Source organism: Amphibalanus amphitrite, unplaced genomic scaffold (assembly GCF_019059575.1).
Source record: "Amphibalanus amphitrite isolate SeventyFive unplaced genomic scaffold, NRLGWU_Aamphi_draft 000904F_arrow, whole genome shotgun sequence".
Taxonomy (NCBI): Eukaryota; Metazoa; Arthropoda; class Thecostraca; order Balanomorpha; family Balanidae; genus Amphibalanus; species Amphibalanus amphitrite.
In genome coordinates this window covers 68759-212937 of record NW_024882398.1, presented here as the reverse complement: position 1 = coordinate 212937, position 144179 = coordinate 68759, and the positions used below count along the sequence as shown (strand labels likewise).

The window sequence follows — 144179 nt, the reverse complement described above, 5'->3', positions numbered from 1 at the left end:
GCGGCACCGGGCCGTGGCTCGACCAGAGGAGGGTCGGACCGAGCCGACTGCCTGGGGCGCGGTTAGATCGGACGCCGTGCTGGGGAAGGGGACGGGAGTGAGGGGGAGGGGAGGAGGTGATCACGTGGTCCGTCCAAGCTCGCAGACGGCCTGTCCTGCGCTCAGCCATGTTCCGTGATCCAAAATGGCACGAGAGCTGTGGAATGCGTGGAGGAGACGCTTCGAAAGCGAACTTCAGCGGCACTAATTTGCCATATTCTGTGGAGATAAATGAATATTATCTTATTGCAGAAAAAAATTGTATGCCTAAGCTGTATAGTGTATAAGCTGTATCTCTTTATAAAGTTGTAAATAGGATTATTTTTAGGGACTTATGGTCTCGTATACACAGTGAATTGTGTTACATTAAGCCGTTTCGCTGTTATGGTTACTAACTGAAGAGTTATCCTTTTTTCTCACAGGGAATGACAATACAATAACAATACGAATAAAACCAGACGTTTCGCACAAAAAAGTGCCTCTGTCAGTGGCAAGAAATAGTAATTAGGCATACATGTTTTCTTTCGATAAAATCGATGAAGTAGTTATCTTTATTTTCTAAGATATATTTTCAGCAGTTTTTTAAGCACATCATGGAAGCTTATAAACATTTGTGTATTTTATCGGCAACCCGGCTGGCCAGACCGAGACGGTGCCGCATATAGTTCTCATCGATGTTAAACCTATACACTTATTTTTCTCCACTGACGAAGGCACGTTGTTGTCCGAAACGTTTGGTTTTATTCGCATTGTTTTTATATTGTCATTGTCCGTGAGAAAAACATACTCACATTGACTGGTCTCAGTTCATGTAGAAATTGTTGCATATTCATCAACACAGATAAAATGAATATTAGCCCTCACTACACATATAAGTAGAGGTAGACCGCGCCCCCTGTTTTTCACCAATAAATCGCGATTCGCGGCAAAGCGAAGGATTGCGACGATTCTTTGGTGCCCTGGAGTTAATCAAATTTACAACTTCCCGGAAAATTAAATAGCCCTGATCATTTTTGCATCTGGTCTGATAATTTTAAATCCCTGAACCAAATTACCTTTAACCTGTGATTATTTTTCCCAAGATCATGTCAGGCCAGAATAGCAATTGAAAGTCAGCGCACATCTTCTGTGTGTTTCCATAGTCGTTTCGTAATTAGCAACGTGACAACATGTGACATTTACTATCTAATGTTTGTCTCATTGATTGTTGTGGGTGCCAAGGTCACGTGAAACTCAGGGTTAAGGTCATTTACTTGAAATGATATCGGTTAACTTCCTTAAATTCACACCTTTTTACTGTGGTTTTTAGGAAGTGTTGGTTTGAAATTTAGCACTCATTTTAGCATTTGAAAACTGGCATACTTAGGTATCAGTTATAGTGCCTATGCAATATGTTGCAAGGCTGTAAGTGCTGGTTAACATTCTATGGATAGGTGGCAGAACGCCTAATGGGTGATCTGGCGTAAGCCGTCCTACCCCAAATGCTTTGATACATCATCTTTGATCAAAGCAAGTGCAAATTCGGAGTCAGAAGCAAGCCAAGTCCCAGCAAACTTCACTTGTAGAAATTCTAGCAGGACCCATTTTTACGTGCTTTTGGGTTATTAACCTGATCTAGGAGGTCAACCAGTGACCTAGGATCTCAGCATTGACCAGGATATAAAAATAATTGGCTTTCTCTCGTCAGCGATGACCAAGACCCTCAAATCATCGGATTTCTCTCGTCACGAGCAGCTCGATCTTTTTTTATTTTTCAGCGAAGCTCTGGCTATTTTTATCAAGGGCCGAATGACTGAGGGTTTCTACGCCCCTCCGCTACATGTAAGACGCTGGAAAGAAATGCCTAAGTGGGTGAGAGTTAAATATCGATTGTTTTTTTAAGTGCCGAAGCCCGAAGCACTTTAATTTACTTCGATAGCAGTTTTTAAGACCAACGAGCTCGAATACTATAACTTCTTGAACAATCTAAGCACCACATAAGATGAATCGTAAGAGAAGCGGCTCAAGATTAAGGAGCTATGAGACACTTAATAAAAACGGCATAGATTAGAAACTGCACCTAACTTGCACTGGTTTTTAAACCTTTTCGTTGCAGACTGGTAGATTAAATTTTAGGATTGATTTCAGCTGATGCTCAAATGGAGCTATTCATTCGTTCATTCATGCGACCATCCAATTCCATTCATAAAAGAAGCCAGTGACAAAATTGTTCATTTTAGATAAGTGTGAAATACAAACTCAATAAAAGTTAAATGATATGGCAAATTTGACAGCTTTTATAATGAACAGACAAAAACTTTAACAAATCAAAGTTGAGAGCCCCAAATAGGGGAGAGTGAGGGCATTTTTTAGGCCATCACAGTATTTGTCAACAATTGTTGTTTGGGGGGCTGGGGAGGGTGGTTACTGGCTCATAATCTGTCCCCCCCCCCCCCCCAAAAAAAAGAAAAGAAAAAGAAAACGAAACCGATCATCCGCGAAAGAACTATTGAGCTCGAACCAAGGTGACGAATCGATTTATAGGTATGCAGGATGGCTAACGATGCCACTTTTTGACTTCTTGTGTCAAATAAATTCCATCATCTGGATAGCACGTCATCATTCTATGACATTTTGTAACAAACGTATACTATTTGGCGCGACTAGCCTCATAAATGTTCTGAAACTAAAACCGTTTCTTCGCAATTAACTTGAACCACGTCATCCCAGCTTATGCACGACAAACATAAAATAATGCTTCAGGATCACTGGCCTGAATTCCAATGCTTAAAGTTCACTCAAAACCGGTGTGGCTGAGGCACTCTTCGCTACATCTCGTGACGGCCACCATTGTATTGCATTTTTCGGTAAGCTATAAGTTAATAAGGAAAGGATTGGTGAGTGGGTTGAAACAGCCCTCACCCTCCACCCCCCCCCCCCTCCTTCTTCAGGAAACATAAGTAAGCGAAAGATCTGGCGATGGTTTATCCGCCTCCTCTGCCGCCGCGCTGCGAGGCTTCGATTCGTTCGGTATGTGGATTCCTGAGCGGTCCTCCCCGGAGGCAAGGTGAAAGGTCATGGCCTGTATCATAAATTTATACGCTGCTGAATATGTTTTATAGTTCTTCCAAGGCCTTGGACACCGTTTTATTATATCGGATAAGCATTGCACTTACTTGTCAATCAATACATCTAAAGAAAACTTGATCATAATCTTAAACTGCGGCAATTGTAGTTCTGCTTACGGTTGCCTCTTTATGATACGGGCCATCACCACCTCCACTGCGCTGGAGCTCTGGCGTTCTACCCCTCCCCGCTACGGACCGGCCCTCGGGCTAGGTGTGTTAGTACTGAGCGCAAACCTGTAGTAGTCACGTGACTTTCATTCACGTAGCGGGAACAGAAGCTATAGGCGATACCAAGGACGGGCTCTGGGGAGGCAGCCGGCGCGGAAAAATAGCACGATTGTAGTTTTGGAAGAATATCTGTTGTGGTAAGAGGAATTATACAAAACATACGTCCTAGGAGCAAACATGTGTTATTCCTCCATACTTTGCACTACATTTCCTTTCTCCAATGGCCAGCACTTAGCAAATAATAGCGCAATTCTAAATTGGTAATATATGTGTACAGTAGCAACTGCGGGTCCCTGTACTGTTTCTAAAAAGGGTGGTAACTGGTAATGGTCTTGTTATGTTACAATTTTCTTATGAGAGAACGACTACAATTGTATTGGTCATGCATAGGCGGTGTCAGGGCACCCATGTTGGGAGGTAAAACATAACCCCCCCTTTTTGGACGCCTGGATCCGCCTATTATAGCAAAAACGTGTCAAAAGAGGATGCACAATAACTGTATATGTTATCACATGATACCTTTCATTCACTGTTCGTAAAACTGGTGCAGCATCGTGATCTTCGCCCAAATGACTCGCTTCACGAATAGGACCCCCCAATTCCCAGTGCTCTGGAGCCGCCCCTGGTAAAGTTATGAACTTGAAATTTTCAGGAAATGTGCCCAATTTAGTTTTAGGAATAGTCAGAAAATTTCAGCATCGTAGCTTCAGCGGTTTCGGAGATATTCCCGAAAAACCTGAGGGGTGGATAAAAACAACCCCCCTGCCACTAATAGGGTTAAGAAGTAGTTTTGGTTCACTCGTAACATGTGACCTGACCTGACCTGACCCGACCTGGCCTAAATGCACGAAAACATCATCTGTGATCAAAACTAACTTGAATTTCGTGATCAGCACCCCGCAAAACCCTATAACAGCTTCACTTTACGAAGCTCTAACAGGTCCCGATTTCCCGACTTTTGAGTTATATTGACCTGTCAACCAATGACCTAGGACCTTAACCCTCGCCGGCACAGGCCATTTTGCGTCCTTCGACGGCACAAGGGGGGTTGGTACGACCCCCCCTCGCGTTTGGCCCCTGATCGAGCTAGAGCTTCGCGGAAAAAAACGAGCGTGTTGCCCGTCACGAGAGGAAGCCGATGATACCCAATTTTAAGGTCCTAGGTCATCGGGTGACCTTCCAGGTCAGGTCAATGACCCAAAAACCGGGAAAATCGGGACCTGTTAGACAGTCGTAAAGTGTGGCTGCTATGTGGTTTTCCGGGGTGCTGATCACGAATATCGTATTAGTTTTGATCAGAGATGATGTCTTTAAGCATTTAGACCAGGTCGGGTCAGGTCAGGTCAGGTCAACCGGTAGGGGTTGTGACGGGTATTCGTAATACATGTCAACCGCCTCCGACAGCTTCGTAACATGTTACGAAGGCACCAAAACTACTTCATAAATGTTCAAATGGTTGCTAAATTCGAATTCAGCTCCAAAAACTAGCCTAGAAGCATGTCAAACTCGAAAAAGTGAGCCGAGGTCACCCGAGGTCACCAAAGGTCAATGACCTGACCTGACCTTCAGCTGACCTTGAAACCCACCCTCATGTATGGGAGCAGGGTCAAAAAATTTTCAGGGTAGGTGTAAAATTGATCGATGCGAGGGTACTGAAAGTTTCGTCGCGATCGGCCGCTTTTTACGCGAGTTATTCGCGAAAAACCTTAGGGGGGTTGCATCAACCCCCCCCCTGTGCCGGCGAGGGTTAAAATTGGGTATCATCGGCCTCCTCTCGTCACGGGCAACACGCTCTTTTTCCGCGAAGCTCTAGCTCGATTAGGGGCTGAACGGCAAAGGGGTCCAACGGACCCTCCTCCCCCTCTTTGCGATAGACGCTGGTAAAACACCAATATGGGCGAGGGTGAAAATACAGCTGCTGTCATAAAAATTCAGCTTGAATCAAAGGTCAGGCTTGCCAAATTTCAGTTCTCGCAGCTATCAACAAAAATAAACATGTGGAGGCGGCAACCGCCTCACCCCCCCCCCCTCTCCTCTCGGCCACTGCCAGCGAGGTTTTAATCGTATCATACACGTTACAAAGCATCATATCAAGAGGACACACCCCAGCAGTCATATGCACTGAACACAAACTTATTACCCACGCTAGTGTATCGGCACCATAGCACATGGTCGAGACTGTCGTCAGCCACGGACTCGCACTCGACCAACCCTCTGAGCCCGTTGACTGCGGGTGACGTTGCAATGTCAAGCCTGATCGGCGGCCGGCCGCTGTCGTGCGGTCGTTACACACGGAGGGGAGGGAGACACAAAGCTCTACGTTAAATCTGACCTCTGACCTTTCCCTGCGCCCTGGTCACTGACCCCGCTCCGTGTCGCTGGGCGGTGGCATGGCGGTGGAAACCGGTTCTAGCCTCTACACATGCCACCATTCTAACCCTCCCCTCCCCACGCTACTACGGGCGTGGAGTACGCTCGTGCGTAACTGGGCGGAGCAAGGGGTCACGCGATACAGGGGCGGAACTGGTTGCCCTCCCGCTCGCCGAGCGACCAACGACTAATACCCTGGAGAACCGTACAATGTAGATGGACGTAGCTGACATGTTATCGGCTGATTGAAAAATGGACAGGCAACAGAGCAACAGGCTGGATAAATTAACCCCGCCTCAAACACCAAGGAACAGGCAACAGGCTGGATAAGTCAGCCCTGCCCCAAAAACCAAGGTGTCCGGCCGGCAGGGCCCGGCTTGCCATCTGTCAGCCATTCCCTCGCGAGTCCGCGGACCGGCGCGGCCGCCCGAGGCGTTGTCCCATGACATCGCACGGGCAGTGACGCGATAATGACGGCCGACTTCGTAGTTTGTATCGAAGCGTTTAGGAGTCCGACGCTCAAGAATCTACCTACATGCCTACTCGGTATGGCGCCGGCAGTCTCCTCGTAGCTATGGTATAACTGCCTTTTTCGGAATTCAATGGTTAATTGGTTGCAAATTGCGCTGGAACTGTCATAAGCCTCATCCCTGAATGCGTGATTAACGTTAAACATTGAATATGGCTAGATAAGCACTACATCATTGACATTTTGATCATTGACGAAAGTTTTAAATAAACAGTCATTGTTTACGCACAGTACCGATGAATTTTGCACATCGACTAACCATTTTGTGAAATGTCGAAGCATTATGACAATCTGACAAAGTGTTTTGCCTATGACGAACATTGTGCTCAATGAAAAAGAGTTATGCAGAATGGTTAAATGGAGTCCAGCCTGTTTTGCCGACCGTCTAACAGTGATGCACATCGCCGATGGGTTATTCTGAATGACGCTTGTCCAAACTGATGCCGAAATGGTTATGACGATTGGCCATCGAACAACGCAAAAAGGTGTAAAAAAGTCCCCCGCTCCAGAGGCGGCCGGCCGGCCGAACCCCCGGATTCCAGCCCGACTCTATTGCGCAGGCCGCGGCAGCGACACGGGTCAGGTCGCGGCGCCCGGCGAGTGGGTCAGTTGGCGGCGGCGGGCCGTGGAGTGAGGACGCCGTGTGTGGGGCGCAGAGATGCCGCAGTGCAGAGGAGGGGGAAGATAGCGACTCTGCACTATGCCGGAAATGATGCCTTTGTGATCTAAACTAAACACCCGCAGACGCAGTGCATATCCTCCCTCGCCCCATTCCTATTTTATCATAATCCTTCAATAATCCGTAATGACCATTCAACGCAAGCAAACAAAACAACCCGTTTAGCGGCGACATCATCTCGGATAAAAAGCGACAGTGATGATTAAAATAGACTTAGCGCGAGGGCAAATCGAGGGGTATATACAGGGTGATCCAAAAAAATTGGAACCCCTAACTTAATATAATAAGTCCGAATTATAGACATTTATTCACTTTATTGACAAATTGCGAACACCACTAGAAAGAGCATTAAATCCTCCATAAAATCACGTCAAATTGGTGCATGTATGTTGTAAAGCATTGGCACACTATTAGCTTTTGGAATGAACGTCAGAAAACTGAGTGAAACGATAATTGCCAAATGTAAACAATGCGCTGAAATCCGTTAGCACTCTATCTGTTATCTTTTTGCGAATAACACCACATCCAAATTCAATTTTGATTTCATAAAAGTTTACACAGAAGCACACAGTAGAATAGATACACGCGTCCTAGCTTCCGCTGTTCATCACAGCATGTGCTCAACACGAGCTCCGGGGGCCGTCACGCAGGCCTGCAGTTGCTTGGGGACAGCTCCGACTGCGCGGGCCAGCAGTCTCTGGGACAACCAAGGCCGTATAAGAGGGGACAACTGGTCCCAGCAGGCCGTCAGCATTTCCTTTCCTTACAATAGCACGTAAATGAGCTATTTTTATTCATGAACCTCCAACAAGCGAAATGGTCAGAACAGCAGTCAATCACTGATTTGCGCATAATGTTCAAAATCGTTTCACTGAGTTTCGTGACACAAATTTTATAGGCATATGTCTAGAGCAATATTTATAATAAGTAATTACAATCAACTTGGTTTTTATAGAGAATTGCACGCTCTTTCTAATGATGTTTGCAATTTATCAAAAAAGTGAAAATTTTCTGACTTACAGACATTTTAAGTTAGGGGTTCCAATTTTTTTGGATCACCCTATGTATCACATACTGAGTATTTTATTCCCATCTAGCAAATCAAGATTGGAGAACTTGTCCAACAAGTCAGCGGCCGTTCTATACACAGATAAATGCTTTGTTTTCGGTCGCATCATTATCTGCAATAATTCGAAGCGAGGTTTAACCCTCGCCGGCCGAGAAGAGGGGGTGAATGCCGCCACCATGTTTTTTTTTTGCGGTAGCTCAAAGCACACTGATGATAGAAGGCTGACATTTCATATGCCTTACATTTGATTCAAGCCGGATCATTTGACATCAACCACGTTTCCAGGTCAGGTCACTTAACCATGGCGTCTTAAATAAATCTCTGCACGGTTGTCGGTTATAAAATGATGCAAATCCGCAATGCATGAATATAAGTGTCATATAAGCATAATGGGGAAATATGGAAACTGTTAATTTGGCGTCGGAAATGATCTAAAATTATGCCTCAAGCACTTCAAATCGTGACTTCATACATTCTTGGCAAGGTCTAATGCTTCACTTTTGCATTGTTCACCTTGCGTGACGTCATTTATGACGTCACTAGGACTAGGGTGATAGGAGTGCTTCGTCAATAACTCCCGATCAAAATGAGCTAGCCAGTCGGGACAGCCATCAATGGACTTTGCAAGACTTGCCGAATCAAATGTTATGCAACATGTCCTCCTTTCAACAGCTTCGTGACCTGTGTTGCCCTAACATGACATTGACCTCAGGTACCTAAACATCCTAAATTGCTTCACCTAAACAAAAAAGCATATAAATCGACGCGTCTGAGAACAGAAAACACGATTGTATCGAAATGACGATAATGCGACCATTTTTGCGAAGTTATTTACCAAAAACCGATCGAATGCCTTGGGACCCTTGACCTGCCCTAAGAGGTCACTGATATTTTAAAATCGGGTACCAGTCGCTGCGTCACGTAACGAAGCAAACGCTCGTTTTTTCCGCGAGGCTCTAGCAGCTAGCTCAATTATAGGAGCTAAACATGGGGTTGGGGGATCGCTCCCTTCTCACTCACTATTTGGCCGGGATAGTGTTTGCAATTATTGTTAAAATCTAGCATTTTAAGATTTCAAATGACTCATTTTTCCCGCCCAAGTCTTTCAATTCAAGGTCATAACACCATGTCACGTCAAGTGACCTTACCTTAAGGAAAGTTCCTGTGCTCATCATATCTAAATACACTGACTAACCGATCGCTTTAGAACTTTCAGCGATTTCAATGGGCAACACTATTTATATGCATTTGAAACGTTTACTTTGCAAGTTTGACATTGTTGACAGAAAGGCCGGGTCAATTTTGAGATCGCTCAAGTCAATGGGAGAAAATTGAACTGTGACATAAGTATGCTCTGGTGTAAATGATTGGGTTGTGCGAGCCAGCGACAGTGATCTGCGGAGGCGAGACTGTTCCCGTGGGACGATTGCCCTGTCGGGACAGTCCAGCCGTCTCCCAAACGGTCACCCGAAGAGGATTGTGTGTCCTGGAATGGATCCGACATCAACTACAGGTTGGCTGGTGGGGTGACCTCCAGTCCAGAGAGGGAAGCATGAAGACTAGGGGCGATGCGGATTGTTTTTTCCTGAGGATAGCGAGGACGGAAGGAATCTAGCACCCTTGACCCTTCCTCATACTGAATGTATCTCAAGCGTTTTTTTCTCGACATCGTCAATGTGTCATGAATAAAAATATGAAATCCGGGAGGATAAATTAAATATAGCAATTGTGGCCAACAAAACATTATCAGTTGCGTTCAACATACTCGTAAGCATGATCACACACCCAGCTTACATATGAGCCATGTAATAATTATTTTTGATAGACATGCTTAAGTTACGAAATCATCTGAAGTGTTTGTTAAGTTCCACGATACGGATCTAATATCCTGCTATGCATCATGACAATTTCTGGTCAGGTCATGTCTTTGAACATAGGCCAAATTTTTCAAACGACCTTTAAAGATCAACTTTTGATTCATTCGAAGCGTTTTGATAAGAGGAACACGAGGCTGGTAAAATTAATTTCCAGCAAGTTTTAACCCTATTAGTGGCAGGGGTAGGGGTTGTTTTCATCCACCCCTCAGGTTTTTCGGGAATATCTCTGAAACCGCTGAAGCTACGATGCTGAAATTTTCTGACTTTTCCTAAAACTAAATTGGGCACATTCCTTGAAAATTTCAAGTTCATAACTTTACCAGGGGCGGCTCCAGAGCACTGGGAATGGGGGGGGGGGGGGTCGTATTCGTGAAGTGAGTCATTTGGGCGAAGATCACGATGCTGATGTATTATAACTGTAGGTATGCACCAGTTTTAGGGTAACTGTGGGGAAAACGCACCCCTGGGTTAAACGCCTCCCCTAAAAAAATCGTATTTCTTATCGACGGATAGGTGTTTTATCCTGTCTTTCAGAACAGTCAGCTGCTTGTTTACGTAGGTCTCTATTTCCGGTTCTGCGTCTTGAGGAGCAGCGTGGGTAGGTGCTGATGTTGGTTTTGGATGTTGTTTTTGTTGTTTTTACAGAAGATTCCTAAGATTTTGATGCCCTCTTTATATCACAAAACTTGCTATTGTGCACGTCACTCAAAACTGCGTTTTATTGTCATTCTGTTGAATGTATTATGCTGCGGCGTTAGTGGCGCGTTTTTTGTCAATATTTTGTTGACCAGAAATGGAGTGGGTGGGGCAAGACGCCTACTCGATGCATGGGGCTAGACGCCCCCAGTTTTCTGAAAGGGGGGCGTTTTGCACGGTGGCGAGAGTGAAGGGTAGCGCCCTGTAGGTCTGGGCCGAAAAGGCCTCTCCCTGTCCTTTTTTGCTGATATATCCTAAACGACTGCAGATATCGTCACCAAACTTTCAGGACTCCTCCGGGCATCCATTTTACACATTGCAACAAAATTTTATTCCAAAGGCTATGATAGGTTGACCACAAATGACGTCAGAATGACGTCAAGTTCTGCCATGTTCATCATTTTCTGTTGATGGATGGGGTGGGGGCGCTTTGCACATGGGTGTGGGCGTATTACTCAGGGTATGGGACAAAACGCCCTTTTGTAAGGGTATGCGAAAACCTTTTTGGGGGGGTTAAATACCACACGCAGGTGTCTTTTCTTGGTCTCAAAGCGTAGTAAAAAGAATGAGCTACATGATGGTGCCCAAAGGTTTAAGTAATCTGTGTTGGGTTGAGTGTCAGAAGGTTTCGCGCTTAAGGGGGGCGTTTTTGACCTATTCACCCTACGAACAGTGAATGAAAGGTATCATGTGATAACATATACAAAGTTGTTGTGCATCCTCTTTTGACACGTTTTTGCTATAATAGGCGGATCCAGGCGTCCAAAAGGGGGGGGGGGGTTATGTTTTACCTCCCAACATAGGTGCCCTGACACCGCCTATGCATGACCAATACAATTGTAGTCGTTCTCTCATAAGAAAATTGTAACATAACAAGACCATTACCACCCTTTTTAGAAACAGTACCAACAAAAACCTTACTTACTATACTTTTTGTGTACCCCAATCTCAATGATCTGTATCCGCCTATAATTTTTGAAAATGCATATTTTTAGGATCCATGTGAATTCCTGGTTCATTCTTTATCGATCGGCAAAAGTTGCGTTAAGATTGGTTCAGAAACCTGCCCGTGATAAACAGTCTAAAATGTATCTGGAATTTGCCCGTTTTTACCCCCCTCTACCCCCTATTGACATTTTTTAATTTTAATTTTTTAGCAATGTAGATCACGTTGAGCGAAATCGAATGCGCCGCCGTTTTTGGTACACCTTATCATACATCAATTCTACACATGTTGTGAGGAAAATTTCAGACCAAGGTCATTCACGGTCAGGTCACCAGGTCACTTGAAGTGACCTCACCTCATAAAAAGTTTCAATGTCTGTCATAGCTACACCGAGTGACCGATCGCTTTGAAACTTTCAGCGATTGCTAAGAGCAATAGCATGTACAAAATGTGTATCTCAGAATTTTGATATCGATGACCTAAGGTCAGGTCAATTTTGCGACCTCCCCATTATAAGTCAATGGGAGAAAATTGAAATGCGCCTCTTTTGGACGAAAGACATTATAAACACTCCCAAACACCGAATAACAAGTGGTTTAGACACACTAAACATGAAAATGGTGTCCGTGACCCCTGTTTATGCCCTGAGGTCATCTTAGGTCACGAATGGTATCTAACAGTTTTTCGCAAATAACTTTTGATAGAGGCATGCTAGAGCGATGAAAACGCCTTAGATGTGTTCAGCTCGACGATACGGATCGACTGATATGCAACATGACCCTTTCCGGTCAGGTCATGACCTTGACCTGAGGTCAAATTTTCAAGTTGACCTTTCAAGGTCAAGTTATAGTTCATTCGATGCGTCTTGACGAGAGGAACACGATGCCGGTAAAAGTAAGCTCGTACAAGGCTTGAGTCAAAAGTTATTGTAGAAAAAACTGTTTCCGAAAAAATCGGCTATTTTTGCAGTTTTTGTCCCCTGCAGGCAAAACCGTTGACGTTAGGTCAAATCTGAGAGAATTACTCAGAAAGGGCGTTAATAGGGCTATCGAATGCGCTTTTCCCCGGCGCTGTAGCTCTATTGGTTCCCGAGTTATGCGTTGGCTTCTTGGAAATTTTCGACATTCGACCTGGAAATCGGCGAAATTTTGCCTTCAATGACCTCTGGTGACCTGACCTTTGACCTGACCAAAAAATTGACCGAAGTGATTTCGTCATTATTTTTGACGCTCTTTCGAACGCCGCCTTCCGCGTATCGCTACGTGGCCCAGGACCCGAGTTACAAGGGGGGGGGTGTTCAAACACCCCCCCAGCAGGGCGTGGAAATCCAGGACCCCCAGCCGGGCGCGGGTTAAGCTACATAAAAACTTTTAAGTGTTTGTGGAAAAGCAATTGGTTTTCTCATAATACCGATGGTGGCAGTTGCTGTTATTTACGTGCTAAGCCGTTCACCTTAACCCGCGCACCGACGGGGGTCTGCGCCAACTTCGCACCGACGGGGGGGGGGCGGATGACCGCCCCCCTGAGATCTCGAGAACGAAGCAAGATAGCGACAAGCGGTAAACGGCATCGGATACGCACGGTCAAGATCTACAATTTTTACTAAGATCATTTTCAGGTCAGGTCAAAGATGACGTCACAGGGGTCGAAAAAGTCAAAATGGCGGCGCTAGATATGGAGTTTTTCTCAAATAACTTTCGAATTAGTCAAGATAGGAACAAACTAAGGGCATCATCGTGATCCTCTCGTCAATCCGCATCGAATGATATATATGTTGACCTCGAAAGGTCAAGGGTGACCTCGAGGTCATCATGTATATCATTCGATGCGTCTTGACGAGCTGAACACAATGAGACCATCCACGCGTCTGTATCTTGTTCCTGTACGGAGTTATTGGCCAAAAACCTTTGGTGACCTTTGATGACGTCACATGACCTCACAGCTGCCCAACAGCAAAACAGACCTCAAGGTAGTGAAGTTTGATCGTATATGAAGTCATGTATGGTATATGGGGCCATTCCTACCCGTTTTAGTGGTAAAAACAGGGAGTTGATTTTTCCCCCATTGACTTATAATGGGGAGGTCGCGAAATTGACCTGACCTTAGGTCACCGATATCAAAATTCCGAGATATACAAATTGTAGCTACTAATGACCTTATAACATCTTGCGACTTTCAAAGGCCTCCGACATCTACTGTAGCTCTGGCACGGTGACAAAGTTGCAAAAAAGTGACTTGAGGTTGGGTCATTCAAAGTGACCTGGTGACCTGACCTTGAAAGGTAGGAGGTTCAAACTTGCACACCATGTGTAAAATTGATGAGGAAATAGTCGTACCAAATTTCTCCCGCTATTAGCGAAAAATCTCAGGGGGGCGGATATCCGCCCCCCCCCCCCCGTCGGTGCGCGGGTTAATTAAATCTGACAATATTATTCAGACATAGCGGTAAACGAGCTGATTGTTGTGTTAGGTTAGGCTCGGTCGATTTCAGAGTGGGAAGGATGACAGGAATTAGGGGGAGACAGGGGGCCCGGGCGGGAGTCCTGGACCTCATGCTCCGCTGGGCTGAGCCCATCACGTTGGTTGGATTGCCGCTGACACATGGATAGCCCTGGGCGGTGTTTCACCGCCCCGCGTTGCAGCACGCTGCGCTGCGCTGCTGCATTGTTGCGGCGGTTGATATGAATTCGGCTCCACGCTAGCGTTGCGAGCTTCCGAGTCTGTTGATGTTTCCATGGAAATTGGAAACCCAATGCACCGGTGCGCGCAACGCACCCTGTCCAAGCAAAATTTTACCACCAATGACCTCTGGTGCCACGGGCGTAGGAACGTCATGAAAAGTGGGCGGGCCACCCTGTCAAGGGGCCTCCTTTTCCAGGGGGCCTCCTATTTTCAGGGGCCTCCAACTTTTGCCTCGTCCTGCTGGCTGCTTTCAAGTATGACCTCCAAATCTAGCTTCTGAGATCGGGCAGATGTACCCAGGGGCGTAACCGCTTAAGCGAACAGTGCGGAAAGTCCGCACCATTTTTAAAACTTATTCCCCCCCGATTTTTTTTTAGAATCTATTTGCCGCAAACGGCGCATGACCCCTGAAAACCCTTACACAAATGTCTTCCTCGTTTCCCAGGTGCCCCCATTAGTTTCATAGGCGCCCTCTTTGGCATATAAGCTCCCTATGTATAGTCATCAGAGACATCCCTATATGTCCCACAGTCCGTTGTCGTTGTCCCCGTTGTCGCATACAATGTGTGCTTATCATAGGCGTCTCTCTTTTATGGACACTTGAAGGCGCCTCTCTTTGCCATGCCGGCGCCCCTGTTTCTTATGAATGCACCCCCATGGCATTGATCAGTTGCAGTCTTGCAGACCTCTATTGCATGTGGACGCCCATATATGTAGGCCTCAGAGCCGCCCCTGTTTCGCATATGCGCTTCATAGGCGCCCCTCTATTGCACGTAGGTGCCCTTCTGTCTCCGAACCGCTCCCCTTTGGCATGCAGACGCCCATCTTTCGTACGGAGGAGCCGCTGTGGTTCTTATTAGAGACGGCATGGTGCTCCCAGACGCAGATGGGGCTCTCGGAGTCGACAGTGTGGGACCTTCAGTCGCTGATGGGTGCCCACCAGATGTGGACCCTCGGAGACGCCGGTATGGGGCCCTCAGAGATGCCGGTATGTGGCCCTTAGAGACACCGGTGTGGAACCCTCAGATACTTCAGTGTAAAGCTCTTACAATTGCTGGTGTGGAGATATCAATGCGCTGGCTTAAATCCCTCAGAGGCCGGTAGGTACAGGTCTCGCGGGTTTTAGCGGTAGGTTTTGCACCTATAAAATTTAGTGTACTTCAGGCTATATCTTCGTCGTCTTAAGCTTTTAAGTGTTGAAGATGCGATCGACTTGTTGGGTAACAAGCCGGCCATGATCGTGTAAAATTGCTTCATCGTAGATCGATTAGTTTCTGAGATATAACCGGAAATGTAAAAGTGCAAAACCTACCGCTTAATCTCGCGAGACCTGTACATGGACATTAGGGCTCAGTGAGAGCTTGTGTGGTGCCTTCAGTGGCCTTGTGGAGCCGTTAGACATCAACATGGTGCTCTCAGGAGCCGGTGAGTCCTCAGAGTCACCGGTGTGGGGCCTTCAGAGCTCCGAGACGCCGGTATGGGGCCCTCAGAGATGCCGGTATGTGGCCCTTAGAGACACCGGTGTGGAACCCTCAGATACTTCAGTGTGAAGCCCTTACAATTGCTGGTGTGGAGATATGAATGCGCTTGCTTAAATCCCTCAGAGGCCGGTAGGTACAGGTCTCGCGGGTTTTAGCGGTAGGTTTTGCACCTATAAAATTTAGTGTTCTTCAGGCTATATCTTCGTCGTCTTAAGCTTTTAAGTGTTGAAGATGCGATCGACTTGTTGGGTAACAAGCCGGCCATGATCGTGTAAAATTGCTTCATCGTAGATCGATTAGTTTCTGAGATATAACCGGAAATGTAAAAGTGCAAAACCCCTGTGTGTACATGGACATTAGGGCTCAGTGAGAGCTTGTGTGGTGCCTTCAGTGGCCTTGTGGAGCCGTTAGACATCAACATGGTGCTCTCAGGAGCCGGTGAGTCCTCAGAGTCACCGGTGTGGGGCCTTCAGAGCTCCGTGACACTGGTGTGGGGCCCTCAGAGGAATCGGTGTGGGTCCTTCAGATGTACAGGTCTCGCGAGATTAAGCGGTAGGTTTTGCACTTTTACATTTCCGGTTATATCTCAGAAACTAATCGATCTACGATGAAGCCATTTTACACGGTCATGGCCGGCTTGTTACCCAACAAGTCGATCGCATCTTCAACACTTAAAAGCTTAAGACGACGAAGATATAGCCTGAAGTACACTAAATTTTCTAGGTGCAAAACCTACCGCTAAAACCCGCGAGACCTGTACCTGTAGAGCCTTGAGATGCACAGGTGTGGTGGCCCACAGAGGCGCCGGTGTGGGGCCCCGAGAGCCACCGATGTAGGGCCCTAGGAGACACTAGTATGACCCTCAAAGGCGCCGCTGTGTGGCGCTCATAAACACTGGTGGGGAGCCATCACAGGCGGGTGGAGCCGTTAGAGGCCGGAAAGGGCCCTTAGATGCCTACAAGGAGCCTTCAGAAGCCCTTATGCCACCCTTATGGGGATAAGCGTGTCTACTTAGGTCGCCCTTGAGGTGCTCTCATGAGCTCTGTGGGGCCCTTCCGGGCCGAAATATGGCCACGGTCAGTTGCCGCCGCATGGCTCTTCGGACTATCATTCTCAGGGGCCTCATCTGCCTAGTTTGAATAGAAGGGCCTCTCAGACCATCAGTCTCATGGGCCTCCTCTGGCTAGTATAAATAGAAGGACCTGTTAGACCATCAATCCTAGGGGCCTCCTCTGGTTAGCATAAATGGAAGAGCCTATCAGACCATTAATCTCTGGGGGCTCCTGTGGACAGTATAAATAAAAGGGCCTCTCAGACCATCAGTCTCGGGGGCCTCCCTAGAAAAGTGTAAATGTGGATAGAGGGCCCCCTTAGATTCATTAGGAGTGGACCTCTCTGACTACCAGTCTCAGGGGCCTCTCGTGGCCAGTATGAATATAAGAGCCTCTCAGACCATCGGTCTCAGGGGCCTCTTCTGACTAGTGTGGATAGAGGGCCCTCCCAAACCATCGGTTTCAGGGGCCTCCAGTGGCCAGTTATATGAACAGAAGGGCCTCACAGCCATCAGCCTCGGGGGCCTCTTCTGACTGGTGTGAATATGAGGGCCTCTCATACCATCAGTCTCAGGGGCCTCCTCTGCCTAGTGTGAATATAAGGGCTTCCCAGGCCCTCAATCTCAGGGGACTCTTCTGACTGGTGCCGGAACTTGAACTTGAACTTGACGGTTTTGAGGAATTGCCTTTGCAACGGCTCCTCCTTTTCTTTTTAAACTTTAACTTAAACTATCGCGCTATGAGTTGGTACGGGGTGCTTAACAAGTATTGAGCTCTTTTTGCCTTTTAGTTCTTAGGGTCCACATGCTGTACAAAATATGTTTCTTTTCTTCCATATTCCTTCTTTCCTTATCAAATAGAAATCTCATTATAACTTCTTCTTTGTCTTCCAAGTATGGCTGTTGTAATTCACGATGATTCACTCTAACTTCATTTAATATTGGACATTCTAGCAAGAAATGATTAATATCTTCATTTTCCGCTTCACACAAGGCACAGTTCGTTCTTTCTTTTGTAAACTTCTTCCTTGCGTTCAGAGGGAGAGTATCCGTCCTCGCTTGAAAGAGGATTCTTGATTGCGGGGTGTTGTCATAAATATCATCCTCTTTTATCTTCAGCTTCCATCTCTTGTATACCTTCAAACTTGTTTTAGTCTCTACTTCCTCTTTCCATCTTTTATCGTCCCAACTAATCATCTTCTTATTTAGTTCTTCTTTCTTCATGTTTCTAAGGTCGCCTTGGTTTAGATTTAGGGTTTCTAAGTGTGTGATAATCATCCTCGCCCATTTCGTACCCTTTTCTTCTAATTGAGTTTCTATCACTTCCTTCAATAGTTGGTTATTTCCTTGTAGAGTGCTTCTAACATACTGTAGATGTCCTTTGATTACTCTTGTTTTCATCGCCGAAGCTCCAATTTCACCTCGGAGGGCACAGTTCGCTGTGTATTTCGGTGCACCAAGTATCTGCCGATATACTCCGTTTTCTATAACTTCCAGCTTCTTGACCTCTTCTTCTGTTACGTGGAATATATTGACACCATATAATATGGATGGCAGAGCAAGGCTCTTCCAGAAGGTTTTCCCTATCAGCAGTTTGTTGCAACTTCTTGCGACCACCCCATACGTCATATTTGCCATTCTTTGAGCTTTTTGTATCATCTGCCTTTTCTGCTCTTTGAACATATTCCTCTGATTTCCGATCTTCACACCAAGATACTTCAACTTGTCTGCCGTGGGTATTCCTTCTACTTCCTCCGGCTGTTCTTTACAGTTAAATATCAATACAGCACTTTTGTCTTTGTTTATATCTAGACCACACTTCTTACTCACTTCATTTAAAACTTTTATCAGTAGCTGTGTTTCTTGCAGTGAAGCTGCCAGTATCAATCCATCATCCGCAAAGAACAGTATTGGAATGTAAAACTTCTCGTTTCTGAAACCAAGAGTTGTCTTTTGTATTTCTCTGGTGATTATATATGTGACAATCTTGAATAAGGCTGTGGAGCCGGTACACCCTTGTCGGATTCCGCTTGTCACGTCCAACTTTTCTGTTGTGTCATCATTCAAGCTGATAAGTGTTGAGTCGCCTTGGTAAATATCTGCTACGGCATCGATAACTTTAGGATGAATCTTATATGTCATCAAAGCACTTATCATCTCACTTCTTTTCACTGAATCGAATGCTTTTCTGTAATCGATAGATGTAACATAGAGTGGGGTCTTTCTTTTGTAGCTTTCTTCTACACAATAGTTCAGTATGAAGAGGTTGTCTTCAATCTTTCAATCTTACAGCATCATTTTCTCTCAAGTGTTCTTCAATTTCATTCTTCATCAGGGTCATGAACATTTTGTACGCTACATTTGTAAGTGCTATGGGCCTTAAATCCTTCGCTGTTGGGCGTGGCACCTTCTTTATCATTCTTGTCTTTGATGTCTTCCAATCACTCATTTTCCTGTTTTCTCCCACTTCTCTCTTCAGACAGCTTGTTAGTATCTTCACTCCATTCCTTGTTTTAAGGAGTGCTTTGTACATCTCTGTTTTCAGTCCATCTGGGCCTGCTGATGTCTTGCCTTTCATGTTTTGCACACATCTCTGAACTTTTTCTTCACTTATGATTGGTTCAGTCATTGGCTCCAGGCCTCTGGTAGCAGTTTGGGCCATCTCTTCATGATCTTGTAGTGGTCTTCTGACATTGCTAGATTGCTCCTCATTCTCTAATGCTCTGATATATTCATTTTTGCTTTCTTCATTCCATATCTGACTTATATCATTTGCATGCTTTTGGTATACAGTCTTCCAATATCTTATAAGTTCTTCCTTTTCTGCTTCTTTCCCCAGCTTTTGTCCATCTGAGGTGAACAGGTTTGTTTCCTCATTCTTTTTTAAATCCCTTCTCCTTAGGCTATCAATGTTCTTCCATAGAGCTTTGCTTTTGTTTGTGCTGCATTTTATTTCATTGGTTATCTTCTTCTCATGTATACCCATCTGCTCCTTGATCAGGGATTGTACATGTCTTTTCTGTTTCAGATACACTATTTCCAATGCCTCGACTTCTTCCTGAGATTGGGCATTTCGCTTTTTCCTGTTTATTTCTTTTCTTTTCTTGATTTCTTTTTTTATTTCTTTTGTCATCCATGGAGGTTCTTTCACTTGTACTTGTGAGTTCAGAACTCTCCTTATATATCTGGCTTTTAGCTTGTCTTCTGCAGTATTTTGCATAGTTCTATTTAACATCTCCATTGTTTGCATCTCTTCATCTTGTACCCTTCTGCATACTTCCTCTGCAAACTCTTTCAGTGCCTCTTCATCAGTCTTGTAGTATCCTACTGTCTTTTCTTTCCCCTGGGAGAAATTGAGATTCTTACCATCTGGTAGCCTCATGCTCACAGTGATCATATTGTGATCTGAGAGATCAAACTTTTCTCTGTCTTCATCTATGTTCATTTCTTCAAACCATTTGTAACATTTATCATTTACTATTACAAAATCAATCACACTTTGCTGTTCTTTTCTCTGCCATGTTATCTGTCCCTTGCATCTTTCATCCATGTTTAGTAAAATTAGTGCATGATCATTCATCCATTCAAGAACTGTTTTTCCATTGTCATCTTCTTTTTGCTTTCCCAGTCCACTAATGTGTCCGTTGAAGTCACCTAGTATCATAAGTGCTTCCTGCTCTTCTCTGGTTTTCATAATTATTTTCTCCACTTCCTTTTTCATTCTGTCATTTCGTACTTTATCTTCGTGTTTGCTAACAACAGAGAAATAAACTATCACTATATACATTGTTTCTCTAGCTATATCCACCTTTGCACAGAGAATATCACTGCTTGTAGTTTGTACCTTCGTTACATTGAAGAGATCTTTGGATTTGTACATAAGGAGCAAACCGCCTCCTTTCTTGTCTTTCATGTCTCGCATACTATCAACTTTATTTATGCCCTTTGATAATTGGACTTTTTCATATTTTTGCTGAGTTTCCGTAAGGCATATGAAATCACAGTCTGTTTGTAGGAGCTGTTCTAGCTCTATCACCTTTGGTTTTGTTAGACCTTGCACATTGACTAAATTTATAATGATCCTTTTCACATCTCTATCTTCTTTCTTTTTTGATCTATCTGTTTTTACTGGCTCTCTCTTTGCCTTTCTCTCTGCACCTCTCCCTCTTTCTTTTGTAGCTTCCCATTTTTATGTACCATGTGTGATCACCAGCAGCTCTTTTGACCTTCAGTTCTTCCCTCAGTCTCATGTCCTGGTCTCTTTCCATCTTTGTCATATCTCGTGATATGCCTACTCGCTTTTTCCATGGGTTTTCTTCACCCTTCAGATTTTTGGCGCTTGCCAAAATGTTCTTCTTTTCACTTTCATTTGTAAGTTTCACCAGCAGGGGACGTTTTCTTTCACTTTCTCTCTTTCCCATTCGGACCACACTTTCAATCTTGACGTCTGTCACTTTCAGGGATCCTTCAAACAGGTCACAGCACTTCACCATGTCATCGGATTGTCTTTCTTTCGGGTCTTCTTTTGTTGACTCGGGTACATTGTAGAGCACAATGTTGTTCTTCCTTTTGTTCCGTTCTTCAAGTTCTTCCATGTGCTTGCCCATTTCATGTGATACCCTTTCCAGAGTGCATTTCACAGTTTCTTCTTTGAGTTCGGTTTTGAATAGTTCCCACTTGTCTTCCAGCGACTGGACCCTTTTCTTGAGATCTTTGTTCTCTGCTGCCAGTGCCTTGATTCTGTCATCCAGTTGTTTTATTTCCGAGCGACACATCTTACAGAACCATTGCTCTTCTTCATATTTCTTCAAAATTTTGTAGAACTCGGCACTCAGGCTTTGGCATCCAGCGTGATACCATGCGCCACATCTGTCGCATTTGATTCCATTGTCTCTCTCTCTTACAATCTTCTCACATGTTCCACAGTTCTCTTTCTCATTTCGTTCACTGTTATCTCTTTCTCTCATGGTTTATCTCTCATCTACTTCTGGAGTAGTAGGAAGGCTTTTTAACAATTATAAGAGCTCAATACACACCCCTTACCTTTGCGCGTCTCCTATGTGTAGACCTTTTGAGGGAGATTGAGGGACGGATTGAGGGACCTCCCAGACCGAAAGTTTTGGGGGTCTCCTGTGGCCAGTATGAATAGAAGGGCCTCTCAGTCAATCAGTCTCATGGGCCTCTTCTGCCTGGTGTGATTATAAGGGCCTCTCAGGTCATCAGTCTCAGGGGCCTCCTCTGACTACAGTGTAGATGGATAGGGCTCCCAGACCAGCAGTCTCAGGGGCCTCTTCTGACTATTGAGGATAGAGGGGCCTCCTCTGACTAGTGAGGGTAGGGGGCCTCGGCTAGACCGCCAGTGTCAGGGGCCTATTCTGACTAGTGTGGATGGAGGGGCCTCCCAGACCACCAGTCTCAGACCTCTGACTAGTATGGATAGAGGGGCCTCCCAGACCGCCAGTGTCAGGGGCGTCCCCAGACCAGTGTGGATATTGGGGCCTCCTCAGATCCACTAGGGTCTCTCAGGCCATCAGTCTCAGGGGCTTCGACTGACAAGTATGTACAGAGGGCCTCCTTGGATCCATCACTGCCCCTTGAGAGTCAGTGCGTGGGGATTCGTGGAACTTATTTTTACCGAGTTTGTTTATTCTGGAAGGTGAAGACGTCCTCTCAAATCGAGACAAGGGGCCTCGAGTAAAAAGTGGGTGGGCCAAAACACATGGTTGGCCCCCCCACCTCGAAAAGTGGGTGGGCACTTGCCCACCTGGCCCCCCCTGTTCCTACGCCTATGTCTGGTGCCATGACCTCTGGCTCTAACCCGATCTAAAATTGGCAGAAGAAGTATTCCTCTTCTTCTTTTTGCTATTTTTGACGCTACTTCGAATGCCACTTAAATGTCCAAAGCTGAGGCATAAGAATGATGCTCAATCCCCATTTCCCCTCCAACAGGGCGTGAGAGTCTAAGGCATTCCTGTGGGGCACGGGCTAACAATGAGTATCTCATAATCATTGTGGCCAGGCCATGAACATCTACTGCCATTCTTGAACACCGGTTTCGGTGCGCTGAGCGGTGGCCGTCCCGTTTGTTGGATTCTACAGCTGGCTGGCGGAAAGCGTTACCGGCCGCCCGTCCACCGCCCGCGGGCCGGACCGAGCGGTCCCGCTGACCCTACCTGACCTGATACCGGCGCGATACGGGACAGGCATACGGGGGTTCGGCTCAGCGAAGGCAGCGCCCACTGGTGCCGGGGACTTTTTTAATAGACCTACTGTACAGCAACTCCGCCGGCGACATCCCCGTGGAAACCTTTGGAGGCGCCGCGCGTTTCTCAACGCAGGACCCGCAGACTCTGGCGAGGCTCTCCAGCTCGGTGTCGAGTCCGGGCCACCAGACATACCTTCTGGCCAGCTGCTTCATCTTCCCGGATCCCAGATGTCCAGCATGCAGCTCCTGCAACACTCTGTTGCGCATTTTTGTGGGCACAACCACCCTTCCGCCCCACAGTAAACAGTCCCCATCCGTAAAGAGCTCGGTAGAGCGCTGTTTAAATGCTCTAAACTCGGGCTCCACTACAGAGGGCCATCCCGAACGAACATACGTCAGAACTCTCCCCAGAGTGGAGTCTCGTCGGGTGAGCGTCTCCACCTCCTGGGCCGACAGAGCTGGTCCTTCCTCCTCCCAGTGCCGTACCAGGTTCACCTCTTCCTCTTCCACAGAGTCTCCGTCGGCTCCAACCTGCGGCAGTCGCGACAGAACATCAGCCAGCCCCATGTTCTCAGACTTCCTCAGCTCGACCTCGTACGAGAACGCCGCGAGCTGAAGGGCGTATCTCTGCATACGCGCAGCTGACAGTGCCGGGAGCTCTCTCTGTGGGTTCAAGATGTGAGACAGAGCACGGTTGTCGGTCACGAGGTGGAAGTGCTTACCATACAGGTACTGGCTGAATCTTCTGACACCGAAGGATACTGCGACCGCCTCCTTCTCTACCATGGCGTACTTCTGCTCCGTCGCTGTCAGCGTCCGCGAAGCGAAGCACACCGGTCTCTCTGTCCCGTCTGGAAGCACATGGACGAGAGCTGCTCCAACGCCAACGCTGCTTGCATCAGTGACGAGCTTGAGAGGGAGGGTCAGGTCAAATCTCATCAGCACACTTCCACTTGTCAGCACCCTCTTTACCTGGTCCAAAGACGACTGGCACGCTGCCGTCCAGCGCCATACCGCCCCCTTCTTGAGCAGCGCGTAGAGCGGCGCCAGCATCGAAGCCAAGCTGGGGACCAGGCGCTGGTAGTAGTTTACTGAACCCAGCAGCGCCCTCAGCTCGGTGACGTTCCTCGGCTCGCGCATGCCGACCACTGCTGCCACCTTCTCTGGAACAGGCTTCAACCCGTCTGCAGAAATGATCCACCCCAAGTACTTGACCTCTCTTATGTTGAACTCGCACTTCTCCCTCTTGAGTCTAGCCCCGTGCTCTTTCAGCCTACCCAGAACCCTGTCAAGGCGCCTCAGGAGGTCTGCTTCGTTCTCACCCGTCACCAACAGGTCATCAAGATACGCCACACAACCATCAATGCCCTCCAAGATCTGATCAATAGCTGACTGGAAGATCCCACAACACTCACTGATACCGAAGGGCAGCCGGTTCATGCGCAGCCTCCCGATGTGAGTGGTCACTGTTGTGATGTCCTTGGAGTCGGCTTCCAGCTCCTGCTGCAAGTAGGCGTCTCGCAGGTCCAGCCTCGCGAACACCTTGCCCTGGACACCTGCGAAGACCTCCTCCGGCGTCGGAGTGGGATGTCTCTGCGGCACGATCTGGGGGTTGACGGTCAACCTGTAGTCAGCACAGAGACGTACGCCATCTGCCTTCGGAATGGGGACGAGCGGAGTCCCCATCCCGAGTTATGACTACTGTCAACCCTCTCCGCAATCCCCTCTGAGATCCAGCGGTTGAGCTCCCTCTCCACAGCAGACCTGAGAGCGAAGGGGACTGACCTGGCTGGGTAATAGACCGGTTGGGCCCCAGGTTTCAGCTGCAGACGCGCTCTCACGGACAGCTTCCCCAGCTGCTCCTTGAACACATCAGCGTGCCGCTGCAGCACCTGGTCTAGCGACAGGTCAATCGTCTTTACCTGTGCAGGTGACTTCAGGCCCATCTGAAGTGGACCGATCCATTCTCTCCCCATCAGAGGTTTGTGAGGAGGCAGCTTGCTGACGACCAGCCGAAGCATCTTCTGCTGTCCACGCAGCTCCACGCTCACGTCAGCCTCTCCTGCCAACGGGATCTGCTGGCCGGTGAACGACGCCAGCACCAGCTGGCTCGGTCTCAACTTCAGCCCTGGGACGAGAGTCTGATCACTGACAATAGTGACAGGCGAACCCGCGTCAACAACAAACTCAATGTTTGCGCCATTCACGAGGAGTTCAGCTGTCGGGGCTCCAGCCACACTCCCTCCTCCCATCTGGACGTTCCACAGGCCATCAGGCTCAACAGACAACATACACTGGGTCTGGTCAGCAACCTGTCTCACCTGACCCCCGTGTCCACTGCGTCCTCCGCCTCCAGACGGCTTCCTTCCAGGGCAGTCGCGCTTCAGGTGCCCCGGCTTTCCGCACTGGAAACATGTCATTTTTGCACCAGACGGACACAACGCCTTTCTGTGACCGACCTGACCACATTTGAAACATTTCCCACGAAATTCCTTCACGGGCCCTCCGGTATGACTACCATCACCCGATCTCTGTCTCCAGTCAGCTGACTTACTTGCATCCTGGCGGATAGCTTGAACCTGAGTCGCTCCTGCTCCACCCTGAACCAGCGACCCCAGCTGCCGTACGTCCTGATAGACCCTGGCTGCGCTCCTGATGTCCATCAAAGTCAGGTCGTCTCCCTTCTCCGCTGCCTTCAGCAGAAGCTTCTCCCGTAGCTGGCCAAAGCTCCCAGCTACGCACCGGTCACGAAGCTCCCGTTCCTGCTCTGCAACGGAAAAACCACATCGGCGTCCCTGAACACGCAGCCTGCCCAGAAACTGGTCAAATTCTTCCCCCGGCTGCATGCACATGCTGTGAAATGTCATGCGCTCAGCGATCACATTACGACTGGGTGACAGGTACGCTGCCAACTTCCTTTTGCAACATTCAAATGCATCGGACACGGCAACAGCTGGGTCAGGCAGGGTGTCATAAACATCGGCGATATCGGGCCCCAACAGGTGCAGTAACACGGCACATTTCCTCTCCCTCTCTGTGATATTCAAGGCAACCATGTACCGCTCTACACCCTTTGACCATCTCTCAAAATCCTCACCGGTTCTGTACGGCTCCACTGCAGGCAGCTGCAATGCCATCTTGAACGCGCAGTACCACCGGCCGCACAACCACCCACTCTGCCCAGCCGACCTCTCCCTACCTGCCAGATGGGCCTGCCCGACCCTCCGCCCGGTCGCCTGTGCCCCGCGGCTGGTCGTTCACCGGTCGCCGACCGCACTGCTGAGCCGTTCACTGGCGCCCCGGCCGGTCCGCCACTCAGCCAGTCGCTGACAGCGCCGCCGAGCCGTTCACCGGCGCCCCGGCCGGTCCGTCACGCAGCCGTCGCTCGCCGCAGGTCGCTCCGTCCGCGCGTCCGCTGCTCCCCGCAGATCCGAAGACTCGTCGCCAAGTGTAGCGTCGTCTCTCAGCTCGGCCCGTCCAGCTAGAGATGACCTTCAGAGTAGAGATGTATTGGGCGACCAAACGGCAGGACGGCACAGCCAGGACTGAATAGCGCGCCAAATGACACACGTGACATAAGCACTGTATAGAGGGCAGCACACACTACCCAACAGTACTGACGGGGGCAGCGGCCCGACTATGTCTATATGTACAGTTTCGAACCGCTGTGAGGGCACGTCAAACCGACCGGGCGGAGAACGAGTGTGCCTGTGCACCTTGGCTTCCTGGCACGCTTCACACTCCTTCACCCATCGAGCAATGTCGCGGCGCATGTCACGCCAGAAATAGCGTGAGCTGATGAGGCGGGTGGTGCCTTTCCTACCCGGGTGCGACAGGCCGTGGAAACGATCAAACACGGCGCGCCTGCATGCCTCTGGTACGTACGGGCGTGGATGTGGTCCAGTGTTTTCACACAGGACTGTGATGCCGCCAGACAGTGTTACTGGCTCCAATCGGGAGGTGTCCTGCGGGTTTGAGCGCGATCCTGGACCTGACTCGGAATCCTGGTGCTCTGAATCGGCACTGTCGCCGTCTCTCTCCTTTTCCTGTTTCTGAGCCGCCGCGATAAAATGGAGGTCACATGCATCGAGGGACACTGCATTTACCGGGCGACTGAGACAGTCCGCCACCACGTTGTCACTGCCACGAATGTACGAGACCTCCGTGATGTATTCCGTGATGACACACCAGTGGCGCTGTTGGCGGTCAGACTTAGCCGTGTGCGGGCTGTGAAAAGCGCGCACGAGTGGCTTGTGATCTGTTCGCAGGATAACGTGGCGGCCTTCGATCATGTCACGAAAATGGAGTGTGGCCAGATAAGCCGCGAGTAGCTCTCTGTCATACGCGGCGTACTTCTGTTGGGCCTGACTGAGCTTCCGTGAAAAGAAGCCAATGGGAACGGGTACTCCGTCCACAATCTGATGGAGCGCGGCACCCACCACGACTTGTGATGCGTCAGTAACGAGCTCGTACTGCTCGCAGTGTGGCACTGGGTGTGGCAGAGTGCAGGCGCCAGCCAGCGCTGCTTTACTGTCACTGAACGCCTGAGTCTGTTCCTTTGTCCACGTCAGTTCTTTGCTTTTTGGATTGAGTCGAATCAGTTCGGTCAGGTGGAACGTGACATCGGCAAATCGCGGAATCATACGCCGGTAGAAGCCGATGAGTCCCAGATAGCGACGCAGTGACTCTGAGTCATGCGGTAGAGGGAGGTGCAGAATCTCCTTCACTCTGGCCTTGGGAGGTGTGACACCTGTGCTGGTGACGTCATGACCGAGGAAAATGAGTGACTTCTTCATGAACTCACATTTCTCCAGTGAGATGCGAAGCTTGTGCTCAGCCAGCTTGCTGAACACGAGGCGCAAATCTTTCTCATGCTGCTCCTGGTTCTCGGAAAATACCAGAATTCGTCGAGATAGACGAATACGCACGGCACGTCTCGGAAGATGCCGTCCATAACCCTCTGAAATGTGGCACCTGCGTTGCGAAGCCCCATTGGTATGAAGGCGTATTCGTACAAGCCGAAGGGCGTGGTGACGGCCGTCTTCTCTGAGTCAGTGGGGTTCATAGGCACCTGGTGATATGCACGGAGCAGATCGATTTTGCTGAACCACTGAGCGTTGTGGAGCTTGGTTGAGAGGCTCTGAATGTGCGGCAGTGGGTAGCGATCCGGTTTGGTTACGGCGTTGAGCGCGCGGTAATCACCGGTGACACGCCACTCACCAGGGGTACTCTTCGGAACCATGGGGATGGGTGAGGCCCACGGGGACCTAGACGGACGAATCACTCCTGTTTTGAGCAGCACATCGAGTGCTTATTTTGCCGCGGTTAGTTTGTCGGGCGGCAGCTTGCGTGGGCTGGCGAACGTGGGTGGAGCGCTGCCGGTGTCGATGAAGTGAGTGGTTTTGATTGGCGAGTCTGTGTAATCCGGCTGGTTAGGGCTGAGAACAGCGGGGCGATCTTCTAGGATGGGCCGCGCTGCCTCAGGCACCTGAGCGAGATCATTTATCACCAAATGAACAGACTCCCCGGTCGTCGGTACACCGGGAGCAGAGAGCAGAGTGGTGGAGTCGCGGAGAACTTGGGAACCACAATCGACAACCAACGAGTTGTGAGCGAGAAAATCGTTACCGAGTAGTGGCTCTGTCACTTCAGCCACTACAAACGTCCATGTGTAACTGCGTCTGAGTGTGGGGAGGACAATATCGAGAGTGGTCTCGCCATGCACGCGCAGTGGCTGCCCGCTGGCAGTCGTGATCGAAACAGCAGATGGGTGGATTAGAGTTCCATTCACATAGGAGGGTGGAACCAGGGATACACCAGCGCCAGTATCCACGATGAATTTCAGGGGCTGATCATTCACCTTGGCTGTGACCCTAAGGAACGGCAGGCCGAGGGCTGCGTTTACGGCCTGCTTCTCTCGTTTCCCGACTCTGAGGCTGCACGGGAGGGAGATGCAGCTCGTGAGGACGGCTGCATGGTCAGATCAGCAGCTTTGTCGGGCCAGTGACACCATGGCTTGCAAGTGCGTGCTCGGCTGCCGAAAAACAGGTGAGCACGGCATACTTTCGGCTTCTGGTCAGGATGGAACGGCGTGAGCCCGAGAGACGCCCTTGAATCACGAGCACCACGAGCAGGGGAGTGTGTGGCGGCCCGGCTATGCGGCTGAGTGGCCCTGTGGTACCTTGGGTGCTGCTGAGCCACAAGGAACGCCTGTGAGTCAGACTGTGGGTCCTGATCCTGACAGTGAACCATGTTAGCAGCTGGGTTTTGCACAAGAGGCATCAGCTCGTCCGCGAGTTTGCCCAACTGCGACAATGAGAGCTCGCGCTGAGAAGCCAGGGCCGTTGCAATGCCTGTAGGTAGCGACTGGATAAATTTGTGCCGAACGAGATCGTCTCCGACACCAACCTTGTCGGCCACCTCTCTGAGTTCGCTTAGAAAGAGTGAGGGGCGGCCCGTCAGACGCGTTTTGCTGATCAGTTTATCAAACATCTCTGGCTTTGTCTTTTCGTACATGTCAGTGACGGCTGTCTGTAGCTCAGATAAATTTTTGTTCCTCAAGACAGCACGCGGAATGTGCGAGATGGTTTCCGGAGGCAGGGCAGAGAGAACGTGGTAGAATTTAGTCTGCGAGTTGGTGATTTTGGCAATGTTAACCCGGCAGTTGCTGGGGTATTTCGCCACCCACCGTTTGCTGGGGGGGGGGGGGGCGTTAAACGCCCCCAGCCGATAACTCGAGAACCAAAAGGCGCAGCGAAACGCACGAGGCGGCAAACGAAAGAACGCGACGAGACGCTTCAGATGAGTACTTTAAAGTTGAATTTTGAGGTCACAGGTCGGGTCAAGGTCAGGTCAAACACCTGAAATCGGGCTTTCAGTAGCATGGACTTCAGGACTTCGCAATGGGCGCCTCTCGTCATAAACTCTGTCAGAACGGTGCACAATCCATCATATAAGGCCTACAAGAGTGTCAGCTCCATGTAGGGGTCAGTCAAGCATAGGTCAGGGTCAAGGTCAGGTCAACCGGGCAGGCACATATCCGCGAAAATCAAAACTGATATTCGCAGCCTGTGACACATGTTTTATGGGTAATTTGGGGCGTAGAACACGATGGTGGCATTCATTTTATCATATGTGTACGTATTTGGCTAAAAAAGTTCAATTTAAGAAATACATGTATCATGGTCGTGAAGTAGTCACGAGAAATTGCCAAGATTCAGTTCAAGATTTTGGAAAATGCGGAACGATAATCAATAATCGAAGATAGCCATTTAATTGCTCATGGTATTGGCAGTCTAATGGCGTTCACGGGCATGTCTGTATGTCTATTCTGTGATTTTATATGATTTTTTGAATATATGCCGTTTTTGGTCGAAAACTCAGAAATCATGACGTCACTAAAACCTCGATATCTCAAAAAATTTTCCGACCGATTTTTTTTGAAACTTTGTCACAATACACTTCAATCAATTCCCTACAGGTACCCAAAATTTGGCGCGCCTGCGGCGCGCCGTTTTTATGCTATGGCCCGGCGAAAAAAGTGGGGGCGTTTAACGCCCCCCCCCCCCCAGCAACTCGCGGGTTAAATTGGGCGTCCATAATAGCAAACCAGCCGTCAACCGCGGTGTCCATAAAAACCGGCGGCTTGATCGACACATGATGGACCGGCTCAGCATGAGCGGGTTCCATCGTGCCCTCGTTCGTCATGATCGTTAAAGTATAGCCGGTGTTTGCAATGCACTGAACAATTAAAATTTAAAACACCAAGTGAGTCCAAAAGAGCCAATGGAACGCCGAAATAAAATCACCGAGAAGATAAATGCCTAACTAATCACACGGCACAGAAACCATCATGGAAAAGTGGCGCAGAAGCCACTGTGGAGCGACGGAATAGCAATCCATGTGGGGGAATAATATAAAATAATTGATTCGGGAATGAGCGGAGGCGACAACCCGGAAGTATGGAAAAATCGAACAAGAATCACGTCGGGGTCACCAATATGTGGTGCTGTGGGGCTGTTCACCACACATCAGTGACTGGATTTTACGTTAATCAGAAATGGAGAATATCAACCTGGTGCGTGTTCCAAAAATTCAATCAGTTCGATCCAAACGGCCCCAAGTAAAAGAATTAATTTAAGAGCGGGTTGTTATATTTTAAGTTCCAAAACGAAGGCAAAAACCGAAACAACGAATCATGCAGTGGAGTGACGAAAAGACGAGAATGGAATCCAAGTTCGCCAAGTATGCCCTGCCTAATCTTAAAGTTCTAAATCCCGGACAGAACAGGCCTAATGGAGCCAGACGTGACGCGTCTGCTCGGGTCAAGAGCTCGGCCTAGAATGTCGGGGGAGCGCGCGGACCGACGCAGCGGGCCGGGCCCCAGACATGCGCAGAAACACTCGGAGACAACGCATGGCGACGGATCGAGCGCGGATTGGTCACCAGCCTGCTGCATTGCAGGCTGCAGACACGCGGTCGCCTCGTGAAAGGGTACAAGGTTCACTGGCGCGCCCTGGGCCGCCCCCAGCACCGGGGGGGGGGGGGGCAGCAACGTCACAACAAGTCGGCGCGCGAATCGGTCTGCGCCAGCCCGGGGACTCCCGTGCCGGCCGGCGACACACGTGGTTGTTACATCATCCTAAGGGATGAGGCAACGAATAACGAATAACGCAGGCGCACCACATCAGTCCCACACACAAGGGGGAAAAGCTAAAAAAATTGAGCGCTCAAAAAATTGAGCGGGCCCCATTATGAAGGAATAGGCGAAACGATGGTATTTTACAATGCCTTTAGCGTCACACTACGGCAAATATCGTATCCAAATAAGGTATCAATGGCAAGAGAGAGCAACAAGGTTTCTTCTCGAACACTCGCCGTGATAATTTATATCAGTGTTTTCGGAAAGAAAATGCCCTAAAGACGCTCAACTTTTTGAGCGCCACTTGTCGTTCGGGACCGCGATACTCAATAAATTGAGCGCCACGACAGACGACAGTCAGCTGGCGCTCAAAAAATTGAGTGCCGGCCAGCATCTACACTCAATTTTTTGAGCGTTCTCCGTGACAGGTGAAGCCGGTACTGGCTGCCATTTTTGATGTTATGTTCGTTGAAATACGTTAAACTGAGTTGAAACAGAAATGCAGGAAGTTGAATGCTACGTGGTACCTAAACTTTTCACAAACCCATGGCATCATGTCACATTTTCCGCTAGTAGTTTTATCGGTCGCCTTTCGGATTCGGCACACCTCAAATAATTATACAGGGCTTGAATAATCCGTATGAATACTGTATTGATATTCTATGACTGTACTGGGAGAAGGGAATACGTGAATACAGAAAGATATCCACCCACGCTTGAATATTGTAGAATTATAGCAGGAAAAACTGTATTGCCACGGTTACAACTTACAAGGCCATCGGCCGCAAACAAACAAAAATACTATACAATGTGGGTTAGATTCACAAACATCATCAAGTGTGGAACACAGAGACGAGCCAAACAACATCACATTATCGCATGCCAGCCCGACCACATTGGAACCCGGTGACCTGCGACCGGAACCTGCGTCTTGCCAGCATACATCACAAAAGCAGGAGGCAGTGTCGTACTGCTTTGATCCAAAATATGCCATATAAGTTATAACAAATGATATAAACGACCTAAGCTCGGACTAAGCTAATCATTACGGAGCGAGCGAAGCGAGCGTAGTCTTTCCTTAGATTAACGGAAATTTCTGAGTATGAGCGGCCGGCCGTGGTCACGCTTTTGCGAGGCTTATATCTCAGCAACCACTTGACCGATTTACATGCGGTAAATTTTGTAGGGTAGCTTCATTCCTTCTACCAAGTATTGGACTATTCCCGATGCATGTGGGTGACCCCTTATGCACGTGCCACGTGCAAAACGAAGAGGTGTCAGTTTTGTAATTGTTGCAATATCTCGGTAACTACTTGGCCGATTGCGCTGAAAGTTGGCATGTAGGTAGGCACCCACTAGGCACTGCATATCGATGTGCCAGAGTTGGGGTGCTGCTGCACGTGCGCACGTGCAGGGGTCGTTTCCAGATCTCGAGAACGGCTCGACCGATTGCGCTCAAATTTGGTACACAGTTAGGGACCGGTTAGTAGGGTGCCGTGCACAAGTCAGTTGGGACCCATTTTGCACGTGCGCACGTGCAGGGTGCCGCTTCCAGATCTCGAGAACGGCTGGGCCGATTGTGCCCAAATTTGGCACATCGCTAGAGACCGGTTAGTAGGGTGCCGTGCACAAGTCAGTTGGAGGTACCCCCTCGCAATTTCGCACGTGCAAGGCCCACCCTCTCGCTCGCTCCGTTAGTCGCCCCAAAAGGCGTTATACTGGTTATCAAATCCTTAACATGTAAAGGACGAATGGAAACATCGAGTCTCAGACCAGCAGTAGCAACCATCACAGTAGCAACATCACAAAGAACACGCGGCATTATCAGACAGCCGTTTTGTTATCGGGCTTCAGGAGGCGACGGCGTGGTTGCAGACCAGCTGCGAGGTAGCGGCGTGCGGGCAAAAGGCGCGGGCACACCTCCATGTGGCCGTGCGGACAGTGCGCGGTCGGCGTCGCATAGTGGGCGGCATCGGGCTGTCCCGGGGCCGTCGAAGCCGCACAGGTTGTCGGCGCATGTGGGCGCGCGCGGTCACCACGGCCAGCTGCTCACCGCCAGCACAGACTGCGCAGCGTCGCCGCTCCGCCGGCCAGAACACGCAGACAACCCTTCTTGCAGTCGCACAACACGTCGCCAAACTCATTCACCTGCTCCACCATGTTGTTGATGTCACCGAGTCGTTCAAGTTGTGGCTCGTGCCGTCGAGCATGACCTGCCCGATCGGACACGGGTCAGCGGCTTCTGCTCCAGCGAAGTCTTCATCTTGGTGACGTCTTGCTGATCTCCACAAAGGCTGAGCAGATGACCTTACCCACAGGGACGGCCGACGTCCTCGCCAGCGACCGTTTGGTTGTGCAGACCTGCCAGAAAAAGAAAAGCTGTTTGGTGATGTCAAACGATTTTCTTCTTTATGCAGTGGAACAAAATGGAAAATATGTCATACAACAGGAACTAAAAAAAAAAGATGCAGCCTAGGTCGTCTAAGAAATGGGTGCAACCAAGGGTGCAACATTGATAAAATTCTTCATTGAATGAATTCTGCAAATGCTTTTGATAAAATGTGTGGTGATTATAAGGAGACCACTATCCTATAAAATTGCTCAGGATTCCCTATCTGAACCTGTCAAAAAATCCTGACTGCACACCAACAATGAACATTAAATCTGAAACCTCTACCAGGTACCTAGGAATAATTAAATTCTGATGCAGGAAAATATGTCGCATCATACAAATAAAAACCTTTACTATATTGAAACTGAAAATGTGATGCCGATCCAGTGACCTAAGTGTCTCAAAGTATAATAATGAATTAATCTATTATAACTTTGGTGGTGACTGCCGACTGGCGTCTGGCGGCCTAGAACTTGAAGCTTAAAAGTGGCCTTCCTTTTCCGTTGACTCCGATCCTCCAGATGGAAATGATATAAAGGATCATTTTTTTTCTTATTTCATATGAGCCAGTCAGCAAAGTGGCTATCCTGTTTCAGCATTCACAATCACATACACAATAGTTGACTGTCAGTCTGTCATGCTGTCAGTGTTGCGAAGTAACGAAGGAGTTGAGTTTTGTTGATTATAAATTGTGATGTTATGTAAAGGACTGGAAAATGAATATGAAAACTATGGAAACAAATTGGCAGAATATTGTCACTTACTATCAGGACATATGGATAGAGAACACATTCAAATTAATAAGAATTGCCAAATATCAAGGTACTCAATCACTGATAGTAGGGGCATTCCACGATAGATCGTACCAGGCCCGTCACCCTCATCTCTCAGATTTGAATGAAAATTGGTACAACGGGTAATCATAGGCTCCAAAAACACCTGCCAAAATATCAGACTTCTCAGATGAAAACTTTTTGAGTTACATTGCATAATATTTTCTAAACTTCAGATTGTAAGGGTGAGTTTGATGAGCTATAACTCAAAAACGAGCTAAGCAAGCAACAAACGGTAAACAGCTTTGAACTAACGATGAATCAAAGATTAATAAGGTATTTTTAAAATTGGAAAGAAAAGCTTTACATATTAAAAAATGCGTAGTATTTTTTAAATTGTCTATAATGGCCCTTGGGACCAAAATGTTTGCCATTTTTATTTCTTCAAAATAAACCTCAGGTCCTTTGAAATCGACATGCAAAAAATTAGAAAGGTGTTCTTTCTATAAGATATTCATTTAAATGTATACAAAATGGGTTTCCGGGGGTTCGGTACGACCCCAGCTCGCCGTTTCGCCTCTAATGGAGCTAGAACCTTGCGGAAAAAACGAGCGTGTGCGCCGTTACAAGATGCATCGAATGATACCACATTTTAAGGTCTCGGGTTCATTGGTGATCCCCGAGGTCATTTCAAGTGACCCAAATTACGGGTCCGGTTTTTGATAGATAACTTCGCAACAAATGGTCGTAGAGCCGCGATTTTAGCATCTTTGTGTTTGCCTAGCTCCGGCGCGTCGAATGGTATACTGTTTGTTCTGGTGAAGTCAGCTTAAGTCGCTGACCTCGGGTCAGCACACTGCCGTGTATTTGGCTCCGCTCCCTGACCGGGCGGCCCAGCCGGCAGCCAGCCCCCGGGCATCACGTGACCGCCCGAGTCCGCGGCAAAGCCAACCAGCGCGGCGCTGGACAAACAACGCCGCTACAGAGATGGTTAACAGTCGGGTCAGGCCAAGAAGCTGGGTGAATGAGATCATATTGCACATCATTCGATTCGCAAGGTCTTCCCGAGTTCATTGGTAGCTTTCCCGTCTCTCTAGCTCAATTTGATCGAGAGTTATTGACAAAAAACTCTTATGACCCTAGTGACGTACGAATGACGTCACGCAAGGTCAACAATGCAAAAGTGAGGCAAAAATGACTTCAATTGAACTTTCAGTAACCAGTGATGTCACTAGGCAGCTTTACCACACCATTTGTAGGCTCTCTTCCGAAATCGCAATTCGAGACCATTACGGTGACGCAAAATAAGTGCATTTATAGAAAGAACACCTTCCTAAATTTTTGCATACTACTTAAAAATGATCCAAAAATGTTTTTAAGCAAATAAAAATTCAAAAAAATTTGGTCCCAAAGGGATAAAAATGCAAATGAAAGGAAACTCAAGGTGTTATAAATCAAAAATAGTATATATTTCAAAATTTTAAAAATGCATATTATTCTTTGTTTCAATGCAAGTTCAATGCCGTATAGCATTTGGCATTTGGATTATCCGTCTTAGAGTTACAGCCCGCCAAACTTAGGGCTGCAACGCAAGATCCAAAACATGTTATACACTATAACTCAAAAACCACTCATCTGATAAGCCTGAAATTGTTACAGGAGGATTCAGAGCCCCTGATTACCCCTTAGACCAATTATTGTTAAAATCCGAGAGATGAGGGTGTCAAATTGGAAAAAAAGTGGTACGATCTATCGTGGAATGCCCCAGTAGTAAACTATCATATGTTTTAATGTCAATTATATGAAAGTTAAGACTGAAACTACCTTTTACCTCATCATACCTAATGAAAAATTGTGTGAAGAAAACATTCACAGCCTCTTTGAAGCACTTAGACCACTAAAAAACAAAAATTTTCACGTAAATATGTTGTGTCTCCTTCCTTCAAAACATCATATCGGATGGCGCCACTTTCGTCGACAGTTACTTATCTGCACGCAAATCGAGGAAAACGTGAATTGATTGACGTTTAGGTACGTGTTTCCAAATTTAAAATCACAGCATATTCAAACTTTTCAGTGTACCTTTTAACATCTAAGTATAACTAAAACGATAAAAGCTTACCTTCAACACCAGGACGACGACAACCACGCGACCGGAGACGTCGCGACGAAATAAACAAACGGCGCCGCCAAATGAAAAATATTCTCCGATATGGGTAATGTGAAATTGAGTCGCAATCATTTTGGGTAGTATGAAAAATGCTCTTTCCAACAGAACCCTAGTAAAAAACGTGAATGGACAAAAAATAACTTTTATTTCGACATAAATATTGGCCTGTTTTTATGTCATCCTGGTATGCCGTAAGATTTCGACCTATAAATTGGTGTTCCCCCAATCATTGAAGCTTGAGCAGTGAAAAATATGAAAGCCTAATCTGTTTTGCATCATTAGTGATTCTCCTAGGGTGTTGCCACTTCTCCCTAGGTGTTGCGAGTTGCTTTTGCAAAACGTGTTCCTGAAACGGCTCAATTTTTTTAGCCCTCAGCATTACGCCTATGGGAGCCTCTGACGTCACACGCTCAATATTTTGAGCGCTCAATAATTTGAGCTTTTCCCCCTTGTGTGTGGGACTGACATCACTGCGGGCGGTGGCTCGTGCCTATACGGGCGCTGGGAAAGGCTGGCATGGGGCGCGAACACGTCTTAACGTAACATAAGTAAGTCACAGTAATTGAAATAGGCCGGTGGCAATATTATCACACGAATGCAGCACGAACACGGATACGGCCGATTAGACGGCCGGCAGCCGCCGCCAATATTCTTCAAGATAAGGTTGGGGCTGCTGTCGCGTGGCTGTCAGCTGTTGTGCCAGGCGGTCGTGCTGACATGCCGGTGGGCGGTAGCGGTATTCCAGGATTCCATTATTTACCTAAATGCTTTGCTTTTAAAGGGGTTTAAATTATAGACGATTCCCGGCTTGTCTCGTGAGGTTGTTATCATAATCAGGAGACTTTTTTTACTAACCTTGTCGAGACCGTAGCATTTGAATGAAACAAAATCGGGCGATCGTTCCCTAGTAGCACACAACATTGACGTCTAAGGTGTATTTAGTGGAATGCCCTTCATGGTCACATCTCGGTCGCCCTTATAATCCTCGCGAAAACATACCTTTACCGAAGAATAATCGGAAAACGGTACAGAAAGAGCGAGGAGCCTGTTTCCGAATATTCTCACGGAAACATTCCTTAACCGAAGAATAGTCGGAAAACGGTACAGAAAGGGCGAGGAACCTGTTTCCGAATATTCTCACGGAAACATACCTTTACCGAAGAGTAGTCGGAAAACGGTACAGAAAGGGCGAGGAACCTGTTTCCGAATATTCTTGGGTGAAAAATATCATTAGGCTTAGTTCTATTTTGGTGATACTCACTGACTTGCACAGCGGGGCAGAGTGTTTTTTTCTTATGCGGCGCCAGTGAATGCGCGGCAGACCAAGACGCGGCTCCCGCTGCCTCCATCCCCCTCGCTACCCACGCCGCGCGTGCCCTCGGGCACTTACCGAAGGGAAGGCAATCAGCTGTTAGTTTCCATTCCGGATGGCCGTTCACGGGCACCGCACACTGCTGCGTGCGGTGTGTGCGGTGAGTCCAGCAGGCGTGGGGGTAGGGGATGGGTAGGCGGTTCTGACGTCACGGCTGCGTGCGGTGGACGGCTTCCTGTGGCCGGTCCCGACCGGCCACAGCGGTCGCTGTGTGCGGTGACGGAAGGCTGACGTAGGGACGCAGTGGGCGGAGCTTGGAGGCTGTGTGCGGTCCGACCGCACACAGGGCCCGTGAACAGCCCTCAGAGGTTCTCCTTCATCCATGAAACATGTTATCGTCAGTGAAGCGGAGGGGTGTTCACGGGCACCGCACACTGCTGCGTGCGGTGTGTGCGGAGCGTCCAGCAGGCGTGGGGGTAGGGGATGGGTAGGCGGCTCTGACGTCACGGCTGCGTGCGGTGGACGGTCCGCTGTGGCCAGTCCCGACCGGCCACAGCGGTCGCTGTGTGCGGTGACGGAAGGCTGACGTAGGGACGCAGTGGGCGGAGCTTGGAGTTGGAGGCTGTGTGCGGTCCGACCGCACACAGGGCCCGTGAACAGCCCTCAGGACCGCCGCCGACCTGCCTCCAGGCGCCGCCGGAGGGGTGGGTCAGGGTGTGACGTCACAGCAGGGACAGCAGTTGTATGTACAGTCTGTCTTGAAAGTACCGCAGCATGGCAGGGTGGCGCTGGTGGGCCGGCGCAGCGGAGGGCGGTCAGGTTTGAGGGCCACTGGATCGCCTGACCCTTGGGGGGGAAGGGAAGGGAGGGAGGGAGGAGAAGGGTGGGCGCGAGTGAGCGGGCTCTCGGTGCTGCCAGTGCGGCAGACAAGGCGCTGTTTTATGAATACGTTATACAGAGACACGAGCTAAGCGTAGTAATTCTCTTCCTGACATGAAAGTTTTGATAAATGGAAAGTGAAGCTTCCCTTTCGAGCCTCGCCAGACATTTACGTGTTACACTTGTAATCCGGCCAGAAGGCAGCGGGTGCAGCCTCCGTCGTTTCGCTCAGATTCAGCTAGGGCTTCCAGAAAGTTGTGTGCGTGGTTACGAGACACACATTGAGAGTATTGGCTGCTTTATAGCGTCCACTGATAGAAATGGTCCGTAGGAGCCCGCCTTACAGCCGTTCGGCTCCTGATCGGACATGTGAAATGATCAGGTCGGCCCTGATCATTTCACGTGCTGGGACCTGATGTTTCAATCACAAAATGCCTGGAAACGCGTAGATAATATGCGCTGACATGCATGGAATCGGCATTTTGGCCTGACATGGTGTCGAGAAGGAATTTACGGGTCAAAGGCCATTGGGTTCAGGGTCATTTTCAGGAAAAATATAACATTGATCAATTCGAGGATATTGAAAGTTTTGTCGTGGTCGGTCGGTCGGTCGTATTTTACGCGAGTTATTCGTGAAAAAGCCGTGAGGAACCTCCTCCTGTAAGTGTGAAGGTTAAGATCTCAGGTCAACCGGTGATCTCTCGAGCATTCTTTAGAGCCGGCGAGCATTATAAATTTTCCTGAGGCTAGGACACTATAATGTAACCTAAGTGACCCGACCTTAAAAGATCTGGGTCTGATTCATTCCGCCATCAAAGTGTTTCAAAAAAGATGCAATATCAGGTATGTGTGGAGGGAAGTTGCAGCCCCCCCCCCTTCCCCCCCAACGCAGCAGTGTGCAGAGAGCCTGCTTTGTGAAGCAATAAATCTAGCCAGCTACTTTGAAGCCGAAAATATAAAGAAAAAGGGTTCTGAGTCGCGACGGCGCTGTTCCGACTGCAACTCCAAATCTGACTTCGGCCTGCTGATCGGCTCCGACTCCGACTCTGACTCCGGACCAGTGCACTGCCATAAGCATAAACGTATCACTTGCCGGTACGGGGATTGACGCAACTCTTCCGGACTGCTTTTGGTAGCTATTTTAGACTCTGCAACATTTGTTGGAGTCCGCTAAAATTTTCAGCATCTTGTGGAGGGAGAGGGAGAGAGATAGAGACTAGAGAGAGAGAGAGGGAGAGAGAGAGGAGAGAGAGAGAGAGAGGGAGAGAGAGAGAGGGAGAGAGAGGGAGAGAGGGAGAGAGGGAGAGAGAGGGAGAGAGGGAGAGAGGGAGAGAGAGGGAGAGAGGGAGAGAGAGGGAGAGAGAGGGAGAGGGAGAGAGAGGGAGAGAGGGAGAGAGGGAGAGAGAGGGAGAGAGGGAGAGAGGGAGAGAGAGGGAGAGAGGGAGAGAGAGGGAGAGAGGGAGAGAGGGAGAGAGAGGGAGAGAGGGAGAGAGGGAGAGAGGGAGAGAGAGGGAGAGAGGGAGAGAGGGAGAGAGAGAGAGAGGGAGAGAGAGAGAGAGAGGAGAGAGAGAGAGAGAGAGAGAGAGAGAGAGAGAGAGAGAGAGAGAGAGAGAGAGAGAGAGAGAGAGAGAGAGAGAGAGAGAGAGAGAGAGAGAGAGAGAGAGAGAGAGAGAGGAGCTTTGATAGATCATTAATCTCAGTGACCTTTCGGCATAAATCTGCATACCCCGTATTTGGTATACGATTATCAATCCTCTACCTAGAAGTAGGCGCTGCGAACAATTGCTTGGCCAGCCGATCGTAAAATGAAAATATTTGCCTATAACTTTTATGTATAGGAAATAAGGAGCATAATGTGTTAGTTATTTTGTGATGTTTTTTTTTATGTAGCAGCCATTTGCCTTCTATAGTGTTTTTTTTTTTTGCATGATAATGATTATACTTCTAATAAGATGGAATAGTAATCTTTGGCACATAACTAAAGGAAGACAAAAACACACAAGTGTAAGGATTTGCTTTGGCTTCCTTTAGTTATGAGCAAAAGGTTACCATTCCATCTTACTTCCATTGGCTTTCGCTTAAATACTATTTTGTTTCAATCTCAACAAGGGCGGTGAGAATGGGAGTTTTTTTACTTTATATCTCGCATAAATAAATACGAAACAAATTACTTTATCCTAAGTTACTGGATCAATCGATCAGATTTAAACCCATAGTTAATCTGAGATTTTCGACAAACTACTGCGTTGACATTGTTCTGTGTTGTTATTCACATTGTTATTTCAGTTTTATTACATTTATTCTGTTCCGTTCCATGATCGTAAAGTATTGTTCATAGTGTTCAATATGTGTCATGTTCTGATAACAATGCAAGTAGTCGCGCTCATCCTTTAGATTGGCTACGTCTGTCTTTTCGTCGAGAATAAAACGGTTCCAAGGGTGAACCGGCCACCGGGGGATCGGCCGAGCCGGTCAAGTTCTCCACTCGTGCTCGCAGACGGCCCGTGCCCCCGGGCGACAGGCGCCGCAGCGGGGTGGAAAGAGTAAGGGAGAGCGGCACCCCACGCGACCTGCCCGGTCACTCTCTCCTGGCTCACTGCCGTCACGTGCTCTGGGGCTCTCAAACCACCGAGCTCCCGACCTTTAGTTCGCCGGGCCGCCGCAGCCCATGCTGCGGTACTTTCAAGACAGACTGTACACAGCACAACGGACTTTAGCCAGTTAGCGTCCCCTTTACAGCAGGACGGACATTGAAGGGAACGCTAACTGGTCGGGGACGGCGCTGAAGACCGGTCAGCCATCTGTACAGCGCTGCCAAGGCCCTGGTTTCTTAATCATTTTTTGTATCATATTTCAAAAGTTGTACTACATATATGAAATGCCGGGTGTGCTTCTGGATGGGAGCATATCGACACCTATTTTTTAAACCCCATATCTGCTCTCCCGTGAATTTCCGGGAGGCACGAAAGATCTCCTTTTAAAAGTGTCCAATCGTCCGATCCTGATCAAATATGTGTGTTCGTACCTGCCTGTTCTGGTATTGCTTTATCTGCCAAGACAAACTTGAGAAAAATCGAGTGATTGTACCTTTTTTGAAGGTCTCTAACCAACTTGTCTGAAATTCACCGGAGAACAAATGTGGGGTTTAAAAAAGGTGTCGATATTGTGCAGCCATAGCTGCCTTGAAATGGTGTTATACTTAGGCATGAGGACATCCCAATTCAAAGAATATTGGTGAAACGACGTCCAAATACCGCTTCTGAATCTTCTTACGAAAATATCCAGGCATTTCACGACCTTCTGTTACGCATGTTACATCAGTCTCCGCTGCTCTTCTGCGTATTACCGTCTCGGTATGTTTTCCATTGTTTACTTGTAACTTAGTTAGGTATCAAAACAACACCCATGTCCAGTTACAATTGTCCTGAAGATAACGTAAAACATTCGGAAACGGTGCCACCATCGCTGAGGAGGGTGTTGTGGCTCGGTTCGATGTCGGATTGGCGATTCACGTTCGACACGCTCGTTGTAGGCTGAGGTTTTATTCGCCCGTGCCAGGAAGAGGATTGCCGGAACCTCTCCCTGGCGGCCCTCGTCGAACAACTGAAAGGGTTTGCAGCCGTCGGCCAAGGACGGCGACATGTGGCCCACACATGGTCCCACATTGCTTGGGCCGTTGAGCTCGGCGGCCGGCCGGAAGGGACGGGTAAAAAAGTACAAAAATAAAAACAAGCACAAAAACAAAAACAAGTGCGAAAACAAAATTAGAAACAAGAACAAAAAAGACAAACAAAATAAAGCACAAGAACACAAACAAGCATAGAAACAAAACAAAGAACAGATAGAAAAATTCAAGTACAAAAACAAAAACAAGTATAAAACAAAATTAGGTACAACAACCCAAAAATACACAAAAATAGTACAAAAACAATAGAACCAAAACAAAATCAAGTACAAAAACAAAAACATGTAACCTAACCTACCTACTATGCATTTCAGACCCCATGAGACCCGTTTTTTCGGCGATAGTTTTTCGGCTCCAGTTTTTGTCCAATTAGCTTGAAATTTTGGCTTACGGTATTTCAGCTCAAGCGCCAATTTTTGTTAATATGGTCTCTTACCAAAATATCAAAATTTAGAGCACATGTCGTTGGCTCGTAATGTTAATCAGTTTTTGTACCCGGATAGAGGCTCGCTCGCTGCCGCACCGGATTGGATTGGAGCGCTGGCCAATCACGTTACGCCGGGCCCAACTTAACTCCGCCCACTGACCGTGACCGTGATGGTTCTATGCCGTTTCAGTCAGCGTCAGCACCGCGGAGAGGTCGCAGCAGGACCGCATACTGAAGACGCTGGCAAAGTTGTTTCGGGACGAAAGCCCAAAAATTAACCGTTCGAGGGCAGTGGTGTCCTCTTCTCCATATTTTGGTATCTTAAATGCGTTGAAATATTTAAAATCTGAGGGCATCAATGTGCCACACTCCTCTGAAAGTCCTACTCGATCTAACTACGCTCCAACATGCTGAACATCGTATCAGCATTCACTCCATTCTGTAAAGTTACTCTCGAGAGCCCACTTATAACAAGTGGGCTCTCGAGACACGCTCGTTCACGCTCTATCGGTTCCCGAGATAGCCGTTGGCAGTTTCCAAAATGTTGAAATAGTGGACATTTGACCTTTGGTGACCTCTGGTGACCTGACCTTTGACCTGACCCAAAAAATGACCGAAGTGTTTTCGTCCTTATTTTGGACGTTCTTTCGATTGCCGCTTACCGCGTGTCGCTACGTGGCCCAGGAGCCGAGTTAGAAGGGGGGTGTTCAGACACCCCCCCGGCCCGGCGCGGAATCTCAGAGCACCGGCCCGGCGCGGGTTAATATTATATATTATATTTCTAAGTTTTTGCCACGTTTGTTTCTGCGTTTTGTTTGTAGGGGCAAGATGTTCGGTTCCGAGGTGGTGTCGTTTGGCGTAAATGCGACTCGGAGCCGGTACATATATCTAATCATCTTAGTTATTACGTAAAACATTTAATTAATAAGCATTTTTGCAAGTCCCTCAGAAAGTCAGAAATCAGCCCCGGGCAGCGACTGACTGCCAGCCGGCCGACCGGCCCCGGGTGACTAGAAGCAGGGGCCGGTCACTGTTTGGCCCGGATGTGTAGGAGTGGGAGCAGCACTCCTTTTCACGTAGGTATATTCGCATAGTTTTTTAGGCACATCGACATGAAATGTCATTATATCTGATACGATGCGAGATCACAGACTAGAGATCCAGCTTATAACTTATATTCAATGTTTAACCGATGCATCAAATCAAGAGGACTATGTACGATGTAAGTACGTCAGACACATACCCAGAATTTCGCCCAAGAGGGGGTCACCTGCTGCCTGCTGGTCACCTGGCCCCGGACCCGCGAGTCACCCGGGGGCCCTGTGTCAGCCCAGGCAGGGACGTATCAGGACCTTTCGATGGGAGGGGGGAGGAGAAGTGGGCCCGGTCCGACTGGCAGACTGGCCTCTTTAAAACGGTCTTTGCCCTGACAAAATGTGGAAAATTGGCAAGTAAAAATATAAATTAAGCGCGAGGAGTGTGCCTAATGTGCATGGTATTTTATGGGCGAGCGAAGCGAGCGAGCTCCTCAGAGTCACCGGTGTGTGGCGCGCTCAGGGGTGCCGGTGAACCTTGAAAGGCCGTCAGATGCGCTGGTGTTGGGCCTTCACAGGCGCCGTTGCGAGGTCTTAGGGCTTAACACTGGTGGGACCATCATTGGCATGTGTGTGGCCCTGCAAAGTGGCCTGAAGGTAGGAAGTGGCCCTTCATAAGCTGGCAAGGACACTCAGAGGCTGGTAACAGGCCCTCAGAGTCACTGGTACAGTCGTGTACAGGTTGATGGTCCGCTACTCTTTATCCACCGGGTTCCTATGGCTCAGCAGTGGCAGCAGCCGCCTGGTACCGGTAGGCTGTGCCGCATGACCCGAGAGTGAAGCGGCACAGTCTACCCACGCCGTTTGACATCGGCTCGGGTCGCCGGGTGGAGCGCTTTGTAGACCAGCTGTTGCGTCAGACCAGCGCGGGGGGAGGGGCTCGTCTCGGTGGTTGGCGTGGGCTGGCGAGTGGTGTGGGGCGTGTTGGTGGACCATGGGGGCTGGGCGGGTGTGTGTGGTCACTTGCTGCATTGCACATTTTGCGTCGCTTAACAATTGCATTCCTGTTTTTGCTAAGCACAATGCACGGAAGACCCAGCGAATATAATTTACTTTACTTGTGCATTGTGCAAAACGTGATTTGGCACGGTATCGAGGCAACCATAGGTCTTGTGCCACATATATGCATGATATTTAGGCAATACGTTTATGAAAATGGTAGATTGAGCCTGGATGTCAATTCGTATGCTAAATGTCGACATGTATTAAATGAGCATTAATAAATGAATAATAAATTCATAACAACAATAATAAATTCATTAAATGAATGAATCAATCAATCAATCGACAATCGACATGTGGGTATAAAACCGTATAAATGGCTCGCAACCACTAAAATCAAACCAGATCCTAACTCAGAAAAGTAGCCGGAGCCCCGATGAGGCTCGAACCGGGACTCCGCGTTGAAAGTCTTGCCAATGATCCATCATCATTCCACCAAGCTAGAGCGACCGGCACCCGAAACCACAAAAACATTCATTGACTTTGCTGCCGACCGCCCGGCCCCGCCGCCCGCCCGGCCGGACTTAACCCCGGCCGAATCCGCGATCCGGTGTAGCTCAACTCCGGTGTAGCTCGTAGGAGTGCTAGACTGTCAAACTGACCGGTATTACCCCCCCCCCCCCCTCCCCCCAGCCGGTGTAACGCAGCGTCCGGTCAAATTGCTCTACCAGGCGACCCGAGCCGGTGTCATACAGTGTGGGTAGGCTGTGCCGCTTCACTCTCGGGTCATGCGGCACAGCCTACCGGTACCAGGCGGCTGCTGCCAATGCTGAGCCATAGGAACCCGGTGGATAAAGAGTAGCGGACCATCAACCTGTACACGACTGTACGTGGCACTCAGAGGCGCCGGTATGGGGACTCTCAGAGCCGCCGATGTAGGCCCTTAAAATGCGCTGGTGTGAGTTCCTTGGAGGTGGCGTGAGGGGCCTCGCCCTCGCAGGTGCTGTTGTGGTGGCTTTTAGAAACACTGGTGTGGGTCGTCACTCGTGGGGCTATCACAGACGGGTGTGGCTGGAGCCATTGCAGCTGATCCCTCATTGGCCGTTACTAGGACCCTCAGAGGCCGGCAAGGTCGCTCAGAAACCGGCATTGGGCCTTCATGGAGTTAACCCTATTAGTGGCAGGCTCCTGGCTACCCCATATTAGTGGCAGGGGGGGGGGCTGTTTACGACCCCCCTTGATATCTCGAGATCTAACCGGCCGATTTTCAAAATTCAAACGGCATTCGATTGAGCTCAACGAGATCTACATTTCTAAAAAAAAAAATTAAAAAATGTCAATAGGGGGGTAGAGGGGGGTAAAAACGGGCAAATTGCAGATACATTTTAGACTGTTTATCACGGCCAGGTTTCTGAACCAATCTTAACGCAACTTTTGCCGATCGATAGAGAATGAACCAGGAATTCACATGGATCCTAAAAATATGCATTTTCAAAAATCATAGGCGGATACAGATCATTGAGATTGGGGGTGCACAAAAAGTATAGTAAATAAGGTTTTTGTTGGTACTGTTTCTAAAAAGGGTGGCAATGGTCTTGTTATGTTACAATTTTCTTATGAGAGAACGACTAAAATTGTATTGGTCATGCATAGGCGGTGTCAGGGCACCTATGTTGGGAGGTAAAAAATAACCCCCCTTTTTGGACGCCTGGATCCGCCTATTATAGCAAAAACGTGTCAAAAGAGGATGCACAATAACTTTGTATATGTTATCACATGATACCTTTCATTCACTGTTCGTAAAACTGGTGCAGCATCGTGATCTTCGCCCAAATGACTCGCTTCACGAATAGGACCACCAATTCCCAGTGCTCTGGAGCCGCCCCTGGTAAAGTTATGAACTTAAAATTTTCAGGGAATGTGCCCAGTTTAGTTTTAGGAAAAGTCAGAAAATTTCAGCATCGTAGCTTCAGCGGTTTCGGAGATATTCCCGAAAAACCTGAGGGGTGGATAAAAACAACCCCCCCTGCCACTAATAGGGTTAAGTGTGACTACATAGGAGCCCGTAACGTGCTCTCACAAGAACTGTGGCGTCCTTCCGAGTTGAAGCGCGGCCAGCGCAGACCCTCTGCCACCAACTGGCGCCGCAGGACCCTCGGGTTCGATGGAACCCTAAACCCGAGAACGGGCACGTACCCCTTCGCTCCCTGACTATGCCACTGAATTCAAGTGATCAGGGACCATTCAGGTAATCAGGGGTCTCTCAGATGACTAGGAGTTTTCAATTGATAATGGGCCCACCAGGTGACCCGGGACCCTCTGATAAGCAGGGCCCCTTAACCCTCGCCGGCACAGGCCATTTTGCGTCCTTCGACGGCACAAGGGGGCCCCTTAGGGCCCCAAAGCCCCAAGTGGGGGTTTGGGGTTTACGACCCCCTCCCCCTCGCGTTTGGCCCCTGATCGAGCTAGAGCTTCGCGAAAAAAAACGAGCGTGTTGCCCGTCACGAGACGAAGCCGATGATACCCAACTTTAAGGTCCTAAGTCATCGGGTGACCTTCCAGGTCAGGTCAATGACCCGAAAACCGGGAAAATCGGGACCTGTTAGAAAGTCGTAAAGTGTGGCTGCCATGTGGTTTTCCGGGGTGCTGATCACGAATATCGTGTTAGCTTTGATCAGAGATGATGTCTTTAAGCATTTAGACCAGGTCGGGTCAGGTCAGGTCAGGTCAACCGGTAGAGGTTGTGACGGGTATTCGTAATACGTGTCAACCGCCTCTGAGTCAGCTTCGTAACATGCTACGAAGGCATCAAAACTACTTCGTAAATGTTCAAATGGTTGCTAAATTCGAATTCAGCTCCAAAAAATAGCCTAGAAACATGTAAAACTCGAAAAAGTGAACCGAGGTCACCCGAGGTCACCAAAGGTCAATGACCTGACCTGACCTTCAGGTGACCTTGACACCCACCCTAATGTATGGAAGCAACATCAAAGCACATGTTTGAACGTTTGAAAGCTCGAAAAGCTTGCAAACGCGCGGCTAATGCGAGCCGACATACGCCTAATGGCGATTCCGGCCAAACATGGTCTCGGAAAAGAGGTCACAGGTCAAAGGTCATTTGGGTCAGGGTCATGAAATTTTCAGGGTAGGTGTAAAATTGATCAATGCGAGGGTACTGAAAGTTTTGTCGCGATGGGCCGCTTTTTACGCGAGTTATTCGCGAAAAACCTTAGGGGGGTTGCATCAACCCTGTCACATTGCCCCAAAAGACGGTAAATAACTTTTGAAAGTACCCATCTCCAAGTTTAGTGTTTAATGGACCAAAATTTTGCGAGGAATCCGATGGTGTGGTCCCCGAGATTTGAAAAATTTTCATTTTGGAGATAGCACCTATTTTTTGAAAAATAAATATTCGTCAGGCATAATAGTCAAATAAATTGAAAATATAATGAGTTAATTTTTGTAACAACACTAGAATGTGTCGAACATGAATTAGAGATATATTTTAGCTGATATGATACTATATCTGCGCATACCTACATGTACCTGAACTTAGAGACATGTTAGTGTGGAGAGCAAATAGATATTATAGGATTAAATTGGACTTACTCCACAAGAGAATCGTTTTCGGTCGGAGCTTTCGACATGTATTACATGTCCTCTTCAGCGAAGGTCGGTAATCGGGGCGAAAATAAAACGTTCGGGTCGAATCGAATCGCACAAGATGTCGGTGAGCTGCGCAGAGTTATTTAGGCCGCTTGAATTATAAAATAAGCAAGACTGAAACACGTGACGACAATAAGAGTACACCAGGGGGAGGCACTCGCCTTGGCCGTATATGGGCCAGAATGTCTAACGATTTCCGCCATGTTGTGTATACCAAAGTCTTGAAAAGTTGATCACTGCAATCAAACTGCAAGCATGAAGCAGCAGCACTTTTGAGTAGTGTACCTCTCACTTAACTGCACCTCTGCTACCGTACATGCAATTTATATTTCTGGTATACACAACATGGCGGAAATCGATAGACAAAACAAGTCACCAATGCTCCTTCCAGTATATATTAGAGTTCAGTGGAGTACACTCAATGAGAAAGTCTACCAAAAACAAGAACGCATACCACACTAATAAAATCCTAAAAAATATAGAAATCAATACATACTATCTCGGTACAGAAATATAAAACGTTATACATACCTATAAATACCACAAAAGTTAAAAACTACAAAGATGCTAAAGCAGGTGGGGTACAAAAGTGTAAAGAGATCAATATAAAAAACACTATCACACGATATAAATGTTTAAAACACTATAAAACTACTGGCAAACACGACGAATTATTGGCAGCCAGCGGTCTTGCAGCAGCGCACCTGAGTTTCTGTTCACATTCGCATCATTAGGCGACACCAAGACGGCCTCCCGCCGTCCCACAGTCCGGATGTACGCCGACTCGAGCAGCAGTCGCATCTGGTAGTGGTTGGCTCGATTTAGTACCTTGACCTCATCGAAGGCAGGTGAACAATCCCTGTGAGCACTGAAGGCCGATGCGTTGGCTCTCGAGCGAACAGCTCCAGTCCAGCTCTCCCGGTGTTCTCTGACTCTGGTTCCTAGCTCACGGTCTGTCTCGCCGATGTAGACCACAGGATCACCGTCAACTTGGCAGGAGCACTCGATCTTGTAGACCACGTTGCTCTCCTGCAGCTTCGGCAAGTGGTGCTTGGCTTTACTGCAGAGCAATGATCCGATGGTCAGCGACGGCTTGGAGACCAGCTGGATGCCGATCTTGCTGGCTTCCCGCTTGAGCTGGTAAAAACAGGAGCCAGCGAACGGGACTGACACTCTGACAGGCGCAGCTGGTGAGGTCGAGCTTGGTGGTGACGGTAGAGCCCTGGCCTTCAGTCTGAGATCCGCTTGCGCTTTCTGGATGGTGGACTCGATGAATGGGAGCGGGTAGCCATGCTGACGGAACTTGCGGCGTATGGAGTCGAACTCCTGCTGGCGGGTTTTGATGGTCGTGCAGTAGCGGATGGCTCGAATGCAGTCCGATCTGATGGCCGACCTGAGATAGCGGGTCTCGGTGTATGATGAGAATGCCGGTACTTGATCAGTGCTGCATGCTTTCCGGTAGACCTTTCCGGTAGACCTTCCGCCAACCTGAAGCTCCGGCCCATCTGCCCAGCCCACCGCGGTGCAGACTATGAGCTCACCAAACATCTCACTGCATGCTTGAAGGTTCTCCCGCGGCCGCCGCACTCCATCAGCTCTCCGCTGCAAGTCTTGGACATGCTGCAGAACATGGACCATTCCACCAACAGCTGCCGGCTCATCTCTCTGGATGTGGAGGCGATGTTTCCATCCATACCGACTCAGGAGGCCATCGCACTCATTCGGACTCTGCTGCAAGACAACCGAGATGCCCTCTCGGATGTCACCTGTCTGAAACCGGACGCAGTCGCTGACCTTCTGAGCCTATCCATCCAGAACTGTCATGCTGTGGTCCAAGATGGTGACAAGGAGAGATGGTTCAGGCAGACAGCAGGCCTAGCCATGGGCAAGAGTTATTCTCCAGTTGTCGCTGACCTATATATGGGTCACTGGGAACTCGATCTGGAGCTCTTGGCAGCCAGCTGCGGAGGCAGAGTCCAGTCATTCTGCAGGTATGCGGACGACTATTTAGTGTTGTTCGAGGGCAGCGATGACACTCTCAGTGCGTGGGTGAACCTGCTCAACGGCAAGAACCCTAACATCAAGGTCACCACTGACATTGAAGTTGACCGACAGCTGCCCTACCTCGACATCCTCATAACAAGAAAGGAAGACCGATTCAGCACTAAGGTCTACCGGAAAGCATGCAGCACTGATCAAGTACCGGCATTCTCATCATACACCGAGACCCGCTATCTCAGGTCGGCCATCAGATCGGACTGCATTCGAGCCATCCGCTACTGCACGACCATCAAAACCCGCCAGCAGGAGTTCGACTTCATACGCCGCAAGTTCCGTCAGCATGGCTACCCGCTCCCATTCATCGAGTCCACCATCCAGAAAGCGCAAGCGGATCTCAGACTGAAGGCCAGGGCTCTACCGTCACCACCAAGCTCGACCTCACCAGCTGCGCCTGTCAGAGTGTCAGTCCCGTTCGCTGGCTCCTGTTTTTACCAGCTCAAGCGGGAAGCCAGCAAGATCGGCATCCAGCTGGTCTCCAAGCCGTCGCTGACCATCGGATCATTGCTCTGCAGTAAAGCCAAGCACCACTTGCCGAAGCTGCAGGAGAGCAACGTGGTCTACAAGATCGAGTGCTCCTGCCAAGTTGACGGTGATCCTGTGGTCTACATCGGCGAGACAGACCGTGAGCTAGGAACCAGAGTCAGAGAACACCGGGAGAGCTGGACTGGAGCTGTTCGCTCGAGAGCCAACGCATCGGCCTTCAGTGCTCACAGGGATTGTTCACCTGCCTTCGATGAGGTCAAGGTACTAAATCGAGCCAACCACTACCAGATGCGACTGCTGCTCGAGTCGGCGTACATCCGGACTGTGGGACGGCGGGAGGCCGTCTTGGTGTCGCCTAATGATGCGAATGTGAACAGAAACTCAGGTGCGCTGCTGCAAGACCGCTGGCTGCCAATAATTCGTCGTGTTTGCCAGTAGTTTTATAGTGTTTTAAACATTTATATCGTGTGATAGTGTTTTTTATATTGATCTCTTTACACTTTTGTACCCCACCTGCTTTAGCATCTTTGTTGTTTTTAACTTTTGTGGTATTTATAGGTATGTATAACGTTTTATATTTCTGTACCGAGATAGTATGTATTGATTTCTATATTTTTTAGGATTTTATTAGTGTGGTATGCGTTCTTGTTTTTGGTAGACTTTCTCATTGAGTGTACTCTTATTGTCGTCACGTGTTTCAGTCTTGCTTATTTTATAATTCAAGCGGCCTAAATAACTCTGCGCAGCTCACCGACATCTTGTGCGATTCGATTCGACCCGAACGTTTTATTTTCGCCCCGATTACCGACCTTCGCTGAAGAGGACATGTAATACATGTCGAAAGCTCCGACCGAAAACGATTCTCTTGTGGAGTAAGTCCAATTTAATCCTATAATATCTATTTGCTCTCCACACTAACATGTCTCTAAGTTCAGGTACATGTAGGTATGCGCAGATATAGTATCATCTCAGCTAAAATATATCTCTAATTCATGTTCGACACATTCTAGTGTTGTTACAAAAATTAACTCATTATATTTTCAATTTATTTGACTATTATGCCTGACGAATATTTATTTTTCAAAAAATAGGTGCTATCTCCAAAATGAAAATTTTTCAAATCTCGGGGACCACACCATCGGATTCCTCGCAAAATTTTGGTCCATTAAACACTAAACTTGGAGATGGGTACTTTCAAAAGTTATTTACCGTCTTTTGGGGCAATGTGACAGGGTTGATGCAACCCCCCTAAGGTTTTTCGCGAATAACTCGCGTAAAAAGCGGCCCATCGCGACAAAACTTTCAGTACCCTCGCATTGATCAATTTTACACCTACCCTGAAAATTTCATGACCCTGACCCAAATGACCTTTGACCTGTGACCTCTTTTCCGAGACCATGTTTGGCCGGAATCGCCATTAGGCGTATGTCGGCTCGCATTAGCCGCGCGTTTGCAAGCTTTTCGAGCTTTCAAACGTTCAAACATGTGCTTTGATGTTGCTTCCATACATTAGGGTGGGTGTCAAGGTCACCTGAAGGTCAGGTCAGGTCATTGACCTTTGGTGACCTCGGGTGACCTCGGTTCACTTTTTCGAGTTTTACATGTTTCTAGGCTATTTTTTGGAGCTGAATTCGAATTTAGCAACCATTTGAACATTTACGAAGTAGTTTTGATGCCTTCGTAGCATGTTACGAAGCTGACTCAGAGGCGGTTGACACGTATTACGAATACCCGTCACAACCTCTACCGGTTGACCTGACCTGACCTGACCCGACCTGGTCTAAATGCTTAAAGACATCATCTCTGATCAAAGCTAACACGATATTCGTGATCAGCACCCCGGAAAACCACATGGCAGCCACACTTTACGACTTTCTAACAGGTCCCGATTTTCCCGGTTTTCGGGTCATTGACCTGACCTGGAAGGTCACCCGATGACTTAGGACCTTAAAGTTGGGTATCATCGGCTTCGTCTCGTGACGGGCAACACGCTCGTTTTTTTTCGCGAAGCTCTAGCTCGATCAGGGGCCAAACGCGAGGGGGAGGGGGTCGTAAACCCCAAACCCCCACTTGGGGCTTTGGGGCCCTAAGGGGCCCCCTTGTGCCGTCGAAGGACGCAAAATGGCCTGTGCCGGCGAGGGTTAAGGGGCCCTGCTTATCAGAGGGTCCCGGGTCACCTGGTGGGCCCATTATCAATTGAAAACTCCTAGTCATCTGAGAGACCCCTGATTACCTGAATGGTCCCTGATCACTTGAATTCAGTGGCATAGTCAGGGAGCGAAGGGGTACGTGCCCGTTCTCGGGTTTAGGGTTCCATCGAACCCGAGGGTCCTGCGGCGCCAGTTGGTGGCAGAGGGTCTGCGCTGGCCGCGCTTCAACTCGGAAGGACGCCACAGTTCTTGTGAGAGCACGTTACGGGCTCCTATGTAGTCACACTTAACCCTATTAGTGGCGGGGGGGTTGTTTTTATCCACCCCTCAGGTTTTTCGGGAATATCTCCGAAACCGCTGAAGCTACGATGCTGAAATTTTCTGACTTTTCCTAAAACTAAACTGGGCACATTCCCTGAAAATTTTAAGTTCATAACTTTACCAGGGGCGGCTCCAGAGCACTGGGAATTGGTGGTCCTATTCGTGAAGCGAGTCATTTGGGCGAAGATCACGATGCTGCACCAGTTTTACGAACAGTGAATGAAAGGTATCATGTGATAACATATACAAAGTTATTGTGCATCCTCTTTTGACACGTTTTTGCTATAATAGGCGGATCCAGGCGTCCAAAAAGGGGGGTTATTTTTTACCTCCCAACATAGGTGCCCTGACACCGCCTATGCATGACCAATACAATTTTAGTCGTTCTCTCATAAGAAAATTGTAACATAACAAGACCATTGCCACCCTTTTTAGAAACAGTACCAACAAAAACCTTATTTACTATACTTTTTGTGCACCCCCAATCTCAATGATCTGTATCCGCCTATGATTTTTGAAAATGCATATTTTTAGGATCCATGTGAATTCCTGGTTCATTCTCTATCGATCGGCAAAAGTTGCGTTAAGATTGGTTCAGAAACCTGGCCGTGATAAACAGTCTAAAATGTATCTGCAATTTGCCCGTTTTTACCCCCCTCTACCCCCCTATTGACATTTTTTAATTTTTTTTTAGAAATGTAGATCTCGTTGAGCTCAATCGAATGCCGTTTGAATTTTGAAAATCGGCCGGTTAGATCTCGAGATATCAAGGGGGGGTCGTAAACAGCCCCCCCTGCCACTAATATGGGGTAGCCAGGAGCCTGCCACTAATAGGGTTAACTCCATGAAGGCCCAATGCCGGTTTCTGAGCGACCTTGCCGGCCTCTGAGGGTCCTAGTAACGGCCAATGAGGGATCAGCTGCAATGGCTCCAGCCACACCCGTCTGTGATAGCCCCACGAGTGACGACCCACACCAGTGTTTCTAAAAGCCACCACAACAGCACCTGCGAGGGCGAGGCCCCTCACGCCACCTCCAAGGAACTCACACCAGCGCATTTTAAGGGCCTACATCGGCGGCTCTGAGAGTCCCCATACCGGCGCCTCTGAGTGCCACGTACAGTCGTGTACAGGTTGATGGTCCGCTACTCTTTATCCACCGGGTTCCTATGGCTCAGCATTGGCAGCAGCCGCCTGGTACCGGTAGGCTGTGCCGCATGACCCGAGAGTGAAGCGGCACAGCCTACCCACACTGTATGACACCGGCTCGGGTCGCCTGGTAGAGCAATTTGACCGGACGCTGCGTTACACCGGCTGGGGGGAGGGGGGGGGGGGGGTAATACCGGTCAGTTTGACAGTCTAGCACTCCTACGAGCTACACCGGAGTTGAGCTACACCGGATCGCGGATTCGGCCGGGGTTAAGTCCGGCCGGGCGGGCGGCGGGGCCGGGCGGTCGGCAGCAAAGTCAATGAATGTTTTTGTGGTTTCGGGTGCCGGTCGCTCTAGCTTGGTGGAATGATGATGGATCATTGGCAAGACTTTCAACGCGGAGTCCCGGTTCGAGCCTCATCGGGGCTCCGGCTACTTTTCTGAGTTAGGATCTGGTTTGATTTTAGTGGTTGCGAGCCATTTATACGGTTTTATACCCACATGTCGATTGTCGATTGATTGATTGATTCATTCATTTAATGAATTTATTATTGTTGTTATGAATTTATTATTCATTTATTAATGCTCATTTAATACATGTCGACATTTAGCATACGAATTGACATCCAGGCTCAATCTACCATTTTCATAAACGTATTGCCTAAATATCATGCATATATGTGGCACAAGACCTATGGTTGCCTCGATACCGTGCCAAATCACGTTTTGCACAATGCACAAGTAAAGTAAATTATATTCGCTGGGTCTTCCGTGCATTGTGCTTAGCAAAAACAGGAATGCAATTGTTAAGCGACGCAAAATGTGCAATGCAGCAAGTGACCACACACACCCGCCCAGCCCCCATGGTCCACCAACACGCCCCACACCACTCGCCAGCCCACGCCAACCACCGAGACGAGCCCCTCCCCCCGCGCTGGTCTGACGCAACAGCTGGTCTACAAAGCGCTCCACCCGGCGACCCGAGCCGATGTCAAACGGCGTGGGTAGACTGTGCCGCTTCACTCTCGGGTCATGCGGCACAGCCTACCGGTACCAGGCGGCTGCTGCCACTGCTGAGCCATAGGAACCCGGTGGATAAAGAGTAGCGGACCATCAACCTGTACACGACTGTACCAGTGACTCTGAGGGCCTGTTACCAGCCTCTGAGTGTTCTTGCCAGCTTATGAAGGGCCACTTCCTACCTTCAGGCCACTTTGCAGGGCCACACACATGCCAATGATGGTCCCACCAGTGTTAAGCCCTAAGACCTCGCAACGGCGCCTGTGAAGGCCCAACACCAGCGCATCTGACGGCCTTTCAAGGTTCACCGGCATCCCTGAGCGCGCCACACACCGGTGACTCTGAGGAGCTCGCTCGCTTCGCTCGCCCATAAAATACCATGCACATTAGGCACACTCCTCGCGCTTAATTTATATTTTTACTTGCCAATTTTCCACATTTTGTCAGGGCAAAGACCGTTTTAAAGAGGCCAGTCTGCCAGTCGGACCGGGCCCACTTCTCCTCCCCCCTCCCATCGAAAGGTCCTGGATACTTCCCTGCCTGGGCTGACACAGGGCCCCCGGGTGACTCGCGGGTCCGGGGCCAGGTGACCAGCAGGCAGCAGGTGACCCCCTCTTGGGCGAAATTCTGGGTATGTGTCTGACGTACTTACATCGTACATAGTCCTCTTGATTTGATGCATCGGTTAAACATTGAATATAAGTTATAAGCTGGATCTCTAGTCTGTGATCTCGCATCGTATCAGATATAATGACATTTCATGTCGATGTGCCTAAAAAACTATGCGAATATACCTACGTGAAAAGGAGTGCTGCTCCCACTCCTACACATCCGGGCCAAACAGTGACCGGCCCCTGCTTCTAGTCACCCGGGGCCGGTCGGCCGGCTGGCAGTCAGTCGCTGCCCGGGGCTGATTTCTGACTTTCTGAGGGACTTGCAAAAATGTTTATTAATTAAATGTTTTACGTAATAACTAAGATGATTAGATATATGTACCGGCTCCGAGTCGCATTTACGCCAAACGACACCACCTCGGAACCGAACATCTTGCCCCTACAAACAAAACGCAGAAACAAACGTGGCAAAAACTTAGAAATATAATATATAATATTAACCCGCGCCGGGCCGGTGCTCTGAGATTCCGCGCCGGGCCGGGGGGTGTCTGAACACCCCCCTTCTAACTCGGCTCCTGGGCCACGTAGCGACACGCGGTAAGCGGCAATCGAAAGAACGTCCAAAATAAGGACGAAAACACTTCGGTCATTTTTTGGGTCAGGTCAAAGGTCAGGTCACCAGAGGTCACCAAAGGTCAAATGTCCACTATTTCAACATTTTGGAAACTGCCAACGGCTATCTCGGGAACCGATAGAGCGTGCTGACTGATAGGGCTGGCTGAGACACGATCACCAGTCTAATGTTCTGCTGTTAAGTATCTTTATCCTAATCAGAAATGCTTTATGTCCACAGGACCTTAAGCCAAGACAAATGGCTATGAGATTTTCGATACTGCACCCTTCCGTCGTAGTCTGCTAGGGATTCATACCTACACTTCACTCTACACTCGAGCGCACGTCGCCAGGCATCAACAATAGGGTCCAATCATAGAGCTAGTTGTGGTCTTATCTGTCATCGACTGAACTATAGTTAACTGCACCTCTAGCTATTTCAATTATCTATGATATTTTGATGCCGCACCGCGCACGTAATTATCTTGAACCGTTTAGCTGATTATCCTCCTCCTCCCCCCCCCCCTCCGGGAGACGATTGCAAGGATCAGCGCGTCGCTGACGGCGCTGTAATCACGTGATTAAGCGGCCCCATTGGAGCACTGAGAATATAGCCAGCTCCAGGCATGGGCGTCGCCACCACTACGGACACTACGGACAGTGTCCGTACAAGTTTTAGAAGGCCCGAAAACTTGTACGGAATGTCCGCACCAATTTCGACGACTGCAAAGCAGTCTTTGCACATGTTTTGAAGTAGCTTAAAGCTTATCAGTCCCCTATTCGTGGGTAAAGATACAATCCAATTCCAAGGCAGCCCGAAAGTCAATGTCACGCAAGAGTATTTACTATTTAGGGTGTAACGAAATTATCCGGACAACTTCGCCATATCTGTTCGCACAGTTTCTTTTCTGATGTTAGAAGCGGGAATACTGGCGTCTGGCTGTATAGTGTATAAGTGCCTCCGGTATCGGCTCTCAACTCAGCAAAGACCTACCTTTGCCAGATGTTCTTGCTCTGAGTAATTAGTCGAGTCACCGACAGGTTCATTTGATAGTTTTTGTCTAAGGCAATGGAGAAAAAGGAGCACACTCTCTCCTCTTGTATTAAAGAAGCATGCTTGTGCATGGCGGCAATGAGCCTGAAGCTGGTCTGCCAGCAGCTGGACATCAGCAGCAGCCAACTGCACATCTGCCTAAGGCGTAATAAGCTGGGACTTGATTGGTAAACTCAGCCCGGCTGCGAGCGCAAAAGCCACCCTTTGCCAACGCAGATTAACTTGAATTCAAGACCGATAAAAGGGCCCACATCATGACTCACCGCTATCCGCCCTTACCTTTGTTCTTCTGCCCAGCAGCGGCGGAACACCTTCAATTAAGAGGGAGGGGCACTGCCGACTTTTGGTCTCATTCTTTTCATGCAACGCCCATAGGGCTAATGTTGAAATGCCAAAATCAAAGGGGGCACGGTGCCCCAGTGCCCTCCCCGTTCCGCCGCCTATGCCTCTGCCCATCAAACTGAAAAGACAACGAAATTGACGGGAAAATAGCCAGTGCACCACCTTTGGCCTCACGCCAAGACGCATCCACTGGTCGAAGAAAGATATGAGCAAGGTGGTCTTGTGAAATGGGTAGCTATTCGCGCTGTATTGTCCTTTGGACCGTCAAAGTGGCCTTGGGTTGCTGCCAGTAACTCAAACGTCCCGGCGGTCCCGGCCGTCACCAGCGTCAAACATCCGGCCAAGATCCAGATCTGGAGCATATTCAGCTGCTATGCGATGTTCCAGGTGTGCATTGTCTCACAGAAGACCGCCATCAGTGACGAGTAATGAGTATCACCGGAGCAACATCCTGTCAGACAAATAGTTGGAGCAGCTCAACTGGACGGCACGGGAGGACTCAGTTCCTGAAAGCGCACTGATGTTTGATTCAAACCACGTTGCCTTCGTGCAGCCTGGAGCGCTACTTTTAAGTCCTTAGGAGAATGAGGAGTGACGCCGTGAGAAGCTCTTATCCTTCTGGACTAACGCCTAACAGACTACGGCTTAGAAATAGTTTTCATCCTAATTCCATCGAGATCTTATGGACTTTTGTGCAGCAAGAGGTGAATAAGGGGACACCCGGCACCGGGACAGAGCAACTGCATGCAGGGGAGAGTGGGGTAATTTGGCCGCTTTAAAGAAAACGATAGGTATAACTTAAAATTGACGACACATTTCTGCATTTTCTCAACGCTGGCAGGTGTCGCATTCATTTTACTTTACTGGACAGTGAACTTGAAATGATAGAGTAATTACTTATATTGAAATTGTGACGTATTACAAAGGTCTGCAAGGCGGCCAAATTGCCCCACTAGCAGGGTTATTTGGCCGGGGGTGTGGGCCGTGGGGTAATTTGGCCGGTGTTAGTTTGCGGTCGGGATTTTCTGTTATATTGCGAGTCAGCTTCAGATTCAGCAATGACGTGTGTCCTATGACGCATCTGCCGCATTTTGGAGGTTGGCTCAGGTGTCACAGGGGTCAAAATAGCCAAATTAGCGGCTCTAGAGGCGATCACATTTTTTTACGAATAACTTTTGAAGTAATGAAGCTAGGCCAAAACTTCGAGTATCATCGTAATTCTCTCGTCAGTCCGCATCGAAAGATATATGTGTTGACCTTGAGAAGTCAAGGTCAAAGGTTGACCTCAGGTCACGTTGCATCAGGTCGCTTGACCTCAAGGTCACGTGATTTCAAGGTCATCATGCATATCATTCGATGCGCCTTGGCGAGCTGAACAGAATGAGACCATTTGTGCGGCTGTACCATTTTTATGTAAGGATTTATTAGCAGAAAACCTTTGGTAACCTTTGATGACGTCACATGCTCTTACAGTTGACCAATCGGAAGTAAGGCATCAAAGCAGTCAAAGTTGGTCATGAATCATGTCATTTATGGTACAATTTACCATGAAAACTCGGCCGTCCCAGCATAGTGACCATGAGCGCACCGGCCAAGTTGCCCCGCTAGTCCCGGCCAAATTACCCCATATTGCCATTCTGAAAATTTTTGTGCATAAAATCATCACGGCTTTACGGAATTAGATAAAATTGCTCTTGGAACCGCTTAACACCCCCAAGAATGGCGCTCTAATGTCTGAATTCATTTTTAGCCCAAATACTACATGTTATACAACTTTGTAAACAGAAGTAAAAGTTACCATTTTCTAATGAAATTAACGTTTTATTAATTTTCAATAAAACTACGAGGGGCAAAGTTTTGACATTTGTCCTCCAGTTATTTCTACCCATGACAAATGAATAGAGATTAGAGTTATTTCACTCACTTTTATTGGACATCGTACAGGTGGGGGCGGCCAATTTACACCACCGGCCAAATTACCCCACTCTCCCCTAGGCACATGCTAATTCGGCGTCGGTCCACATCAAACCCACTGTGCTTAACCCGCGCCCCACTGGCCCCCCTCCCGTTTTTCTGCAATAACTTCCAAACCACTTGACGTATCGACGCCAAACTTGCATTACCTTCTATACCTTCTCTACCTTCTACCTAAAGGTGCCTTTCAGAAGATATGCAACTTTAAGACCTCGCAAGAATAAAACCAACAGGACAGGACAATGAAATTGAGCTATACTTTCGGGCCTTACTGAGCCCATTGAGTAATCACGCATGAGTGTGAACTTTGTGCGCATTTTTCCTAGTCTTGCTGTGGACATACAGATAAAACAATGCCATATATGAAAAATTCAGACATTTCGTAGCCCCACTGACATAAAAAAAAAACAAAAATCCAAAAAAGATTTTTGGATTAAGACGCGCTAGATCGGAAATATCCCCACTGTGGATTGTGGCAAAACTCCACTGCTTGACTACTCAGAGCACCAACTGATTGCTCTTCTAAACTTTCACCAAAGGAAGTGTTGCTGATGTCATTTGTAGCAGCAGTGACAGTGGTAACTTCAAATCTCAGGATCTGGTAGCATGTGACATATTATAGTGCATGTATGGTCTAAACTTTTGAATTCATTTTAAAAGGGGAAAAACGCAAGAAATTACCCAACGTTTCGCATTTATTGCTTAGTCATGGGTCTTAGAGTGCGATTGTGACACTTTTGAATACATCATGTGAAAATTGCATGTACTCGCCCCCCCCCCCAACTTGAAAATCATTCCCGGGCCCCTGACGAGCATTGCCGTACGCTGATTGGTGGGATTACTGCATTTGTTGTTTAGAATGCTCACAGTGCTGACAGCGCTAGCGAAGCTATTTTGTCCGGTGGCAGCAAAAGCTGCCAAGCGTATCTTATGGGTTTTAAGATAGAGACCAAGGCTATAGAACTGATAGACAGTCTTGAATCACTGTCATCTAGCGTGAAAAGGGGAGAACTATAGGTTCATCCTACGTCCGCATAAGTTGGAATGGAGTTTACAAAAACAGTTCCGGGTTAGATAATTTTGAGTTTTGAGGAAAATGCTGCACCTCGATATTATTTTATGTCGTTGCACAAAAAAATATGCCAGTTTCCTTGAAAATCTCGGTTATCAATACACTCTACTATAGAATCAAAAGAACATCATGGCTTTCACCCTGTATTGCCACTCACTCGAGTCATGATAAGCTAGTAATCATCCAGCAGGGACTAATGACCTATGTTGGGAGACAACAAAGAGGTGTTAAGCACCACGCAGCTCACTGATGTTCGCTTCGAACCCGGCGAAGCATTAACACAATTCGGACTGTGTTGCCGGATATCACTTCAGGGCGGAGAAAACCTTTTCACCAGCCTGAAATGACAAAGAAGAAGTTCGTGAGAAGACGGTGACATAGATTCCACGATAGATCGTACCAGGCCCGTCACCCTCATCTCTCAGATTTCAATGAAAAACGGTCCTGAGGGTAATCATAGGCCCCAAAGACGCCTGGCAGAATATCAGACTTCTCAGATCAAAACTTTTTGAGTTATATTGCATTACATTTTTTAACTTCGGTTTGTAACGGTGAGTTTGATGGCCTATAACTCAAGAACGGGTTAAGCAACCAACAAACGGTAAACAACACTAATAAGGGTGGGGGGATCCATGTGATCGCAAGGCACCTCGCAGTTGCGATCAAACGTAAGTTGAATCGGAACAGATATTGGAGGGATCCATCACATCGTAGGCTAAGTAGATACGCAAGTTGTATCGCAAATGGTGAAGATACGAACTAACTTTGGCTGGGGGGATCCATGTGATCGCAAGGCACCTCGCAGTTGCGATCAAACGTAAGTTGAATCGGAACAGATATTGGAGGGATCCATCACATCGTAGGCTAAGTAGATTCGCAAGTTGTATCGCAAATGGTGAAGATACGAACTAACTTTACGAATCTTCTCGGTCGATCGGAAGGCCGATCGTAGCGAAGCTTTACCTCTTTCTCAAGAGAAAAATATAAGAAATTTTCAAAATTTTCACAAAACCGAAATATATGTTAAACAAATATGGTTGATGAACACGTGTGCAAAATTTGAAGTCGATTTCTTCAAAAATGGCTGCGCTAGAGCGTTTTAAATTTACACGTTGAAAACGGTCACTTTCGCGTCATTTTTGTAATCATTTTTTTTCAATTTTGAAATTTAAAAAGTGTTTTGGGCAACTTTTCGCGTTAATTGCGAAAATCTGACCAAACATGTATCGCACCATCAATGATCCGATACGCCATCAGAGGCCGCGCCGCGGACAGGTGGGCGCGGCGATACCTAGGCCGCGTGGGGGTTACTACACTGGTGTTCGGGAAGGGCTATGTCAACGCGAGGCAGGCCGCGGGGGAGCCGGTTGCGGCGCCGGTCCGTATTTGTCGGCGCCTAACAGTGCAGCGGTGCGTTTATGGCGGAGGGAGGGGAAGCGGTGTAGTGTCGGCAAGGCCCCACACAGGAGAGGGCACACGGGCCTCCCCCCCCATTCGAGTTGGGGCCCCTAATCTTTATACCGGCGAAGACCATGTAAAATGAACTGAAATAATGATAGCGGCCCTGGTGGCGCAGTCGGTTAAGGCGACGACCCGCGGTGCGGGCGGTGCCGGGTTTCGGGTTCGATTCCCGGTTCCGCCCGTTCCGCGGGCGTCGTCCCCGGCTGTGTCAACAGGTGTGGGGTAGGCTCCCACTTCAGCCGTAGCCTGGGGGGTGTGGGAACAAGGGCCAGGAGGAGGAGAAGCCCTCCTGTAATTGGGCCACAAGTGCCTGTTGGAGGGAGGCCCAAATAAAAAAAAAAAAAAAAGATTGAAAAGACCAGGAGGGCCCATCTCGTTCCCCAGCAGGCCCATACGAGTCCATAAATGCCCAGTAGCGCAGCCAGGGGTATTGTGGTGAAATTTCAATGGCCCTCAAAAGACCTCAAAGGGCCCACAGATGGGGTCACCGGGTCCTCAGATGGTCTCGAAGGGCCCTCGGTTAGCGTCAAATGGCCCTCATCTGGTGTCAAAGGGCCCTCAGATGGCCAAATGAAGGGCCACAAGATGGCCTCAAAGGGCCCTCAGATGGGTTCAAAGGGCTCTCAGCCAACGTTAAACCTACCTCAGAAGACCTTAAAGGGCGTCAAAGGGCCCTAAACCTGCGTCAGAGGGCCCTGAGCTCGCGTCAAACGACCCTCCGAAGGCCTTAAAGAGTCCTTAGCTTGTGTCAGAGGGCCCCCAGCTGGTGTCAGTGAGCCCTCCTCAGCTGGCGCCAAAAGTCCATCTGAAGGCCTCAAACGGTCGTCAGCTGGAGTACAACGGTCCTCAGATGCCGTCACGCGGCCCTCAAAAGCCTCAAGGAGCCCTTATAAGGTCTCAAAGGGCCCTCATTTGGCCTCAAAATGCCCTCCGCTAGCGTTAACCGGACTTCAGAAGGCCTTAAAGGGCCCTTATCTGGTGTCAGAGGGCCCCCAGCTAGTGTCAGAGGGCCCTCAGTTGGCGCAAAATGGCCATCAGAAGGCCTCAAACGGTCCGTAACTGGAGTCCAACCGCAACGGTCCTCAGGTGGCGTCAAGCGGCCCTCAAAAAGCCTCAAAGGCCGCTTAGAAGGCAGCAAAGGGCCCTCATATGACCCCAAAGGGTCCTCTGCTGGCGTCAAACGGACCTCAGAAGGTCTCAAAGGGCGTCAAAGGGCCCTGAGCTCGTGTCAAATATAAAAGCGCCCTTAGCTGGTGTCAGGAGGCCCCCAGTTGGTGTCAGCGTGCCCTCAGCTGGTGTCAGAGAGCCATCAGTTGGCATCTACTGGCCATCAGAAGGCCCCAAACGGTCCTCAGATGGCGTCCAACGGTCCTCAGCTGACGTTAAGAGGCCCTCAAAAAGGCCTCAAAGACCCCTCGGCTGCTGAAGAGGCCCTTAGCCTCAAAGGAAACTCAAGAGACGTTAAACGGCCCTAAAAAGGCTTGAAAGGGCCCTCTGCTGGTGGCAAAGGGCTCGCATATGACGTCAATAACAGCTTTGTCAAAAACGGACCTGAGAGACCCTGCCGGTCCCTGGTTATAAGGGACTCCTGTCTCTTGCAGTAACCTGAGTGGCCCACGTTTACTGAGGGGCCCCTGGTTATTGAAGGAGTCCCTGGTTACTGGAAGGGCCCCTGGTTATCAGAGGGTTCCCTGGTCACCTGGTGGGTCCCTGATCAATTGAAACCTCCCGATCATCTGAGCGCCCCCTGATTGCCTTGGTCTTGGCGTTGGCGTACAGTTTAAAGTCGTCGGCACACTGCGGCCTCCTCTTTCTCAACAAGTCCCTCTATTTCTTCTGCAGCGAGGGCGATTTCGTCAAAATACTCCTCCATCGCGAAGCCTCGTGCGCAGACGCAGTCTTCGGGGCGCTCGCTGCGCCAACTCTTGACGCCAACTGACGGGCTCCAAATGGAACAGATGGACTCCGAAACGAACGTGGGAATGCCGACACATGATCCCTCCAAATTTACAGAGGAGGAGATGTCCCAGACAGCCCATTTGCAATAGGGGTCACTTTTACACTATAGACGTATGGGGAATTCGACCTTATCGACATGGTACTACGAGGTCAGCTGATCTGCTTGGCATTTAAATCGTAGTAAAACTGGCATTTAAACGCTGCGAAACAACTTACGTACAACGTAGCTCCGATGGGCCGCTCTTTCTTTTTCATCCCTCCGATTTTCTTCCGATCAAGAGAAGTTTCGTACCGAGAGAAGTTTCGCAGCCACGTCCGATATAACTTACGATAGCACGGATCCCCCCAGCTAAGCATGCGATGAATCAAAAATTAATATTACTTTTTAAAAATTCCAAAGAAAAAATTTCATCGTTGAACAAAAACCCTAATCTTTTTTCATTTGCCTCTAATGACTTTTGGGACCAAAATTTTTCACATTTTTATTTTTTCAAAATAAACTTTATATCATTGCAAATCGACATGCAAAAAATTAGAAAGGTGTTCTTTCTATAAGTTCCTCATTTTCCCGCAAACAAAATGGGTTTCGGAGGGGTTGATACGACCCCAGCACGCCGTTTCGCTTCTAATAGAGCTAGAGCCTCGCGGAAAAAACGAGCGTGTGTGCCGTTACAAGTCGCAGCAATTGGTACCCGATTTTAAGGTCTCAGGTTAACCGGTAGCGTCTGAGGTCAGGTCAAGTGACTGAAGTTACGGGTTCGGTTTTTAGCAAATAACTTCGCAAAAAATGGCCGCAGAGCCGAGATTTTGGGATCATTGTGTTCGCTGGCTCAGGTGCGTCGAATGGTATACTTTTTGTTAGGGTGAGGTTAACTTAAGCAGTTGACCTCGGGTCAAGGTCAGGTCAGAGCCCCTCAGGTCACGAAGCTGGGCAAAGGGTATCATATGGCATATCATTCGATTCGAAAGGTCTTCCCGAGTCCAATGGCGGCTTTCCCGACTCTCTAACTCAATTTGATCGGGAGTTATCGACGAAAAACTCGTACGACCCTAGTGACGTCATAAATGACGTCACGCAAGGTTAACAAAGCAAAAGTGAAGCATTGGACTTTGCAAGGAGTGCATGAAATCACGATACCATGTACAGTGTGTCTAAAAAGAATGTACCGTCGCCACTACGTGGCGCTGGTGTCGCGAGCCGGTAGTTGGCTGAATCCGCACCAGACCACACATTCCCAAGCGCTAGGTGACAGCTGCGCAGCGGCCGGTAGTAGCGTAAGCCCGAACCTTCGTGACACGACCCCGGGGGGGGGGAGGGGAGCGGGCGGGGCAGCGTGTGTAGGGAGGGGTGCTCCAGCAAGCTGGCAGTTGTCGCGGCCAAAGGTCAAGGGGTCACACACCAAGCGAACAGACGCTGATGTGGGTTCGTGGGGATCATGAACTTGTGTGTGGTAGGTGCGTCTTGCGATGCACGGGTGATACGCCAGGTCTAAGCCAAAGGATTCAGGGGAGAGCTGAAGAAAAACAACTGGTCAACTACGGCGAATAATAGTGCTGAAAAATGGAAAGCATGGGTCAAAGGAAGCCTTCATGACTATAAACAACTTTCTGAGGACGCAAAGGCCAGCATTGAATAACGATATCCGGATCGAAATTAGCAATGATTTATAATTAAATGCCGAACTAATAGCGCTGCAAAACCCTCCTAGTAAATTGTCAAGTCGGATTATACCCACTTGAATTAAACTATCCTAAATAAAATTGTTAATTAACTTTCTAACGCTGACGTTCTTTATCATACGATAAGTATGGGGTTAACCAAGATTCAGCATCTTCCGCGTTCAAACAATCACCTGTAAGGCTAGAACATTAATGGCCAGGTAAAAACATGGTCGGGATTTGATTAACCGGATTATAAGTCGATTTTTTTTCAGTCGGGATTTGATAAGTCGATTTTTTTTTACGCCAACCGCATTTTTAAGTCAAGTCAGGTCACTGATCTATGACGTCATAAATGAGCAGTCCTAAAATGAACTGTGTGAAACTGTCCTAAACTGTCCTAAAATGAACATTTTAGGACTGTGTGCACAGTCCTAAAATGTTCCAACTTCGCAACACCCTCAGTGCAGAGCTTTCATAGGGAGATGAAACTTATAGGATCTTATAGTATGATCGAGAGGTCTCACAACTTGTATAAATGTATATCTCGGATTTTCTGAAGGGTCGCCTGAGATCAGGTCAGTCTCTCACCATTAAAAGTCAGGGGAATATGGAAATTGCTAGTTTGATATACAACTATCTCAAATTCTCAAGCACACGGAATCGTGATTTCATGCGCTCCTTGCAAGGTCTGATGCTTCAATTTTGCTTTGTTGATCTTGCGTGACGTCTTTATCACGTAACTAAGGCTATCAGTTTTTCGTCAATAACTCCCGATCAACTAAAGCTACCGAGTCGATGAAGCCACTAATGGACATGAAAAGACCTGCCGAATCGATTGATATGCAATATGACCTTCTTTGACCAGCTTCGTGACCTGACGGGCTGTGACATGACTTTGACCCGAGGTTAACACCTTAACCCGGCAGTTGCTGGGGTATTTCGCCACCCACCGTTTGCTGGGGGGGGGGGGCGTTAAACGCCCCCAGCCGATAACTCGAGAACCAATAGGCGCAGCGAAACGCACGAGGCGGCAAACGAAAGAACGCGACGAGACGCTTCAGATGAGTACTTTAAAGTTGAATTTTGAGGTCACAGGTCAGGTCAAGGTCAGGTCAAACACCTGAAATCGGGCTTTCAGTAGCATGGACTTCAGGACTTCGCAATGGGCGCCTCTCGTCATAAACTCTGTCAAAACGGTGCACAATCCATCATATAAGGCCTACAAGAGTGTCAGCTCCATGCAGGGGTCAGTCAAGCATAGGTCAGGGTCAAGGTCAGGTCAACCGGGGAGGCACATGTCCCCGAAAATAAAAACTGATATTCGCAGCCTGTGACACATGTTTTATGGGTAATTTGGGGCGTAGAACACGATGGTGACATTCATTTTATCATATGTGTACGTGTTTGGCTAAAAAATTTCAATTTAAGAAATGCATGTATCATGGTCGTGAAGTAGTCACGAGAAATTGCCAAGATTCAGTTCAAGATTTTGGAAAATGCGGAACGATAATCAATAATCGAAGATAGCCATTTGATTCTCCATGGTATTGGCAGTCTAATGGCGTTTACGGCATGTCTATATGTCTATTCTGTGATTGTATATGATTTTTTGAACATATGCCGTTTTTGGTCGAAAACTCAGAAATCATGACGTCACTAAAACCTCGATATCTCAAAAATTTTCCGACCGATTTTTTTGAAACTTTGTCACAATAAATTTCAGTCAATTCCCTACAGGTACCCAAAATTTGCAAAAACTGGCCCGGCGAAAAAAGTGGGGGCGTTTAACGCCCCCCCCCCCCCAGCAACTCGCGGGTTAACTCTCGCCCGTATTGGTGTTTTTCCAGCCGCAAACGTATAAGGGGGGGGGGGGTCCGTTGGACCCCCCTTACCGTTTCACCCCTGATCGAGCTATAGCTTCGCGGAAAAAACGAGCGTGTTGGCCGTGACGAGAGGAAATCGATGATACCCAATTTTAAGGTCCTAGGTTATTGGTTGACTTTCCAGGTCCCAAAAAATGACCCAAAAGTCGGGAAAATCGGAACCTGTTAGGAAGTCGTAAAGCGTGGCTGCTATGGGGTTTTCGGGGTGCTGATCACGAATATCATGTTAGTTTTGATCACAGATGATGTCTTTATGCATTTAGGCCAGGTCGGGTCAGGTCAACCAGTAAGGGTATTCGTAGTAGGTGGTAACCGCCTCTGACAGCTTCGCAACATGTTACGAGGACACCAAAACTACTTCGTAAATGTTCATATGGCTGCTAAATTCGAATTCAGCTCCTAAAACTGGCCTAGAAACATGTAAAACTCGAAAAAGTGAACCGAGGTCATCAAAGGTCAATGACCTGACCTGACTTTCCGGTGACCTTGACACCCACCCTAATGCATGGAAGCAACATCATATCCAATGTTTGAACGCTTAAAACCACGAAAAGACTGCAAACGCGCCGCTAATGCGAGCCGACATACGCCGAATCGCGATTCCGGCCAAACATGGTCTCGAAAAGTAGGTCGCAGGTCAAAGATCATTAAGGTCAGGGTCATGACAATTTCAGGGTGGGTGTAAAATTGATTAACGCGAGGGTACTGAAAGTTTCGTCGCGATCGGCCGCTTTTTACGCGAGTTATTCGCGAAAAACCGAGGGAGGGGGTCCGTTCGACCCCCCTCCCCTCTTTACGGGCGAGGGTTAAGTTGATCTCACCCGAAGAAAAAGTATACCATTCGACACGCCTGAGCTAGACAAACACGATGCTGCTAAAATCGCGGATCTGCGATCATTTTTAGCGAAGTTATTTACCAAAAACCGAATCTGTGCCTTGGGCCACTTGACCTGACCTCCGAAGTCATCGGCTGACCCTGGTCCTTAATCGGAGACCAATCGCTGCATTTCGTAACGACGCACACGATCGTTTCTTTCGTGAGGCTCTAGCTCAATTAGGGGCGAATCGGCGAAGGGGGTTGTTTCCTCACTTCCAACCCCCAACGTCCCCACGGTATTCAGAAAACCTGAAGGTCCGGTGAGGGTTAAAACGTTTCTCCTGAACGAGGAAGAAATGTAAAAGTCAAAGCTCTATAGACGTCAGGTATTTGAACGTTGTGCTGAGCATTGTTAATAAGATTATTAGAAGGATGAAGAATAACCTGTTGCTCATCTCTATCAGAAATAGAAAAAATAAACCAATATATATTCGGGCGTGGCCCTTCTTCAGTGGTATTAGATCATAATAAAACATACGTCTCTGTTGTTTTATTGTGATCTTATACCACTGAAGAAGGGCCACGCCCGAATATATATTGGTTTATTTTTTCTATTTCTGATAGAAATGAGCAACAGGTATCTTCTTCATCCTTCTAATAATCTCTATAGACGTCCTGTAAAAGTAGCCATAATAATAAATTCGTTAGAAATAAGATGCTTTTTAAACGACTTCCTCACATAAAATCGGGTGCTGGGACCAATCTTATAAACGCTTTAGAATGGACAGGGCGTCACTGGCTAAAGTTTGGGTGCAGAAAACGGCTATTACCTAAATGCAAAATGGTTTTCATGCATTTCAGTCAATTGTATATTGTCGGTCCCAGTGGCCGAGCTAAAAAAAAAAAAAAATCGGTAGTGTTTTGCATCTTTTACGCCCTAAGAAACTACACCATCTATCGAAGTGGGCGGGCTTATTTGAATGGGAGGGCGCATTATGCACGAATCGTGTGCTTTCGTTTATTTTGGACTGTATTTTACCACATCCACTGCTGGTATCACTATTAATATTATCTAATGCCGTGAATACGACAGCATTCCATTTATAAGATTGGGCCAATGGAGTCGCGCCCCGCGAGCTCGGTTTTCCGCTGGGCCGCTACAGGCCAGTAAGTCGGGCTTCGCCTGAGGGCAGGACAAAGGTCAGCGAGGGAGCGCGGGGTCAGCCAGGTATCGCCCAGTGCCGAGCGGATGCCGCTCCCTCCCTCTCTTCCCCTCTTCTCCCCTCCCCACCTCGGTATAGATGGGGAGGGACCGAACTGCCAATGACATGCGAGCGGTCAAGGCCGCTCGCGCGGCAGCGACCCTGGCGGCCGGGTGCCGCAACTGGGATTCAGCCAAGTTACCGATTCGCCTCCTGTGGGAGAGCCAAACCAGGGGACATACTTTTTAGATATTCTGTACGTGAGATAGTTTTAGATCATTCTCGGCGCCAAAACAACAGTTTTTATATTTCCCCATTGACTTATAACAGTGATGTCACGTGACCGACCTGACCTCATGTGACCTTAAAAAATTCCTAGATATACAAGTTGTGAGACCTCTGTAGGACACCATGAATGCGTCCTGTAACTTTCATCTCGGACATCTATGGTATTGGCGTCCAAAACAATGTCAGAACCAAACAGCCTTTTTCACTCTCGCGCTTATAGGAAAGAGGGTTAGATGAACCCTCTTTTCATTTTTTTTTCAGATGATTCAGACTTCAATTGAAATCTCAGTAACCCATGAAGTCACATTTTAATATATCCAATTTTGTGCATTATTTGAACATTAATATGAGCAAAGGCTACTACTTCTCGTATTACATAATTTACATTAAAGTTGAATATAACCGACAAATAGAGCCACTGCCTCGTCGATTTCGCATTACAACTAGTTCCGTTGCAACACACCTAGTTCCGTTGCAAAGTAACTAGGTAGTTTGCATCCTAACTAGTTAGTTTGCAAACTAACTGGACGGTCAGTTAGTTTGCAACGGAACTAGTTTCGTGTAAATATATATATATATATATATATATATATATATATATATATATATATATATATATATATATATATATATATATATATATATATATTATATATATATATATATATATATATATATATATATATATATATATATATATATATATATATATATATATATATATATATATATATATATATATATATATATATATATATATATATATATATATATATATATATATATATATATATATATATATGTTACGGGCCAAGTGCGAAGGCTAGTCCGTTTGCGAACGGACTAGTCCATTCGCGAATGGACTAGGCCGTTTGCGAATGGCGGTCCGTTTGCAAACGGACTAGTCCGTTTGCGAATGGCCGGCCATTCGCGAATGGCCTAGGCCGTTTGCGAACGGACGGGTCTGTGGCGTTGCACTTAGCCGCCGGAAGCATGGATCCTCGGATTGGGGTACGATTCCGAATGAATGGGGGACCGCTGGTCGATGCAGGGGCGTCGCCGACGGGGGGGGGGGTCGGAGGGGTCCGGACCCCCCCCCCCCCCACACACACATTCTCTTGAAAATATGCGGTCCGACCCCCCCCCCCCCTCCCACACACACACACACACACACACACTTTTGGCCACGAACATCGATCAGGAATAAAATAAAATATTTTAAAAACGATTATGGTGCATTCTCAAAATAAAATTGTCTAAATCCGAGGAGTTTTCAGTATTTGGTGGGGATTACTTTGACTGATCGTCCGACCAGATCCCCTAGTCGAAAATCCGTGGCGACGCCACTGCGTCTTTATGTATGTTTAGTTTGTTCTCCGGAGCAGATCTGCGAGCTGGTGCAACTCTGGGTTAAGGTCTCCACACACCTGGTCCATTCGGGATGCGACTTTCCGCTGAACCCTGCACAACGCGGAAATTATAGCAACGTGTTGCCGCTGGCCAGGCTTCGGCCACCGATCTGGATCTGGGGAGGTCAAATATCCCCGTGACCTTCGAACAGCGGAGAGTTGCGTGGTGTGCAGAGACCATTAGTACCGTGCTCCGGGCTCCCCGCTGATGACCCGACCTGACCTTGGTCGAGTTTGTGGCGCTCGATTCATTCTGCTCTGGTGTGGTGTACCGGGCTTGTGTGTGGTGAGTGCGGTGAGTGTTCGAAAAACTGTTGTGTTGCATTGCATTTAACAATACGCGCACTGCAGGGGGGGGGGGTTGCTTTCAACCCCCCTGTGGTTTTTCACAGATCACGAGAAAACAGCGGTGCGCACCAAAGCCAAATTTTGTATACCTTTTCACCCATATTCTGCGCACATTGTGTGAAAATGCTGACTCCAGATGACCTAAGGTCAGGTCACCAGGCCAGGTTAAGTGACGCCACCTCCGAAAAAGTTTGCACTTGCACCAAAGCTACAGCTATAACGAGGCTTGAAATGATCTCACGCATGTCAAGGTGTTTTTATTTTAGGCAAAATAAATATCTAAAACAGTAAAACAAGCTTTCGGCATTACGCCATCATCAAGTTTGAATAAATTAACATGTTTTTGATTTTCAAAAGCTAGAGCACAATCATATTGTTCCAGGCATCCTCATAGCAGCTCACTTTTTTAAACGTATTGCAATACGTTGCAAATAGTGTGGTACATTGCACATGGCAAGTAAATAATGTACAACAATGTATCATTACGTACGCTACAACATGACATGCACACAATATATCATAGGTACAACAAGGTCAATAAATCTCATCTCAACATCAGCCGCATACATCATCAACACCCGGTTGCAGTAAACATTGACATTATAATCATATTGAAAAACATTGCCGCTGTTCTTAGCTCGATTCCAGCTCGATAGTCGTTCTTAGCTCGAACGACTAAATACCGACACCTTACACCTTCTGAGTAAGGGCCCAAAGTACGCTCTGACTAATCGTGTGTCCAATGATCTGCTGCAATCTGTGGAAGTCGGCTTGGAAAGAGCATTTTACGGACTGAAATGGAAGAACGTGATAGAGACGAAAAGAGCCGAGAGAAGTGGCCCAAGCCCGCCGGACAGACTCAGCCAAGAAAAAGACGGAGAAGAAGGAGAAGAAGACGGAGATGAAGCGGAAGAAGTGTCCAAGATGCCACGCCCGTTCTTCTCTGATACCATCGCCAGCCAACCACCAGTCGTATCAAATGATCTAGAACGCGATCTGGAGGATATAAAAAAGAAAGTCATCGGCATCTACAAAGGAGCAAAAAAGACACCACTTAACTGGACACCCGCACAACAGCTAGAGTTGAAAGCCATCAAAGAAGACCAAGACATCATCATCAAAAGATCTGATAAGTGCAAAAGCTTGGTAGTTATGAATACGTCAGACTATGTAGAAAAGGCAGAAAGCATCGTCACCTCTTATGAAAAAGTTCAGACTAACCCGACCCCTAGACTAGATCAAACTAAAAACCTCATTAAATCAACGCTGAAACAAAAAATTCCAGACGACTACATACAACGCCTTCTCCCACAGCACACCCGAACAGCAGAATTATATGGTCTACCGAAGACTCACAAAACAGGCAACCCGCTGCGTCCCATAGTCTCAGCTTGCGGTGATCCCCTAGATAAGCTGTCCTGGTTCATTCAGTGTATTCTTACCCAAATTCTAAGTCTTATTCCGGCACATCTACCCAACACAGAGGCTTTCCTTACTAAACTCAACGCTGCCTTCCCCAAGAGCCTCCCGCCTGGATCCATCATCTTCTCTCTAGATGTGTGTAACCTTTACGGGACCATCCCTATCCAGGAGGGGATTGATGCTGTGATAACCCTGATAGGAAATAATATCACCAAAGTCAATTTGTTCGGAATCACACTTTCGGATCTTCGCACACTGCTGAGTCATGTTCTTACTAACAATTTCGTGCGCTTCGGATCTAAAATATTCAAGCAAACGTCAGGCATCGCGATGGGAAACAGGATAGCCCCTCCCGTGGCGATCACCTTTATGCATATACTAGAGACTGGATTTATGTCGAGCTTGGAATTTGCCCCTGTCCTTTACTTACGCTACATTGACGATATTGTCGGGGTCTGGACACATGGGATTGATCGCCTGAACCATTTTTTCAACTGTATTAATGCTTACAACCGATCCATAAGCTTCACAATGGAGTCTACCTTCAGCACCGGTCAACTTCCTTTCTTAGATACCCTCATAACAGTATACCCCACCGGTGAGTACACCACGGAATTATACTTTAAACCGATGGCAGCCCCGATCATTCTCCACTTTACGTCCGCCCACCCCATGAGTACCAAGAAGGCCGTTCTCAATTCCCAGATCAAGCGAGCGATGAGGGTGTCATCTGACGACCGAACGAGGGATCGCAGCGTAAAGCGGGTAAAACTTCTGTTTGAGCAGAACGGGTACCCAACAGCCATGTTAGACACGAGCATAAAGAATAACCTTCGCAAGCGTAGTGAACGTAAAACTCGGCGCAACAAAGAAAACGAGATATTCATGCGGCTTCCCTATTTAGACGAAAACGTCGTTAGAAGAGTCAATGGTGTTTTGAGAAGATCTAAAACTAATATCAAAGTAGCCTGGATTAGTGGTCCCACAATAGGAAACAAACTTATCTCTTCCGCCTTCTCTAAACCGCCCTGCCCAGCCGGGACTAAGCACTGTCACACCTGTGAGAGTGGGCTGAAGGGTAAGTGTACTAAGAAAAACATAGTCTATAAAATTACCTGTAGCCTCTGTGAAAGAAACGGACGAACTGAATTTTATATCGGAGAAAGCACCCGCCCTGTACGTTATCGATTCAACGAGCACCTAAGTGACCCTCGCCTGAGAAAACCAGACACCCCACTAGGTGAACATATTGCCGATTCGCACTTTAACGCAAGTAGCACTGAAATCAACTCCGCCTTTACTATTGATATAATCGGTTGGGGACGGGATTCTGCTGAACTAAAAATCACTGAATCCATCAAAATTAGAGACCTAAGGCCCACATTAAACATGATGAAAAGCTCATGGCCCCTCGCTCGTAAACCATAGGTCATAACACACACACACACACACACACACACACACACACACACTTCTCTCTCATTCACTCACCCCTCACTCACACACTCACTCACTCTCTCACTCACTCACTCTCTCACAAACTTATACACTCACTCACTTATCTCTACCCTTTGTTTCACATGTTTACCCTACCACGCACACGCACACGTACACATGCACCTAACTGACTTGCCCGACTCACGACTGGTTGACTGGAATCGAGCTAAGAACAGCGGCAATGTTTTTCAATATGATTATAATGTCAATGTTTACTGCAACCGGGTGTTGATGATGTATGCGGCTGATGTTGAGATGAGATTTATTGACCTTGTTGTACCTATGATATATTGTGTGCATGTCATGTTGTAGCGTACGTAATGATACATTGTTGTACATTATTTACTTGCCATGTGCAATGTACCACACTATTTGCAACGTATTGCAATACGTTTAAAAAAGTGAGCTGCTATGAGGATGCCTGGAACAATATGATTGTGCTCTAGCTTTTGAAAATCAAAAACATGTTAATTTATTCAAACTTGATGATGGCGTAATGCCGAAAGCTTGTTTTACTGTTTTAGATATTTATTTTGCCTAAAATAAAAACACCTTGACATGCGTGAGATCATTTCAAGCCTCGTTATATTAATAATAATCATGTCATCCATCCTCGCCCACATAAAAGCTACAGCTGTTGAGCAATCGATATGAAACTTTCAGGATGTAGTAAGGGTGACACTGACCCGGTTTCCATGGTCACTTTGAGACATAGCGGATTACGGGAGGATAAGGGTTGTAATTCCGACCCGTACTCACGGAACCCATGTTTTTAAGTGGATTAGGGTTCGAATGCCTCCGTTTTATCGGCTGAGAATAAAAAAGTATAGGAAATTACGGAAAGCAGGCTGTAATCGCACTAGTCCTTTATCTCACTGATCCGAATAGTTTGCTGGATATTTCGCACTTGGCCTGACTTCGCACTTGGACTGGGAGCATAAACGCCCGTCCATTCGCAAACGGCCTAGGCCAACTGCAATAACCCACATGGACTAGTCCATTCGCAAACGGCCTAGTCCAAGTGCGTTATCGCACTTGGCCTAGTCCAAGTGCGTTATCGCACTTGGACTAGGCCATTCGCGAATGGACTAGCCTTCGCACTTGGCCCGCAACACATATATATATATATATATATATATATATATATATATATATATATATATATATATATATATATATATATATATATATATATATATATATATATATATATATATATATATATATATATATATATATATATATATATATATATATATATATATATCATTAATTTTTTGGCAAAAGTCAGTACTTTGGATGAAAGCTTGGAACTGGGGTGACTGATGGCGACCTGTCGAGCACACTTCACTCGATGAATCCCCCTCCGCGTCGATGACGGCCTCGATGCGCGGTCTGAACCGGGCTTAGGCCTTGGTCAGCATGGTCTTGTCCATCTTGACCATCATCTGCTTGATGGCTGACTTCAGAGAGTCAATATTGTTGTGTGGGTGTTTGTTAGTGTCCCTCTCGACTACGCCCCAGACATTTTAGTCGAGCGGGTTCAGGTCCGGGGAGTTTGGCGGCCAGAACTCGGGCGTGATGTGACTGTGCACGTTGCCGCTCATCCACTCCTGCGTCACCCTGGCCTTGTGGGCGATTACAGAGTCTTGTTGGAACACATAGGGCCTTCCTCAGCCACTCGGTCGATCCAGGGTTTCACGACGTCACCGTCATCGACGGTGACGTCGACGTCCTTTCATCGTCGACGATGTGCTCGACTTTGGCAATGAAATCGTCGTCTCCGACGGCATCAGATCATCGGGGATGTTTCTTCCGCTTTGCCACAGACGGGACGTCGCCCACAGACTCATCCAAGCTCCGCTCGACTTTATAATCATAGCTTCTGTCGACCTTGAGGAAGTTGGCGACCTCGGGAGCCTCGCTGCCGGCGTGAAGCGCCACAATGACCGCGTGCCTTTTCACATTTCTTCCGTTATCATCTTCAGCTGCAACGTTCCCTTTTGCTATGGACAACAATTTACACAAAGCATGAAACATGAATGCAAAAAATTATTGCTCTGCACAAAACGGTTTCCTTGTAACACAGGTTTGACATTTGTGGTGTCAAACCACAAATGTCAAACCGGCGTAAAAAAATTTACCGGCGCCACCCTGTGTGTATGTATATATATATATATATATATATATATATATATATATATATATATATATATATATATATATATATATATATATATATATATATATATATATATATATATATATATATATATATATATATATATATATATATATATATATATATATATATATACAGGGTGTCCTTAAATTGATATCCTCTCCCGTTCGTTACGTTTCCCGCGAGCAATACCGGTATACCAATGGCGCTTTACCGGGACCCGACCCTGGGGCACGGTCACGTGTTTGTTGGTCACGTGACCTAGCCAGGCGAGCCGACCCAGGACCCGGCGGGGCGGCAGAGGTCATTTACCGAGAGGGTCGCGAGGCGCGCGGACTGCATATCAGCCATGGCGAAGGAGTACCCTTTGTCGACTCGCTATCGCGCTGTCGGCATGGTCAACGGCGGCACGCCCCAGGTACAGGTAGCCAAGGAGCTAAGGATAGAGCCCAGGACCCTCAGACGCTGGATGACCCTCGACCGCAAGGGAGAGGCACTGGAGAACCGCGGGGGAAGAGGGAAGAAGACAGCGATGCGCCGGGTGGCCAAAATCGTGGTGGCGAAATCCGTTACGAAACGGCACCAGTCGACACGGAAACTGGCGCGGAAACTCAGTGCAAAAAAATCATCCGGCCTCCAAGTCCGCTGTCCACCGGTATCTGCGGCAGTGCCTCCGTCTGAAGCCGCTGAAACCGCGCGTGGAGCCCAAGCTGACGGCAGCACAGCGACGAAAACGGCTGGACTTCGCTAAAAGTCGGATCAACTGGTCCATACAGGACTGGAGGCGGGTCCTGTTCAGCGACGAGTCTCCTTTTGAGCTGTTTCATCCTCCCAACCGCCAGAACGACCGTGTTTGGGCTCAGAACAGCTCAGAAGTGCCTGTCATCGAGACCGTCAAGCAGCCGGGCAAGGTCCTGGTGTGGGGCATGATGAGTTTCCGTGACCTGTCAGACCTTCGCATCGTGCCCCGCGGCCAAACCGTGACAGCGGACTACTACGTGGAGGAGGTGATGAAGGGAACGGCCGCATCAGCGATGAGACGACAGAAGGATAATGGACCACCAACGGCCATCAAACTTCTGCCGGACATGTCGCAGACCATTTTCCAACAGGACGGTGCCCCGGCTTACAACGCCACCAAGACCCAGGAGTGGTGCCGGGCCAACTTCCCTGGCTTCTGGGCCAAATGGGAATGGCCAGGTAACAGCCCGGACATGTCGCCAATCGAGAACCTGTGGGCAATCGTCCAGGACAGGATGGACAAGATGGCACCAGCGTCGTCCGAAACTGCCCTCATCAGGAACCTCCGATCGGCCTGGAGCAGCATCTCTGGAGAAACTCTCGACAACCTGATGTGTGGCATGCCGGAGCGCATGCGGGCATGTGTGCGGAAGCGTGGTGGATACATCAACAAATAAATCATGAACCGGTCATTTTTTGTTTTGATGTTATTGCACGCCATGGGAGAAGACATCAATTTCGGGACACCCTGTATATATCACAGTTAAGCAGGTAGGTAGTTACTTTCATTTAAATGGGCTTACTAGAGCATCAACCCACCAGTCCGCGTGCTACGTCGAATTTCCCAACCGGGCCCGAATGGCAGTCGGCAAAATCAGTGCACAGTCCAGGTATATAGTGGTCTATGTATGTTCAAATTGCCCCACCTGTTCAAAGCACCCCATCCTATCCTATGAATATAATGGGAGTTTTATGGGTGAACCAACCATTCCACTTCCATCAACGCTAGTTCAGAACAACAGTGACATAAATAGCATAAATACTTGCAAAAAGTAGCACACGCAAAACTTACACAGTGGTCGACGGCGTGAAGATAGTCGAGCAGCTCCTCCACGCAGGTCTCCTCGGTCTTACTGCGGCTGCTGACACGCTCCTCGCATTGTTCGAACTTGGCGCGCAGCTGGGGCGCCGGGCCACTGGCGCGGCACTCTTCCCGCATCGTCTCGTGGGGGTCAACCAGTTCCTCTTCCTCCTCTTCCTGAGACAAAAGAAAAATACAAGAGAAGCATAAGGCAAGGTCTGCTGACGTTCCTAGTCACACACAACCTGTAAGCATGTCATGTTTTCCCATAGGAAATACCCTAGAGCAAAGATGACTGCAATCTGGGGAGTAACTTCCTATATGTATGGGTTTTTCGCGAATATCTAAGCTTCTACATAGACTTCCGATCAACACAAGACAAACATCAATCGATAACAAATTTTCTCCCTAATCATTTTATGGCCAACGTTAGGTACGCGTAGCGAACCAAGATTTCTTGTCATACACCATTTTTGTTATTACGGGCGATAAGAGTACGAGGGGGTATCGAAAAGTTCTGATCATCACATAGAATATAGGTATAGACCGATATTGATGATTTTTTGTTGGCATTATATTTGGTACTCAAGAACAATGTTCCCCTAAGGAAATCCTGAGAAGTGGTTTTATCTTCTGTAGGAGAGACTTAGAAGTAAAAAAGATGAGTATCTGGCCCATTGAGGACCGAACCGTCATCCAACTAATGCATTTGAAACGGTATCACACTGAGAAAATACATCAAGCACGTGAAATTAGTTTATGGCGAGGAAAGACCATCTCATGCACTTACCGAAAATGAAGAAACAATTTTCAACTTGGTTGCATGGCCTTTGCAGGGGAGTCAAGAAGTGAGTGACTACCAGTGACTGACAAGGTGGTGACTGTGAAGGAAGTGGAGGACCTCATCCTTACAGATCGTCGTGTGACCTTTCAGATGATTGTGCAACAGAAAGGTCTCAATGCTGGCAGTGCCTGAAAATATTATCAGCGAAGAACTGCAGACGATAAAGGAGTCAGCCCGCTTAGAAGTTCGTGTGTCTACTTTGTTGAAGAGAAAAAAAAATGCATCTTGGCCTTTCGAAACGAAAACTAGGCCTTTTTTAGGAAATTGAAGACATCTTCGATCATTTGATGACTTGTGACGAATGCTGGGTCCATGTGTATGATCCAGAGACTAAAAGATGATCAAGAAGTTTAAGCACGGCACATCTGTCCTTCTTAAAAGGCGAAGATGCAGAAGCCGATATGGAAGGTCAATGCTATCAGTGTTCTGGATCTGGCGTAAGATAGTCAGTACCGACTGTCTTGATGATGGTCGGATAATGATAAACAAGCACTACTGCAGGGGCGGATCCAAGGGGGGGCCAACGGGGCCATGGCCCCCCCAAGACGGTCAAAGGGGGGCCATACTATCTTTTGGCCCCCCCCCCCCCCCAGACATAATTCAAGAAAACTAAAAAATAAACATTCTGAAAGTTCCTATGCTGAAAAACTGAAATATTGCTTTGATGATTGAGTGACATTGGGGCAAAGGTGAAAAACTCTGCCAACCAGAGTCAAAATGGCCTGTGCCGGCGAGGGTTAGGATGTAGGAGAAATCGACATGATATCACATTGTTATTCGCATTCATAGGCACGTATTCTGTATTGTGTACTGGTTGGTTTTAATTGCAAATTTGTTGGAAAATAAGATTGTCATTGGGCACTTTAAAAAAAGGTAATTTTAACTTTTACCATGACCAAATGTGTGATTCTTGTCAGAAAACTGAGGAATGATCATAACAACACTGAGTATAATCAACTTAAGCTTGAGAAATTTCAGAAGCAATTTAATAGCTGAAGCTTCTTCATAGTTCATTAACACTATTAACCAGCAGCTTTCTTGTCTCATACCTGAAAGTATATGGATTTAAACCTCTCCCGTATTGGCGTTTTGTCAGCAGCGAACGTATGGGGGGGGGGGCGTTGTCCCCATTGCCGTTTGGCCGCTGGTCGAGCTAGAGCTTCACGAAAAAAACGAGCGTGCTGCCTGTGACGAGAGGAAGACGATGATACCCAATTTAAGGTCTTAGGTCATTGGTTCATGGTTGACCTTCCAGGTCAGGTCAATGACCCAAAAGTCGGGAAAATTGGGACCTGTTAGAGCGTCGTAAGTGTGGCTGAGCTTTTTCGGGGTGCTGATCACCAATATCGTGTTAGTGTTGATCCTAGAAGATGTCTTCATGCATTTAGGCCAGGTCGGGTCAGGTCAACCAGTAGTGGTCCTGCCGGGTATTCGTCGTACGTGTCACTGTCAACCGCCTCTGACAGCTTCGTAACATGTTACGAAGGCACCAAAAGTACTTCGTAAATGTTCAAATGGTTGCTGAATTCGAGTTCAGCTCCAAAAACTAGCCTAGAAACATGTAAAACTCGAAAAAGTGAACTGAGGTCATCAAAGTTCAATGACCTGACCTGACCTTCAGGTGACCTTCACACCCATCCAAATGCATGGGACCAACATCATATCACATGTTTGAACGCTTGAAACCACGAAAAGACTGCAAAGCGCGGCTAATACGAGCCAACATACGCCGAATCGCGATCCCGGCCAAGCATGGTCTCGAGCAATAGGTCACAGGTCAAAGGTCACTTGGGTCAGGGTAATTAAAGTTTTAGGGTAGATGCAAAATTGATTAACTCGAGGGTACTGAAAGCTTCGTCGCGATTAGCCGTTTTTACGCGAGTTATTCGCGAAAAACCGAGGGGGTGGGGTCTGTTCGACCCCTCCCCCTATACGGGCGAGGGTTAACAGAGGAAGACACAATTTCCCCTTACCTGTACTTGTTTTTGAAGTGTTTCAAGCGTCATTTTGAGAAGGTGCTTTATTCAGTTAGGGGGCGCATGTGCACCCCTAAAACCCCTAATGCTCCACCATATGTCACTAACTAAACCCACTATTTGAAGTTATACTTAATGACACATGGGTAGTTTTCACTTGGTTTTCACTCAACATAGTAGGATAATTAAGCATTAAATGCAAAATTAGAGCTTGAGATTGTCCGGCATTTAGCCCAACAGGATACCTCTTCAATTGTCCTAGCTGAATCCAGCATAAGCTCAGCTTGTCTGAACTCGGACACACCATCAACATTGCCGAGTCTGAATTTGAGCTCGACGCCGGGCCATGGGCCTGAACTTTGTGGTCATGGGCGCGGGAGCTGGGGGTCAGTGAGGGCAGCCTGCAGTGCCCCCACAACTCTGGGGCCGTGGGGGCGCTGCCCCACAACTTTTCATAGGGCTAGGAACCGTCGGGGTAGCTTGCCCTCCCTTAATTAGCGGTTGTGGGTCACAAAGGAAAACTAAAGGGAAGAAAACATTTAAGAAAAAAATCCCCCTCTTTACCTGGCGGCTTGACAGCTCATGTGGAAGATTTAAGCCTTTATTCTACGTTACCAAAAAGGTAGTTCCTTGACTCAGCTGAGACAAAATATCTGACTTTTTGCAAATGTTTTCGTTTCGTTTTTTTTCGATGAAAAGGCGAAGGGTGAAAAATAAGTGGCCTAAAACCGGTGAGAAAACTAGATTTGGGGGTACCCTAGGTTTGGCTAGTCCCAACCGGTTGCCCCCCCCCCCCCCCCCCAAGACGGCCGGCTGGATCCGCCCTTGCACTACTGCACACTTTTGAAGAAGTTGCGAGATGGCCTCAAGAAGAATCGCCGCAAAAAAAAAAACAAGAAAGATGTTTTATCCTCACCGACAGCGCCCCCGCCCATTCGTCCTGAGCTGCGGTTGAAGAAACAACATGATGTGGACATTAAATCCTACCGCATCTAACAAATTCACCTGGCCGGGTATTAACTGACTCTTCATTGTTACGGGAGATGAGGAATCCACAGTATGGCCGGTGATTTAACCCTCGCCCGTATTGGTGTTTTTCCAGCCGCGAACGTATAAGGGGGGGGGGTCCGTTGGACCCCCCCCCCCATGCCGTTTCGCCCCTGATCGAGTTAGAGCTTCGCGGAAAAAACGAGCGTGTTGCCCGTGACGAGAGGAAGCCGATGATACCCAATTTTAAGGTCCTAGGTCATCGGTTGACCTTCCAGGTCAGGTCAATGACCCAAAAGTCGGGAAAATCGGGACCTGTTAGAAAGTCGTAAAGCGTGGCTGCTATGGGGTTTTTCGGGGTGCTGATCACGAATATCATGTTAGTTTTGATCACAGATGATGTCTTCATGCATTTAGGCCAGGTCGGGTCAGGTCAGGTCAGGTCAACCAGTAAGGGTATTCGTAGTAGGTGGCAACCGCCTCTGACAGCTTCGTAACATGTTACGAAGGTGCCAAAACTACTTCGTAAATGTTCATATGGTTGCTAAATTCGAATACAGCTCCAAAAACTGGCCTAGAAACGTGTAAAACTCGAAAAAGTGAACCGAGGTCATCAAAGGTCAGTGACCTGACCTGACCTTCCGGTGACCTTGACACCCACCCTAATGCATGGGAGCAGGATCATATCCCATGTTTGAACGCTAAAGACCACGAAAAGACTGCATACGCGCGGCTAATGCGAGCCGACGTACGCCGAATCGCGATTCCGGCCAAACATGGTCTCGAAAAGTAGGTCACAGGTCAAAGGTCATTAGGGTCAGGGTCATGAAAATTTCAGGGTAGGTGTAAAATTGATTAACGCGAGGGTACCAAAAGTTTCGTCGCGATCGGCCGCTTTTTACGCGAGTTATTCGCGAAAAACCGAGGGGGGTCCGTTCGACCCTCCCCCCCCCCATACGGGCGAGGGTTAAGGACAGAAATGACGTCATTGATGAGGTGGAGCAGTGATTTACGGGACAGTGCGAAGGTCCTACAATGACCGCCTGAGGCAGATCAAGAAACGATGCAATAAGTTTGCGGTCGTGTGTGGTGACTTGCGAAGAGTAATGATTATCATGTAAAAAAATCAAATTTCTATCACATCTAATTCATGGTAATGATCAGAACTTTTCGATACCCCCTCGTACGCATCAGCTGTTTCGGTTGCCTAGCAACGCGGGTTTGTCGAGTTCATGAAGTGACATGAAGCCGTCAGTGCGTGTTTGTCACCAAAGGAACGTGGACGTTGTGCGGCGACGCTGTTGAGTTTAAGGCGATGAATATTATTTTGGAGCGTTATGATATTATTATGGTATCGTACAAGATATCTTGCGCTCGCTCCGCGTCGCTTTGGCTATAAAAAGATTCGGGAGAAAATTTGGGATCGATTGGTGTTTTTCCGGTGACGATCGGACGTCTAGAAGCTTCGATATTCGCGAAAAAATTGCTGAACTTGCAAAAGTACTTGGTACCTGCTAGGTACTTGCCAAAGTACTCGGTACTTGCTAAATTACTTGGTACTTGCTTGGTATTTTCATAAGTACTCGGTATTTGCCAAAGTACTTGGTACTTGCCTGGTATTTGCATAAGTACTTGATACTTGCTTGGTACTTGTAAAAGTACTTCGTACTTGCTTGGTACTTGAACTTGGTACTTGCAGCATAAAATTTACCACTCCACACCCTTTCGGGATAATTCCGGGTTCGTCGGGTAGGAAAGCTTGCCACTCTACTCGCCCCCCCCCGTTCCCCCGACTCCACTCCCACCCCTACCCCCTCGGGATAATTCCGGGTTCGTCGGGTAGGAAAACTTGTCACTCTACTCCCCCCCCCCCCCCGAGCCATTTGGTATCGATCAGTGTTTGTCCCGTGTCAATCGGTCGTCAATAAGCCGAGATATGTACAGTAGGTCTACTAAAAAAAGTCCCCCGCTCCAGAGGCGGCCGGCCGGCCGAACCCCCGGATTCCAGCCCCGACTCTATTGCGCAGGCCGCGGCAGCGACACGGGTCAGGTCGCGGCGCCCGGCGAGTGGGTCAGTTGGCGCCGGCCGGCTGTGGAGTGAGGACGCCGTGTGTGGGGCGCAGAGATACCGCAGTGCAGAGGAGGGGAAGATAATGACTCTGCACGATGCCGGAAATGATGCCTTTGTGATCTAAATTAAACACCTGCAGTGCATATCCTCCCTTGCCCCATTCCTATTTTATCATAATCCTTTTCCTTCAATAATCCGTAATGGCCATTCAACGCAAGCAAGCAAACAAAACAACCCGTTTAGCGGCGACATCATCTCGGATAAAAAAGCGACAGTGATGATTATAATAGACTTAGCGCGAGGGCAAATCGAGGGGTATAACTATATGTATCACATACCGATTATTTTATTCCCATCTAGCGAATTAAGATTGGGGATCTTGTCCAATAAGTCAGCGGCCGTTCTAGACACAGATAATTGCTTTGTTTTCGGTCGCATAATCATCTGCAATAATTCGAAGCGAGGTTTAACCCTCGCCGGCCGAGAAGAAGTGGCGGCCATGTTTTTTTTTGCGGTAGCTCAAAGCACACTGATGATAGAAGGCTGACATTTCACATGCCTTACATTTGATTCAAGCCGGATCACTTGACATCAACCACGTTTTCAGGTCAGGTAACTTAACCTTGACGTCTTAAGTAAACCTCTGCACGGTTGTCGGTTATAAAATGATGCAATCCGCAATGCACTTAGTGTCATATAAGCACAATGGGGAATTGTGGAAACTGTTAATTTGGTGTCGGAAATAATCTGAAACTATACCTCAAGCACATGAAATCGTGACTTCATACATTCTTGGCAAGGTCTAATGCTTCACTTTTGCATTGTTCACCTTGCGTGACGTCATTTATGACGTCACTAGGGTCATAGGAGTGCTTCGTCAATAACTCCCGATCAAAATGAGCTAGCAAGTCGGGACAGCCATCAATGGACTTTGCAAGACTTGCCGAATCAAATGTTATGCAACATGTCCTCCTTTCAACAGCTTTGTGACCTGCGTTGCCCTAACATGACATTGACCTGAGGTAAACATCCTAAATTGCTTCACCTAAACAAAAAAGCATATAAATCGACGCGTCTGAGAACAGAAAACACGATTGTATCGAAATGACGATAATGCGTTTAGTTATTTACCAAAAACCGATCAAATGCCTTGGGGCCCTTAACCTGCCCTAAGAGGTCACTGATATTTTAAAATGGGGTACTAGTCGCTGCGTCACGTAACGACGCAAGTGCTCGTTTTTTTCCGCGAGGCTCTAGCAGCTAGCTCAATTATAGGAGCTAAACATGGGGTCGGGGAATCGCTCCCATCTCACTCACTATTTGGCCGGGATAGTGTTTGCAATTATTGTTAAAATCTAGCATTTTAAGATTTCAAATGACCCATTTTCCCGCCGAAATCTTTCAATTCAGGGTCATAACACCAGGTCACGTCAAGTGACCTTACCTCAAGGAAAGTTCCTGTGCTCATCATATCTAAATACACCGACTAACCGATCGCTTCAGAACTTTAAGCGATTTTAATGGGCAACAGTATATGTATTTGAAACGTTTACTTTGCAAGTTTGACATTGTTGACAGAAAGGCCGGGTCAATCTTGAGATCACGCAAGTCAATGGGAGAAAATTAACCTGCGCTTTTTTGGACGGAACGCATAATAAACACTCTGAAAACATGTGGTGCTTGATGAGATACAATACCGAATGAGAAAATTATTTGTTTTGTTGGGGCCAGCTTTTTCGGTCTGAAAAGACCCTTGCAGAGCTATGACATAACTATGCTCTGGTGTAGTAATTGGGTTGTGCGAGCCAGCGACAGTGATCTGCGGAAGCGAGACTGTTCCCGTGGGAACAAAGCCGGTAATCCTACTGATCCATCCAACTATCGACCTATCTCCATTGTTCCTGCCTTTGCCAAACTTGTAGAAAAAGTTGCTCAGCAGCAGCTGTACACCTACATGTCTGGCAACCATCTGTTTTCCTCATCCCAGCACGGTTTCCGCTCTTGTCTCTCCACAGAAACCGCGCTCGCCACCGTATCCGATCACATCCTCTCTGCCACCGACCGACAGGAACTCACTCTCCTCTGTCTCCTCGATCTCTCCAAATGCTTTGACGTGATCGACCACACAAAGCTTCTGTCCAAACTTCAAACCTATTCTATCGATCCGACCTGGTTTTCTTCTTACCTCCGTGGCCATACCCAATCTGTTTGCACAGCTGACGGGCGAGGAAATCGAGTCCTCTCCGATCCTCTACCCAATCCTATCGGCGTGTTCCAAGGATCCTCGCTCGGTCCGCTCCTGTTCCAAATATTTGCCAATGACCTCCCCCTCTACGCCCCTGGGGCGCACGAGGTGCAGTACGCGGACGATACTCAAATCTTACTATCTGGCAAAAAAGACTCCCTCTCTCATCTCATTGCAACTTTGGAACAAATTTTGGACTCATTTGACGCCTGGTTTCATACCAACGGTTTGAAAGTTAACACTAACAAAACTGAACTCATCATGTTTGGCTCTCGTCAAAATTGCCGTGGCTTGGATCCCATCTCGATTCGGTTCCGTGAGGACACGATCCGTGAGGGCCCTACGGTGAGGAACCTTGGCGTGATTTTTGACAAGCACCTCACCTGGGACTCTCACGTATCGGCCCTCGTCCAAAAATGCAACGGTATTCTCATCGGGCTGTCCCACGTGCGTCACCACATCCCTAGTGAACTCCTGCCTACTGTGGTCAGCGCCTTGGTCCTCTCGCACGTCCGTTATTGTCTCTCGGTCTACGGAAACGGCTAGGACAAAAACATACAACGTCTCCAAAAAGTCATCAATTTTGCGCTGCGCGTTGTGTCTGGCCGAAGAAAATTTGACCACATATCGGACGTGCGAGAGGAACTGGGTTGGTCCACCGCCCGTCAGCTGTTCGAAATCCACTCACTCAATTTCCTTCACAAAATACGCTGCACTGGGGAGCCGGAGACTATATCCTCTCAAATCCTGACCAACTCTTCCCTGCGCTCACGCTCGACAAGGCGGGACACTGATCTGGCTCTCCCACGCGTGAGGACCGAAGCAGGGAGGCGCCGTCTGCTCTACAGCATCGCCCAGTTATACATATAATCGCCTGCCCCATGATTTTAGGAGCCTCTCTATGGGAAGTTTTAAACGCTCTGTTTCCGAGTGGTTTTTACGTATTTAGGGATGAGTGAATGGTTCGATATGTTTACTGAGTGCTGTGATTTGGGTGCATTTTAACTCGTTTTCCCCTTTTAACTCAGACGCGACACTCAGAATAGCCATTTTAATATGGAGAGTGTTTTAATTGTCAATACAACTACAAATACAAATACGATTGCCCTGTCGGGACGGTCCAGCCGTCTCCCAAACGGTCACCCGAAGAGGATTATGTGTCCTGGAATGGATCCGACATCAACTACAGGTTGGCTGGTGGGGTGACCTCCAGTTCAGAGAGGGAAGCATGAAGACTAGTGGCGATGCGGATTGGTTTTTCCTGAGGATAGCGAGGACGGGAGGAATCTAGCACCCTTGAACCTTCCTTATACTGAATGTATCTCAGGCTGTTAAATCTCCTAAGCGTTTTTTCTCGACATCGTCAAGGTGTCATTAACAAAAATATGAAATCCGGGAGGATAAATTAAATATAGAAATTGTGGCCAACAGAACATTACAGTAGCGGCGGAACACCTTCAATTAAAGGGACTATCCCACCTTTAACATGGGGTTTGAGTTGAGATAGCCAAGTTTGCGGCGAGGTTCAGAAACCACTATCTATCTAGGTTGCAGCCCCCGCGGCCTCTTGGTGTTGAAGAAATTCGTTCCCTTCATTTGAAAATGGGCCTTGCGCAAGGCCCTATCTTCAACATGGAGCGACCGTTAGTGTGACGTCACCTCGTTTAGTCATTCTGATTTAAATGGGTTTGTTCGTTGAAAAATCGCTTAAAACTTGGTCTGAACTTTGTTGTGGTGCCTACAGAGTAAAAAGAATCAGCTTTATGACAGTAATGTGGCCTGGGGAAGGAGGTAATTTTGGGCTGTGACGTCACATATTTGAAAGTTTGTGTTTGGAATATGGGAAGCCTAAAATGTTTAATGAAAAATAAATGCCAGAACCGTGTTCCTGGTCATCCAATCTATAAAGCCGGGTACAATTTAACTGGTTTTAACAACATTTTAGAAGGTGGGATAGTTCCTTTAAGGGGGGACACTGTCGACTTTTGGTCCCATTCTTTCCATGCAACGCCCATAGGGCTAATGTTAAAACACCCAAATCAAAGGGGGGCACGGTGCCCCGGTGCCCTCCCCGTTCCGCCGCCTATGGAACATTATCAGTTGCGTTCAACATACTCATAAGCATGTTCACGCACCCAGCTTACATATGAGCCATGTAATAATTATTTTTGATAAACATGCTTAAAGGGACTATCCCACCTTTAACATGGGTTTTGAGTTGAGATAGCCAAGTTTGCGGCGAGGTTCAGAAACCACTATTTATCTAGGTTGCAACCCCCGCGGCCTCTTGGTGTTGAAGAAATTCGTTCCCTTCATTTGAAAATGGGCCTTGTACAAGGCCCTATCTTCAACATGGAGCGACCGTTAGTGTGACGTCACCTCGTTTAGTCATTCTGATTTAAATGGGTTTGTTCGTTGAAAAATCGCTTAAAACTTGGTCTGAACTTTGTTGTGGTGCCTACGGAGTAAAAAGAATCAGCTTTATGACAGTAATGTGACCTGGGGAAGGATGTAATTTTGGGTTGTGACGTCACATATTTGAAAGTTTGTGTTTGGAATATGGAAAACCTAAGATGTTTAATGAAAAACAAATGCCAGAACCGTGTTCCTGGTCATCCAATCTATAAAGTCGGGCACAATGTAACTGGTTTTAACAACATTTTAGAAGGTGGGATAGTCCCTTTAAAGGTAGTGTGCCACCTTTAAAAGATTTCCCATTTTATTTTTCCTAGGATTAGAAGCTTCTGTTTTTACCTAATATCGCAAAAAAAAATCAAAAATGGGCCTGGAATAGTGCTTTTTTCGCCTAAAAGTTTATCGGTTTTTCGATATGTATAACAACTGTAGTGGGCTGACCTGCAAACAGGCGTCGGCAACAATCGCGAATGCGGCGCACATGTGACAATAAGCAAAGGTCATTATAGAGTTACGACGTACGGAAATGAGTTATCAGCTGTCTAATCTTAGACAACACAATGTCGAACTTTAACTGTAAGCCTGTATTGGTATTGTTTCTTTAATTTGGCTGTCGAACATTAATTTATGGTTTGAAATATTATTTTATGTAAAATAATTGATATGAAACAGCCGTCTCTAAAGTTATGACCCCATCTCACCACATGAAAGTGGCAGAAATGACAATGATCAGCTGACGCATTTTTCTTGGCCGAAGTCAGAGCGCGCGGCCCGACGCACCACCACCGCACCATAAAGTATGAGCAGAAGCCGCGCCCAAAGCCAGGGCTCCGGTAACGTGAGGTAGCCGAGTCGGGGCAGCGTGCGCTGACCCAAGCCGGGGCCGCGGCTTTGGGCGCGGTCTACCGCATCCCCGCGGGCAGCCCCGGGCTATCACATGACACCGGGAGGACGCGCGGCCCCGGATTGGGTCAGCGCACGCTGCCCCGACTCGGCTACCTCACGTTACCGGGGCCCTGGCTTTGGGCGCGGTCTACCGCACCACCTAACAGGCGTGTTCGAAACCGCAGGAGATGATGATGAACGGGTTTATCGAAACTTGATTGGATGAGCCTATCGGTAATAGCGATTTCAGTGTGTGCATTTATTGTTCATAGTGGTGTGAAATGTGATTAAAGGAAAAGGGCCACCTTTAACATGGGGATTGAAACTGAGATAGCCATCTTGTAGCCCGTGTCCGAAAACCTAACTGTCTACCTCCTTACGGCCGATTTCGGCCTCCATTCGTAGTTATCGGCAATTTTAAAAGAAAATACGCCAGGAATGCGTCCTTATCCCAGGAATGCGTTCTTATCCGACAATACAGCCACCCGCGGCGAGGCTTTGGTTTTTTACCAATCAGCTCCAACCAGCTCAGCTTTAACCAATCAGCTTATCTGACACAATCCGACGAGTCTGTCTTCTGAACGCTGATTGGCTTGAGTGTGACGTCATCGCTATGCCATCATACAGTAGGTGCCGTAGAGAGTATCAACATAGTACCAATATGTTAAATAGTTTTAAATACTTTTTCGCGAATTGTGCACTTCTGGCACCAGTTTTAAAAAGAAAATGAAAAATAATAATGTCAAAATGAAAAACAACGATATCTTCATATTTCACGAAGGTGGCCCTTTTCCTTTAACCCGCGCCCCGCTGGGCTATTCAGCCATACGCGCCCTGCTGGGGGGGGGCAGATTCTGCCCCCCCCCCCCCTGTCTAACTTCCGAACCGATGGTCGTAGAAAGACGGGGAAAACGGCAATCGAAAGCTCTCAACAAGGCGGATCTGAAGAGCCCAAAATTTTTTGCTTACGTAGGTCAGAGGTCAGGTCAAGGTCAGGTCAAGGGTACAAAATGCAAGTTTCTACAGTATCGGCCTTGCACCGTAGTTGCCGAAGAATGGACTGAGCCTGATTGCCCAAAACGTGTCCTTAGACTACCAAGACAATATTCGTTGCATACAATGTCATTCAAAGGTCAAGGTCAAGGTCAGGTCAGGTCAGGTCAGGTCACCAAAAACAAAATATTGAAAAGGGCATGTGCGACACATATTTTATGGGTCATTTTACTCATAGAATTCAATAGGCACACTCAATAAGTGATGTGGACCACCTCTGGATGAATTTCAGGTCGAGGTCAGGTCAAGGTCAGGTCAAGTGAGGTCAAAATTTGAAGTTGGTTGTTAAGGCCTAAAAAGGTGTCAATCTGATGCAGTTTTTCACGGCGAATCGAATGGTGCTATTTTTGTTTCCGTACGAGGTCTAGAACTTCCAAAAAATGATTTTTCAAAATTTTTGTATGTTGTGACGTCATAAAATTTTGAATAACTCCCACATTTTTGAACCGATTCTTCTAAAAATTGGTATGTAGGTGCACATAGACCATTTCTCTGACATATATTCCGGTTTTTTCGATAAACTCAAAATTTTGGATTTTATAATTATTTTCCCGAAAAAGTCAGTTTTTTGAAAACATTTGGGCCAAAATACAAAATTTTCAAAAAACCGAGATAGCCATTTGATAGACAAAGGTGAATCGCGTATAACCTTTTTTGTTACGTCTTGATTCCTACAAAAATGAAGATGTTAGCAAATTTTGCCGTTTTTGAGGCGAAATTGGCGAACATGACGTCACTAAAACGTCAATTTCTCAAAAATTTTCCGACGGATTTCGCTCAAATTTTCGGGGAACGTGTCAAATTGATGTATGATAAGGTACTGAAAGTTTGACGTCGCTGGCGTAACGCGTTTAGAAGTTATTAGCGAAAAACGGGAGGGGGGCAGATTCTGCCCCCCCCAGCGGGGCGCGGGTTAAGGTACGACCGAAAACCCGTCGGGGCGAATTTCGCACTGGGGTACTCAAAATTTGAAGAATTTAAGACGCTTCCATGAGTTTTGAAGGTATGGATAAGTTCTAAAAATCCGGTTCTCCTTATCTGGGCCATTAACTCCATACGGTCCAGGAAAGCTGGCACACTACCTTTAAGTTATATGAAATCATCTGAAGTGTTTGTAAAGTTCCACGATACGGATCTAATATCCTGCTATGCATTATGACCATTTCTGGTCAGGTCATGTCTTTGAACATAGGCCAAATTTTTCAAATGACCTTTAAAGATCAACTTTTGATTCATTCGAAGCGTTTTGATAAGAGGAACACGAGGCTGGTAAAATTAATTTCATTCAAGTTTTAAGCTAAAAACTTGTGTTTGTGGAAAAGCAATTGGTTTTCTCATAATACTGATGGTGGCAGTTGTTGTTATTTACATGCAAAGCCGTTGACCTTAATTAAATCTGGCAATATTATTCAGACGTAGCGGTAAACGAGCTGATTGTTGTGTTAGGTTAGGCTCTTTCGGTCGATTTCAGAGTGGGAAGAATGATAGGAATTAGGGGGAGACAGGGGGCCTGGGCGGGAGTCCTGGACCTCATGCTCCGCTGGGGCCGAGCCCATCACGTGGGTTGGATTGCCCTGACACATGGATAGCCCTGGGCGGTGTTTCACGGCCCCGCGCTGCAGCACGCTGCGCTGCGCTGCTGCATTGTTGCGGCGGTTGATATGAATTCGGCTCCACGCTAGCGTTGCGAGCTTCCGAGTCTGTTGATGTTCCCATAGAAATTGGAAACCTAATGCGCACCGGTGCGCAATTTTATCATCGATGACCTCTAGTGACATGACCTCTGGCTATGACCCGATCCAAAATTGGCTGAAGTATTTTTTTTCTTCTTTTTGCTTCTTTTGACGCTACTTCGAATACCAATTAAATGCCCAAAGCTGAGTTATAAGAATGATGCTTAATCCCCATTTCCCCTCCAACAGGGCGTGAGTCTAGGCATTCCTGTGGGGCACGGGCTAACAATTACCGGGGTTACATGAGCAAGTAAATGCGTATCAGGAACGGATTTTCCTATTCGCTCACCATTGTAGTCCGTGTGTAATGCGTATTAACTCTGCTCATGTAACCCCGAGCAATGACTATCTCATAATCATTGTGGCCATGAACATCTACTGCCATTCTTTAACACCGGTTTCGCTGCGCTGAGCGGTGGCCGTCCCGTTTGTTGGATTTCTACAGCTGGCTGGCGGAAAGCGTTACCGGCCGCCCGTCCACCGCCCGCGGGCCGGACCGAGCGGTCCCGCTGACCCTACCTGACCTGAGCCCGGCGCGATAGGTATGGGACAGGCAGACGGGGCCGGTTCGGCTCAGCGAAGGCAGCGCCCACTGGTGCTGGGGACTTTTTTAATAGACCTACTGTACGGCGAATTATTTCAATCGGCGCCGATCAGAATCTTCAGGACGGAGGGACCCACGCTCATTCCTGGCCGTATCTCACTTTTCCGAGATGTACGTCAAACCTACGTATTTAAAACTACATATTCTACAGCCGAATCTTCAAATTGACGGTATTATTGCTTCCAAATTAAGCTTGATCCTCACTTCGCTCCAGTACTGTAGTGAATACCCTACCGAAGCCTGAGTTTTACCGAGATACCCGGCTCGGCGAGCCGTGCACGGTAGGCCAGAGGTTTAACATCCGGGGCCTTGTGACATCCGAGAGTTTCAAACGCGCGGGTAGGGATGCGGACGTGACCTGTGGTCGGTCAGCGATCAGCGATTTTGGCCTCGGGCGCTTCTGGCGTCAGAGGCATTATTACCCGGGGCTCGGGCGCAGCGCCCGGCGAGAGACGGGCCGCGCGGCCGCAACCGTGGTGCAGCTGGACGCGCGATCGGAACGGAATTCAGCCAGGACACGGGTCAAAGGTCAAGGACACATATGGCCGGCGGGCGAGACCAGCGTTTGAAACAGAAGTCGCTGTGAGGCGAAGGCAGTGATCCGACCCCGGCCCGGGCAAGGACGGTGTCTGATGTTTTTTTTTTTTTTTGCTCTACTGTGGGGTGCTTTGACTGCGCTAGTTTTAATATTGCGTTTAATAATCATAACCACCGTTTTATTTAAAACAATAATGCAATTTAAACAATAATCGTAACATATATTATAAATATTTTTCAGATAATTATTTACCCGCGCCAGGCACCACGTCGCACCCCCCCCCCCCCCACACACACACACACTAACTCGGCTCCTGGGCCACGTGTGCAACACATGGTAAGCGGCATTCGAAAGAGCTCGAAAATCTGAAAAAACTATTGTCTGCATGCTTCGTGCAATTGAGGAAAAAATGTCGAGGAAGACACTCTCCTCGGCCAGTGACGGCTAAAACATAAATTGATTCCTCGCTTCAAAAAAATGTGAAAAGTCTTAGCGTAAGTCCGTGTAGCACACAAGTTACCAGCGTGCCCAACACTTTCTAGCCCGCAACAAGCCCAACAAGCGCTCCCCCACCCGGTCATCGGCCTGACCACTGCACTGTGGCGCTCTCATCGTCCCTGATTGGATAGAATGTGACCCAGCTATGCGTCACGCTCACGTGCCCGCCATTATCACAGGTCACACCCGTGTCCCCGCCCCAGGCGAGGACTGACAGTCACAAGGTCCACGCACTGCTTCAGTCTGACACGCACCTCACCGGGACAGCTACTCTGGCGATACGGGAGGGGCTCGGGAGGGTATTCAATGCAGTACTACTGTGGACGTCAAACCGCGTGGGACGCGACTTTTTCGCAATAACTTTTGAATGCGTTGCCTCTCAAGAACGCAACTTCGGCAATGGACGTTTCAGACCCCGGCCTAATTTTTATTACAAAGGTTTTTCAATGTCCGATCAATATTTAGGGCACTTCCCGTTCACTCGTAATGTTAAATTTTGCTCCTGAAACTCTCTCGGTGAGCAGAGGCTACTCCACAAGGGGCGGAGCCATAGTGTGACGTTGGAGCTAAGCTCCACCTCGGCTGGCCGTTGCCTGAGGCGCTACCTGACCCGAGACCGGTCAGTCGCGGTCCGTAGGGGTTGGTACGCGGTGCTTCCTGCCAACACACCCAGCCGCATGGCTACGTTATTCATGCTTGCCCTAAGGGCTGCAAGAATGTATTTGCAATGCGCCTCTTGTCGGTATTTAACCGTAGAGTACCTACATAGAGTATTCTTTTTAGAATGGACCGAGTGTTGACTGTTCGCACTTCTATCAATGAAATATTTTCTTCGACTCGCTAAGAATGTCACCCAGATAGGAAGACTATACGCGTACGCCAAATATTACGATGATTTAAGAATAACAGAAAATAATTAAATGATTATTTGATAAGTTTGTCAACGTAATTACGTAAATGAGATACATAATAATATAATATATTTACACAGTCAGGTTAATTTTTTAATTAAAATTTAAATTTTAGGTTCTTGTAGATATCAAACCGCCAGGAACGCTAGAACACTTCGTGTTATCCTGCCAAGCCCCAATATGCCCCAACTTAAAGGGACCCTCCCACCTTCAAAAAAGTTAATGAATTGGCATGAAAGTGATGTCGCTCGGTTCAGAAAGAGCAAAAACGAATATCTAGGAAATTTCATCGAAAAAGATTCATCGGTTTTCAAGATATTAGACTTTTACTTTTGTTTACTTTTTGGGATCTCCGCTGTTCCTAGCGACTTTATTTGAAAGTGCGGCATTTGTTGCGCGCAAAGCAGCATATACCACCGCGTGCTACAAAACGTTTTAGTCAAACATTTAACGGACGTTCGAAAGCCTGATGACGTCATCAGATTCCCGTAATGGTTAAGAGATAGGGACCACGCTGGCCCCACCCTGCAAGTAAAGGGAAGAAATTTCTTGAACACCATAAAGCTGCGGGGGTTACGACCACGATAAATGGTGGTTTCTGAGCCTGGCCGCAAACTTGGCTATCTCAACTCAAAACTAATGTTAAGGTGGGAGGGTCCCTTTAAATGTTTCCGTAAGGCACCGGTACGCATAGCCGGAGGGGAGCCGGATCCGCCGGAGCCGTCATATTTTGCCCTGAGTGGGAGCCGGAGCCGGAGCCGTATTGCCATTTTACTCGGAGCCGGAGCCGGAGCTGGAGCTGACTCAATGTTCAAGGCTCTGCATCCCTGCTGCTAAGTCAATAATTCGTATAGTTAATTTGGTAAAGGGCCATACTGAACAATCTCGTTTTTTTTTTTCTCGGATTAAAAAACCTGGTAAAAGGCCATACTGAACAATCTCGGTTTCGAGATGTCCGCCCATCTGAGACCCGACGCACACAGCATGCAGAACCGGTTCTGAGTGAGGATCGACCGACAGATGGCAGTCGTGTCTGAACGGTAGATGGCAGGGAATTCGTAGTTAGTAGGCGGGGCTTCGCGAGCAGCCTGACGATAGCCGCCATCCGGGCTGATATTTCACTTAGCATTACGAGTGAACGGGAAGTGCCCTAAATATTGATCGTACATTGAAAAACCTTAGTAATAAAAATTAGGCCGGGGTCTGAAACGTCCATTGCCGAAGTTTCGTTCTTGAGAGGCAACGTATTCAAAAGTTATTGCGAAAAAGTCGCGTCCCACGCGGTTTGACGTCCACAGTAGAGCCAGACGCGAATCAAGCTTAATTTGGAAGCAATAGTACCTCACAATCGCACGTAAATCAGCCGCATTCCTGTGTGGCGCGCAATGCTGAAGAGATATGTCTGTCCGCGGATATCTCGCAAGCCCTAAGAGAAAAAGCTCGCTGCGAAAACTGAGCGTTTCAAAAAACCCGCAATCCTACTCCGATGGTATATTAAACGGATATGTTCACCTTGAAAAAGTTGAGTGGATGGTTCCAAAACACTTGAAAATGGTCGATAATACCTAAATGGGTGGCTACATGCCATTAATTGGCCGAATTTTGATGAAAATAATGAAAAACTGTTTTCAAAACGATGACGTAATTTATGGATGTGACGTCATACACGACACAAAGCCACCTGGTGTGAAAGTAGCGAACTACAATTCGCTACAAGTTATGGTGAATCAATGTGCTACAGACATTGCGCGCAAGTTTCGATTACTACGCAAGCGTTTATGGCTATTTGTGTGCATTTTTTGACGGAACATTTTTCAAGCAATTTTATTTTTCATTTTTGAAACGAACCAAAGTTGGTCCTACTTGTGCCTCAAAAAGGCTTTGGTAATGAAACTTCAAAAGTGATATAGCCATGAAGAATATTGGATGGAACAGTGGTGAATCAAATTCAAATATATAATAATTTGAAGTGCCTACCTACCAAGTGCTGAACCTCATCAATAATTCAAGCCATGCATGGCAAAATTCATTTGATCATCTGATTTCATTTTATCAAATGCGATGGTAGCACAACTTGTACCTAAAAGTGTCACAAACCTTGTCGTTGAAGTTTGAACACCTGATGTGATGTAGAGCGCTGATGGCTGACATTGAGCCGAATTGACAAATGGTGTTGGCATCAGCAGTCTGTGTTTGAGTGGTGTTGCCTGAAGAACTGGTGTGTAACCAACCTTTTAGTGTTTTTAAATACATTTTTGTGATAATACTGAGTGTTTTAGCGGTGTATTATATAGTCTTGGTTTTGGCCATCTGGCATTAATAACGACTGACACAACTTCGGGGACGCTTCTCCATAACATTTCCAAAGCACCATCATTTATATTCTTTCCCAAGGTTAGATTCCCAAATCACTGTCAATCCTAACCTAGGCCAGATCACTGTTCGGTCCACGTGGTTACAACAGTTGCACACATTCTTTCTGCACATCAGGCGCACATGGCGCGTTTGAACATGACATACTTACAGCAAAGGAGGAAGCTCTGCTTAAGTTCGAAAGGGAAGAAGGATTGAGCGAGTCGGAGCACCCTATTCCGAAGGGCGAGACAAGAAGAGAGACCCCAAGTGAAGAAGAAGCGTCTCCTGCTGCAAGAACCAAGGAAGAACCAGAGGTACAAAAGGAGGTCAGCGAATCAACCGCCACTGAAGTGCTAGCGAGTTTGGTGAACGTCCTCAAAGACCAGGGCAAGCAAGGCCGCCTGCCCATGATCGAACCTGGTGTGTTTACCGGAAGTGTTGACAAGTTCCCGATCTGGCTGAGAGCGTTCGAAACGTACAGCCCACAGCTAAAGTAATGTAGGGTTTTACCAATCTCAACGGTTGGCTTTGACTGGCGATTGTTTAATGCGGAGTGATCGAAAAGAAGATGTCAATAGCTAAAGTTGCAGCTGCAAGGGTGACGATACATATAAGCTACATTCAAAGTTTCATTGTAGTCTGGCTAATCGTTCCTAAGCTTCAGAAGCAGAACATACCCATGACTGAAACCCCACATTACTTCTGCTGTGGACTGTACGTGGAGCATCGGACCTCAAGTACAGTGGAACGCTTACACTTCCTCAGCAGTAGGGTGTGTCGACCACAAAGAATCAAGTGGAGACAGTTATATTTTATGGCCCAATAGCATGGCAAGACGATTGCCTCGAAAAAATACCAGTCAAAAATGAAAAACTGAGTCCCGCGAGGCAAAATTGTTCGCCGACTTGGTCCCTTTCTGGCGATACTAGCGCCCCCAGCTTATACAGTAGCGGCCGTACCGAAGGCTTTAGTTACATAGGTGGCGCCATAGTCGACCAGGCATTAGGTAATGCAGTCGCACACGAACGATTCTGACAGATGCAACGAATATTGTCTTGGTAGCCTAAGAACACGTTTTGGGCAATCAGTCTCAGTCCATGACTCCATTCTTCGGCAACTACAGTGCAAGGCCGATACTGTAGGAACTTGCAATTTGTACCCTTGACCTGACCTTGACCTTGACCTCAAACTTTAAATTAAGTACATGTTTTTAGTTGTTCGTGATGAGATCTTTCGATTGGCGTTTGAATTTTCCAAATCGGACCATTGGTTCGGGAGATAACAGGGGGGGGGGGTAAAATTTACCCCCCCCCCCCAGCCCCGCGCGTTCGGCTGGAGACCCCAGCCCCGCGCGGGTTAAGACACTGATGATAGATGTCGGACTTCCGTCCCCGTCTTGAGGTGAGATGTTCGTTTGTCTGGCCGCTATGTCTGCCTCGAGCGGTGGATTATAAGTTACAACTGTCGCCTATCACCGGGGCAACCTGAGATCATTTCCCGCTGACCACAGGAGCTTTCGATAATGTATGACGCGTGCGGCGTAACGCAGGGGCCCGGGAACGATTTTCAAGTGGGGGGGGGGGGGCGAGCCTAAAATACCTGACATGATGCATATGAAGCAGTGGCGTAGCTAGGGGTCTAAGGTAACACGTACCCCCACCCCCCACCCCCATCGGGTTCAAGGGGACCCTCGGGTCCGAGGGGCCGTGCGTCGCCATTTGACCGCTGAGGGTTAACGATGGCCATATTTCGACTCAGAAGGGCCCCAATGGGGCTCGTTAGAACACCTCATGGGCCCCTAAATAGCCACACTAAGATCTCTATAAGGGCCCCACGCCGGCTTCTGATGGCCTTTTGCGGCTTCTAAGGGCCCCTCAGTGGTCTCCAAAGGCCCGTTACTGGCCTCTGAGAGTTCTTACCGGCCTATGAGGGGCCAGTTCTAGGAGCATTTCCCGCCTGTGATGATCCCACACTTATTTTTCTGAGGGCCCCATAAAGGCAACTATGGGGCCCTCATCGGCGCCTATGAGGGCCCACACCGGTGTCTCTGAGGGTTTCACATCCCCTACTCTGAGTGCCTACACCAGTGCCTACCCGCGCCCCAGTGGCGGTCTCAGCCAACTTCGCCCTAGTGGGGGGGGGGGGGCATATGTTACCACCCACCTCTAACTCAAAAACTAAGAGGGCTAGAAAGACGCGGTAAAAAGCAGTCGATAGCTCTCAATGCGTACGTTTGAAAGTATTTCGGTCATTTTTCATCTTGGAGCAATATTGGGGTCACTGGAGGTCATCAAAGGTCAAAATTTGCCAAATGTCATTATATTTTTCAGAAAACATGCTTTTATCTCAGGAACTATGATAGCTAGAAAAACGCTTGGAAAATCGACAGCTTTTGAACTCTTCTTTCGATACGGTTATCATCAAAATTGACCTCAGGTCAACGGTTTAGCCTGCAGAGGGCAAAAACTAAAAAAATAGGTAGCTGTTTTTTCGCAAAGTATTTTTCGACAATAGCTTTTGACTAGAAAAAGCCACGACATTTCTATTGCCAGAATCGTGTTCCTCTCAACGAGACGCGTCGAATGAACTATAATTTGACCTTGAAAGGTCAACTTGTGTATTGTGTATTGTGTATTGTGTATTTGGTATAACCGTCAACAGGACATGCCCAATTAAAGACGGAGTCAAATAGAGATCACCTTATGCATAAATAGAGCATCATATCAGGTTAAAAGTTTAAAGTTAAAAACACAAGGAAAATTAACAAACTTGAAAATTTGACCTCAGGTCAAGGTCATGACCTGACCGGAAAAGGTCATGTTGCATATCATTCGATGCGTCTCAACAAGACAAACACAATGAAGCCATCCCCAGCGTTCTATCCCTTTCCAATCGCGAGTTATTGGCAAAAATTTGTTTGTAGCCTCAAATGACCTCGGATGACCTTTCTAGAGGCTATCAGCAAAAAAAGACACAAAGACAAAGGTCATCACGGATGGTCCAAATCATTGTGATTCTGAAATATTTGGACTGTTCCTATGCATACACACGGATCTAGAGCATGGGCGGCGCCACCGGGGGGGACGGGGGGGACAGGTCCCCCGCTATCGAAAGTTAGGGGGGTACAGTACCCCCCTATCGGCGAGGCCCGTTCAATAGTTGATAATAATGCATTATAGAGCTATCCGTCGCATTTAATGCATCGTTGGTTAATCAAGGCAGGTTCTGAATAAAGATTGCTGTTGGGATGCATCGCAGGGGGTCCTGGCCATCTGCAAAAGGTGTGGAGCTGTGATGCCTGTAGTTATAAGGTGATCGGCAGGGCCTCGGGGATCGTGCCCCCTTTTTGGGGCGCCAGGCAGGGTTATTACTTATTACCTCCCCACCCCACTGCCAGACCCCATTGCCGATAAAACCAAGTTCACTGAAATTCCATAGATTTCCGTTACTATATGAAAATTTTCCATTCCTAATTAGTCAAATTCAAGCATGGCAGTTCTACCACAGGAACCATTTGAAATCTATGCCATTTAACCCCAGCACTTGTGGGGAGAAGTGTTCGGATAGATCACAGGCAGGACCAAAAAAGCACGCAGTAGCCCAAGACCTTATAATTGGATATAGCATCGGCTCCCTCTCGTCAAGGGGTTCGATAGCACTCGTTTTTTTTTTTCTGCAAAACTAAGTTCGGTCGGCGGCCGAACGGCTGGGGGTCTAATCGAGCCCCCCATCCCTCCCCTTCTTACGTCAGCGGCTGTGAAAATGCCATTACCAGCTGTTGAAACATGGCAGTTGCTTTTGCATGAGTGCACGAAAGGGTTTTAGGTCCGTGATACGTGAAACGTTCTACATGAAAATTGAGATACACCAGCTTATCAAATTGTGCTCACTGTGGTGCGCTCGGTTTTACCTTGACTAGTCTTTGAATTCTGGGGTGAAACAGACCAGTCAAGAAACCTGTTCCATAAGGAGAGCCACTAATGCTAAAGAGATGTGGGATGAGGTTTCCAGAGACCTTCATTACCTCCCAAAGGGGGTGCCCCGCCATTTGCCAATCCCTGCTGTAGTTGTTACGATTGGAGGGTGAATATGAGAACGATGCAGGTCGTGCCAACTGCCAGCTCGATCATGACGAACACAATGGTGCCGACATCACAGCTCTATTGCCATTTTTGACGAAGTTAATCAACAAGCACCGGAATCCTACCCTGGGGCATTTCACCTGCAGAGGTCGCCGGACCTGAGACCCTTTCACTCAATTTTTTCAACGGTGCATGCGCTCGTTTTTCCCGCGAAGCTCTTGGCAAGTAAAATCCATCAGAAAGTGTGATCAAATAACGGCTGGTGACCTTCCATGACCTAGCATGACCTTTTGAGTGACCACCGATGACATGACCACTGACGGCTAGCCATTAGCTGCACCCTGCCCGTTGCATATGGATCAGGTGGTGATGTCATGATTCTGAAATTATATTGCAGTTTTGGCGCACTTGTCAGAGCGGAAGACATTCCCACTTTTCCTCCATGACTATATGATGGTGAAGCCCTGAAGCTGACCAGACGTAAGATCGAAAATTTGAAAGTACGAAACGTAAGAATAGCTGGCACTGCTACTCATACCTAAGCAATCGCAGCTTGTAGGAAACCAGCTTTGAGTTGGCAAGACTGCAAATTTTGATTTAGAGGCAAGGATGCTTGAAAAGGTGATCGATCTTAGGTGTCCTAGGATAAGTTTGGAAACGGGATGCACCATTCGATGTGTTTTGGGCCTTGCCAAGTTTCGCGGCGTTACGTGCCTCGTTTTTTTTTTTTGCATACACGATCAGTAGGTATCTACTTTTGGGATTTTCGGTCCCCGTCCCCCCCTATCGAAAACCCGTGGCGCCGCCCCTGATCTAGAGGCATTTTTATTTTTCTCCATTGACTTATAATGGTAAGATCACGCCACTGACCTGACCTTAGGTCACAGATATAAAAAAATCCGAGATATTCAAATTGTAGGCGCCCATAACCAGGGCTGCGGAGTCGGAGTCGGAGTCGGAGTCGGAGTCGGTCGGAGTCGACAGTTGTGACCGGAGTCGGAGTCGGAGTCGGAGTCGATTTTAGAAACCCGAGCCGGAGTCGGAGTCGGAGTCACCGAAAATCTGTCGACTCCGCAGCCCTGCTAGGTCTGCGGAGTCGGAGTCGGGAGTTGGAGTCGGTCGGAGTCGACAATTCTGCCCGGAGTCGGAGTCGGAGTCGGAGCTGGTTTTTGAAAGCCAGAGTCGGAGTCGGAGTCGGAGTCGCCGAAAATCCATCGACTCCGCAGCCCTGCCCATAACATCATGCAATCCACCAAGTTTAAAACCTTTCTGACAAACACTGCAGGCTGGACATGATTGCAAACTTTTTTAGGCCTGGTCAGTTAACTTGACCTGGTGACCTGACCTGACATGACCTGAGGTCAAAAATTTCACACATTGTCCAAAATTGATGTAGGTACAAAAAGCTATGCCAAGCAGCGCGGCGCTACGCGCCGCGGTTTTTTATTTATACGCAAAAAACGCAACAGGGTGGTAACATATGCCCCCCCCCCCCCACTGGGTCGAAGGTTAAAACCCTATATCGGCGGCTCTGAGGACCCAACACCTGCGCATCTAAAGGCCACCCAATGGTGACTTTTGAGGGCCCCACACCGGTGACTGAGGGCCCCACCGGCGTCTGACAGTACCATGCCGGTCTCTAAGGACCCCACAAGACTTATCCTGCCGGCCTGGCCCCTTGCCGATCACTGAGAACCCCCTGCCGGCTTGTAGATGATTCGCGTCAGCAGCTCCAAAGGCCCCACACCCGTCTGTAACGGCTCTAAACCAGCGTCTATGAGGGCCCACAGCAACGCCTGTAAGGACCCTCACCGCACCTCTGAGAGAATCACACTAGCACCTCTGAGCGCCCATACCGGCACCTGCATGACGGCCCCACACCAGTGCCTCTAAGGGCCCCTTACCGGCGGCTCTGAGGGCCCTACACCGTTCATTCTGAGGGTGCTACCGATAACCGAAGGCACCACACAAACCCTTAGTGTCGCTGAACTGTAATCCCATACCGGCCTTCCGAGGGCGCCACGTCAGTGCACTCATTGCCCCACACCCCTCCCCCACACCCAGAGCGGGTCAACTGTGTTATACGTACTCGTATAGCAACGATTTTACCACCGTTGTACGTTATGTATTTCTCAAAGTTGACTCAAAATGGTCCAGTATAAAATCTGGCCTGCCAAACTTATGGCCAAGGTCAGGCCCAAACCAAAGCGGGAAGACTAGCAGATGTTGTCAAATAGATACTGTATCAGTAGAAACCATTCCGATGGCAAGGAAAATGACGTGTGTTGATGTTTAGATGTATAAAGGAAACAAGGAGGAAAGAAGTCCGGAAAAGGGAAGAAAGATCCTTTCTCAATTCTCGCTGCATCAATGTTGAGGGGGCGCCGCCTCCTCGGCTCTCAAGTTGGGGGGCAAGCGCCCCCGCTGCCCCCCCCCCCCTGTTCCCGGGTCTATGGCGTAACGCCACCAACACCTAAGATCTTTCTATGGACCAAAGAACAACTGACGACGGCCGGAGAAGCAACTGGCCGAAATGTTGTGAAACTAAATCTCAACTCAAGACGGGAACGAAAGTCCGACAACTATTATCAACTATCGACAACTATCCGTGATACTAATGCCTCGTCTCAAGCATTCCGAAGAATTATCCCATGGACTTATAGGTAATGGGGAGGTGGCAAAATTGACCTGACCTTAGGTCACCGGTATCGAAGTTTCGAGATATACATTTTGTACAAACTGTTAGCCTTACCAATCGGTGAAATTTTCAAAGCAATCAGCCACTCGGTGTGGGTATGACAGACATTGGTACTTCAATCGTTATTCGTGAGAAAAAACTGTCTACCTTAAGCGCCGCTATTTTGACTTACTTACCCCTGTTACGTCATTTTTTACCTGACCTGAAAAATTGACCTCAGTAAAAATTGTAGACTTTGTCCGTCTGTAGCTCATGCCATTTACCGCTTGTTTCTGGTATCTTGCTTCGTTCTCGAGATATCACGGGGAGCAGGTATCCGCCCCCCGTCGGTGTACCTAAAGTTGGCGCGGAATGCGGATCCCCGTTGGTGCGCGGGTTAAAGGGACCCTCCCACCTTCAAAAAAGTTTATGAATTGGCATGAAAGTGATGTCGCTCGGTTCAGAAAGAGCGAAAACGAATATCTACCAAATTTCATCGAAAAATATTCACCGGTTTTCAAGATATTACTTTTACTTTTGTTTACTTTTTGGGATATCCTCTGTTCCTAGCGACTTTATTTGGAAGCAATAGTTTGGCAGCTGAAAGTGCGGCACTTAATGCGCGCAAAGCAGCATATACCACCGCGTGCTACAAAACGTTTTAGTCAAACATTTAAAAATCGTTTGATATCTGCGCTGACGTCACACATTCAGAGGGGTATTCCTATGCATTAGCCCCTCTGAATCAAAATGCTGCAATATTGAAATTCAATATTTCCGATTTAAGGCATTTCTCGATGTTGTGAGTGCCGAAACCGGTAATTGTGAGCCAGGGACCCCATTTTGGCTATCTCAACTCAAATCTAATGTTAAGGTGGGAGGGTCCCTTTAAACCATGATATTTCGGACCAAAAGACTATCTCGCCACTCAAAGCAAAACTTCAGGGCCCTGTTTCACGGCGGAGCGCTGCAGTGCGCTGCGCGCGTCGGCGCGTTGGGTTTCCATGGCAATATCAACAAACTTCCCTCTGACGCTACGCTATGACGTCATCGCAAAACGCTAGCACCGCGGCGCCAGCACCATCCGCACGCTAGCAGTATTCGCATTCAAACTTCTGTTCAATTGATACTAGGTTCTTCAAGGTCTCTGTTCGAAACGCGATTTACCATAAGCTAACGGATCGCACGCAACGTCATTCGAGTGACGTCAGGGGTACGCCTCAGCTCCCAGCGCGCTGCAGCGCGCGCAGCGTCGGGCGGTGAAACAGGGCCCAGGACGTCCGAAACCGAAAACCCATTGACGCGGCACGAATGCGTCGATGGCTACCAAATGCTGCTGTCTGGTATAAATAAAGCGAAAAATTGTGTCCATTTTTTACATCGCATTCTGATGTACGGTAATTAGAGCAGGGGTTCGGGAACTACTTTCAGACTAGGGGGGGGGGCACACCATAGTTGAAATCAACCTATAAGGTACCCCCAAACCTAGTTTTCTCGCCGGTTTAAGGCCACTTATTTTCCATCCCTTGGCGTTTTCATCAGAAAACATTTGCAAAAAAACTGTGATATTCCGTCTTAAAGCTGTGGGGGCACCGCCCCCACTGCCCCGCCCCCACGGCCTCAGAGTTGGGGGTAAACTGTCCCCACTGCCCCCGTTCCCGCGCCTTTGAATTAGAGAAAACAATGCGTTCAAAGAATCGTAACAGTGATGCCAGTACCAACTTTGGTTGTGGGTGCCTGGAGCCCCTTGGGGGGTGCCCAACTCAGCATTGGGGGTGCCCGGGCACACCCAAAAGTATACAAATTGACACCTATGACAACAGAAGTGCAGGTATGGGCAGTGCACCGCACTGGTTTGGTGATTTGCGAGAAATTCCTAATTTTATGTTTGTGAATACGTTTTATACTTTTTGTAGCATAATAAGCAGAAAAAAACTGATCTTATTTGACAGACATTAGTTATGAAGTAGTATTTTTTTGCCATAATTAAGACTCATCCAAGCATTACGTGCTCCTGCTTGAGCAAGTTTTTTGTCGTGCTGCCATATTGAAGTTTTAAAAAAAAAAATGAAGACAATTGGAAGTTGGGTAAGGGTAACACTGCCCACTTGGGATATTTGGTATTTAATAGCACATTGTGACACCTAATCCAGGAGTGGTGCATTTCAAATAAAGAAAGAATGTTGTTGCTGTTTTCTTTTTTAGAGGATAATGATTTTGTTATATAAATGAATAGGTACTACATTATACCAGGGATATAACATAATTGTTTCCACTGTATTTCATAAATACCTATACTAAAATGCCTCGAAATTTATGATAAGAAAAACAACTTAATAGTCCAGCAATCTGCAAATTGTGTTGCCTGCTGAGCTCGGGCAGTGTTACCCAATGGTCGGTGTTACCCTATAAATATAGACATTTACTAAATGTGGGATAATGAAATTATAAATGACACTCCAAGAAAACAATTGGTTGATATGTATGTAAAATTGATGCGACAATCCAATGAAACTGAGAGATTGATAATTTGGCCAAAAATTATGTGACTAGGACCTAAAAGGTTAAGGGGGTCGGTGTTACCCAGTCTTCCCCTACACAGCAAGGTAAAAGTATACATTAAGTCCGAGTGACTGTTAAAAGATAAAGTTTTCATAATCTTACATTATTTGACATCCTGATCCAAAAATGATACTTATATGTCCTGGAAATAAAAGAAAAACATAATCAAACCTGACCTAACCTTACCTATTTACCTACAATCTACCAACCTACAACCTACAAACCTACAACCTAACCTAAGGCCTGGTCGGAATCGGCTGCTGTGCTGTTGTCAGCTGAGATCCAAGCCCCTGATTGGTTGAGATACTGATGACGTATCACACCTTCCCGCGCTGTGACGTCATACCTCTGCTGACAGCCGGCTTTTCGGCTGCTGGGAGAGGGCAGCAGCACGTCAGCCGAAATTCAAAGTGGCTCGAAAGTGGCGCATGTAAGTCAAAGCGCAGCTTTATAGTGCAGGTGGTTAGTTTTTATATACGATGTTTTTGACGTATTTTGTATTTAATATTTTTCGCGAAAGATAGCAATTATTTCTTTTTCATGGCGCAATGTGCGAGTCTGACTGAAAACAGTACCTACGAATCGAAATGCCAGCATCGCCTCAATTATCAATCCTGTAATTTTTTATATAGCCTCGGCAAATAAACCTCAGAAATATAATGTAACGGAAGATAGTCGTTGAAAAAAGCGCAAAAATGCTGCCTCTCCTCAAGTCTCAACACTATCTGTCGAGCGCCATCTTTGGCTGACGTTTCCTGTCAGCCGATTGTGAACAAGCCCATCAGCAGTGCGGTGTGGGCGGGGCTTATTCTCGGCTGACTGACAAAGTTCTGTCAGCCGATTAAGACCAGGCCTCTAACCTAACCTACAAACCTACCAACCTAAAACCTAAAACCTACAAACCTACAACCTAACCTAACCTAAAACCTAAAATTTTCGCTATTACATATTTGTATCAACATCATCACAATTGTCCACTCGGACCTAATATATACCTTAACCTTAACCTTAAAGTGATCGGGATATTGTAAAGGCACTAAGGCCTGGAGGTCCCGCTCTCATCGAACTCATGTGTTCCGTTTTGACTCGACTCAATCAGTGTCAGGCACCAGATACTGAAGCGAAGCCCAGTGGGCGTCCAGACGGCTTTTGAATACGTTCAGCGAAGGAGAGCCAACAACCTCGGCCGGCAGCCCATTCCAGTCGTTTACCACACGAATGGCAAAAGCTGACCTCCTGACTCTGCTTGAAGCTGGGACTTTCCGGATCTTGAACTGGTGGCCTCTCGTAGAAGTGTCGGTAGCGAGCGTGAATAAACTGGTTGGATCCACATCTATGCCGCCATGGAAGATCTGGTAGGTCGCTATCATGTCGCCTCTTCTTCGCCTGTAGTATAGAGACGGCAACTTCAGAGTCCTAAGTCGGTCTTCGTAGGGCAGTTGACGGAGACTTGCTACCAGCCGAGTAGCTCTACGTTGAACTCTTTCAACGAGTTTCTGGTCAGCTCTGTTGTGCGGGCCCCATACAAGGTTGCCGTACTCCAAATGAGGTCTCACTAGGCATTTGTACAACAGTGGCACTGTTTGCTGATCGAGAAGCACGAAGGAGCGTCGTATCACCGCTAACATTTGAGTGGCTTTTCTTACAGCTGCTGAAGCATGTTGTTGTTGTTTATTGGGGCTTTAGGGCGCGTCGACTGCAAAGGTCATTTTGCGCCCATAACGTCGCGCTAGTAAAACAAGTGTTTCAAAAGAAGAAACTTTCTAGATATCAAGACTAGAAAGTAGAAGACTTTATAAAAAAAGACAGGGTAAAATAAAACAACGCAAAAGCGTCGTAATAGACAACTGACTAGACAAGGAGACTAGAGAGGATTTGGCTCAGGTCGAGTAAATCGCTTGGAATTTGACTGCACGGATAAAGGAAAAGATGTTGCCAGATAAAACCCAGGGTGACTCGTCACCCAGCAGGTGGCGGACAGTGGTACCCGGAGCGATGCGGCCGAGGTAGCGCGTCCGGTCTGGTTCTAAAAGTGGACAAGATAAGAGCACGTGAGCGACGGTAAGAGGCGCGGAACAACCGTTGCAAATGGCCTGCTCGTCTCCGCGGAGGAGGTGGCCATGCGTGGCATATGTATGGCCGATTCGGAGCCTGCACAAGATCACCTCGTTGGACCGGTTGTCTTGCAAGCAAGACCTCCATGGCTCCAAAGTCGGCTTCACCTCACGGAGCTTTCCGCCTCCACGTAGGCTCCACTCTGCCTGCCACTCAGAGAGAATGAAAGATCGCACAGCCGAATAAAGGTCACGCGCCGGCAATGGCAGACGTCGAGTGCAGGAGGCTGCGGCCGCGCGCCTCGCGGCCGCATCTGCCAGCTCGTTGCCGTGTATGCCGACGTGGCTGGGAATCCAGCAGAACTGAACAAATTTTCCCGATTGTTCCACTGACTGAAGTCGAGCTAAAATGTCTTGAACGATCGGGTCAACTGGATTAAAACTCCGTAACGCCAAAAGGCTACTTAGGGAGTCCGATAAAATCAAGTAAGAAAGGCCGTCCGACACCTCGATAAAACACAGAGCCTTCTCGATGGCGACTAGCTCAGATGAAAACACCGAGGCAAAAGAAGGTAGAGAGAATGAGCGGGTATCGCGACCTGCGATAAAAGCACATCCCACTCCCTCAGGTGTTTTTGATCCGTCTGTAAAAACGGTGTTAAAACCATCGTACGAGACGATGTGTTGCAAGGCCCTGACTCGCGCCTCACAAGGCAGCAAGTCATCCTTCTTAACTTCGGAGAGTGAGAGATCTACTTGAGGTTTTGCGTGTTTCCAAGGCGGAGAGGACGTACCCCAGCTACGTCGTACGACACGTAAACCTATGTTGGCTGCGGAGAAGAGACCTCTCATGCGCGCTCCAAAGCAGAGCGATTGTCGCGCTCTGTCAAGTCGAGTATAGTAGGTGGAGAAGACGTACGGATACGTCGGATGCGTCGGGAACTGACGCAGTTTCAGCGCATAGCGCATGCCAAGCATCTGGCGGCGTAGGGATAGAGGCGGCTCGTGCGCCTCAGCAAGAAGGCTGCTGCTGGGCGAGGTGCGGAATGCTCCGGTGGCGACACGGATTGCAGCATGATGGACTGCGTCGAGGACCTTTTTGCTGGATTGGCTCGCTGAATCGTACACAAAAGAAGCGTAATCCAGCTTCGACCGAACTATCGATCGGTACAGGAGAAGAAGGGTCCTGCGGTCCGCCCCATAAGATGTGCGAGCAACACATTTTAAAACGTTCAGGGATTTAAAACACCGTTCCCGAAGCGTTCTAAAATGTTCCTTATACGTCAAGCGACTGTCAAAATAAATCCCAAGAAACTTCGCCACCGGCCGAGTGGGAATCACCTGTCCGTAGAGCTTGATTCCCAAAGCTAGGTCGTCACAACGTCGGCGGCAAAAGTGCATTGCCACGGTCTTCGCTGTGGAAAAACGAAGACCATTCTTACCGCTCCACCTCTCCAAACGTGTTACGGCGAGCTGCAGCTGTCTAGCCGCGTGTCGAGCGCTTGAAGCAGCAAACCAGATGGCAAAATCGTCGACAAAAAGCGATCTCCCGATGGAAACCGGGAGGTCGTCGACGATGTCATTGATTGCCACCGCGAACAACGCCACACTAAGCACCCCACCCTGGGGAACTCCGTTCTCCTGGGTAAAACTGCTCGAGAAATCACTGCCAACTCGGACTTTAAACCGACGACCCGATAAAAAAATTATTGATAAAGAGGCCCATCCGGCCGCGTATGCCGTACTTATATACTTTGGAAAGTATGCTGTGTCGTAAGACTGTATCATAGGCCGCCTCAATATCAAAGAACAGTGCTCCAAGGTGCTTCTTTTCAGTAAAACAGGTGCGTATCTCGGTGTCAAGGGCTAAAATGTGGTCAACAGGGCTGCGGTGCTTTCTAAAACCGCACTGGGCGTTTGTAAAAACACCGTGATGTTCCAAAAACCAGCTAAGACGCACATTGACCATCTTCTCCATCAGCTTTGAAAGCGATGATGTGAGAGAGATGGGCCGATAGTGGAGAGGGTCATGTCCCGACTTGCCAGCCTTCAAGATAGGAATGATAGTGGCTTCCCGCCAGGTCTCAGGGAAAGTGCCAGTCTCCCAAAGCGAATTGAAAGTTGCTAGCAGCGCCTCGAGGGCAACTGCTGGGAGATGACGGAGCATGTCGTTGTGGACAGCATCCGGACCTTCTGAGACGCTGCGCAACGAGCTGATGGCAGACGTGAGCTCAGCCATAGAGAAAGGCTCATTGTACATCAAATTTTCAGCTGTGCTGAAGTCCACGGCGGCTGGTGCAGGTCGTGAGGACGGCTCTCCTCAGCAGCGCTGATAGAGTGCACGGCCTATCGTCTCTGCGACGTCTAAAGGGTGGGATATGTCCGTGTTGTTCACTCTTAAAACCGGAAGCGGAACAGAGCTGAACCGGCCTTCAATGCGCTTCATGCGTGCCCATATCTGGGTCGTAGGAGTAAAACGGTTTAAGGAACTCACGTACGTGCGCCATGAAACAGCCTTTGCCTCTTTTAAAACGCGACGGGCAAAAGCCCGCGCTTTCTTAAAAGCGATGAGGTTCTCAGTAGTACTACTCCGGTCAAACTTTCTAAAAGCGCGCTTCCTGGCACGAATCGCATCTCCGCATTCCTTGGTCCACCACGGGACCGGAGGACGACGAGGCTGACTCGACGTCTTGGGTATGCACCCGTTTGCGGAGTCAATGAGTAAACATGTAAAATCATCTGTAGACATCACAGAGGCGTCGGCTCTGGATAAAACCGTGGCCTCTACGGCGGCCTGGAATTCGCCCCAGTCGGCCTTCCGAACATTCCACCTAGGTGGACGGTTGCCTGACACTGGGGACTCCTGGTGCTCCAGCCACACTGGGAAGTGGTCGCTCCCGAGTGGGTCGTCATGGACGGACCAGGTAAAAAGCTGAGCTAGCCGCGGACTGACTAAGCTCAGGTCCAAAGCCGATGTTTGACCGGAGGGTGTTGTAAAATGGGTGCGCTGTCCTGTATTTAAAATACACAGCGCCTCATCGCGGATAAAAGATTCTAAAAGTCGACCACGAGTGCCAGTCGTGTCGCATCCCCACGCCAGGCTATGGGCATTAAAATCGCCGACTACCAGGACCGGAGGTGGAAGCTCATCGACAAGTCGATGCAGCTCAACCACCGGGAGCGCTATACCTGGTGGTAGGTATAAAGAGCACACTGTCAGTTCCCGGTGGTTGAAATCAACTCTGGCGGCCACCGCCTGCAGGGGAGTCTGCAGCGGCACCTGGCGAGCAGGTACGCTGTGGTGAACCGCCAGAAGCACACCTCCATGGGCAATGGTAGGGGTGTCCAGGTCTCTTCTAAAAACAGAGTAGCCCTTGATGGCAAAGGTAACGTTTGGCGCTAGCTTGGTCTCCTGGAGACCTAAAATAAGGGGTGTGCGCCAACGGATAAGAGACTGTAGGTCCTGGTAGTTGGCCCGGAGGCCTCTACAGTTCCACTGTAGAATAAAAGGCGTGGTTAAAAAGGCGCAAAAAGGGCGCGTATAACATGAGGCAAAGGCGCACACAGATACCTGACTGACCACAAAAAAGGTAAAAAGCACCGAGAGAAATGCACCTGGTAAAAAAGCGCAATAGCGCGAAAAAGATAAAAGGATAAAAGAGGAAATGACTAGACTGAAAGACTAGACTAGGTCCTCTAACTCCGAGGAGGCGCTCCCCCCGTAACGGATACGGGGATGCCCCGAGCCCTCTCGGTGTAGCCTCCCTTCAGCAGAGGCAGATCGGGCGTGGCTCGAGCCCTGCTGGGGCTTTTTCGCCCGGGGGGCGTCACCCTCCGAGGGTGACCAGCTCGGGGGCGTCTGCCGCTTGGCGAGGCGCCCTGGAGCCGCGGAGGTCTGTTGCCGCCCCGACGGGGATGTCGAGGCGGCGGCCTGTGTCCTCGACACAGGCGTCTCTGGCAGCGGCGGTGGTGGCCGCCGCTGCGGAGGTGGAGGAGGCGGCGGGGGACCCATGATGGGCCGAGTCCCCGCCTCGGGTGTCTCCGGGGTGTCAGCGGCAACAGCCGCTTTGGCACTCCCGGAGGCGGAGTCGGCAGACGAGGCTTCCTTAGCCTCGAGGGCCTTCTGGACGAGGCGAGCCCTCCTCGCCTCGCGTGCCTTCCTCTCCTCCTCCCCCCGCCGCAGCGCCTCCTGCACCGCCGTGGGCGGTCGGGGGCGGGGCGGGGTGGGTGGCGCCTTACCCTGCGCCGGGGGGCGCCGACCACCCTGTCGGCGCTGGACGACGGCCCAGCCGTCTCCATCACCGTTCGCGGCTGGAGCGGGACTGGGTGGACCCCACACTGACTCTAGAGCAGCCTGCTCTGTGTTGCTCGGCGGCGCACGAGGCGCCGTGGTGTCCGCTGAGTCACCAGTGGCTACGACGGTGAGGCCGAATCGTTTGAGAAGCTGCACGAGCTGTGCTACACTCATCTGGGAGGCATCGGTAGAGTTTGTGACTCTCACCTTCTGGGCATACGAGGTCTTCGGGTGACTCTGGTTGTACACCTCCCGGGCCTCTTTGAAAGACAAATTTCTGGTAGCCTTGATGGTCATGATCTCTTTCTCCTTGACGTATGCAGGGCAAGACCTATCATACGCGGAGTGCGGCGTCTGCCCCTCTCCGCAGTTGACGCATCGGGGGGTCTCCGAGTCACAGGTTTCGTCAGTGTGGTCCTGCGAAGCACACTTGGAGCACGTGGGTCTTCCTCGGCAGTTGTCCTTTGTGTGGCCGAAACGTTGGCAGCGGAAGCAGCGCATGGGCGCTGGGACGAAAGGCCGCACGCGAACCTTCACGTAGCCCACACGAATCTCACTCGGCAAGTCAGTCGAGTCAAACGTCAGAATGATGTTGTTGGTCGAGACCGTGCCTCTCTTCGTCATGATGCGGCGAGCCGCTGTCACGCCGAAATCGGCGAGCCCGTCCGCAATGTCCTCGTCGCTCACTCCCCTCAGATCGAAACAGTTAATGACCCCTCGTGAGGAGTTCTTAGATCGGTGAGGTTCCACTGTAAGCGGGATGGAGACGAGCCTCCGGCCGGATGCCCGTCCCTCGGAGAACACGAAGCGAGTAGCGTCCAACGCTTTCGCCGCCTCCTCGCTTTTCCTGAACTCGACCTCCAGCGCGCCATCACGCATCCGGTCACAACGAGCGATTGAACCAAACCGGTCGCAGCCATCTTTCCGCTGGAAGGGCGACAGAGAGCTCAGCTCCCTGTCTGCGCTCCGGAAGATAAGGATCTTAGGAGATCGTGGACCTTTGTCGAGCACCGTTCGCCTGTCGGCCGAGGCCAACGGGCGAGGATCGGCCGAGGCCGAGGGATTGGACTGGGGGGAAGGGGGATCGGTCAAGTTATCCATGTGAAAGAGTTGGTCTCCGCCAGCTCGGCCGCCGACGCTCCGCAACGGCGCCGCTACAAGGCCTAGGACGGCCGAGCTGACTGTACGGGACTTGGCGGCACCTTCCGCGGGGGAGAGAGAGACTCACCACCCCCCACGGTCGGATACCGCCTCCTCCCTTGACGCCTAGCCGAGTCACCGCCAGGGGCAGCGACAGATCAGTCCCACCGACGGAGGACGAGCACAAGTGCCCGAACCCCGCCGGCGACACCTCTCCGACACCACCCCCGGCGGCGTCACGACTGGGAATGGCTCCTCAAGTGCGGCGCCCCACTGAGTGTCCCGCCCTTACAGAACTCAGGGCCAAAGAGGCGTGTTGCCCAGCCACCGCGACTGGCTCCGCACGGTGGGGGGCTCAACCTCCAGGATCCCGTTGTCCTGGGGTACGGGTCGGCTCGCCTAGCCTAGTAAAACCGGCTGGTACCCGAGGGGACGCCACTCCCCTTACACTAGCCCAACTCGGCTGTGTTCCTGCGGGTGCAAAAAAAAAAACAACGAAAAAGGGGGAAGAAATCAGAAAGCTGTGATCGAACGAAACGCGGACATCCGGTGAGAAGCAAAGCAAAAGCAAACAAAAGGTGCTCAAGAGAAACAAAACCACGGAAACCAAGAAAAGTCGGACCGTACCATCTGTCCATCCAGCAATCAAAGCAAGTCGCAAGCAAGCATGGGTCAAGCTGGGGCCGAGGGGGCGCTACTCCCCTTGCTGGCCGAGGCCAGGGCCGCCGCGGGGCAAGGGCCCAAGGAACCCAGTCCAACAGCAACCCAGGCCGCTGCCAACCCCCTGCGGGGCTGCTGAAGCATGCCTCCTGAACTTCAGGTCGGAGTCGATAAGGACACCCAAGTCCTTCTCTTCTTCGGTGGCACTAAGGAGGACATCCCTCATAGTGTACTGGTTGTCAAGTCGCCTGTGACCTAGGTGAAGGACCTTGCACTTGTGCTCATTGAACGGCATCTGCCAAGTCTCCGACCAATGAACGAGAGCATCAAGGTCAGCCTGAATCATCGCCGCATCGCCAAGTGTGGACACACTAGCGTAAAGCTTGGTGTCGTCTGCAAATAGCTTTATTGACGATCGAACCAGGTCGGGCAGGTCGTTCACAAACAGCAGGAAGAGAAGCGGACCCAAGACCGAACCCTGGGGAACGCCACTCGCTACCTGCTTCCACTCAGATAGTTGTCCGTTTACGGCCACTTGCTGACAACGATTTGACAGAAATGACTCGATCCACTTCAAGAGTTTACCTCTGACGCCGTAACAGCAGAGTTTGTTCAGCAATCGTTGATGAGGGACCGAGTCAAAGGCCTTTTGAAAGTCCAGGTATATCACATCGATACTGTGACGACCTTCAAGAGCAATACTCCAGTCGTTCAGTGTCTCAATCAACTGGGAACTGCATGAACGCTTAGGACGAAACCCATGCTGGCTGCCAGAGAGAAGCTGTGCGTCAGTCAAATGCCGATACACTTCATCCCGGATCAGTGACTCGAACACCTTACATGCAACCGAGGTCAGGCTCACCGGTCGGTAGTTGCTGGGCAGTTGCTTGTCTCCTTTTTTAAAGATGGGCACAATCCTGCCAAGTGACCAAGCGCGTGGTAACTTGCCGGTGTCGAGTGACCGCCTGTAGAGAGCAGCTAGTGGAGCGCTGATAGCCGAGCTAGTCTCCCGCAGAACGCGTGGGTGTATGTTGTCCGGTCCCGGTGCACTAGCAGGGTTCAGAGTTAGTAGCTTCCTCTGTACCGCCGCTGGAGTTATCGAGATGTCGGTGAGATCCTGTGTCGGCCTGCGATCAGTGAGAACTGGTACTTCAGAGAGCTCCTCCTGCGTGAACACGGAGCCGAAGAAGTCGTTCAGGATTGTTGCCTTAACGTGGTCTCTACTCTCTAGTGTCCCAGTGTTGTTCCGGAGGTCACCCAGAGTCGGCTTCGTCTTCAATCTGGAGTTCGTATACCGCCAAAAGGCTCTGGGATTCTTCTTTAGATCTGCTGCCAGCTGAGATTCAAAGTTTTTACGCAAGCTCCTGGTGAGGCTTCTAAGGGAATTTCTGCATGCCTTGAACCTGGCCAAATCAAGTGGATCCTGCGATATTGAGTACTTCAACCACAACTGGTTCTTCTTTTTCTTCATCCTCAGTGCCTCCGTGTTCATGTAGATGTTCTTCCTGGACTTGGAACAACGAGCTGAGGGGATGCAGGCCGCCACCAGCCTTGACAGGGTATCTCTGAAGAATTCAAAGCCTTCTTCAATGTCTAGATGAGCCAGGCATCGCCAGTCCAGATTGCAGATCTTCTCGTTTAACAGGTCGAAGTTGGCCCGATTGAAATTTAACCTTACTTGGTCTGACGACGTTCGAGATGTGTAGCAGTGTACGTTGAAACGTAACACGACGTGGTCACTTTTGCCGAGACCTGGGAGATAGTTAAGACCCGACAGCATCCCCTCTTCATTGGTAAATAAAAGGTCAAGACATCTCGGAGTGTCTCCCTCTCTATACCTGGTTGGATGCAAAACGTGCTGGAAAAGCAACGAGTCCTGCACCATCGCAAGAAAATGGTGTGCAAGATGTGTAGCCGGTGCCGAGCAGAAACATTCGTGCCAGTCAATTTGCGGCATATTGAAATCCCCTGATATCAAAAGATGTGATGCTCCTGTTTCTGCTGCAGCTTGAAAGAGTAGTGCCACTTCTTCAATACTCTGTGTAGGATTCGCAGATGGACTGCGGTATACACAGCCGGCCAACAACCGATCTGTACCTTGAAGTGCGATTTGGATCCACAGGTGCTCAATGGATGAGTACCTCCCAAGTGAGATTACAGCAGCCTGGATGGCTGTTGACACATAAACACATATGCCTCGAGCTCCTTTTGCCCCTAGACCATATTCACCTGCATCGAAGCTGGTGTAGAGATTATAGCAGGGCAAGTCCAATAGAGCAAGATCAATGGGTGACACCTGCGCCTTTGGTATGCATTCAGTGATGAAAATGAGATCCGGCAAATCATCTGAGATCATACACAGCAAGTCATCCCTCTTGTTAGGTAACTGATCTGCATTTGTGTACATGCATTTCAATGCTTTGGCTCTGTTGATCCTGACTTGGTATATATACTAATACCCACAGCAACCATTTGTAAGTGCACAGCTGGACCCTGTTTCACCGGTGCTAGCAGCACGCTATTATCAAATTGCGCGAGCTGACGTAAGGTGACGAGGTCACACTAATGACGTTTCATGTAATACATGAGCTGTGTTAGGAACAGAGTTGATGTCTCGTTGACTTGCGTTTGATACATTTGTTTGATCGCACCGCCGTGGAGATGTTAGCAGCAATATTTGATGACATCACACAGATTGACAGCCTCATGGTTTGTTGATGTTTCGATGGAAACCCAATTTCACGCGTGTACATTAACGTGTGTGATAGCAGCGTGCTGCTATCACGGTGAAACAGGGCCCTGAATACACACAAAAAAAATGTTCAACCTTGCATGCTCAATCTAGCACAGCCATATTACTTCATAACATCCTCATTTAAAAATAATCCATAGACAAACCTGGCGCAGGTCTGATCATAGAAAAGCAAGCTTCAAAAGTTGGCATGTATCAATATGGAATACTTCTGTGCACCTTACCCAAAGTAAATTCAATTGGGAGCAACTACGAACCTCTGGAGGATCTTCAAGGTTTCTCAGGTCGTCATTCATCCCCATTCTTCTTCCACCTCACACGGTGACAAACAAATGCAGAGAACGGCCACGGTAGAACCAAGGGTAGAACTAGGTAAAACGGGCCCTGGTATTAAATGGATAATTCGCCAGCTGACGTCTGAGTCAGCAGAAAACACCGTCAGCAGCCATGAAATGGGATCGAGCACTGGGCACTGGAGGGTATGCGACGCGAGCACCACGGAAACATGAAATATCGAAAGGTGATGGACATGTACTGAATTTGGTCATTCAAGTACCACCAGCACCATAAAAAACCATATAATATCATCAAGACTGATTCTTAAATCGATTCGTTCGGGTATTTAAAACACAGTAAAAATGTTTGTTAGCAAATTCTGAAACAGTATAAGGATATTCTTGTTCCTTACTTTTTCCTTGTGGAGTACTTTTACAATACCTTTTACTTGCTTTCTAGTGCGCCCATCACTATCCTATAATCTGGATTGCAACGCTGTAGGAAAACTTTTTTTTATTTGTCGTTTTTTCCACTTTTGAGCAGTGATAATTTATTTGGCTTTATACATTAAATAATGAAGACGGCTCCTAACTTTTTAGGGATCAGCAGTGGCTCAAAGAGCAAAATCAGATATTTCCTTGAAACTTGAGACCACTATTTTCTTATATGAGAAAGAATATACAAATATTGACATCTTAATAATGATACAGGTCAGTGGCGGCGGAAGCAGGGGGGCAAGGGGGGCAGCTGCACCCTAAAGCTATGGAAAGGGGCGCCTCGAAAATCTGTAGAGGAGGCAGGAAGTTAAGAGGTGCGGCAGCCATAAAGCCGAGCAGTGCGAGGCGACACCGCAACTGATAAAGGCACATCCCAGCAAACATGCCCACATGGTTCCCATATGGGGCCCACATGGGCCCCCCACCTCTTCCATATGGGTCCCACATGGGAATGGCAGTGGGTGACACGTGGGACCCATATGGGCCAGCCCACGTAGGCCCCATATGGGACCCACGCGGCGCCCACATGGGACCCATATGGGTAGCCCATCTGTAGCCCATGTCCCACGTCGGCCCATCTGGCCCATGTTCACCCCATATGGGACCCACATGGGATGCCCATCTCCAGCCCACATGCGTTTGGCCCATCTGGCCCATTTTTATCCCATATGGGGCCCATATGGGTAGCCCATCTGTAGCCCATGTCCCACGTGGGCCCATCTGGCCCATGTTCACCCCATATGGGACCCATGTGGGCATGTTTGCTGGGATGTGACACGAACAGGGTGGCAATGACGTGGGAAAAGTATCTTTTGATATGCTGAAGAGTGGAGGGCATCCTTATCTGAAACAAAGGCAGATGCTGCCGACCCTGTCGAATATAATCTTGCCAGGCGATAAAGGCTAGGAGGGCGCAGCCACTCGAGAAGCGCGCCATGCGGAAGAGGGGCGCCTGCATGCGAAAGAGGGGCGCCTGTGTGTGGGACGAAAAAGAAACATTTATGGAGACGTCTTTGAAGGCGATAGCCTCCGAACGCCAACACGTACATATGAGGGCTTATAGCGTTGCAGGCTCCATGCGACAAAAAGGGGCGCCTGATGGCCGATATGCGAGAGGAAATTAGTTTGTGTAACATTTATCGAGGGCGGTTTGCCGTTTACAACATATGAATGTTAAGGGAGGTCCGAGATTGGGGCCTGTAAAATTGCACTGTCCGTATGGGCGGTTACACCCCTAGTGCTAGGGCGTATTTTGCGTTTTTTTTTTTTTTTTTTACTTGGGAGATGATTATGACCAGGAATAGCACTCTGCAAACTTCTATGGGCGCCTGTATAGGGGCGAAACTGATTTTCCAGTGCAGGGACGGCCATCGGCATTGTGGGGCGGCATTCATTCCACTAGGGCGTCTGCCAGTGTTGAAGGGCGGTATTCATTTAAATGGGGCGCCCGTTGGTGTTGATGGGCGACATGTATCACCTGGGGAGCCTATCGGAGATTGGGGCGGCATTAATTTCACTGAGGCGCCTATCGGCGTTGACGGGTGGTATTTATTCATCCGGGGCGCTTATCGGTGGTATAGGCCGGCATTCGCTTCACTGAGGTGCCTATCGGTGTTTTAACCCTCGCATGTGTAGGGGGGGGTCGGATGGACCCCCCCCCCCCCCATGGTTTTTCGCGAATAACTCGCGTAAAAAGCGGCCGATCGCGACGAAACTTTCAGTACCCTCGCATTGATCAATTTTACACCTACCCTGAAAATTTCATGACCCTGACCCCAATGACCTTTGACCTGTGACCTCTTTTCCGAGACCATGTTTGGCCGGAATCGCGATTCCGCGTATGTCGGCTCGCATTAGCCGCGCGTTTGCAAGCTTTTCGTGGTTTCAAACGTTCAAACATGTGATTTGATGTTGCTCCCATGCATTAGGGTGGGTGTCAAGGTCACCTGAAGGTCAGGTCAGGTCAGTGACCTTTGGTGACCTCGGTTCACTTTTTCGAGTTTTACATGTTTCTAGGCTAGTTTTTGGAGCTGAATTCGAATTTAGCAACCATTTGAACATTTACGAAGTAGTTTTGGTGACTTCGTAACATGTTACGAAGCTGTCAGAGGCGGTTGACACGTAATACTAATACCCGTCACGACGCCTACTGGTTGACCTGACCTGACCTGACCCGACCTGGTCTAAATGCTTCAAGACATCATCTGTGATCAAAACTAACACGATATTCGTGATCAGCACCCCGGAAAACCCCTTAGCAGCCACACTTTACGACTTTCTAACAGGTCCCGATTTTCCCGACCTTGGGTCATTGACCTGACCTGGAAGGTCAACCAATGACCTAGGACCTTAAAATTGGGTATCATCGGCTTCCTCTAGTCACGGGCAACACGCTCGTTTTTTCCGCGAAGCTCTAGCTCGATCAGGGGCCAAACGGCAAGGGGGGGTCCAACCGACCCCCCCCCCTACACATTAGAAGCTGGAAAACGCCGCACACATGCGAGGGTTAAGGCGGCAGTAAATCCACTGGTGTCTGGGGCGCCTACCGGCGTCGAAAGGCGACATTCATAATGCATTTCACTGGGAGGCATATTGGTGTTGATGTGTAACATTCATTCTCCTGGGGCGCCCGGCAATGAGGGGGCGGCATTTATTCCGTTCCAGTGGCAGGGCTGGGCGTTGGCTGGCCGGACTGAGCTGCTCCATTCCTACTCTTATGTGACGGCGAGACGTTAGACCATGAAGTGGGTTGGCCGGTCCGAAGAAGACGTGCGGTGCCGGGACAGCAGTGGTCCTTGTGCCGCGTGTATGCGGCTGGTGGGCCCAGGGGGCCTGTACATGTCGCTGGCGGTCCGTGGGAATGGTGTGAGCAGCTGGCGAGCCCGTGGGGTCTGCGCGTGCAGCTGTCCGGTCCGTAGGACCAGTACCTACTTACGTGCGGCTGGCGAGCCGGTGCGGCGTGCGCGTGCAGCCAACGGTCCGAGGGACCGGTGTGAGCAGCTGGCGAGCCCGTGGGGTCTGCGCGTGCAGCTGTGCGGTCCGTGGGACCAGTACTTACGTGCGGCTGGCGAGCCGAGGTGGCGTGCGCGTGCAGCCGACGGTCCGTGGGACCGGTGTGAGCAGCTGGCGAGCCCGTGGGGTCTGCGCGTGCAGCTGTGCGGTCCGTGGGACCAGTACTTACGTGCGGCTGGCGAGCCGAGGCGGCGTGCGCGTGCAGCCGACGGTCCGTGGGACCAGTGTGAGCAGCTGGCGAGCCCGTGGGGTCTGCGCGTGCAGCTGTCCGGTGCGTAGGACCAGTACCTACTTACGTGCGGATGGCGAGCACATCGTTTGGGGCAAGGCCATATATAGTGTTTGGGGGGCGCCCAGCGGGAAGGGGCGCTTCAATATCGTTTGCACCCTATCCTAGAATACCTTTCGCCGCCACTGATACAGGTGTATAATTCTGCAGAAATATAAATTCAAAGTATTCAACATTTTTCAAGAACCTTTTAAAAATATTCCATGACTTCTTTCAATCATTAGCGTCGCCACGGGAGGGCAAGCGGGGCAGCTTGCCCGGGCCCCCCCAACCTCGGACCGGGCACCCCCTGAGATCGATACAGATCCGATGAGATTTTGGAGTCGGGGAAAAATGGGGATACCTTTCTGAGAATGCCTGTGAGGTCAGACTCTGTTGGAGCGTGCAGTTCAAACCAAAGTCAGAGTCGCAGTCGCCAAAATCTTCAAGACTCCGACTCCAGACTCGGAAATGTCAATGCCATGATTCATGCCATGTTCCTAATTGGTTCTTTATTACATTTTGTAGCTGATTTTCATAAATTTTGAAGTGCTGACACATAATTTTCGTTCAAAGCGTGACACGAAATCTTCGGGGCCTTTCTCAACTCTCGTCAAATATCTGCATGTCTGCGACAGGCACAAGTACCGTTCAAGTGCCGCAGGGCTCATGAGCCTGCTTTTCACACAGGCTCCTAAGGAGCTCCACTGAGCTCTAAGACGCTTTCGGAGGGCCCAAACCGGCCTCTGAGAGTCCCACTGGTGTCCATGTTCTCTAGAGGGCCCATACAGGGATCTTTGAGGACATTATACCGGGAGTTCCTAAATAAACAGTCGTATTTAAAAGCTATATATTATCAGCATGGAAGGCATGACAAAAACGAATCACTTTCTAACATATAAACATACACAATAGTCGATGCCATTTCACGTGATACCATCTTCTTTTTGCTGTCTTTTCATTTGCGGCCACAGAGGACGTGTTCGAGATGAGCCCAGGCGCGCACACAGGATTTTTGAATGGGGGGGGGCACGACCTTCAAACTGGGCCCCCCATGCCGAAGGGCCCCCCCCCCCCAAAAAAAAAAATACGGCCCACGGGGCTATATTTCGGTTGGTTTGAAGCTTGAGCAATTGGTTTGTCAATGCATGGTAAAACAATTATTTCGGTACCAGCTTAATTTTCAAAACATATATATTTTTACGCTAGGCTGTTTTTTTTTTCTCTCAAATGCGACTCAGAGCCGGTACATATACCTAATCATCTAATTTATTACGTAAAACATTTCATTAATAAACATTTTTGCAGGTCCCTCAGAAATCAGCCCCGGGCAGCGACTGACTGCCGGCCGGCCGACCGGTCCCGGGTGGCTACAAGCAGGGGCCGGTCACTGTTTGGCCCGGATGTGTAGGAGCGGGAGCAGCACTCCTTTTTCACGTATATTCGCATATTTTTTTAGGCACATCGACATGAAATGTCATTATATCTGATACGATGCGGGATCACAGACTAGTTATCCAGCTTATAACTTATATTTAATGCTTAACCAATGAATCAAATCAACAGGACAATGTACGATGCATGTCGGACACGTACCCAGAATTTCGCCCAAGAGGGGGTCACCTGCTGGTCACCTGCCCACGGGCCCGCGAGTCACCCGGGCGCCCGGGGTCAGCTCAGGCAAGGATGTACCCAGGACCTTTCGATGGGAGGAGGGAGGCACGGTGGGTCCAGTCTCACTGGCAGACGGGTCTCTTTAAAACGGTCTTTGCATGAGAAAATGTGGAAAATTGGCAAGCAAAAGTATCATTTATGCCCGAGGAGTGTGCCTAATGTACACTAATGCCTAATTTACATGGTATTTTACGAGCGAGCGAAGCGAGCGAGCTCCTCAGAGTCACCGGTGTGTGGCGTGTTCAGAGGTGCCAGTGAAAGGCCGTCAGATGCGCTGGTGTTGGGTCCTCACAGGCGCCGTTGCGGGGTCTTAGGGCTTAGAGACACTGGTGGAGCCATCATTGGCATGTGTGTGGCCCTGCAAAATGGCCTGCAAGTGGAAAGTGGCCCGTCATAGGCTTGCAAGGACACTCGGAGGCTGGTAAGAGGCCCTCAGAGTCACTGGTACGTGGCCCTCAGAGGCGTCGGTGTGGGGACTCTCAGAGCCGCCGATGTAGGCCCTTAAGATGCGCTGGTGGGGGTCCCTTGGAGGTGGGGGGAGGGGCCTCGCAGTTGCCGTTGTGGGTGCCTTTAGAAACACTGGTGTGGACCGTGTGTCTATCACAGACGGGCGTGGAGCCATAGCAGCCAATCCCTCGTTGGCCGTTACTACTTAGGGCCCTGAGCGGCCGGCGAGGTCTCTCAGAAACCGGCATTGGTCCTTTATGAAGATAATTGTGGCTACATAGGAGCCAATAACGTCCCCCCACAAGCCCTGTGGTGTCCTTCCGAGTTGAAGTGCGGCCAGCGCGAACCCTCTGCTACCAACTGGCGCCGCAGGGCCCCTCGGTTTCGAAGGAACCCTAAACCCGAGAACGGGCACGTACCCCCTCGCTCCCTTGCTATGTAACTGAATCCAAGTGATGGGACCCTTTAGGTAATCAGGGGCGTTTCAGATGACCAGGGGTTTTCAATTGATCAGGGGCCCACCAGGTGACCATGGGCCCCTCTGGTAACCAGGGACCCCATCAATAACCAGGGCCCCTCAGTAAACGGGGGCCACTCAGGTAAGTGTAGGAGTCCCGCAGATAACCAGGCCGGCAAGGTTTCTCAGGTCCGTTTTTTTTTTTTTGACAAGGCTCTTATTGACTCAGGTGTGAGCCCTTTGCCATCAGCAGAGGGCCCTTTCAAGCCTTTTGAGGGCCGTTTAACGTCTCTTGAGTTCCCATTGAGGCCTTCTAAGGGCCCTTTGAGCAGTCGAGGGGCCTTTGAGGCCTTTTGAGGGTCTCTTGACGTCAGCTGAGGACCGTTGGACGCCAGCTAAGGATCGTTTTTGGGCCTTCTGATAGCCATTAGACGCCAATGGATGACTCTCTGACACCAACTGGGGCCCTCTGACACACTTTAAGTTTGACGCTAGCTCAGGGCCCTCTGACATTAGCTGGGGGGGCCTCTGACGCTAGCTCAAGGCCCTTTGACGCTCTTTAAGGCCTTCTGAGGGCCCCTTGAGGTCTTCTAAGGGCCCCTTGGGGCTTTTTGAGGGCCGCTTGACGCCAAATGAGGACCGTTTGAGGCCTTCTGATGGCCATTTGGCGCCAGCTGGGGGCCATCTGGCGCCAGCTGGGGGCCATCTGGTGCCAGCTGGGGGCCATCTGGCACCAGCTGGGGGCCCTCTGTCACCAGCTAAGGACCCTTTAGAGCCTTCGGAGAGTCATTTGACGCAAGGGCATGGCCCTCTGACGCCAGCTCAGGGACCTTAGACACCCTTTAAGGCCTTCTGACGTCCGTTTGACGTTAGCTGAGGGCCCTTTGAGGCTATCTGAGGGCCCTTTAAGGCCATCTGAGAGTCCTTCCCAGCCAGCCTTCCCAAATGGGGCCCATATGGGCTGAAAGTGGGGCATCTGGGCTTAAGTGGGCATGGGCTACATGTGGGCTATTATCTGGGCTAAATCTGGGTCCCATATGGGCTGAGCCCCAGCAAACATGCCCACATGGGTCCCATATGGGGTGAACATGGGCCAGATGGGCCCACGTGGGACATGGGCTACAGATGGGCTACCCACATGGGCCCCATATGGGATAAAAATGGGCCAGGTGGGCAAAACGCATGTGGGCTGGAGATGGGCATCCCATGTGGGTCCCATATGGGGTGAACATGGGCCAGATGGGCCCACGTGGGACATGGGCTACAGATGGGCTACCCATATGGGCCCCATAGGGGATAAAAATGGGCCAGGTGGGCCAAACGCATGTGGGCTGGAGATGGGCATCCCATGTGGGTCCCATATGGGGTGAATATGGGCCAGATGGGCTCACGTGGGACATGGGCTACAGATGGGCAACCCATATGGGCCCCATATGGGATAAAAATGGGCCAGGTGGGCCAAACGCATGTGGGCTGGAGATGGGCATCCCATGTGGGTCCCATATGGGGTAAACATGGGCCAGATGGGCCCAGTGGGACATGGGCTACAGATGGGCTACCCATATGGGCCCCATGTGAGATAAAAATGGGCCAGGTGGGACAAACGCATGTGGGCTGGAGATGGGCATCCCATGTGGGTCCCAGATGGGCCCACGTGGGACATAAGCTATAGATGGGCTACCCATATGGGCCCCATAAGGGATAAAAATGAGCCAGGTGGGCCAAACGCATGTGGGCTGGAGATGGGCGTCCCATGTGGGTCCCATATGCGGTGAACATGGGCCAGATGGGCCCACGTGGGACATGGGCTACAGATGGGCTACCCATATGGGCCCCATATGGGATAAAAATGAGCCAGGTGGGCCAAACGCATGTGGGCTGGAGATGGGCGTCCCATGTGGGTCCCATATGCGGTGAACATGGGCCAGATGGGCCCACGTGGGACATGGGCTACAGATGGGCTACCCATATGGGCCCCATATGGGATAAAAATGGGCCAGGTGGGCCAAACGCATGTGGGCTGGAGATGGGCATCCCATGTGGGTCCCATATGGGGTGAACATGGGCCAGATGGGCTCACGTGGGACATGGGCTACAGATGGGCTACCCATATGGGCCCCATATGGGATAAAAATGGGCCAGGTGGGCCAAACGCATGTGGGCTGGAGATGGGCATCCCATGTGGGTCCCATATGGGGTAAACATGGGCAAGATGGGCCCAGTGGGACATGGGCTACAGATGGGCTACCCATATGGGCCCCATATGAGATAAAAATGGGCCAGGTGGGCCAAACGCATGTGGGCTGGAGATGGGCATCCCATGTGGGTCCCAGATGGGCCCACGTGGGACATGGGCTACAGATGGGCTACCCATATGGGCCCCATAAGGGATAAAAATGAGCCAGGTGGGCCAAACGCATGTGGGCTGGAGATGGGCATCCCATGTGGGTCCCAGATGGGCCCACATGGGACATGGGCTACAGATGGGCTACCCATATGGGCCCCATAAGGGATAAAAATGAGCCAGGTGGGCCAAACGCATGTGGGCTGGAGATGGGCATCCCATGTGGGTCCCATATGCGGTGAACATGGGCCAGATGGGCCCACGTGGGAGTTGGGACATGGGCCACAGATGGGCTACCCATATGGCACCATATGGGATAAAACTGGGCCAGGTGGGCCAAACGCATGTGGGCTGGAGATGGGCATCCCATGTGGGTCCCATATGGGGTGAATATGGGCCAGATGGGCTCACGTGGGACATGGGCTACAGATGGGCTACCCATATGGGCCCCATATGGGATAAAAATGGGCCAGGTGGGCCAAACGCATGTGGGCTGGAGATGGGCATCCCATGTGGGTCCCATATGGGGTAAACATGGGCCAGATGGGCCCAGTGGGACATGGGCTACAGATGGGCTACCCATATGGGCCCCATACGGGATAAAAATGGGCCAGGTGGGCCAATCGCATGTGGGCTGGAGATGGATATCCCATGTGGGTCCCATATGGGGTAAACATGGGCCAAATGGGCTCACGTGGGACATGGGCTACAGATGGGCTACCCATATGGGCCCCATATGGGAAAAATGGGCCAGGTGGGCCAAACGCATGTGGGCTGGAGATGGGCATCCCATGTGGGTCCCATATGGATCACCCATGTAGGCCCCATTTAAGTTACTCCAAGAGCATAAAAGCAAAAAAGGTGACTGTTGTTCATGTGAATTTTGGACTCCAAGTACATCAAGTTCATACATGATGCCATATGGGGTCAATGTAGGCTGGCCCATATGGGTCCCTGATGTGGGGGCCGCGTTGGTCTCATATGGGGCCTACGTGGGCTTGCCCATATGGGTCCCATGTGTCACCCACTGCTATTCCCATGTGGGGCCCATATGGAAGAGGTGGGGGGCCATGTGGGCCCCATATGGGAACCATGTGGGCATGTTTGCTGGGATATGGACATTTCCTTTACTACAAAATGTTGGTATCTGACCCGACACCTATCTGGGCTGGATGCGGGCAGCATGTGGGCAAACTGGACATCAACAAGCTGGGCACACCCAGCCGGGGCCCACATGGGGCCCGGCCGCCCACATGGACAAAATTTACTACAAAACTTTGTTAACTGACCCGACACCTAGGTATCTGGGCTGGATGCGGGCAGCATGTGGGCAAACTGGACACCAACACGCTGGGCACACCCAGCCGGGGCCCACATGGGGCCCAGCCGCCCACATGGGCAAAATTTACTACAAAACTTTGTTAACTGACCCGACACCTATCTGGGCTGGATGCGGGCAGCATGTGGGCAGACTGGGCACCAACAAGCTGGGCACACCCATCCGGGGCCCACATGGGCAAAAGTTACTACAAAACTAATTGTTAACTGACCCGACACCTACACCAATCTGCAATAAACATTTCCTTTATTACAAAATTTTGTTAACTGACCCGGCACCTATCTGGGCTGGATGCGGGCAGCATGTGGGCAAACTGGGCACCAACAAGCTGGGCACACCCATCCGGGGCCCACATGGGGCCCAAATGGGCAAACTTTACTACACTTTGTTAACTGACCCGACACCTATCTGGGCTGGATGCGGGCAGCATGTGGGCAGACTGGGCACCAACAAGCTGGGCACACCCATCCGGGGCCCACATGGGGCCCAAATGGGCAAACCTTACTACAAAACTTTGTTAACTGACCCGACACCTATCTGGGCTGGATGCGGGCAGCATGTGGGCAGACTGGGCACCAACAAACTGGGCACACCCATCCGGGGCCCACGTGGGGCCCAAATGGGCAAACCCCAGCCAGCATGCCCATGTGGGCCCCACATGGGCAGTTGATGGGCATGGTGGGCTAGGTGGGCCATGGGCTAGAGATGGGCAAATATGTGGGCTGCATGTGGGCCCCACATGGGCTGCCCACATATTTTTTGGCAGGCATAATGCTTGATAATGAGATTGCTTGCACATGTACGAGGGCATATCCAGGAATTTTGGTGAACACAGGCATTCCCGCGGTGTTCCTGTATGGTGGGCTTAACATGGGCACTGCGTGGGCAGCCCATGTAGTGGGGTGTAGGTGGGCTGGATGTGGGCAGCCCATTATTTATTTTTTCACTGTCCAATGTGTATGATATTACAAGAAAAAAGAACTCGCTGTTTAGTCTCATGCCTCCAAAATACACTTCGACGTCGTGAGGAAGTCGCATAGTTGATGTTTGTGAGACCAGCTACGGCTGATATTGGACAGTCAATGTTGTGATTGTGTCGTATGATTGTGTCGCCTGAGCCCGCCCCTGCGCGGGCGACCCGCCGGCGGAGCTCGGCCGACCGGATGGGGCCTGGGGCCGCCTCTGCACCGCCCGGGGCGGTGACCGGCCGACCGGCTGGCGTGGTTGCGGCGTCTGGGCGGGCCAGTTGGCGTTGAGACTCTGAGTGGTGTGCGTGTCCAATAAAGCCTTAATTCGGGCGGAACCGACACATGGCGCGGTCGGTATTAGCTCGAACCCGCCCATAGTGAGTACAAAGTGCGATTAACGAAAGTGAAAGGAAGCAGGAATGCGTAGCCGTGGCGGCCGCGCCGCAACCACGACCGCGTTCGAGTCTCTTCGGAGAGGCGCGCCCGCAGCGACGCCAGCTGTATCGCTAGTTGGTCGAGTCGCAGCTGTGACATCAGGACGTAGTCGTCCCATCTCTCCTTCCACAGGTAGAAGGCGTCACTGCGGTCGGTGGAGATGTCCAGTCGGTCAGGCCGGATCGGCTGCAGGCTCGTCATACCACAGCGATTACGAAGGACTGTTCTAGAAGCCCTCCACGCCAGCCACCTGGGGAAGGAGAAAACGAAGGCCCGCGCAAGACAGATCGTCTACTGGCCCGGGATCTACCGGGATGTGGAAAATGTCACCCGCTGCTGTACCAGCTGCCAGAGAGATCTACTCGCTCAGCAGCAAGAGACCATGATGAGGAGACCGCCAGCGGAAAGGCCGTTCGAACTACACATCGACTTTGCCGATCACGCCGGCAGGAAGTACCTCGTGGCAGTGGACAGATACTCCGGGTGGCTGTTTGTCGCCGACCTCGGTGTAAGCGCCCCCGCTTACACCGGTCCGAAGGACGATAGCAGGCGTCATGACGAGCGCACTCGCTACGCGACTTAGCGTAAATGGACGGCACGGGAAAAGGGCTTTCGGCGGTACCCGGCTTTTTTATGTCGTGTTCAGTAAGTAATGGTTTTATCTCTTTATTTAATTGCCCAACTCCCTTGGACACCTGATAGCGGATGTCAGAATAACAGCAGCACTCCCATTCATATGTTATTTTAGGTGTCGTCAATTACTGTCCGATTAGCGAATTCCAAGCAGCCGACTTATAAAGCACTAATGTCCTTTGAGTCCATTATAATCGGACCTTGTATGTTTATTCTGCATCAGATTATTTCCTGCAAAAAAAATCTAAAGTTCATTTCTCAATTAATTCAAGTCAAATCAGATGATGTTACTTTTAATGCAGGTAATACAGAATCATGGTAGAACACAGCACGGGCAATACACAATTCGCTTATGTGTCTGCACCTTTTACATTGCTGGTGCTTATTTTACAGGAGCCGTGCGGCGGAACGGGCTTACCCAGGACACCAACAACGGCCAGCTGGAGGTGGCGCCACGAAAGTGGTTTACGGGTGCCAGGAACCGCGATGGAGGCCGCCAGGAGAGGACACCAGCTGGAGTTTAAGCGGAGGAGCAGATGAGAGAAGAAGTCTAGAGATGAACAGAAGAGAGGAGAGAGTTTAAACAGCATTTTTGTGTTTATCGATAATATAAATATTGATCACTGACAGTTTGTTTTGTTGCGGTGGCGAACGTTCAGCAATGATCAGGGGGAGTGATTGAAATAACAGACATCGATTATATTATAATCATATTGAAATTAATTGTAGGTTCTGGTGGGAACTAAGATGGGCTTTGGTGAATATTTTTTTGATTAATACAAACGATGCTAGGGAGGTGAGCCAGCATGGGGCCCACCTAGGGCCCACATCTGCTGGCCCACGTGGACCCCATATGGTACCCACCTTGAGCCCATGTGGGCCAGCCCAGGTGGGCCACATATGGTGCCCATCTTGAGCCCATGTGGGCCAGCCCAGGTGGGCCCCATATGGTACCCACCTTGAGCCCACGTGGGCCAGCCCAGGTGGGCCCCACCATTTACCCAGGGACAAATTTATGTGGGCCCCACATGGGCTGCCCACATGGGTCCCACCAAGTGGCCCACCTGGGCCCCATGTGGGGCCAAGGTAATAATGTTGGCTGGGTATGGGTCCCAGCTGGGTCCCATTTCGAACCCACATGGGCTCCAGGTGGGATTTTTCGCTTATACCCATTTGGGTCCCGGCTGGGAAAGCCCATATGGGACCTGGCTGGGCCCCATATGGGTCCCATGTCGAACGCACATGGGCCCCATGTGGGATTTTTCGCTTATACCCATGTGGGTCCCGGCTGGGAAAGCCCATGTGGGACCCATATGTGCCCCGGCTGGGCCCGATTTGGGTCCCATTTCGAACCCACATGGGCCTCATGTGGGATTTTTCGCTTATATCCATGTGGGTCCCGGCTGGGAAAGCCCATGTGGGACCCATATGTGCCCCGGCTGGGCCCCATATGGGTCCCATTTCGAACCCACATGAGCCCCATGTGGGATTTTTCGCTTATACCCATGTGGGTCCCGGCTGGGAAAGCCCATGTGGGACCCATATGTGCCCCGGCTGGGCCCCATATGGGTCCCATTTCGAACCCACATGGGCCCCATGTGGGATTTTTCAATTATACCCATGTGGGTCCCGGCTGGGAAAGCCCATGTGGGACCCATATGTGCCCCGGCTGGGCCCCATATGGGTCCCATTTCGAACCCACATGGGCCCCATGTGGGATTCTTCAATTATACCCATGTGGGTCCCGGCTGGGAAAGCCCATGTGGGACCCATATGTGCCCCGGCTGGGCCCCATATGGGGCCATCTGGGCTGCCCATATGGGACCCAGTTGGACGCCCATGACAAACACATCTGGGCCCCAAGTGGGCAGCCCAGATGGGCCCCAGTTTGCTGCCCACTTGGGGCCCATATGGGCCCCATTTGGGAAGGCTGGCTGGGTTTGAGGTCATCTGAGGGCTCCTTAAGGCCATCTGAGGGCCCTTTGACACCATCTAAGGGCCCTTTGACACCAGATGAGGGCCCTATGACGCTAACTGAGGGCCCTTCGAGGCCATCTGAGGGCCTTTTGAGACCATCTGAGGGCCCTTTAAGGCCATTTGAGGGCCCGTTGTACACGGTCTTCGGTGGTCTAAGGATTAGTTAGAGGCCCATTTGAGGCGGCCGAAGGCCGCCTCAAATGGGCCCCTTCCTTCGAGTTGGGCCCCCCAACTCGAATGGGGGGGCACGGGCCCGTGTGCCCCCCCCTTGTGTGCGCCCTTGGATGAGCCCCCTCTCGCTCCACACACAGCTCTGCGCGTCGCCGAGCGGACTCCACCGCAGCCCGGCAGATCTCCGGCCGCACTCGGCGCACCGCGGACGACACGGCCCTCTTGAGGTCATCTGTGGTTCTGGGGTTGCTTTTGCAGACCTGTGACTTCAGGTGACCCCAGAGAAAGAAGTCAAGTGGAGTGGGGTCAGATCCGGAGAGTGCGGGGGCCAGGTCCGCACCTCTCTGCGGGAGATAACCCGCGAACCGAATCGGTTCCGCAGCCATTCTCGAGTCGCAACGGCCGTGTGCGCCGAGGCTCCGTCTTGTTGGAACCATTGTTGGTCCATCAGCTGCCTGTCTCCACCCAGCCGCCTGTTCAGCGCAGTCCAGAACTTGGCTAGGACTTGCCGGTAGCGCTGAGCGTTGACGGTGACAGACTCCCCAGCGTCGTTCTCAAACCAGAAAGGTCCGATGATGCCACTGCTGCTCATTGCACACCAGGCTGTGCACTTCACACTGTGCAGAGGGGCTTCCCAGTGGCGGCGGAAGGTATTCTAGCCCGCGCACCGACGGGGGGGGGGGGGCGGATATCCGCCCCCCTGAGGTTTTTCGCGAATAGCGGGAAAACCGCGGCGCGTAGCGCCGCGAAATTTGAAATGACTATTCCCTTATCAATTTTACACATGGTGTGCAAGTTTGAACCTCCTACCTTTCAAGGTCAGGTCACCAGTTCACTTTGAATGACCCAACCTCAAGTCACTTTTTTGCAACTTTGTCACCGTGCCAGAGCTACAGTAGATGTCGGAGGCCTTTGAAAGTCGCAGGATGTTATTAGGTCATTAGTAGCTACAATTTGTATATCTCGGAATTTTGATATCGGTGACCTAAGGTCAGGTCAATTTCGCGACCTCCCCATTATAAGTCAATGGGGGAAAAATCAACTCCCTGTTTTTACCACTAAAACGGGTCGGAATGGCCCCATATACCATACATGACTTCATATACGATCAACCTTCACTACCTTGAGGTCTGTTTTGCTGTTGGGCAGCTGTGAGGTCATGTGACGTCATCAAAGGTCACCAAAGGTTTTTGGCCAATAACTCCGTACAGGAACAAGATACAGACGCGTGGATGGTCTCATTGTGTTCAGCTCGTCAAGACGCATCGAATGATATACATGATGACCTCGAGGTCACGTGACCTGAGGTCAACCTTTGACCTTGACCTTTCGAGGTCAACATATATATCATTCGATGCGGATTGACGAGAGGATCACGATGATGCCCTTAGTTTGTTCCTATCTTGACTAATTCGAAAGTTATTCGAGAAAAACTCTCTCCATATTTAGCGCCGCCATTTTGACTTTTTCGACCCCTGTGACGTCATCTTTGACCTGACCTGAAAATGACCTTAGTAAAAATTGTAGATCTTGACCGTGCGTATCCGATGCCGTTTACCGCTTGTCGCTATCTTGCTTCGTTCTCGAGATCTCAGGGGGGGGCGGTCATCCGCCCCCCCCCCGTCGGTACTAAGTTGGCGCAGACCCCCGTCGGTGCGCGGGCTAGGATAGGGGTGCAAACGATATTGAAGCGCCCCTTCCCGCTGGGCGCCCCTTACCATATACACGGTTGTAGTAACACAAACAGTGGAGAGACGTTTGACAATGTGTTGTACCTGTTAATACGTTCAGAATTACAGTTTTTATGTAACGAGAAATAGTTAGGTACATTCCATAGCGTAAATGTAACCTTCATAATGTTCGTTTAGAAACAACCTCATCACCATATCATAAGATTCTCCGAATAAGGCATATCGAAAAGAGTTCCACGGTTCAGTGAAATTAATGCCGCCCCAATCTCCGATAGGCGCCCCAGGTGATACATGTCGCCAATCAACACCAACGGGCGCCCCATTGAAATGAATACCGCCCTTCAACACTGGCAGACGCCCCAGTGGAATGAATGCCGCCCCACAATGCCGATGGCCGTCTCTGCACTGGAAAATCAGTTTCGCCCCTATACAGGCGCCCATAGAAGTTTGCAGAATGCTATTCCTGGTCATAATCATCTCCCCAGTAAAAAACGCAAAATACGCCCTAGCACTAGGGGTGTAACCGCCCATACGGACAGTGCAATTTTACAGGTCCCAATCTCGGACCTCCCTTAACATTCATATTTTGTAAACGGCAAACCGCCCCCGATAAATGTTACACAAACTAATTTCCTCTCGCATATCGGCCATCAGGCCGATATGCATCAGGCCGATTTTTGTCGCATGGAGCCTGCAACGCTATAAGCCCTCATATGTTCGTGTTGGCGTTCGGAGGCTATCGCCTTCAAAGACGTCTCCATACATGTTTCTTTTTCGTCCCACACACAGGCGCCCCTCTTTCGCATGCAGGCGCCCCTCTTCCGCATGGCGCGCTTCTCGAGTGGCTGCGCCCTCCTAGCCTTTATCGCCTGGCAAGATTATATTCGACAGGGTCGGCAGCATCTGCCTTTGTTTCAGATAAGGATGCCCTCCACTCTTCAGCATATCAAAAGATACTTTTCCCAAGTCATTGCCACCCTCTTCGTGTCACAAGTGCCTTTATCAGTTGCGGTGTCGCACTGCTCAGCTTTATGGCCGCCGCACCTTTTATAACTTCCTGCCTCCTCTACAGATTTTCGAGGCGCCCCTTTCCATAGCTTTAGGGTGCAGCTGCCCCCCTTGCCCCCCTGCTTCCGCCGCCACTGGGGCTTCCGCGACCAAATCGGGTGGCTCCGTCGACCAGAATAGAAAATTCTGGAGGTTCACGCGGCCATCCATATGAAAATGGGCCTCGTCGCTGAACCAGATTCGGTGAAGGAACTCATTGTCCTGCTCGCAATTTCTCAAAAACCAGCCGCTGTAAAGAAGCCGTGACTGTTTGTCGACTTTCGACAGTGCTTGGTGAACGGAGACCTTATACGGGAACAGCTGAACGTCGTTTCTGGCCAAACGGTGAGCGGTGGTTTTGCTACAGCCCAGTTCCTGGCCCAGCCGTCTAAGCGACTTTTGTGGGCTCCTCTGGAGGGCTTCTCGTGCCTTTTGGGCGCTTAGAGGCGTCCTCTTGGTTCTTTTTCGGCCACATTTACCCTTTTTTACGTTCTCCACACTACCTCTTGCCAAAAACTTCTCAACTATACTTAAAATGACGGTTCTTGATGGCATTTGGGTCCTTTGTAAGTGTCGGCGTAGCTTACGTTGTGTTGCAACGATTGACTTTGTCTCAAAATAGAAATGTACTATTTTTGTTTTTATGTCTGTACTATACGGCTGCATGATAGAAAGTGATTGATTTTGGTATGAAATAAAATGGCATTGCACGTGCTATCATCACGTGCAATTTGATTGTTGTGATTTTGTTAGTTGACGCCACTAGAGGCAAAAATGATTCGACTGTTTATTTAGGAACTCCCGGTACATAGGCTACGTAGCCTACGTAGACCTCTGAATGGCCACACGAATCTTTGAGGATGCCTTCGAAAATTTCTGAAAACCTCAACTGGCCTATGATAGTTCAGCCGAACTTTTGAGGCGACAGACTTTACTAACCCCAACCCGGCATCTGAGGGGTCACAACTCACATGGGCGTAGGAACGGCTGGAACATTGTGGGTGCATGGGTGCAGAAATCCAGCCATGGCCGGTGAGGGGGGGGGGGGGCGACACCCGAGCGAAGGCTCGTAACGAGCTTTGAGGGTGTACCATGTCGAAAAGGTACCAACCGATAAGTGCATTTGGAAGCATTGATCCTCGCATGTGTAGGGGGGTCGGATGAACCCCCCCCCCCCATGGTTGTTCGCAAATAACTCGCGCAAAAAGCGGCTGAGCGCGACGAAACTTTTAGTACCCTCGAGTTGATCAGTTTTACACCTACTCTAACAATTTCATGACCCTGACCCAAAAAACCTTTGACCTGTGACCTGATTCTCGAGACCATGTTCGGCCGGAATCGCGATTTGGCGTATGTATGTCAGCTCACATTATCCGCGCGTTTCCAGTCTTTTTGTGATTGTAGACGTCCAAACATGTGAAATGATGTTCTTCCCATGCATCACGGTGGGTGTGAAGATAACCTGAAGGTCAGGTCAGGTCATTGACCTTTGATGACCTCGGTTCACTTTTTCGAGTTTTACATGTTTCTACGGTAGTTTATAGGGCTGATTTCGAATTTAGCATCCATTTGAACGTTTACGAAGTAGTTTTAGTGCTTTCGTGACATTCTACGACGCCGTCAGTGGTAGTTGACACCTACTATGGATAGCCGGTAGGACGCCTAATGGTTGACCTGACCTGACCTGACCCGATCTGGCCTAAATGCATGAAGAAATCATCTGTGATCAAAACTAACATCAGATATTTGTGATCAGCACCCCGAAAAACCCGATAACAGCTTCACTTTACGCAGTTCTAGCAGGTCCCGATTTTCCCGACTTTTGAAATATTGACCTGACCTGGAAGGTCAACCAATGAAGCAGGACCTTAAAATTGGGTATCATCCGCTTCCTCTCGTCACGGGCAACACCCTCGTTTTTTTCCGCGAAGCTCTAGCTCGATCAGGGGCCGAACGGCAGGGGGTCCGACCGACCCCCTCCCCCTCCCCCTACACATTAGAAGCTGGAAAACGCTGCACACATTCGAGGGCTAATATTGTCAATATTGACCACCGCAAAAAGTAAAAGCGGTCAACTTAGCCATTTTCGAAGATGTCGGGCTAAAATTTTTGACAGTGGGTCATCGGTTCGGTATGTGTTCAATCACATGCTCCATTTCCCTTTTTTCAGCACAAATGTAAGTTTTGAAGACCATCACTGATCACAGTAGCAAATGCTTCGAAAGATGGATAGTAGGCAACATATCCTGAATTTGCCGTGCTGCATGGGAAGTAGTGTTGATGAAAAAGGGGTTTTTGGTTCAGATTACACCTTTTTGCGTTGTTCGATGGCCAATCAGCAAAACCCATTCGTCCGATCAGCACATAGGTGGCGCCAGTGAGAGGCATTCCGGCAAAACCTTCAGCATATGAGCAAAACGGAATGCTGATCCCACTCCACAGTTCGTCAGTTGGTATTACCTTCGCTATTCGACATAACTGATTGAGTTCCGGCAAAACCTTTGACGATTTGGATAAATGCTTCGTCATTCGGTAATATCCCTTCGTCGTTCACCAAAACATCCCCATGCTAATTTCGGCATTCCTCATAACATTTCGTCAAAACTAAAAACAGATCGCCCCTTTACAGAGAAGTATAAATGTGACCACGTTTATACAGTGCAGTGCGAGGCATAGGTGGCGAAACTCGTAGACCATTGATCCACATAAAAATCGGTAGCGTTCATGAGCGCCATAGGTACAATGTAGATGGACGTAGCTGACATGTTATCGGCTGAAAAATGGACAGGCAACAGAGCAACAGGCTGAATTAGTTAACCCCGCCTCAAACACCAAGGAACAGGCAACAGGCTGGGTAAGTCAGCCCCGCCCCAAACACCAAGGTGTCCGGCCGGCAGGGCCCGGCTCGCCATCTGTTGGCCATTCCCTCGCGAGTCCAACCGGCGCGGCCGCCCGAGGCGTTGTCCCATGACATCGCACGGGCAGTGACGCGATAATGACGGCCGACTTCGTGGTTTGTATTGAAGCGCTTAGGAGTCCGACGCTCAAGAATCTACATGCATGCCTACTCGGTATGGCGCCGGCAGTCTCAGTCCTCGTAGCTATCGTATAACTGCCTTTTCGGAATCCAATGGTTAATTGGTTGCAAATTGCGCTGGAACTGTCATAAGCCTCATCCCTGAATGCGTGATTAACGTTAAACATTGAATATGGCTAGATAAGCACTACATCATTGACATTTTGATCATTGACGAAAGTTTTAAATCAACAGTCATTGTTTACGCACAGTACCGATGAATTTTGCACATCGACTAACCATTTTGTGAAATGTCGAAGCATTATGACAATCTGACAAAGTGTTTTACCTATGACGAACATTGTGCTCAATGACAAAGAGTTATGCAGAATGGTTAAATGGAGTCCAGCCTGTTTTGCCGACCGTCAAACAGTGATGCACATCGCCGATGGGTTATTCTGAATGACGCTTGTCCAAACTGATGCCGAAATGGTTATGACGATTGGCCATCGAACAACGCAAAAAGGTGTATTGTGGGTGCAGAATACATTGTCTGCACCCACTGGATAAATATTGTGGGTGCAGCTGCACCCTTGCACCCATGGTTCCTACGCTTATGACAACTCACGTGTCCCTCTGAGGGCCGCAACACATGTTTCTTATGTCCCTAACAACGTAGGGTCCTTAAGGATTCGACACAGACCCCGACGGTTCACACTGTTATTCGAGGGCTCCAGGCTCACCCTGGGCCTAGTCTCTTAGCGCCCGCCGCCCACACTGGCTTCTGAAAGTTCGTGTGCCCTAAAGGGCTTTCCGGGCCCACCTTAGGCTCGGAAAGCCCTAGAGCACCACATACACGTAAATATTTGGGGTGACCCACGCCGATCTCCGGGATCCTAAGCAGGCTTCTGAGAGTCCACACTGACCCTGAGTGGCCTGAAATGGCCTGGAAGTCGCCATCCTATCTCTAAGGGATCCCTTGCCGCTATGCCGTGCGTAACTTTCGGTTCCGTTAAACATTTTTGGTCGCGTTTGCAGCGCTTCCCTTCACTCGAAAAACCAGAAACTTTTTGTTCACACTCGAGTGAACAAAACACTTCCTCTCACTGCGGCAAGGATGAATGATGTACTTCCGATTCACACTTCCGACATTCTCTCTCAGTCTCCGCCGAATGCCCAATTCTTAGCTACAATCGGCGGCTGGGATAAGCCCTATGCATTTCACGTAAAACCTCGGCATGCATGCGTGCATGGAGGTTTTAGCGAGGTGATTCGATTCAAATGGAGCGTTTTTCACCTTCTTCTGGGTAATGATCATGAGCGACGAGTCTGCACAGGGGCCCTCTGCAGTGCGTCGGCAATCGCAGCTTCTGTAATTCTGACGGTCGTTTTTGTCTAGAAATTTCACAATTTTTTTTTTTTTTGTAAAAAATACATGCTATAGCTACAAGGAAAACTTTGTCACCATCGGATTCCTCGCACCATTGCGCGTCGAATGAAATGTAAAACGAGTGAGTAACGGCTGGGGAAAGGCAAGATTTAACACAAAACTTGATTTTGCCCCCCCCCAACCGAAAATGTCTGGCGACGCCTATGCTTTCAATACAAGGTGGCAGCAATTTCAGTTAACAATAAAGCAGTACATGGCAGTACCTTGAGCTGCGATGATCCATAACCAATCGGCACCTGCAGGCGGCAACTGCAATTTGATCCTCGAGATGTACCCTGCCTCTGTTCCCTGACTTTCCCTTTTCGTTGTACCGGGTGAAGTGAATATTCTGTGAATATTCTTCTGACAGTCAGTTTTTAGTCCTACATTATGTCAATCAGATTTAATTGGTTCAAAAACCGTCGTAGTCTGTCTCATTCGCAGTCTACATCTGCACATGCACACCCATACATGCTCAAAATTTTCACTACGTATGTACTATGTAGTATGTACCTACCCTGCAGCGTACCCTGATGAAAAATGTTTTGTTGAAATCAGAGACACTTCCCAAGGTAGGCCATAGTCCATGGACATATATTTAAGTAAAAACAGATGAAACATATAAACACAATTCCAATCATCAAGTCAACCAGCATCGACAATCTGCACATAAGTTCTAAACCTATTGCAATTTGCAAGACTACTTTGTTTTCAAGCTTTGTATTGCAGAAGGGTGGAAGATGCATGGAATTATGCGACAATTTCAGCGTGCATCCACGCTCGAAAGAGCAGGGTTAATTGCAACAATAACATAATAATAACGTAATTGTAGGTGTTGTGATTCGGTTGTCTCTTGTCTGAGCTGGCCATTGCGCGGGCACTCCAGCGGCGGAACTCGGCATCGCCGCCGTGGCGCGCTGGCAGTTGCTCCAGGCATGGGCGTAGGAACGGCTGGAACATTGTGGGTGCATGGGTGCAGAAATCCAGCCATGGCCGGTGAGGGGGGGGGGGGCGACACCCGAGCGAAGGCTCGTAACGAGCTTTGAGGGTGTACCATGTCGAAAAGGTACCAACCGATAAGTGCATTTGGAAGCATTGATCCTCGCATGTGTAGGGGGGTCGGATGAACCCCCCCCCCCCATGGTTGTTCGCAAATAACTCGCGCAAAAAGCGGCCGAGCGCGACGAAACTTTTAGTACCCTCGAGTTGATCAGTTTTACACCTACTCTAACAATTTCATGACCCTGACCCAAAAGACCTTTGACCTGTGACCTGATTCTCGAGACCATGTTCGGCCGGAATCGCGATTTGGCGTATGTATGTCAGCTCACATTATCCGCGCGTTTCCAGTCTTTTTGTGATTGTAGACGTCCAAACATGTGAAATGATGTTCTTCCCATGCATCACGGTGGGTGTGAAGATAACCTGAAGGTCAGGTCAGGTCACTGACCTTTGATGACCTCGGTTCACTTTTTCGAGTTTTACATGTTTCTACGGTAGTTTATAGGGCTGATTTCGAATTTAGCATCCATTTGAACGTTTACGAAGTAGTTTTAGTGCTTTCGTGACATTCTACGACGCCGTCAGTGGTAGTTGACACCTACTATGGATAGCCGGTAGGACGCCTAATGGTTGACCTGACCTGACCTGACCCGATCTGGCCTAAATGCATGAAGAAATCATCTGTGATCAAAACTAACATCAGATATTTGTGATCAGCACCCCGAAAAACCCGATAACAGCTTCACTTTACGCAGTTCTAGCAGGTCCCGATTTTCCCGACTTTTGGAATATTGACCTGACCTGGAAGGTCAACCAATGAAGCAGGACCTTAAAATTGGGTATCATCCGCTTCCTCTCGTCACGGGCAACACCCTCGTTTTTTTTTTCCGCGAAGCTCTAGCTCGATCAGGGGCCGAACGGCAGGGGGTCCGACCGACCCCCTCCCCCTCCCCCTACACATTAGAAGCTGGAAAACGCTGCACACATTCGAGGGCTAATATTGTCAATATTGACTACCGCAAAAAGTAAAAGCGGTCAACTTAGCCATTTTCGAAGATGTCGGGCTAAAATTTTTGACAGTGGGTCATCGGTTCGGTATGTGTTCAATCACATGCTCCATTTCCTTTTTTTCAGCACAAATGTAAGTTTTGAAGACCATCACTGATCACAGTAGCAAATGCTTCGAAAGATGGATAGTAGGCAACATATCCTGAATTTGCCGTGCTGCATGGGAAGTAGTGTTGATGAAAAAGGGGTTTTTGGTTCAGATTATTGTGGGTGCAGAATACATTGTCTGCACCCACTGGATAAATATTGTGGGTGCAGCTGCACCCTTGCACCCATGGTTCCTACGCTTATGGCTCCAGGTGGCGCTCGGCACACCTCGCCAGATGGTGAGCCGGTCTCGAGGTCGCGGGTTGCAGACACTTTGTCAAGGCGGCGGTTCACGGCCCCGAGCTGCAGGGCGCTACGCTGCCATGCACTGCTGCATTGGTGCGGCGTTTGAGAGGAATTCGTCTCGACGTTCCAGCGTTGCGAATTTGCGAGTTTGTTGATGTTTTATGGAGACCCAATACACCGCTGCGCGCAGCGCGCTGCAGCGCAGTGCCGTGAAACACCGTCCAGGTGTCACCACGGTCGGCCGCTGGCGCAAGATGTCATCTGACAGCTGGCGAGGAACGACCTGTGGAGTGAGCCGTAGCTGCTTATGACGGACCACACAGAAGAACGCCTCACACTCCCGACAGGACAGGCCCCTGAAGTTCCTCATCGCCGAGCTGAGGGAGGGACGACTCGTAGTGTCTCAGTCAGGCAGAAGGTATTCCTGCATGCGGGCCGGATGCACCGAGCTTAGGGCCAGAGTCTCCAGTGGCTCCCCTGACCCCTAGCTGGTTTATGAAGTCCAGTTCGGCCACGGTGACTGGAAACAGGTCTGGATGGACTTGTGGGGGCCAACGTCGCTGCTCGGCACTTCCTCCATGCTGGGGTTGATGGATTCCGGCAGGCAATGCCGAGTGCCCATCAGGAACGAGCAGCGCAGGAGAATATGCTACGGGGTGTCCTCCTCCCAACAGACGGGGCAGAATGCAGCTCTGCAGTGATGGTCAACACACTGATTGCACCTGGCTAGCCGAGAGGGCGCCAGCCTGACTGTAGCGCTACTGGGTAGAGCCGGTCCAGTTGCTGGCTGATGGCTGATAGCTGGTGGACATTCATAGTCGCTGATTGGTTGCCGCAAGTGGGAGTCTGCCACCTGTCAGCAGTCAGAACCAACTGGCTGGCCAGGCCTGGATGGTGCAGGCACTTGTTGCTGTTGGCAGCTTGGTGGCTTACTGTATGTCAATAAAGACTTGTACTTGGATGAGGTTACTCCCTTCCTTGGCAACAGAGTCCATTCTCCTGTTTCCCTCAGGCCA

At 49.0% G+C, this 144179-nt stretch overlaps 2 protein-coding genes across 2 annotated transcripts; both read right to left on the bottom strand.

Moving 5' to 3' along the window:
- Nucleotides 1-17409: 17409 nt before the first annotated feature.
- Nucleotides 17410-19495, bottom strand: LOC122367906. The gene is made up of 2 exons (XM_043341432.1): nt 19385-19495; nt 17410-18382 (listed from the first exon to the last, which is right to left on the bottom strand). Exons 1-2 carry the CDS (start codon nt 19464-19466, stop codon nt 17514-17516), a joined length of 951 nt encoding a protein of 316 aa, XP_043197367.1. The 5' UTR covers nt 19467-19495; the 3' UTR covers nt 17410-17513.
- A 42425-nt stretch (nt 19496-61920) lies between these two features.
- On the bottom strand, nt 61921-119752 carry LOC122367904 (cytochrome b-c1 complex subunit 6, mitochondrial-like). The gene is made up of 3 exons (XM_043341430.1): nt 119337-119752; nt 79735-79920; nt 61921-62129 (listed from the first exon to the last, which is right to left on the bottom strand). Exons 1-3 carry the CDS (start codon nt 119379-119381, stop codon nt 62097-62099), a joined length of 264 nt encoding a protein of 87 aa, XP_043197365.1. The 5' UTR covers nt 119382-119752; the 3' UTR covers nt 61921-62096.
- Between the last annotated feature and the right edge of the window lie 24427 nt (nt 119753-144179).

Coding starts and splice junctions, on each gene's coding strand:
- LOC122367906 (XM_043341432.1), bottom strand. CDS start 19,466: ATGAGGAGCAATCTAGCAATGTCAGAAGACCACTACAAGATCATGAAG. Junction 18,383..19,384: donor GCTACCAGAGGCCTGGAGCC/AATGACTGAACC, acceptor GAATGGCAAATA/TGACGTATGGGGTGGTCGCA.
- LOC122367904 (XM_043341430.1), bottom strand. CDS start 119,381: ATGGGGATGAATGACGACCTGAGAAACCTTGAAGATCCTCCAGAG. Junction 79,921..119,336: donor ACCTTGAAGATCCTCCAGAG/GTTCGTAGTTGC, acceptor CTTTTGTCTCAG/GAAGAGGAGGAAGAGGAACT. Junction 62,130..79,734: donor TTCACGCCGTCGACCACTGT/GTAAGTTTTGCG, acceptor TTGTCATTTCAG/GCTGGTGAAAAGGTTTTCTC.